The sequence below is a fragment of the Bolinopsis microptera genome, chromosome 6 (assembly GCF_026151205.1).
Source record: "Bolinopsis microptera isolate Bmic1 chromosome 6, MBARI_Bmic_1.0, whole genome shotgun sequence".
Classification (NCBI taxonomy): domain Eukaryota; kingdom Metazoa; phylum Ctenophora; class Tentaculata; order Lobata; family Bolinopsidae; genus Bolinopsis; species Bolinopsis microptera.
The window spans coordinates 728,034-850,500 of record NC_087077.1 but is presented as its reverse complement, the minus strand read 5'-3'; the positions used below and the strand labels follow the sequence as shown (position 1 = coordinate 850,500).

The 122,467-nt window shown below is 38.6% G+C and overlaps 5 protein-coding genes across 16 annotated transcripts; 2 read left to right on the top strand and 3 right to left on the bottom strand.

The window, feature by feature from the left end:
* The first annotated feature begins 861 nt into the window (after window positions 1-861).
* Window positions 862-23,044, top strand: LOC134816431 (serine/threonine-protein phosphatase 6 regulatory ankyrin repeat subunit A-like). Its single transcript, XM_063825268.1, has 10 exons — window positions 862-966; window positions 1,167-1,287; window positions 1,421-1,570; window positions 1,755-1,864; window positions 2,019-2,154; window positions 3,927-4,009; window positions 9,550-9,667; window positions 9,986-10,124; window positions 12,287-12,411; window positions 22,546-23,044. The coding sequence occupies exons 1-10, from the start codon at window positions 895-897 to the stop codon at window positions 22,956-22,958; spliced, it is 1,467 nt and encodes a 488-aa protein (XP_063681338.1). The 5' UTR covers window positions 862-894; the 3' UTR covers window positions 22,959-23,044.
* A 10,219-nt stretch (window positions 23,045-33,263) lies between these two features.
* On the bottom strand, window positions 33,264-36,169 carry LOC134816379 (uncharacterized). Of its 2 annotated transcripts, XM_063825201.1 has the most exons (6): window positions 36,046-36,169; window positions 35,700-35,865; window positions 35,183-35,299; window positions 34,931-35,038; window positions 34,555-34,745; window positions 33,264-34,417 (listed from the first exon to the last, which is right to left on the bottom strand). In XM_063825201.1, exons 2-6 carry the CDS (start codon window positions 35,859-35,861, stop codon window positions 34,309-34,311), a joined length of 687 nt encoding a protein of 228 aa, XP_063681271.1. In that variant the 5' UTR covers window positions 35,862-35,865; window positions 36,046-36,169; the 3' UTR covers window positions 33,264-34,308. The 2 variants fall into 2 exon arrangements, with proteins under 2 accessions (XP_063681271.1, XP_063681272.1); XM_063825202.1 differs by lacking the exon at window positions 35,183-35,299 and having other exon boundaries at window positions 36,046-36,124.
* Window positions 36,170-39,990: 3,821 nt separating this feature from the next.
* Window positions 39,991-60,508, top strand: LOC134816596 (1-phosphatidylinositol 4,5-bisphosphate phosphodiesterase gamma plc-3-like). Its single transcript, XM_063825518.1, has 22 exons — window positions 39,991-40,312; window positions 41,047-41,173; window positions 41,430-41,491; window positions 41,604-41,751; window positions 42,087-42,251; window positions 42,404-42,537; window positions 42,688-42,792; window positions 42,958-43,174; window positions 44,636-44,790; window positions 46,410-46,517; window positions 46,636-46,756; window positions 49,393-49,595; window positions 49,915-50,190; window positions 50,364-51,042; window positions 51,144-51,303; window positions 52,781-52,969; window positions 54,912-55,151; window positions 55,295-55,423; window positions 55,555-55,670; window positions 55,829-55,981; window positions 59,136-59,284; window positions 59,721-60,508. The coding sequence occupies exons 1-22, from the start codon at window positions 40,199-40,201 to the stop codon at window positions 59,925-59,927; spliced, it is 3,957 nt and encodes a 1,318-aa protein (XP_063681588.1). The 5' UTR covers window positions 39,991-40,198; the 3' UTR covers window positions 59,928-60,508.
* LOC134816597 (uncharacterized) lies at window positions 60,464-99,017 on the bottom strand. Of its 11 annotated transcripts, none has more exons than XR_010160423.1 (8): window positions 98,962-99,017; window positions 67,293-67,480; window positions 66,771-66,869; window positions 65,811-65,887; window positions 65,386-65,589; window positions 63,115-63,251; window positions 61,432-62,968; window positions 60,464-61,385 (listed from the first exon to the last, which is right to left on the bottom strand). XR_010160423.1 is itself a non-coding variant. In XM_063825523.1 (7 exons), the coding sequence occupies exons 1-6, from the start codon at window positions 98,982-98,984 to the stop codon at window positions 63,117-63,119; spliced, it is 726 nt and encodes a 241-aa protein (XP_063681593.1). In that variant the 5' UTR covers window positions 98,985-99,017; the 3' UTR covers window positions 60,464-62,968; window positions 63,115-63,116. The 11 variants fall into 11 exon arrangements, 8 of the variants coding, with proteins under 8 accessions (XP_063681593.1, XP_063681594.1, XP_063681592.1 ...); XR_010160424.1 differs by lacking the exon at window positions 98,962-99,017 and adding an exon at window positions 98,024-98,128; XR_010160425.1 differs by lacking the exon at window positions 98,962-99,017 and adding an exon at window positions 94,116-94,234.
* A 5,234-nt stretch (window positions 99,018-104,251) lies between these two features.
* LOC134817315 (uncharacterized) lies at window positions 104,252-105,007 on the bottom strand. Its single transcript, XM_063826449.1, has 2 exons — window positions 104,619-105,007; window positions 104,252-104,477 (listed from the first exon to the last, which is right to left on the bottom strand). The coding sequence occupies exons 1-2, from the start codon at window positions 104,797-104,799 to the stop codon at window positions 104,308-104,310; spliced, it is 351 nt and encodes a 116-aa protein (XP_063682519.1). The 5' UTR covers window positions 104,800-105,007; the 3' UTR covers window positions 104,252-104,307.
* Window positions 105,008-122,467: the final 17,460 nt, after the last annotated feature.

Sequence of the window (122,467 nt, the reverse complement as noted above, 5' to 3'; positions counted from 1 at the left end):
CTATTTGTAAATGATGATTTCGCATTGGTTATAATATGCTAGTTCTTTAACCAATATAATTATGTAATATTTGAAGTAATCATTGTCTGGCACTATAACAGCCAGATGATTAGGACGACTGTTTTAAGAATAAGTAATGATGTTTATGTCATTATTCTTGATTTGATTTGGATTGATTCTTGGTACATCACATTCAGAGAGCTTAACTGTTCTGTTGAACACTTATCCTGGTAACATCTCTTTGTTACATTAATGACTGTTCCACAAAATCTTTTAAAAAGTTTTAGATTCGTCAATCTGGTTTTTCTATTCAATGAATTAATGGCAATAAAATTTAAATTTTGTTTTACCTAAATTTTGTTTTACTTAAATGGGTGTGATCACCCTACTTTTTCCAATACCTCTCTGCACTGAGGACACTGAATTTAATCGTGAAATTCTTCTCCTTTTGAATTTATGACTGAAACCGATTAGTAAGAGATTGTCCCATCAATGCGTACAATAACTATGGATCAAGCATACTCTTAAATAGAAAAATAGAATGAGTAACAACTCTCACGCCTTGAAATGCTTGATCAGAGGGGTTTGTTAGGGTTGGTCAGTACTATTACGAGAAACAGTTGTAGTTTGTACTGAAAGTTAGCACATCCAAAAAGCTATTTTAAGCAACATGTTTACATCTTTATTATATCAGAAGAAGCAAATTGGGGTAAAATAACAATATCTTTACTTTTTTAAGTTAAAATGTGTCTACGATCTTGCTAAATATTTCGATTCCATTCAATGTCTACTAAATTGGGAAAAGTTCAATCAATGGATATTACTTATTATTTGAGTTTAAATTTTAATGATAACTATGAATATTAAATATTATTCAGGAACACATGAACCAAAATGGTAATGAAAAATATAGTTCCAACTCTGCTGAAGAGATTTTCGAAGCGAAAGAGAAAACATGTGTTAAACGTATGTTGCTGTAAATTAACTTATAACGATTGTTATTATCATTACCTGTTTACGGATTTTTTATACTTTTAGGCTGATTGAAGTAAAAGCATTTTTTATACTTTATACAAGCATTTTTTATACTTTTAGGCTGATTGAAGTAAACTCTGTAAATGCATCTTTAAATTCAATTCAAGTTTTAGAGGGTCAAACTATTTCAGAAAACCCATTACGGTGTTATGTACGCTGTAATGAATGAAGATGAGGCATGCCTTCTGTCAGCTATTAAAGCAGGAGCCCCCCTTAATTCACACATTGATCTTGAAGACACATCTGTTGCAGGTAAAGATTTTTTAATCAGCTAAACTAACTTTATCTTGAAATGTCTTAGCATGAAATATTTTTTCATTAGCACTTACTTCCATGCTTGGACAAATAATAAAAGTGTACTTGATAATATCACATTAATGCTCAGGTGATCTAGACTCTAAAACACCACTCCACTGGGTTGCATCACGTGGTAATGCTAACTTCCTAAAGCTACTGCTAGAAGCTGGAGCTGATCCCAATGCTAAGGGAACATGGAGTGGGCGCACTCCTCTTTTAGAGTGCTCTGATAACATAGGTCAGTCAATAGTCAACAGTTTCATAATAGTGCTAGTTAATATTTCGCCTATTCAACTCCAAAATCATCTTTTACTAGATACAATTATATACAAGTAGCATGGTCTCAAGTTTGTTAACATCTACGATACAATTGCTGTCTAATATTGAGAACATGTTAATGCTAAAATAACTGTCCACCTCAGAATGTACAAGACTGCTCCTAGCAGCTGGAGCTAACGTAAACGCTGTGGACTCTGAAGGGAACAGTGTGTTACATTACACTGCTAGAACTGAGCAGTTCTCTTACCTCCAGGTTAGAACAAACTTGCCAGTTTATTGTGAAACTAAAAGTATTGGTCCCAACTCGCGAGAACATGTAAAGTAATTAGTTTCTTCCTAAAAAGTAAATTTAAGTCCTCCAGAACCGTTTATGCCGTGCTATTTTACATTACAAGGCTCTGTTTCAGTACCGGTTTTTGATCCAATGTGGAGCTAAAGCTGATGTAACGAACAGATTAGGAGAGACATCAATACACAAGCTGTGCAGTTACAGCAATGACACCCTTCAAAGATCCAAGGCGCTAAACATCTGTATTAAGAACGGTCAGTAAGTTGAGGTGTGGTCTATTAGATACAATTTACTTTGTTCCAGTGTTATATTGGGGAATGTTGTTCAATGAAAATGGTAATACCTCACTCAGCTCTGTGCAGTTAGAATTTAAATGATTCTGTTGAGAAAAGTATCTACTATGTTATGTGACCAGAATACTTTCTAACGTTTAAATTATATTATACAAGTCTCCCTGTACTTTATGAGATGTTGGTAATTGGAGTGCAGTTAACACTCTGTCTGCCGTGCTGTCCCTTCTAGTCCCTTCTTCTCCCTTATTGTCTTGCACCCCACTCACTCTCAAATCCGTCCAGGAAGTCTCCGCACGAGCCTGACAAATTGTCTGCACTTGCACCATGCTGCTGTTAACCAATCAGATTACACGATAACATATCACGTGTCACAGTTCACCCAATCAGGGTGAGGGAATGTTGGAGTAGGAAGATAGCGAACAATAGGGGGAGATGAGTGGGGCAGTGAGGGAAGTGTGGGGAGATCTAACAGGGTTAATGGGCGCGCTTAGCACGTGCAGTACGTGCCAAACTGTCAGATAACAGACACTAGTTTCCAGGAGGCAGTGTTAGCACTTCAGCGTAACTTGAATATCAGACTTATAGATTCTAGATCTGAAGTCTGGTAGATCTGGTGCTCTGTCTTGTTCTTAAAGAGGGTGTGGTTTATAGCTGTTGGTCCAAAGTGTTAACTTAAACAGTTTATTTTGGAAGCAGATTGATCGGTGGCCTATATCTAACATGGGACTTATTAAACAAATTATAGCCTTTTAAAATGTTCACATAATTAGGTAACTTAGCTTGTTGTTGTCTGCATTCTGGATGGGATAAAGATTCACAAAGTTGTCGTATTTTATTCGTAACAGTTGATGATCTCATATTATTTCCAGTAAGAATAATATTCACTAAGAGCCCTTTCCTACGTTATGCTTAATTCTTTAAGGCTTACTATTACATTTTAAAACACAACTGCGTATGTAACTCCTCAAGTTTTATTTTTCACACGATCTATAAAAATATATGAATCGTTTGTCTACTGAAAGTAAGCAGCAGTAAACACAAAACATCACATTAGTGTTGTATCAACAACAAGCAATTGTTAATTTCGACAATCGACATCAATACTTAAGTAGACACTAAATAACATGACCCTACCCCATCAATTACAAAACACGTTGGATTGAAAATAATTTGCTGTGGAAAGTCGAGGATTTGATATTTTATACTTCACAAAGATTCATAGACCGACTGTTTTTCAGTCTAAATCGTAAAACTGAATCCAGTGGGCAGATGATTAATGCTTGTTATCAAGTGTTTACCAAAGGCACTTGATCACAGCCCTTAACTGGGATTAGTTAAACGTTTAAAGGGAATGATGTCACTTAAAGCTTGTCACATGAATACACTCTACATTTTACTAACCATAACGTGGCAATTTAACATGCTCGCTACATCACTCAACCAAATATGAAATATAAATACCGTTTACTGATTGCATGTTTGTAATGTGCTCCTGCCCCCTTAAACACTACTGCTATCTGTTGTAGTTGTCCTTAATATACACTGAACTGGTTGGGTGGGCGTGTTACAAAACCCCTGCAGGTACTTCAATGGAATGTTAAGCTGTACTGATTAGGAATATTCTCCATTGTTGTTCAACAGCTATTATATTGACCTAATTCACCAAAAGTTTTTGAAACGGAATTAAAATTAACAAATTAAATCGAGTTAAATTGAATCGTTGTGATTTTCAGGTTGTAATGTGAACAAGATAGATTACAACGGTAGAACGGCTCTTCACTTGGCGGCTGCTCACTCTAACGAGGAATGCGTTCAGGTAAAATTTCACTTTCACTTTCACTTTCACTTTCATTTTCATTTTCTATCTCAACAGATGGAATACTCCGAATTTATAAAAAATCCAAAGATAGTGTGTCCACCCTTTATTGAATGTTAAGCATGGGAATGTTAAGAATTTAAACTTCCCCAAATGTTCCCATGTAATGTGGTAACGACAGAGACATTTGTGTGTAAATGTTCATTTCCTGCAATATATCATATTGTGATGTTTACAAGTTTAAAACATGAGATAATTGTACGTTCTTTGAGCTACAATGGCGTGGAACTTAATAGCCAATTTTACGGAAGGAAAGTTAATTATTCATAAATTACAGGGCTCTTCATTTAAATGTATCCGAACGAAATGGTTTTGTTTTAACAAAACCCCGTGCTTCTCTCAAAAGAAGAGATCTTTCACTATGCTCAAATCTCTTACTTCAAGATCCCCAATACCTTGACAAGTATTTGGGAGATCATTCACTCTGCTCAAATCTCTTACTTCAAGATCCCCAATACCTTGACAAGTATTTGGGAGATCATTCACTCTGCTCAAATCTCTTACTTCAAGATCCCCAATACATTGACAAGTATTTGGGAGATCATTCACTCTGCTACAATCTCTTACTTCAATATCCCCGATACCTTGACAAGTATTTGGGAGATTGGGGCCTCTTACTTCAAGATCCCCAATACCTTGACAAGTATTCATTCACTCTGCTCAAATCTCTTACTTCAAGATCCCCAATACCTTGACAAGTATTTGGGAGATGGGGCCTCTTACTTCAAGATCCCCAATACCTTGACAAGTATTTGGGAGATTGGGGCCTCGTTGTATCGCTGGCACATACCCATTCTCAGTACCCACGTACGGCAAGGAATTTAATTTTAATGTTCTTTAATGGTTTCGTACAGTGTGTATACTTATTACCTTGCTGTTATTATAGACACGCCTAGGTTACTAGGTCAGTGTAGCAATGTACTTAACCAGATCGTGTTCAATAGATTCTACGATTTGTCTTTTATTGTCCCCTGAGAAAAAAGAGGCAAATAGAGGTTTTTATGTCGCTTTGTTGTAATCAAATTTAATGGAGCTGCGAGGAGTACAATTAATCAAACAGATAGACATCCTATTTGATTTTAATGTAATTTCTCCCCAAATGTCACGACGAAAGCTTGTTAAATTAAAAGATCCTTGTCAAATTCAGGGCTATTAGTAGTAGTAGTGATATTCATCACTAGCTAATCCATTATTGGAACGGTTGGAATGTCTACTTGCAAAATCCATCATAACACTCACTACTTACTTACTACTACTTACTCATAACCTATTCTTAACGGTTACTCTATCATGAATTGTATGGGTTCATTTAAAAAAGCTGCTACACCCAAACCTGATAGGACTTATAATAATACGCGCCCCTTTTTGGTGTCAAATACCAAATACCATATATTCATCACTAGCTAATCCATTATTGGAATGGTTGGAATGTCTACTTGCAAAATCTATCATAACACTCATAACCTATTATTCTTAACGGTTACTCTATCATAACACTCATAACCTATTATTCTTAACGGTTACTCTATCATAACACTCATAACCTATTCCTAACGGTTACTCTATCATAACACTCATAACCTATTATTCTTAACGGTTACTCTATCATAACACTCATAACCTATTATTCTTAACGGTTACTCTATCATAACACTCATAACCTATTCCTAACGGTTACTCTATCATAACACTCATAACCTATTATTCTTAACGGTTACTCTATCATAACACTCATAACCTATTATTCTTAACGGTTACTCTATCATAACACTCATAACCTATTATTCTTAACGGTTACTCTATCATAACACTCATAACCTATTCCTAACGGTTACTCTATCATAACACTCATAACCTATTATTCTTAACGGTTACTCTATCATAACACTCATAACCTATTATTCTTAACGGTTACTCTATCATAACACTCATAACCTATTATTCTTAACGGTTACTCTATCATAACACTCATAACCTATTCCTAACGGTTACTCTATCATAACACTCATAACCTATTATTCTTAACGGTTACTCTATCATAACACTCATAACCTATTATTCTTAACGGTTACTCTATCATAACACTCATAACCTATTATTCCTAACGGTTACTCTATCATAACACTCATAACCTATTATTCTTAACGGTTACTCTATCATGAATTGTATGGGTTCATTTAAAAAAGCTGCTACTCCCAAACCTGATAGGACTTATAATAATACGCGCCCCTTTTTGGTGTCAAATACCAAATACCATATAAATTTACATTGTTACCTGTTATTATACTTGACAGTCTCCTGACAACGGCACTAATAATAACTCTGTATAATATGATCTGACAGGAACATGTTACCACAGTTAACAATGTGTTTCCCAGGACCTGTTGTCTTATCTTACAAGGTAACAGGTATTCTGGTAATAGGTATTCTGATTTCTGACAGATCCCATTTTACACAGCTACATTTAGGAATGCACAGAGTCGTAACATACAGGTTATATAACCTGACTGTGACGTCACAATCATCAGGATTATAAACCGATCATATTAGGAACCCTGTTTGGTGGGATCCGCTAGTATTCATACTTTACGTTGGAATTATTTCATAATATAACAGTTCCACTTTTAAGGAGTACTAACATAAGTAGGTAAATATTATAATCATTGAGCTTTATGAGGTTTATAACCCGAATCATTACTGTACCAGTAATCATTGTAACTGCAGAATTAGCATCTTGACTTCAGATCAACTACCGGACCTAAAACCGCAACCAGGAACCCTGGCCTCTGGTCTAATTTACCATTACCATCCGCCTTATACAGTTGTACTGGTTGATAAGGGTTGGTAACCGGCAGGTTGCGGTCTAGAACCGGCCGGTAGTAGTGGTGTACACTGTACAGGGTGCCATCAGGCCGGTAGTAGTGGTGTACACTGTACAGGGTGCCATCGCCCATCAGGCCGGTAGTAGTGGTGTACACTGTACAGGGTGCCATCAGGCCGGTAGTAGTGGTGTACACTGTACAGGGTGCCATCGCCCATCAGGCCGGTAGTAGTGGTGTACACTGTACAGGGTGCCATCAGGCCGGTAGTAGTGGTGTACACTGTACAGGGTGCCATCAGGCCGGTAGTAGTGGTGTACACTGTACACTGTACAGGGTGCCATCAGGCCGGTAGTAGTGGTGTACACTGTACAGGGTGCCATCAGATTTAGGACCCATAAAACTCTGGAGACTTCAATGTATAACTTGTTATCAGAATGCGGTTAACTTTAAATGATAACTTATAAACATAAAGATACCGGTAATAATGGCGATAACTGAGTAAAATTGTTATTTCTCGTTCCAACTTAACGTTCGTTTCATAGATTATAAAACTAGGCATGTTACTCAGCTTAATATAAAAGTAACTATTAGAACCCACTGTAACTATTAGAACCCACTGTAGAAACCGAGTACATTTAAAGATAACGAGCGTAACATTGAGTAATAACATTTAAACAATGTCATTCATTAATCAATATTAATATTGATAAGCGTATTATATTTGAAACTGATTGGAGTTGGGTTAAAAACATATAAGTGATACGATAGTTTAACTTGTATTATATTTGAGATTGTTCACCAAACTTATTTATTTAAGATGTGCGTTTACCATGACCAGGATGAATTTGTAATGAACAGGGATAATACATGCTTAACCAGCTCAGTAAATAAGGTCACTAGTTTGTTGGGCAAGATAAAATTAGCGTGTATTATTTTGCACAATATTCATGGCGATGTACCCAATATATACAACCGTTTTACAGCCGTGTTTGTAAATAGAGTTGATACAACAACACGTGACACTACCTGATAGGATATTTATAGAACAGTGTCTTCATCATCATGAAGTTAAAGATAGATTTTTAATGCGATTTGCTGAAAATGTACGTCAACTATTTTACTTTATTTACCAGCGTTGACGTCAATTGCGGCTTATTGAACCAGGTCAGCGGTTGCAAACAATTTCTGCAAATTTCTTAAATTCATTTACAAATTCCCTCCTAATCCCCAAATAGCTGTGTCTTCTCAAACATCAGCCTAGAAATTGTGTTAGGTGACTGGATAGTTGATACGTTACCATGGAGCCATTACATTAATGTTATGCAAAGGATATAACTCTCAGAACATTTACGTCATTAATTTATCAATTAATTATTTAATTAAACACTAACAAGTCAGTAATAAGTTTGCTGTATTGACAAGGATACGTTGTAATTTCTATCCAATCAAACCGACCTGCATAACAGCCTTCTAGCGTACAAATAAAATAGTGCAATAGAAAGAGAATGGAAGAAATTGCTCGTTAGAAATGTTTTTTTAACCACGTGAGTAAGTCAGGAATGTCAGAAACCATGGAATTTTGACTATTTGGTGTGCCCAAGTGCCACTAAGTTGAATCATTTACAATTAATTTGGTGGTCCGCTTTTTTATACTGACACACAGAGAAAAGTTGGATAATGTAAGGTATAATGCCGACTTGTGACAGTTAGCTCACATACCCCTCACATACCCCTCACATACCCCTCACATACCCCTCACAATTCACATACCCCTCCCATACCCCTCACATACCCCTCACATACCCCTCACATACCCCTCACATACCCCTCACATACCCATCACATACCCCTCACATACCCCTCACAAACCCCTCCCATACCCCTCCCATACCCCTCACATACCCCTCACATACCCCTCACATACCCCTCACATGCCCCTCACATACCCCTCACATACCCCTCACATACCCCTCACATACCCCTCACATACCCCTCACATACCCCTCACACACCCCTCACATACCCCTCACATACCCCTCACATACCCCTCACATGCCCCTCACATACCCCTCACATGCCCCTCACATACCCCTCACATACCCCTCACACACCCCTCACATACCCCTCACATACCCCTCACATACCCCTCACATACCCCTCACACACCCCTCACATACCCCTCACATGCCCCTCACATGCCCCTCACATACCCCTCACATGCCCCTCACATACCCCTGACATACCCCTCACATACCCCTCACATACCCCTCCCATACCCCTCACAATTCACATACCCCTGACATGCCCCTCACATACCCCTCACATACCCCTCACATACCCCTCACATACCCCTCACATGCCCCTCACATACCCCTCACATACCCCTCACATACCCCTCACATACCCCTCACATACCCCTCACATACCCCTCACATACCCCTCACATACCCCTCACATACCCCTCACATACCCCTCACATACCCCTCACATACCCCTCACATGCCCCTCACATACCCCTCACATACCCCTCACATACCCCTCACATGCCCCTCACATACCCCTCACATACCCCTCACATACCCCTCACATGCCCCTCACATAACCCTCACATACCCCTCACATACCCCTCACATACCCCTCACATGCCCCTCCCACCAGATGTTGCTGAGGAATAGCGGAGTAGTAGATGCAGCAGACTATGATGGAATGACCCCACTACACTTCGCCAGCAGAAGGAGGGGAGGAGAGGGCTGTGTGGCTATCCTTCTTAATGCTGGTGTGTTACATTCACATTTTAAACCTTCCAGTAGCGTATTGGTTCCTCATCTAGATTCAATTAGCATTTAGCACGTACTTGAAACTTTAAAACTTTTGGCAAACCTTACCGGATATCACACCATGGAATATGAAATTACACACCACGTGACATGACGTCACACCACGTGACATGACGTCACACCACATGACATGACGTCACACCACGTGACATGACGTCACACCACGTGACATGACGTCACACCACGTGAGATGAAGTCACACCACATGACATGACGTCACACCACGTGACATGACGTGACACACGATTCCCTCTCAGGAGCAGAGCCGGACTACGAGTCAGGTAACTCCGGCTACACTGCACTCCAGCTAGCAGTCCAACACAACAATGTGGCTAGTGTGCGGTTGTTGCTACATTACGGCGCTAAACCTGTCACTCAGTCCCCTAGCTATGATATGTGAGTTATTAATCTTAAATTGGCTGATTTGCGGATCAGTGACACACTTTAATGATGTCAGGAATTCTGATTTGCTTTTGTAGCTTTGTGTTTAGTTTTTCTTTCATATTTCAAGTCGCTAATAAACAGGTACTAACTCCCTACTGTAGTATAATTCCATGAAACATGCGTTAAGAGTCCCTCAACTATCCTATCACCTAGGAGATCTTCATCCTATTGAATAACAAATTCACGCCGATTGTACAAGACATGCTAGCAATTAGAGCATATGATTAGCCGTCCAACGAGCCAGTGAACCGATAAACAACGTACTGGAGCCCGCTTATCTTGTTCCATGTTTCTTCTCACTGGACCTCTTCAAATTATCACTTCAAACCCTGAACTTATTCAAGTGTTATCAGTTAGTAGTAGTTCCATTTCAATAATATTACACCGCATTCCATCCCAGCGTATCCTCCTGAAGGTGGAGCGTTATTTAGTAATAATAAGTCTTTGCACTGGTTTACAGAGAGTATTAAGGTATTAACGTTACAAAACCCATAAAACTGGCAACAACCCAAATTTTACATAATGTAGATAAAAGATAAGATACGTTAAGTATTTGCACACTGCTATGTTAGGAGAGAACCGTGATAATGCGAATGATTTTAGTGGACTCACAGTAATTTAATTGTTCATTAATAATTCGACTTCTTATTATCTCTACCTCTGAACCCTGGGCAAGATGTTAAATTGTCTGGAATTGTTCAAATAAAAGTTTGAATTTAATAAAAGAGTTTCACCAGCATAATTTTTATTGGAAATTTGTTCTAAATATATAATATCATATTTCGAATTCTTGTGTTATGAGTCAGAAGGTTGTGGGTTGAATTTTGTGATGACCTGACACATTAGTGTTTAAAAAATGAAATTTAGCTGCTTTCAGAATTTTGCGTCATTTAGTACGAAACTTACGGAACTTACAAAAAGATTTTCAGTATTCATGCCTACTTGACACGTATTCCATGTTTACCTCAATCCTATTTCTTATTGTGAAAATCGTGGGTTTTGACCAAACTTTTAGCAAAGAATGCAGTAAAGAGGAATTTCGAACATTGTAGAACATTATAAAGCCACAATTCTTTGTTAGTACATGCTAACAACTATGGACTTTAAACCAGAATTTACCAAATTAGGTTTGGCCCGAATTTAAGTTCTTTATGAAGAACGCTTTAGATTTAAAACGAGTTGATCTTGTGATTCTCTAGGAATTTAGCAGTTTGATGATAATATTTTCTGTCACCATGATCTGAGAGAGGTCGCCAATAAACAAAATCAAAAAATATTTAATCTTCCTTTACCATTCCTTTTAAAGGAGGACCCCGGAACCTTTAAAACGAAAATTTATCAGCAATCCGGCCAGCTCCTAGCCTCCTACTCCTTAATCACATAACTCCTCACTGCTCCTTAATCACGTTACTCCTCACTGCTCCTTAATCACGTTACTCCTCACTGCTCCTTAATCACCTTACTCCTCACTGCTCCTTAATCACGTTACTCCTCACTGTTCCTTAATCACGTTACTCCTCACTGTTCCTTAATCACGTTACTCCTCACTGTTCCTTAATCACGTTACTCCTCACTTTTCCTTAATCACGTTACTCCTCACTGCTCCTTAATCACGTTACTCCTCACTGCTCCTTAATCACGTTACTCCTTACTGCTCCTTAATCACGTTACTCCTCACTGCTCCCTAATCACGTTACTCCTCACTGCTCCCTAATCACGTTACTCCTCACTGCTCCTTAATCACGTTACTCCTCACTGCTCCTTAATCACGTTACTCCCCACTGCTCCTTAATCACGTTACTCCTCACTGCTCCCTAATCACGTTACTCCTCACTGCTCCCTAATCACGTTACTCCTCACTGCTCCTTAATCACGTTACTCCTCACTGCTCCTTAATCACGTTACTCCTCACTGCTCCTTAATCACGTTACTCATCACTGCTCCTTAATCACGTTACTCCTCACTGCTCCTTAATCACGTTACTCCCCACTGCTCCTTAATCACGTTACTCCTCACTGCTCCCTAATCACGTTACTCCTCACTGCTCCCTAATCACGTTACTCCTCACTGCTCCTTAATCACGTTACTCCTCAGTAACTTACTCTCAATTTCAGCTGCAGGAGATCGTGTTGTGTTCGTCACACTTCCTGTATGTCTCGTAGTTCCCTGAGACAAGCTAACACTGAGGACACTCCCTCACTCCTCACTGCCTCCCAACTTATAGTCGCTAATGCTATCGGTTAGTTACTACTTCATAGTTACTACTTAGTTACTATAGTTACTACTTCATAGTTACTATAGTTACTACTCATAGTTACTTTATTAATACTTTGTAAATTTCTTGGTTTCTCATAAACTACTTTAAGAAAGTCTCCCATTAATTTAGCTGTTAGTTTTAAGCGAGAGGCAAGTTATCTTAAGTTGTTCTTGACAGACCCCTTTGGTAAATTTGACTGTTGAGTATAACTTGATTCATATCACTCACCAGTACTCTAGTATCAGTGAAGTCGTGAATGACGAATGTTAATGAGATTTTGCTTTTAAAAGATGATGTAATTTTGGTGTGGTAGCCCCTGCCTAGTATTTCTAGTAGTTATCAGTCTATTTAGGTATTGAGCAGTCTGGCAAGCGTGGAAGCTGGATTTGAAATGAGCTTGAAATCTCACTTGGCACTGCACCAGAGGGATTTACATGGTCACATATAATAGACTTTGCATCCCGTTTACCGGCTTTTCCCGCCCCGGTCATACTGTAGATAATATCTCATGATTCTGTGGAAACGACCTAGATCTCCAAGCTATCCTTGGTCGATCAGTCAGTTCCTTTGCTCATTACAACTTCTCCGTTTGGAAAATGTGATTTAATCCAATGTAACTGCCTGGTTACTGTATTGGGCATAAGCCCATATAATATCGTAATATTAATACCCATGCAGTATTGAATATTGAACAGTGGAGACAGAAGTAAAGACAGGGTAATTGAGCCAGGGTAATTTAGGGTAATTTACTCCGCAGTACTCCCTCCTGATATCTTGATTTACTGTGGTCTAGTCGTACTAATACCCGGTACTTTGAGCTACTTCATCAGGTTGACGCGACTACATTATCATCAGGTGATACAAACCCCACTAAAACGATCAGGGGTATGCATATTAATGGTATTCCCACAAACTTTGGTATTTTGAGAATGTTACGTCATATTAAAGCCATGAATTCTCTTAGTAATTGGTATTGAGGTTTCGGTAAGCATCCAATACCATGCTCGAATGTCACTGAAATAACTGTGTAACCTCTTATTGAATTGTATCAGATGCCATCGTGGAGTAGGTGGTCTCCTGCACCTTTTCCGCCTTGACATAAAAGAAAAAAACCTAGACATGCAACCTACAATTCGAAGGTGATTGCAGCCCTTACGGAAGACTATAAGGTCTTCATGCTTATATAATTAAATGATTAAATGATACAAACCCCACCAAAACGATCAGGGGAATGCATATATTAATGGTATTCCCACAAACTTTGGTATTTTGAGAATGTTATGTCATATTAATGCCATGAATTCTCGTAGTAATTGGGATTGAGGTTTTGGTAGGCATCCAATACCATGCTCGAATGTCACTGAAATAACGGTGTAACCTCTTAACTGAATTTATTGATGTTAATTACTCTAAATTCTAGTTCAAGGAAAGTATTGATTTTCGTAGAAACACATCCTTGCTAAGCAGTCAAGTAGATACACGATAATTTGAACTCTATCATTCGAATGAGGATCCTGTCACTCAAACGGCCAAATAAGGAAGTCTAGGTACCAAAGGCCAGCTTGAGTAACTTTCCTGCCAAAAATAACAACAGAGTGCAAGTTGCAGCCTACGTCATTGACTCGATATGTTTGGAATAAAGGGAAAAAGTAGGTACTGAGCAGTGTACTGGAAATGTAACTACCACATGGCCTGTTCAGTTACTTATTATCTTCAGTGTTTATTTAGATATCATTACATCGTGCAGCCGCTTGTGTAAAATGTAGCTAAATTTAAAACGAAATTCTTTTCGCTAATCTAATTTAGCGTGAACTGTTGGATTTAGTCATAAGAAGTAACGAGAGAAGAGAGTGATGTATATTTTGGGTTAAATTACCGGATCTGCTTACTACTGGGTACTCGGTAAACTGCACTAACTATCTAACCCGATCAAAGATGGGAGATTGATAGAACTGACGTATATCAAAATAGAAAGCTCAGCCAATAATTGTTACTAATTGAATAGTTTCTTCTACTTTTTACAAGGATAAAATCGTATATATGTATTGAAATTGTTACAGCGCAGCGGAGCAGACAAAGTACCACATGTGACATGTCACGTGGTGTCACATGTGACATGAGTCTTCCTGTCACGTGGTGTCACATGGTGTCACGTGTTAGGATATTACTGAGATCACCTGAGTTACAGCGATTACAGGTTTCACCCCCTACTGTAACATAAAGTAAAACTGAGACTTGTAGTAAACTTGTACTTTAGCGACTTTCTAATTTGTTACACACGTGTGCTACAGGGAATATACTGGCACAGTTTCAAAAGAATCCCGGCGTTATTATTGCAGAAAGTCTCTTATATTAACACTTCGCTGGATTTAAAATATAATAAATTTGTAACAATGTTAATTATCGATCTCAAGCCTGAACTTAGCTTAGGGAGGGGGGGTACCCCTTCTTAGGGATTATTAAAATGTAAGGTCTCACTGTCTGTGAAGAGATATTTTTAGATAAATTACAGATGTTATCTGGAGTATCAGATATCCGGATATCTTGGTAATTATCTTATTATATCAGCCTCAACTTTTGTCAGATACAATAACTGTATCTAACAGTATAACACAATAACTGTATCTATTTCATTATTTAATAAATGTATCAGGTAACAGAGATACAATAACTGTATCCATTTCATTATTTAATAAATGTATCAGGTAACACACGATATGTGTCTCAAGATACGTTTATCATTCCATTGCTGAAGTAGCTTTATCAAGCACTGAGCCACTTGATTGGTTTGTATTTCAGCCTCACTGACCTCACTCTTTATTACATTAAAAACTACAATGGAAAGTAGCCTTATAACATGTTGAGATATAATATAAAAAGTGGTTAATATAATTGTGGTTAAAAATACTGTGCCAGTTAAAAATACTGTGGTTAAAAATACTGTGGTTAAACCAGAACAACACACAGTGTGGAATGTTGTCTGGCGAATGTAGAGACAGTGTCAAAGTGTTATCTTGTGAACCGCATTATTTGCACATAATTGTTGACAACACCACAAATTATGGTGAATATAGTAGCCGTGTGGTTATGTTGTGTGAGTTAGGTGCTATTTAAAGATGACACTTAGCTGATAGTTTTATAAAAATCTAAAACTGCATACTCAGAGCCCGCAGAAGTGGAATTACCAAGCGGCGCAACAATTTTACCAATTTTACCTGCATGTTTCAACCTGGTAATGAATTGAGCTGTCATGTAAGTGATGACTGGAACAAATTCTTGGATTTTTGGAATTTTCTCGATTCAAATTTGCTCACACGATAGATACCAAAATAGCTCATTTCACAAATCTAATGTAAATTTCATGAACCATTGACAATAGTAAATAATAATAATAACAGTACAATGTTTGTAGTCCTATCGTGAGACAAACAGAATATATTACCAGTATTATGTTTGATATATATACCCCAGTAGTCAGTACACAGTGAGATAAAGCTAACTGCTAGATACCATTATACAGTCTACGATTCTACAGAGTCGTGCCCGGCACTTTGAAGTGCAGACTGTTGACAGTATCTACTGTTGTCTACAATCTCTACAACATGTTGGTTTAACACCTCACACTAGATATCCCCTGTTATTTGACAACACCAGCACTGCAGTGTCCTAGCTCCTAATTCCTAAACCTACAACTTATCTATAGCCTGTCATTACAGAGTTTTGACTGAAAACACTTGACTGGGCCGGTGGTGACTGGTGGGTGTCGACGTAAATGTTCTCACATTTTGGGCGATTCTCCAATTTTAGAAGCTACTCACGTCACCTACCTATCTTTAATTCCATACTTCAACGTTATGAAAGGTTTTTGCCATTCAAAAGCATATAATAAAACACTGAACACAATGTCATAACCAGCCAGTCAGTTAGTCAAGAGAGAGAGAGGTCTCTTGAAATGTGTTTAACAGGAGCTCTATCATGTTGACCTCTGAGCTGCACTGCTGATAGGTCACACTATAGGTCACACTATAGGTCACACTATAGGTCACACTATAGGTCACACTATAGGTCACACTATAGGTCACACTATAGGTCACACTATAGGTCACACTATAGGTCACACTATAGGTCACACTATAGGTCACACTATAGGTCACACTATAGGTCACACTATAGGTCACACTATAGGTCACACTATAGGTCACACTGTAGGTCACACTATAGGTCACACTATAGGTCACACTATAGGTCACACTGTAGGTCACACTATAGGTCACACTATAGGTCACACTATAGGTCACACTGAGCTGGTGTGATGTGTTATTGTAGTGAGCCGTCTCCCTCCTGTTGTTAACAAGATTGTCAACAAGGCTGACTTGTTGGTTAGCTTCTCGGGATTGTGCCCAGGAGTGCTGACTAGTTACAGATGGAGGTGTTGTCTGAACTCGCAATTCTTAGAATCACCAAATCCCAGGATTGTAGGATCTAACTTGAATACAGTCAAATCAGCACTCAGCAGCCTCTGAAAGTGAGTACATTCCAGATATGCTGAACTTTTAGCTTCTCAATCTCCATTTTCTGTGGTTCCTCCTGAACTATAATAAGTGATGTAGATGTGTGCTACTGAGTGTGTTCATGTTACTAAGGGGCTATATTTTACATCCTGAACAGTGTATATTAATTTAAAGTTACTCAGTATTGGACTAGTTTTCTAGCTAAAATATTAGCTCCTGACACATTATAAGATTATAGTTAACTAAAATACAGTGCGCCGTGCGGTCAACTTGCAGTTGCACAATGCTGGCAACTATAACATTAATATTCATAATCACTGAATACCAGGGTTATGGCCTGGTGATTCTTTGGAACTATTCTGGAACACTGTGTTTCTGACTTGAACTAAGCTCAAAACCTTTTGTGGGTCTCATTTCCAGCCTTCATCCAAAACGTACCGTGAGTAGTGTGTCCTTGAAGATATTGTTCCAGAACACGAGAGAAGGAGGACATGTTCGCACTTGTTATACCTTACCATACCCAGCCAAACTACTCTCTTCCTGTTTGAGCGGGAAATCTCTCTAGACAAATCAGGAACTGGGAGGCAACCCTGATAGCTCCGTGTGTAGAAGGAATCTGGTACTTTGAGTAAGCAGGAAATCAATTTTGGGCGTCACCTGAAATTTGGGAGAGATCACTTTTGCCGGGCTATTTGGTCTAAGGTCGTGTGGCTGTGTTGGCGAGCAAAAACCATCACCGGAAACTGCACATAAAATACGCATAGAAAACGAGACCACGTGACTGTGGCATACACTTCATGTCCTTCCCATTGGTCAGCAGCCGCTTTTCATTACAGACACAATAAACTTTTTAGTGTCACGTGGTTTTGACCAATACATTTGATTGGTTAACGAAGTGTTTCCTGGCTTTTGATTGGCGGGTTGATGGGTGTTTGTAATTATGTTGGAGCGGAAATGTTGTTGTTAAGAAGTTACAGACGGCATACCAAATGTTACAATATAATAACGGATGATAAGTGTGTGGGATTGTACTGTAAAGCACCGAGTGTTGTTGGCACATTACTTGTGAATAATTATAATGTTTTCTACTCTTAATGTTGTGACTGAGAAAATAATGTTAGACATAGAATGACGTTCATATGAGGTGACTTAAACCTTGAACTTTCTATTTACGTCCCGTGTGAGGTTTCCGCAGACAATTCCCACGCCATAAACATGCTCAAAATTATTTCGAGAAGTCCAGCCAAAAATACTGCCTAATAAATAAAATAGAGCAGCCACATCACGTCTACTAGAAGCCGCAGTCGGCAATCATCACCATGTTTACCATAAGTTTAACTATAGTTACTTACGTTTAGCCTCAGTTTAGGAAAGTTCACAAATTTGGATAATATAATTATTCTACGTTTGTAAATGGTTAATGGCGCCTTATATACCATCTCTAAATCTAATTAATAAATCATGTGTACATAATGTGGCGGTATTTCAAATGCTTTGTATCCTGACAAGACAATTGTAAGTTGTTTACTTTGCCACTACCACGCCTACCAAGTGTTATGTAGATAGAATAGTGTGATTTTGGGTATGACATCTGTCTTTTACTAACGGGAAATAATTTGTCAAAACCTGGAGTAAAACAGTACACTTGAGAGGAATGTGACGTCATACCCTGTGACGTCATACCCTCCCAGATTTGAAGTTCCAGTCATATAATCTGGGTAAGTAAACATCCCCGTTATTTTCCTCTATCTATTAGTTCAAATTAGCCACTAAATCCACAGTGAGAACAATACACATGTGCATTGTGCCATGTAGCCGTTTATCATGCTGCGAAGTTATTCTACCTAGACATATCACATCTCCCCAACTCTTGTCAGGAGTATCAGGTTGATCTTATGGAATAGTTGATCTGGGCATGTTATGACATGTCCTAAAACACTGGTTCTGAGCTGCTGTAGACTGTTAAATGTATTGGTGTAGCTACTAGTTGAGTGTAGGGGCGATCTTGTGCAATGTTCTCTGATAGTGTGTCTAGACTTTTTGTCATGATCACAATAATCACACCCAGCAGGATCTAGCAGGAGCCTGCAGAGTGCAGTTCTTTATGTTGACATTTTCTTCAAAGACATGCTGCAATATGACAGCGAATACTACTCACAATGCAATTGTAGCTGTCTACTAGGATCTGACACACAAAAAACGCATACTTTCAAATTTCTGTAAATTGTATTCACATTTTTGAGAAGTTGTATAAGCAAGTAGACGAATTCCAGTGATCTGTATTTAATTAAGTTCATGTCAGTTGAAATTGAAGCTGGTTTAGTCTCTCGCCGATCTATCAAATATTGATAAAAGATGTTGTGATATTACAATAGTTTTCATGATTTTAAAGTTGTCACAGTTATCATAACAAATGTAAATCTGTTACATTAGTAGTATCAGTAGTTGATGATGTAATAAACAACAAACTCTAACATGTTCTATAAGGACTTTAGTAAGGTGTGTCTATCTTTGACTCTTTTTATCATGTACAATTTGAAGGTGTGTCAAACAGTACTTTATAAGGTTGAATATTATGTGAATATACTACTTATTCTAATTTTAATCGATCTAAATTGTGCCACTGTCAATTTACTTCACCATACCTAGGCCACATGAAGTAGTAGAGAAGTAATTAATTTGTGAAGAAATGAAGGAAACGTTGCAGAATCTGTCACTCCCTTGCTCCTTGCAGTGCTGAGTTTAACAGACAATATATCTCCTGATGTCATTTTATCTTATCTGCTATTTATAGAATATTAATAGTGAAATGTTATAACTCTTGATATCAGTTAGTGTATGATATTATCACATGTTAAGTATTATTTAGAAGCTGTTATTATCTCTACCCTAGCCTTGAGGAGATGTCGGAAATCCAAGTCAATAAGGAATAAATAAATAAGCAATTTACAGATGATAATCAGTGGGAGAAATAAAAGATGATCATTGATAAAAGATTGCTACAATCACTATAATATGAACGTGCAATATCCGTCTGTACATTTCCTTCACTCCTATTTCACGTATCCCTTAAGTTTCAAATTTGTAACTCTCTCTCTCTCTTTGTCGGTAACATTATAGGAAAATGAACAAGGGGAACAAGGGGATCATGTTAAATGATGTAATTGGAGCAATAACCACAGTTATAACCTCAGGAGTACTTGAATAAGCACTTTAGTTAGGAGTGATGTAATTGTCCAGCCCGCATGGGATTCTGCTTCTGCAATGTATTTAACCAATATAAGGACGTTGGATGGCATGCTAACTACAATTAGTACTGGTATGTTTGTTAATTGGGTGAAACATCTGGTTACAGAGATATAGTTATTAGAACTGAAACATCTGGTTACAGAGATATAGTTATTAGAACTGATGTCATGCGGAACTGATTACTGATCTTTCATTCAGGCCCCAGGTGTTGTTCTGAATAGAGAGAGAGAGGCTTGCGATATAATGGTCATGCAAGTTCTTATAGATTGATTTAATGGCAAAGATTAATATTTATGGAGTGAAGTTTAAGTGGGTGCTGGTTTTCTCATCATGCCTATTTTAAGACACATGTATCTAGATCAGACATTGCAACAATGACTGTAAACTCTGGTAGGGTTTCTAGTTTCACTTTTTAACCTTTCTGTCTGCATATCTTCTAATATTGCACCTACAAGGTGATGACTACAGAATACAGGTGTCGCAGTGTTGTGACTGAATATAATAATACTACAGTTTAAAAACTCCCAACAGACGGCTCTCCTCTTGGAATGTCTTTCTTTTTCAAGAAACAACACTTGTGCTTTTACCAGCTCGTCACTGGCTAGCCACGTTTAAAATAGTGGTGATGTAAGCGCTCTGGTACTGAGTGTAACGCTCTGGTATCGAGTGTATTTGAGTGTAACTGAGTGTAAATAAGTGTAACTCCTGACTTGACTTACTACTAACATTCTAATTACAGGAGTTATAGTAGAGTAGGGTAGAGTAGAGTTGTAAGGTAAGCAAACAGTCATTGCTTCAAAAACCCTTGAATATTTGCCATATGTTGATGATTTAATATATTACATAGTTAAAAATTAACGATGTCTACAAACAGGTCTTGTTTAGAAAATAAGCATCTGGGTAGAGTAAAGAGTTTGTTGAACGTTTCTTAGGAATCTTAAATATTATCTTACTGCTTTTAATGTTAATAATACGATTAGATCAAGGCTAGTATTTTAAGAAGGCACCGCAAATCCGACTGTAATGGTCTCCTCCGCCCCTAAAATATGACGGGGAACGTGTAATTTTAAAAGATAGTGTCTGGACACAGTATTATGGAATGTTAGGATTGTGGAGTGTGTTGTTGTACTAGTTTAGTGAGTATACTCAGAGTTTATGATACTGAATATTATACCAAGTACTGGGATGATCTGTAAATCTATTGTACAGTATGTAACACAACAATCGGAGATATTATGTCAGTATAACAACTGTTTGTGATAGCCAGTATAACCAGTAGTATAGCCAGTATAACCAGTATAGCCAGTATAGCCAGTATAACCAGTAGTATAGCCAGTATAACCAGTATAGCCAGTATAACCAGTATAGCCAGTATAGCCAGTATAGCCAGTAGTATAGCCAGTATAACCAGTAGTATAGCCAGTATAACCAGTATAGCCAGTATAACCAGTATAGCCAGTATAACCAGTATAGCCAGTATAGCCAGTATAACCAGTATAACCAGTAGTATAGCCAGTACACAACTAATAACCAGTGTTCTGAGTACACAATTAGTATTTGTCGACTTATTTGAGAAGTATTTAGTGTCTGTAACGGACTGTATTTTTCAGACCAATTTATCTTCTGATCTATCAAATATCAGGCTTGTTTATTATTTATATCTACAATACAAATACTGTCTGCTGTACTATATAATATGCGAATGTCCTTGCTGTACGGCAGTGTTAAACAAGGAACTGAAACTGAGGGGTTCCGTTCAGGCCCTTCGCACTTTGTTTCTGTCTAGTTGTAATGTACCGTCACAATAGTGACTTTAATATACAATAGTGACTTTAATATACAGGGAGTGACCTGATGTTGCAGCACAGCTAGTTAAACATTACACCAAATCATGTGCCTTGCCAGGAATGTGGTATTTGCTGTTGCGTCACGTGGCATACCAACGCATTAAGTCACTATAGAGATCTGGTATTTACGTGTACTAAAACTGCGCAAGCAATCCTCGGCTACCACCCCACAATTACCATCACTTCTCAGTAATTCTTGTCTTGGACAATTATTAGCCACTTTACTGTGGTTTGTGTACAAATTACATACATTACAACACGTGACATGACGTCACACCATGTGACATGACGTCACACCACGTGACATGACGTTACACAATGTGACATGACGTCACACCACGTAACATGACGTCACACCACGTGACATGACGTCACACCATGTGACATGACGTCACACCACGTGACATGACGTCACACCACGTGACATGACGTCACACCACGTGACATGACGTCACACCACGTGACATGACGTCACACCACATGACTTACTAACCCACCTCCCATTTCAGGTACAGTTCCCAGCCTGCAATCTCTGTGCCGACTAGCTATACGCCGCCTCACCGGACCTAGCAACCTCCGCAAGTTACTAGAGCTGACCCAGCCTCCTTCTAGCGGCTTTCTAACACACCGCGGCGACAAACCCTCCAACACTGACGACTCAATACCGCACATCAAGCGCAAAACGTCGTGTCTCGCGCGGCGCGCGCTTCTGGAAAACGAGAACTTGGACCAGGAAACCAAGTATCTGACTGTTACTACGAAAGTTGGGTTTTGTGAGAGAATGGTGGATTCTGCGGATCTGATCCCAGGTCCTATCAGGAGATATCTCCTACATGTAGAGGAGTATGAAATGTGGTGGGAGATGAGAAAGAAAAACAAAATATTCGCTATTGCTGCTGCTGGCAGTGCGAGATATCGCTAGGTATAATATTTAATAGTCATTAGAAAAGTGAACTTGAATTGTATTTTGATTAACTTAACTTGAGCAATGCGCATCTCTGAGATAATTATTATGTGAATACAATGGATCGTATTCAAGAGCGAGAGAAAATAGCGTTTAGGTGTTGTTATTTTTATGTGAAATGAAATTGTGACCTGTGTGATCGTTATTTTACTATTTGCCATTTACATAAATTTTTATATTTTTTGAAAAAACCCGGCTGATTTGAAACTAAAAACACGTACAGATCATATTTGTATGGTTTACTATTGTGTATCGTGTTTCATGGGGCAATTTAGTAGTATAGTATATAGTAAGCTTTGTTAAAAGTCATCGTGTTATTAAACAACGCAAATCTTTGAAAAATAGAATTTCCCCAGAATCATTTTCAAAAGATCCTTTGTACTTTAGAACTGAGAATTTTATAGAGAAAACAACTTTTTTGATCATGTATTGAACTCGTAATGATGTGTTTCTAAAGTGGAATATAATTGTTTTGCTTTTTGATATTTGATGGACCTAAGTTGTGACTTTTTTACAGTGTTAAGTTTGACCAATATGACAAAATTTGTATTTGCTTTGATAATAAATTGTTGACATAAACTATTGATAAACTGAATTGCTGTGTCTTACCTCTCTCCTGAAGACGTGAACAGAGTAATCCTCGTAATATCTCATAGTTTTTTAGCGCAGTTTTTTGAGAAACAAAAAGTGTAAAATAATGTTTTGCTATAAGGAAGGCGCTAGAGCATATCATCATAAAAAGACTGACTTTTCAGCAATTACCGTGACATAAAGCTGACGCGCGCGCGTAATTTAACCACATGGTCAGCCTATCTCCTCTACAGAATACAGATTGTACGCTTATGATTCAAGTGGGAGAATAAACATAATCAAATCACGTATGAAGTAGTATAGAATATTTGCCACGCCATAATGCATTATAATCTCTATATGCCGTGACTTTTTAAACCGGGTGCCTCGATATACCGGGCCTCCTCCTTTCTCCCAAACTTTTAGTCAACGTTGGCTCGTGTTGTGCTACAGTTGTGATTTATGATAGCCCATATATTATGGTGATTTGAGCACTTATCGACCTGCATGTCCCATCACAATACGACAAAATACGTGCGTATGGAGTATATAATATGAGACACTTGAAGGGCTAAATTTGTGATCAGAGGCTGGAGAACGGGATTATGCGAACCGCTCTAAACCGGTTTTTATATACCGTGCATTTTCTGTGTTCACTGTCCCCCGATAATTACTATATTATCTAGATGATAGAGGTTCTACTGTACAATGTACATCCTAAAATGTCTGTTCCATATGATCAAGAAGATTTGTCCTCACTGTTCAAAACCTTTGTCAGTTTGCGCTGTACCTTGCCCTCTTCTATCATTTTACAAACTTCCGTCAGTTTTTCTGCATGGTTTCTATAAAGCTCAGACCAGTATGGGCCCTTGTTCTCCTCCGCATGAATTCTGAAGTGCGAACTTTTTTTTTCTACGAATTCTCTGAATTGCTTGATTGTTTTCTCAGGATTTTTGATATCAGCAATCAATTGATTAAAAACTTCTCTTCCATTTTTGCTTGCTTCTTTCCAGTTCTCAAACCTTTCGCTGAAACAGATAATGAAAGAGAAGATATCTAATTTGTTTTGAGCTTTAACCTCTTGTTCCTCACATGTTTCAGCATAATCTTTACAAAACCTGTGGATTTCTTTGATATTTTCCAGTGAGCTTACCCTTTTGGAATTCAAAAAAGTTGCCCTGTTTATCTCTACTTCATTTTTTTCCCACTTTTCTTTCAAATAAACTTCAAACCGTTCACCTTTGTCTTGGTCAAGTTTCTTGACAAGCTCCCATATTGGCTTCAGTTCATATGCTATTGGATATAAATTGGTGTTGTCAAACGAATTGGCCCATTGCTGTTTGATTGACTCGGAGTTCGAGGGCTTTGAAGATGATTTGTCTGATTCAGCCAACCAAAGCTCAGGTTTACCCCCTTTAGTTCTCGTTTCCGTTTTCATGCTTGCTTTTTCATTGATTTGTCTTTTGGTGTATTCGGTACTACTACCCGCTGATCCCAAGTTCAGACTTGAAAGTTTTCCTCCAAACTGACCTTTTAGCTCCGCTTTTATATTTTCCTGATTATCATCTTCGGATATTTCCATTACGACTGATTTCTTGATGCACCCGCCAAGTTTTATTTTCCACGCGTAAAACGTCCCTAAATGCTCCTCAAGATCCTTTGGATCAGAATATGTTTTAACAGTTTCCCTGAACCCTGCTGTGAGAAAATTGTCAGGGTGTTCTTTGAATTCCCTTTTCGTAAAGCAGATGTACTTTTCGATGATAGTTGAGGACTCATAACGAGCAGTCCTATAGGATATAGATGAGCTGTAGTCAGCTGACATGAGTGCTCCCAGACAAAATGCTCCGTAACATCCTCCAACGTTGAATCCAGTCGCAACGTCCTTGGCAAAACAGCGACTATCGTCCAAATAGTACGACTTGCTATAATTGTTATCCTCCTCCATGATAGTGAAATATTTTCTATAATACGTTTCATGGTCAAGTTTTGTATCTTCGGGTCGCATAAATATTTCGTCAACATAGGAGAGGAGAGTCGGTTCTGACGGATTAATCCGATAAGAAAAACGAAGTTTTGAAAGATAGTTAAACAAGATTTCAGTGCCTTCTTGGTTAGAATGGACTTCTCTAAAACCAACTTGATGAAACGTTGCAGGTGGCTTCAAAATCACGTTGTTTGTTTGCTTGCGTTTACCATATTCAAAAGGGATTTCCCTACCCTTCCGCTCATATTTTGAGGATTTATGATAATCAGAAACAATTTCATGAGCCTGGACTCTCGGCTCGGGTGGAGGTGTAAGCACACTATCGGATGTTCTTTGCTTGCTTTCACCATATTCAAAAGGGATTTCGGCCCTACTCGTCCTCCCATAATTTTTAGATTTATGATAATCAATTTCATGAGCCTGGACTCTCGGCTCGGGTGGAGGTGTTAGCCGTCTATCGGATGTTGTTGGTGTGACTGGAGTAGCTTTATGGTAAACCATTTCCATGGATTGCACATTTTCAACCAAGTCATGATAACCTTCCCTATTTGACAGCTCATCTTCATCCCTTGGTTCTATTTCAAAGTCTGGGCCGTCATCTGGTTCAGGCGGCAATGTTGCTGCTGATCTTTCATCTCCAATAATTGACTCCAATTCGCCGCTCTTAAAGATGATTTCTCGAAAATTCATCAAAAAACTAGACATCCTAGATAGAGTGGATTAATTGTACTTAAATACTACCCCAAGATTGCCTCGTTACCTTTTCATTTACTCAACAGAATTGAAACTAAAAGTCAATATAAAACGGCACCATATAATTTTACAATAAAACGACAGCAATGCAAAATTGCAAACATTCTTAACAAAGCAGCTCACAGCACGTTTTGGATTACCTTTATCTGAATCATAGTTATTTATAAGATAAATGAGAATTGTTTTAAGTAAGCCCATCACTGACACTATAATCATACAACCAATAAAACTAAAGACACCACTGCAGACACATTTGCAGCAGCAGCAACTGCAAAAACCACGGTAATTTAGTAATTTCACCCCACTGCGTTTTGACCTACATATTTAGCCACTAAGTCTTGTATCGTTAAATTGAAATTGTACTCACATCAGTTCGGGTTTCAGCTTCATTACCTGGAAATAGTATTTTTTCCAGGTAAATTTTTATTACTATCAGCTATTATGTATTAGAAGATTAATTGTAAAACTGATATCGCTTCACAAGTTGTATTTGTAGATAAATCTGGCCATTGTGGTTAAGTCTCTTTTAATCTATTGTCCCTTAATTCCTTAAGTCTCTTCTGATCTGCAATTGTTTAACAAGGGCGAGTAAAAACAGAAATAGCGCTCGCCAATAAATTTTAATTTACCAATGTTTAGTGTTCACTCATGGTTCACAGAGTATCGATGGAGCTTCCGCAGACAAATTTGGAGCTTTGCCAGACTCTGCTATACTGATTGTTTGTCACATGCACAATTCCTTTTAGCGAGTTGACCCGATTTATTAATTTATGGTTTGAGTAAGAAAATAAAACCAAATTACTTTCATTCATTAAGTAGTGAAGAGTAATTTATTAATGATAAAAATGTCTGTTTCCTACTAAAGTCTAACATACTGAAATTTCTGTTTCCTTGATCAATAAGATTTATCTTCGCTGTTCAAAACTTGTGTGGGTCTATGCTTTGCTCTGTCCTCGTCTGTCATTTAAAAACTTCCAACCGTTTTCTGCATAATTTTTAAGATATCCATGCAGTTTTTTCATGCATTTCTGCAAATACTTGCTTATTGAATCATTCTAAATTGTACATTAAAATGTTACAAAATTAAAAATGGGAAAAAATTAAAAATGTCTAGATCTGTTTCTTACTGACATAATTTAAAAATAATACTAAGATAATACTAAAATACTAAAATGTCAGATTCCTATTTCCTTGATCAATTAGTTGTGTCTTCACTGCATTCAACAGGGTTTGTGGATGTAAGCTTTGCCCTACCCTCTTCTATCATTTTACAAACTTCCATCAGCCTTTCTGAATGGTTTTTATAGAGCTCAGACCAGTATGGGCCCTTGTTCTCCTCCGCATGAATTCTGAAGTATGAACTTTTTTTCTCTGCGAATTCAATGAGATCCTTGATCGTTTTCGAAGGATTATCGATATCAACAATCAATTGAGTAAAAACTTCTTTTCCCTCCTCGGCTGCATCTTTCCAATGATCATATCTTTTGAAGTCGAATAAGCGGATGATGAACGAAAATTGTTCTATTTTGTTTTGAGCTCTAACCAGATGTTCCTCGCATGTGTTCACATAATCATTACAAAACTTGACGATTTCTTTGACATTTTCCAGCGAGTGTCCACTTTTAGAATTCAAGAAAGAAGCCCCCTTAATCTCCATTTCAAGTTTCTCCCACTTTTCTTTCAAATAAACTTCAAACTGTTCACCTTTGTCTTTGTCGAGTATCTTGACAAGCTCCCATATTGGCTTCAGTTCATATGCTATTGGATATAAATTGGTATTGTCAAACGAATTTGCCCATTGCTGTTGGATTGAGTCCGAGTTCCCGGTCTTTGTTGACGATTCGTCTGATTCGTCTGATTCAGCCAACCAAAGCTCTGGTTTACCCCCTTTCATTGACATTTCCATTTTCAAGCTTGCTGTTTTATTGCTTTTTCTTTTGATATACTTGGTACTGCTAGCTGCTGACCCCGGACTTAAAAACTTTGGCCCAAAGTGAAGTATTAGCTCCGCTTCTATTTTTTCCTGATCGTCATCTTCGGATATTTCCATTACGAATGATTTCTTGATGCACCCACCAAGTTTTATTTTCCACGCGTAAAACGTCCCCAAATGCTCCTCAAGATCTTTAGGATCAGAATATTTTGCAACAGTTTCCTTAAACCCTGTCGTGAGATACTCAGTAGGAGATTCTTTGAAATCCTTTTTCGCGAGGCAAATGTATTTTTGGGCAACTACTAATCTCTCATAACGAGCTGTTTTATACTTATACGATGAAGATGAGCTGTAGTCAGCTGACAACAGCGCTCCCAGACAAAATGCTCCGTAACATCCTCCAACGTTGAATCCAGTAGCAACGTCCTTGGCAAAACTGTGACTATCGTCCAAATAGTACGACTTGCTGTGCGTGTTATCCTCCTTCATTATCTTGAAATGATTTTCATGATATTTTTTGTCCTCCATATCCAAATCTTGAGATTTCTTAAAGATTTGGTTAACATAGGACAGCAGGGACGGCTCTTTTGGATCGACTCTATAAGAAAAACGAAGTTTTGAGAGATAGCTGAACAAGTATTTATTTTCTTCGTTGTAAACCACTTCATCGTGATCGTGAATATGATCATAGATTTCCTTTACACCACCTACAACACCATTTAAAACACCCTCGAGCTTTTCTTTGTCATCAGGAGACCACCCACCACCGACCTTGAGACCACCGAAGAGGTCGCCCATATTTACTTCGGCCATTTACCTGGTAATTTCTTTTAGATTATTTATCAATGTGGGTCAACTGCTTTATCAAAATCAAGTTTCACAAAAATTCAGCCAAATGTTTCGGTATCCAGCTCACCAAAAGGTTCCACAATCGTTCAACTTCAACAATCAACATGAAATTTACAAAATTTAAAACTAGACATCCTAGATAGAGTGGATTAATTGTATTTAATTTTAAATACTACCAAAGATTGCCTCAAGATTGCATCATAGTTATTAATAAGATAAATGAGAATTGTTTTAAGTGAGCCCATCACTGACACTATAATCATACAACCAATAAAACTAAAGACACCACTGCAGGCAGACACATATTGCAGCAGCAGCACTCAGCAGCAACTGCTGACGGACAACTAAGAACCTGTCAATTTTAACTAGTTAACTAATTAACATGCTAGCTTGGGAAATGCAATCAGCTCCGACAACTAAGAACCAATCATTTCATTTACATATCCCTGACAACTAAGAACCTCTGGAGATACTTTAAACATTCCGTGTGCTGTGCAGATCCGGACAGAAATGTTTCATTGCTCGAGAGGATTAAGTTGATAGGAGTAAACAAATTTGAATCGCCAAGTCGAAGTAATTTATAACTAAGAAAACTGTGAGATGAGTTTTCTTTCTAGGCGGGGATTCAGCCGTTTTTGAGTCGGTACGTAACAGCTGCATAACAATAGTCCTCGCTCGTTCATTTGCCCTGAATGTCACAATCCTTTAGATTCAAATCTCAACTACATTGTTTAATTATCTAGAAGTTTCATTATCGTCGGTCTTGCACCGAGGGCTGAATTTGAGGAGCTAACCAATTGTTTAATCTTCCAGCTCTCAAACTTTTGATGTTTAGACTGTCTCTCATTACATCGAACCAATATAATGGATTTATTTCTTTGGTGCACAATTAGTGGTGGTATGTCAACAAACTCCGATGCGATGAGGTAAAGTCGAGACTGAAAACACAAAGACGTGAAACTTATTAAGAGACTACCGGTGCCAAACTTTGAAATTGTTGTTTTCTTGAAAACCAATAAAACTTTGAAGGAGAGCTAAGTTTGAGCTAGAATATGAAACAATTGCACTGCCACACGTGAAATGTTTATCTGATGAGGGTGGTAGTAAACTGACCACAGCTTACAAACCATGTATGATTATAATTAAACCATATCATTAACAATAGGGGGCCGACATCTTATTCTAACTAGCTAACCCAACTATAACCGTCCAAAAGCAGTCGAATAATCAATAGGCAGAACCAATCACGGTGAATATGGTACTGCAGTGGCTGATACGAGAACCAGCCCCTTTCGACCCTGGCTCACGTCCGTTATGTGAACACATGCCGAGAGATGAACTCTTCTTAATATTATACTTCATAATACACAGCTACTTACTAAACTGTCATGTGAACCCTACCACTAGGTTCTTGGTTGTCCGGCTCGAATATGGATCACATCACAAATGTCACTGATTGGGCCATGTGATGTGATAGCTGCAGGGGCCTGAATGAGGGGTCCTTAGTTGTCGGTCACCGCAGAAACCACGGTGATTTAGCATTTTGACCTACATTATGTAGGTCAAAATGCTAAATTACCGTGGTTTCTGTAGTACATATTTAGCCACTAAGTCTTGTATCGTTAAATTGAAATTGTACTAGAAAATTATGTTTTACTCTACACTCATTCCACAATCAAATAAAATTTACAAAATCAAAAGCATTATCAAGAAATTCTAATTCTAACTGGCGCTCACGAGTGGATCGGTTTTCAATAAAGTATGGTAAATGGAAAGTTATTATTCTTAAAGTTGTGTTGATATTTCAGGCATTCGTCGTCAGATCATTGTTCTATTTTCCTACATCACATGGAGTACGTTTAGACTCCTGAGAACATATGGAATGTAAGAACTAGTGTAACCCGGCCTCGCTGGCGCAGTTAGAAAGGGTAGGAGTATTTACCGGCCACTGAGTCAAAACCCGCATTAGGAATAGGTGAGCAATTCATGAACCGCTTTCCATTTTTATTTAAATCGTTTTAGAAATTAACCCTTATTAACTCCACACCACACCCGCCTATTATATTTGAAAACATGCATTAGTGGCTCTAACCATTTTCTTGATTAAGCCGCTCGGAAATTACACGCGCACAGACAGACCGACACACAGACAGACAGACACACACACAGACACACATTCTGAGATTATTGTTTAAGATGTGTAGTGACTATAAGTGTGACTGGCAATTCTCGAGAATGTGTAGTGTATGATCGATGGTTATCAAATTTATCTAAAAGGTTTGGAATATCAAATTTCCAACCTCTGATTTAATGTCAGAAAATTAACATTTTCCTAAAAGTTTTGAAATCTCCGAATATCTCAAGCGACGATCCTTTACGAACTTGAAGTCTATTCGGTCGTTTGTTGTTCACTTATCTCATGCTGTGTGAATGTAAAATTTGAACTTAATGGGAGCTGATCGATACAATTGATCACTACAAGTTAGTGTTAATCTCAACACTTATTTTACTTCGGACATTTCAACAGCCACATTGTTACACAAGTGTGTAACCAGCCAATTACAGGAAGCCGAAGGATTCAATTATACATTAGGTCAGTGACGGTTAAGGTAGTGTGTACCATACTTTCTTCGTCCGAGACTTTGCTGCAATGGGCAGCTCCTCATTTAACCCTCACACCCGATTTCTCGAGTATTTGGCTGAGTGGACTGGGGGGCTGCATAGACCACTCAGGATTCTTAGCTGAGCGTCGACGACGCTCACCCCACGGCTAGTGACAGAGTCGGGAATCGAACCTGGTGCCTCAAGCAATGCCAGGCAGATTAACCAACTGAGCCACTAAGCCGTTGAGCTGACCTCAGACTCCATTGTTAGCTAGCACAATTGGAAATATGCGGAGTTATGAAAGGCTGCATCATAGCACCCCGGTGATTCCAAATTATAATTATACATCCTGATAGTACTAGTAGAGTGCACTATATTGAGTACCTTATCGGACCTTATTTGGACGGACATTACTTGAACGGACATAATTATGAACGGACATTAATATGAACGCTAGAAGGCAATCAAAACCATCAAAAATCCTAATTTTTGTCATCTTTTTTTGACGTTTTGTTAATTTTAGCAAATGATTTTTAAATCCATTTTTCATACAGTAAGCTTATCTGCGCTGTGCAGATAAGGTACGAAGGTACCTACAGGACTAGATTAGATGCCGGCGGTCACATACTTAGGGAGATATCCCGGTTTGTCTTCTACTTTATCGAGATGGGTGGTATGGTAGAAGGTATCGTAGCTGACATAAGCCACCGAAGGTCGCCTATACCAAGTGGGGGGCTAGAGATAAAGCTTAAGCTGTACTTTAGGCATTCAAGTATCTCTCTAGTAGGGCAGTTGGGATCGTTCATTGCCCGGTACGACTACGAGTTGGACAGACAACCAGTTGTAAGAGAAAATGTGGAGGTAGAAAAAGCCGAAGATCAACTTCAAGATAGTATAGTGATCATGCAATAATGTGATATTTACAATTCTGATTGTTAAAATTTTATAATACCTTGTTTTTATTAATTTAACGATATAGTTTAGTCTAATGATAGCTATTGAAATTGACTGAAATCAAAAAGTTGTCATATTCTGGACAAAAAGTTCGAATTGAAAAATTTTTTGAAAATTCAACGGACTTTAACTTGGACGGACATTAATTGAACGGACTTTATTTGAACGGACATTAAAATGAACGCTAGGGCCTCCAGCGCTCAAGTAATGTCTGTCCAAATAAGGTCCGATAAGGTATATAGAATGCACTATATTGACGATATATACCATGTACCACATAACACATAATCGACTAAAAACCGACGACCAGTCTGGTGATTTATCTACTGGACCGAAAACGGTTCGACACGTACTGTCCGACAAGCCCTAAAGTTCGACTCTTTCGACTCTTTCGAACTAGAGCACGCTACCTGGACTTAAGTTCGACACATACTGAAGTTCAACAAAAGAACTTCGACTGTCGAACTATCAACTACCTGACAAGAGAACTGGAACTGGGTGAAAGCATCCACGGATTTATTTACCATGTAATGTTTATTGTTAAGCAGCAGCCGCTGCATGATTAATACATTTATATTATTTAATTTTTTCGGTAAAAATAAATGATCGTTTTATTAAATAATTGTTTTAATAATCGACACAAAAATGTTAAAAATGATACCAAAAATTTTGATACAAAGGATACCAAATTTATATTATCCATCGGAAATGCAATGATAAGTTTTGACTTTTAAAGTCTCTATAGCCGCTTTTGAGTTTGCACGATGTCATCGTTACGAGTCGTGATTTGTAGTTCAGCTGTTCTTCTCCTCGGCCGCAATGTTACCTTTCCTCATCAGGAGGATGGAAAGCAAAGTAGAGCACACAATAGACACCATTACCCATACCACAACCTCAAACCCACAGTAACTACTGATCAAGTAGAGTGTTGTGCATGCTACGTTGAATACCAAAGAATACAAGGCATACCCTGCCTGAGACATCTCTTTGTAAACTCGGCCTATCAAAGTGGATAGGATAACCCCGGTTGAGGAATCCCCAATTCCCAGACAAATTCCCAGAAAGAGAAAGAGAGCTGGAGAGGGAGGGAGAAGAGGGGGCTTGAGCAGGTTTCAGAGGGAACGCCACAGCTGATAACAATAGAGATAAGCCGGCGATTACTGCTATCAGCACTGCTGACTTCTTGATTCCAAACCTGGAGACCACTTTGCCTGCGATCAGAGACCCTCCAATCTCTCCTACACCCGCACAGATCCCAAACAGGGCCACGTACCGTTTATCCTGGAGGAGTCTTCCAATAAACATGGGCCCTAGAGTGGTGAATAGAGCGGGGAATACAGCACAGCTCCACATTGCCACCACCAAGTTAATCGTGCTCCATTGCAACAGATGTTTAGTGGAGTCCCAGAACCCAACTTTTTCGGACTCTCTGGTTAGATATTCCTCGTCAACTGATGGTGGCTTGATCTCACCTGCCCACTCCCCGCTTACTGAATATCTGTCCTGACCTTTGATTGGAGAACTGGCCAGTGGCTGCAGCATCGCTGACTGGAATAACTTTCCTTTCTGAGGTCTGGACTCTTGTAGTTGTAAACCAGACTTCTGTTTCGAATCTTCAACTCCAAATAGGGAAGCACTGTTGGAGGTGTCCTTGTCAGTTAGAAGGAAAGAGTTTTCAGTGCTGGTTTTGTTGCGCTTCTGAGTGCTGTTATGTACAGTATCACTCCAATCGTCCCAATTGTTGTCAGACAGATGCAAATCCGAAACCTGGGATATTTTCAGTTATGATTCCTGAACAGCTAGATGATTGTATAGTTTCAAAATAACTTTAGAGCGTACTTGAATCAATGTGCCAAGAATAAATCATTCTGTCAAGGTTTGATAATTTGACCGCAGTTTCCTACCTCAAATCGTTGTCGATGGTATCATTACTCCCTGTAGCAATGAAAAGCAATGTATTCCCCACCAAGATGCAGGACATGAAGATGGACCAGTGCAGGCCGTTATACTCTGCTAGCTTATCGTAAGGAGTGTTGTCCGTAAGGAATTTAAGGGAGGCGGCTCTCAGAATAGCACAACCCACTCCGTTTACTGCCTGGTGGGCAAGTTGAGATGTTGGTCACACAATCACGGAGTGTAGTTAATTTATACTTTTGTCAGCAAATTATCGATAAAAAATCAGGGAACTTTATAACGAAAACTGAAAGTTCCAGTTTGAAATTAAGTGACGTTACACCACTCAATATGACGTGCCGTCACACAATTTGTAATATAAGTTACCTGGAAGGTGAGAAAAACAGCAGGGATTGGGTAAAAGAGGGAAGAAGGCAGTGTTATGATGAAGATACCTCCTAGGATCAGACAGAATCTGGTGCCCAGTTTGTCTATCTGAAAATGTTAAAACTGTTGAGATAATGGGTGGACAATATGAGGACAGTGGGTTACAAGTTACCACTGTCTACAAAATCTAATATTCCAAATAGTTCACATCCCAGACGATTGTTGGTCCATGGCGGAACCATTATTTCTCACAGCAGGAGAGATGAAGCTAGTAGAGAGAACGGTAGCTACACTGGACACTGCCATTCCACTGAACAGGAGATGTGTGTCTATCCCTCCAACCCCTTTCATTGACTCTATAACTATCGGCTGAGGACAGATTTGTTTGAATTGAAGTATATCGTGAGATTGGGGTATTATTAATTATTAATTTAGCCAACTTAATTAAGTGCCAAATTTAAAGGAATTTGATTAGTAGATTGAAATTTTTCTCAAGAAAAGCCGGTGGGGAAGCGAATAAACTCATTGCAAGGATAAGGTCTTTTTTTAGTTAAGATAATATGGAATGAGCTACAATATACACACAGTAACTACTGACTACATGACTATTACTACTGACTACAGTAACTATAGTAACTACAGTAACTGCTGACTACATGACTATTACTACTGACTACAGTAACTATAGTAACTACAGTAATTACTGACTACATGACTATTACTACTGACTACATGACTATTACTACTGACTACATGACTATTTACTCACCGCGATAGCACAACTCCCAAAGTGTGCGGAGTAGATCAACATGACGGCAAAAGCGTTAACCAGCACATTGTGAAAAGCTAAGTCTTTACCTCGAGGAGGTGACAGTCTGGGGAGACATCTTTTGAGGGAGGTGATGAAGCGGGAACACAAAGTTTCCGTCATCTTGCTGTGAAAGTATAATTATAAGTAACAACAAACGTTGACCGTGATATTTCGGATGTGACGAATTTCTTATGCTAGTAGTAACAGAAGGACAAGTTTTAGTTGTTATGCAACGAGATGCTACAAAAATAGAAACGATTATAATAAAAAGAGGGGGTTTTATATATAAAAGCATATATGCTACCTTGGACACTAACGCAAGAAAGGATGTTATGAAATCCAACGTTTATCTCAAAAAATCTGGCATTATAAGCAACAGTGCCGACCCATGCATTATGAAATGAAAGTCATATCGACAAATTTCCCTTATCAGTATAATGTTTTGTAGTCTGATAAGCGAGACTCTGCTTTTTGTTAACTGTAATTTATACCTACCGTCCGACTGCCCGTTCTGATTGATTTCAGTCAGAGGACTCCTGATTCAATCTTACTGGCATACTACCATGAAGAGTTAATATTAGTAATATCTAGGTATACTGAAGCTTATCACAAATTTATCGCTAAAAAAAGAAGATAAAAAGTCCAAAATGCAAGTGAAATTCGTGTCCTTGGACGTGACTTTATTTAATTCCGTTTTTTATAAAATTTGACCAAAACTCATAATTGGGTAGAGTGGACTGCTGCCAGTGTCTCTCTTTCCCAAACAAATGGGAATGGTATTAATTTTTGAATGACCGTTCTCAAATGTAAAATGATACCGAGAATGAAATCGGTCGCTCGCTTTTCCAATCATTTACAATTGGGCACTAGTTCACGACAATCTGTCGCAAAACAGGGGTCACAGAAAACCCGTTTCCCAATACTCCTGAAAAGGTGTTTTTGCAGTCGATTTGGTCAACGTCTAGACGTCCTGCAAAATTTCAGATCTCTAACTCAATTTTAACGATAACATGGATTTTAATTTTAAGGCACCTGAATATTCAATATGGCGATTTTGGGGTGTTTACCGAATTTCGTATAACAATGCTGGCGCGTATTTTGCTCACATTTCTTAAAAATCACCACAGAACTACGTTTATTCCTGTCATCTTTGAATTAGAAATTAACCTGCTAAACGACTTCTGATGAGGCTTAATGCCAGGAAAAACAGTAAGCACATGTTTTTTAAGGGGACATACACCAAAACCTTTTTTGCCGGGACCCGGAATTTGACTTCATATTATGAAAGTATAGATTACAACTGTAAGATTTGAGGCATTGAAAAATTTTTTTGAGAGTACGCACATTCGAAAAAAAAATTATTTTCTTTTTCGAAAGTTTTGGAAATTTTGAGAAGTCTGTCACTGTAATACCGATATTTCAATCATTTTGAACGTTTTTTGGCTGTTTTTTAAACTGAACATTATTTACAATCCGTACAAGAAGCCCTGTAAAGGATTTTACAATTAAAGAATAGATGACGAAGTTACAGACCAAACAAGGTCGAGTGAAGCAAAATTTAAATTTTTGTAAAAATCAAAGTTGTATATTTTACCATTTACCCAGGTCATAAGATATCGCTTCAAAACTTCTTGTGAATGTAGCTGATGATCATATCCAACTTTTTGGAACAGGATTTCTCTCAATTTTGAGTTTGAATGTATGAAATGTAGCCTCAAAAGACTTAGTAAAATTCATCGTAAAAAAGGGCCAAACATGGCAGATTTAACCCATATTCTTCCACGGTACTTTTAAAAGTACGGTTCATAAAATGCCTATAACTCAAAAAGCATCAATTTTTTTGAAATAATTTTTACAGAATCGTAATCAGCTTGAGAAGACGAATCTTTTAGTACCAAATAGGTTATTTTAGAAGACAAATTGTCTTAAATAATTTTCTAGCTTGAACACAAGGGTCCCCCCTTGTATAAATTTTGTACAATTTGTACACATTTTTTTACAAATTTGGTGTCTTAAATTATTATAAATTTGGTACTAAAAAGATTTGTCTTCTCAAGCTGATTACGATTCTGTAAAAATTATTTCAAAAAAATTGATGCTTTTTGAGTTATAGGCATTTTAAGCCTTAAATCTGCCATGTTTGGCCCTTTTTTACGATGAATTTTACTAAGTCGTTTAAGGCCACATTTCTTTCCTTAAAACTCAAAATTGTGAGAAATCCTGTTTCAAAAAGTTGGATATGATCATCAGCTACACTCACAAGAATTTGTGAAGCGATATCTTATGACCTGGGTGAATGGTAAAATATACAACTTTGATTTTTACAAAAATTTCAATTTTGCTTCTCTCGACCTTGTTTGGTCTGTAACTTCTTCATCTATTCTTTAATTATAAAAACCTTTAAAGGGCTTCTTGTACGGATTGTAAATAATTTTCAGTTAAAAAATCAGCCAAAAAACGTTTAAAATGACTGAAATATCGGTATTACAGTGACAGACTTCTGAAAATTTCCAAAACTTTCGAAAAAGAAAATAATTTTTTTTCCGAATGTGCGTACTCTCAAAAATTTTTTTCAATGCCTCAAATCTTACAGTTGTAATCTATACTTTCATAATATGAAGTCAAATCCCGGGTCCCGGCAAAAAAGGTTTTGGTGTATGTCCCCTTAAAAGCTTCTGTTTCAAATAAATTATCGTATCATTTATATGTTTCACCCCAACACGTCGGTCAACCAATATTCGAGTCAATTGTAACTTATCCTCGTAGCATTTGGTAAAATATGATGATCTGCTGAATCAAGCCCCAGTCAAGCATATCAACTATTGACCCAATTGTGAATTGTCTATCGAATTTCTTGATTCTTAGAAGTTGACAAACTGTGCAGTGTACAATAGGTATTATAACCATTTACAGGGAGGTTCAGTAGTACACTGAAATGTAAAATAGGTACTTATTATTAGGGCTGTAATGAAGATCCTCTGTGAAGGATGTGAAATTCTAGCTGATCTGTAATACTATACTTTAAGTGTAACTTAATAGCTAGGCTAATGTAGTATCATCATAGGTACTTACTAACGAGCGCAACTGTTTTTCATCCTGCCGTGTTCTTACTTTCTACCTACCGGAACGCAGCTAATCTGAATCCAAAAACTCAGAAGCAAAAGTTCTTTTTCCGAAGTTTACTGCAGGTTACACACACCTACTCGATTACATTTTGATTCTCTTCCTTCTCGTGTTGCTGCTCCCTTGTTTTTAAGTTTATCTCATACATAATAACAGTGTTCATTGTACAATGTAACAATGTGTTACTATTCGCTATACAATATGTGTATACTGTCTAGTGTCTATAAATGTATTTAGAATGTGTAACTCTTATGAGCACTTGTTCAATGTTCCTGTTTGTTAAGATACCTTATCCTCAAAACCAAATATCCTCAAGTTATAACTTATAAGTAACCTCCCTCAAGAAAGCTCGATCTATTCAGATTGTACTAAGTCGCACATGTTAACTAATGTGAGTGTGAATGATACCTTATACAATATGCATGTGGTTATTGCACTATATTGTTTGTTTTTATAAGCTGTTGATACTAGTACATGCAGTATTCAATTAGTTGGTTATACTACTAGTACATGCAGTATTCAATTAGTTGGTTATACGATCATATTCTACCCTGCATTAATTGTTCATTTTACAATTCATTTTGCAACCCATTGGACACTTGATTAAACGACTCTTTTTATATTTATTTTACGAACAATTTTACAATCAATTTCGAATTACACGATTATTTTCACGATTAATTTTACAGTATTTATTCTGTACTTAACTTAATCCTGGACGTAACTTAATTCTGTACGTAACTGTGAAGTTATTGCAGTTTTGTTAACGTTTAAGTGAAATCTGATCTCGCAGACCTTCTATATATAGTTCCGATAGTCTATATATAGACTATCGGAGCTGATTGATTGGGAATCGAGCGGTTTACTCGATTAATGTTTACTCAAAATTATAATACAAACAGTAATAGATAGAAAATAGTAACGTTAAAGAATTCTTTAAAAGTTAAATAAGTTAAACTGAAATCTTTAAAAACGTATAACATGTTTTTAAAGAATTCATTGCCTCGTAAACAAAGTCCTTTATGACCCAAACGGTGCCTATCCAACCTTTACGTCTTTTTATCTGACTGTTGAATGTAGAGTCTCTAAACTTTGAGTACTTACATTTACAATTTCACAACTTCCAAGAAATGAAAATGAAAGTCTCGATGTAACTTTCTTTTCTTTTCTTGGCTCTAAATCTGATCAATAGTGAAGCGTTGTGACAGTTTTACACGTGACGTTGTGACAGTTTTACACGTGACGTTGTGACAGTTTTACACGTGACGTTGTGACAGTTTTACACGTGACGTTGTGACAGTTTTACACGTGACGTTGTGGCATTTTGACACGTGATGCGTCGTCTGAACCACACAGACTCGACCCCTCTTTTCCGGTCTGCTCGGCCAGACGTCCCACCTGAGACACGACCAAAGACCTGGGCCGGAAACTTTCCACCTCTTTTCTCTGTATGTACCACCTTATTTTTACATTTCTATGCTACTACTTTTGCGGAGTACATACGTGTTTATTTTATTCAAGTTTTCCTGAGATTCAAATTTGGTATTCATAAAACTCGAGTACGAACCTCAAAGTAAAAACTCACACTCGGACTAGACTCAACCTTGAGCACGACTAGAATCTTGAAGTGAATGCTCAGTGAAATGTACTGGAAATAGTCAAAAACTAAGATTGAGTAATAATTGAGGTTAATTTTCGGCTGTCTTGTTATTTAATTTGAATTGTTTTGACTGAGATCAAAATTCCAATAACTGGTCCGAAGAATGTACATTCTTCGGATATAAAGGTAATCAAATTGGAAATCATGATCCTCAAAATCTGTGGTGAGTAGTTAGTAGATAAGTATTCTAATGATCCCAACGATTGCACTTTTACAGATTATGGCTTTTATAGGCGAATCACTGATTTATATTAGGTGAATCACGTTATCATACCTAATTTGATGTTCTTTTACTCAAAATCTATATCATATGGATACTTAACATGGAATCACTGCTAATGCTATGACCATAGAAGAATACAGTCTAGGACTAGGGTTAAGTATTAATTAGGGGTCAGTACTAATTTAGTAAGTGTGAAAACTGAAGTTGGTTCGAAATCAAGGTTACACGTTGACAGGCGAGGACAATTTGAAGAGAAGAAGTGACGATAGATAAAATTAAAACTGATAACCCTGTCACAGATCACAGTGACCAGGTACCGAGTTACTGGTGTCAACTCTAGATCAGATCCTTGCTACCTCGACTTCGACCACGACCTTCTCAGATTCGCTCTACGACTTTCTCGCAACGATCTCAACCCTATCTACAGTAAGATAACGGAATTCACTTAAAATTAAAAGTTTGTGTCGAGATGGGTCCAATGGCATAATAAGTAAAACTCTCCTCAGCGATTTCCTTTCTACCAATGAATTAAATGAATAAATCTATTGTCACCATGATCATGAAATGGCTCCAGCCTCCAATAAAGCCATGAACGCCTATAGCATTATCAATTTTAGTGCTTATGTAACGAATGATATAACATTAAAAAACGCTAAATAAAATCTAAGTTTTTACACTTCAGTTGAATACTCCTCAATTAAACATGTGGACATTCAGGAGGTCCAAAGAAAAGAACCAACACCGGTGAGTTTATGGATTTATCCAAAATGCGATGTTCAGTGTCTTAATTGTACGTATTTCTATCAATAGTTTTTCGCCATAATATCTCGGCCAAAAACAACCCAGACTCTTTTAGGACGAGATCATGGGATATCCTCATCTAAGAGAGAACGAGATTGACAGTTTTGGAGGTAACGCCTCTTATATCAAGCTTCAAGAGGGACACAAACTTGCCGAAATCAGATATGGGAACACGTTCGAGCTTTCTGTTCTTTACATATCAGGTTGATTTCTTTCACTTTCACTTTCACTTTCACTTTCACTTTCACTTTCACTTTCACTTCCACTTTCACTTTCACTTTCACTTTCACTTTCACTTTCACTTTCACTTTCACTTTCACTTTCACTTTCACTTTCACTTTCACTTTCACTTTCACTTTCACTTTCACTATTGGTTCTTTTCCTGTCAGGTCGACTTCTTTTTACTTTCACTTTCTCTAATTGTCAGGTTGACTTATCACTTTCTGTTCTTTAAGGAGAGTACCCAGTATCTGCTACTAACAATTAATCACCGCTAGTTTTTACACTACTACCATTAATCACACTCTCTCCTGTTCAGCACTACCAAACGACCTGGAGTCCCTCAAGGAACTCATATTCAGTCTCAATAGTGACGAGAATGTGGGTAAGTTTGCGACACATGTTCGGTACGACAGATGGGTCCACAGAAAAATGGTTGAGGCTTTGGGTGACACGGACCGGAACCAAGACTTCCATTTCAGAGGTGAACATTTTGTTTTGGGTTGATGTCTTACTGTTCAGATGAGATTTAGATTTTTGTTCGCTTTGAAGGGAGTATCCTATAACATATAACGAGCGCTTTCTTTCTTTCATTCAAAATTAATATTCCCGCTTACATTTAAATATATTAACTAGATTTCAAGCTCATACTATCTGATTACCTGAACATCAACCTGCCTGAAAAGTACAAAGATTGGTGGCAGGAGTTTTCTAACACTTCTGCAAATACTATGAACCTCAAGCAGCTCCAAGAATTCTTCCATGCTTTTGTGAGTTGCTGAATGTTTATACATGTACTTCAAGACTTGATTTGGTAGTGATTATGACAGTAGGGCCAGAAAGACCGTATTTATAGTTTGCATTGAAAGTCCTTTCACTTGTGAAAGTCAATGACATAGACCGCCAACATTGTTCCCCAGATGCTCGAAACATGGCTTCTAGGTAAAGTTATTCTGGAAGGGTACAACTACGGAAAACATGGACTTAGCGTTGACCAGTTCAACAAGTTTTGCAAAAGGATTCAGGTAACCTTTACTTATCAAAACGAACAGTTAAAAAACTTGATAAATGTTAGCAAATTCAAGAAAACCTAATGAGTGGTAATCATAACAATAGGCAGACAATAACTTACTTTAGGTTTCTACAACAACATGATATTTGCAACTTTAGACGACATTAAAAACCTTCAGAAGCAAGAAATCTCCACCGAGAAACGTACATTCGTGATGAGCAAGAGGGTAACCGGCAAGAAGGTCAGTAAAAAGGAGTCTAAAGTTCCAATCAGAGATTTCTACACAATGTTGTTCTCAAGAGAGAACGATATATTCGACATAAAGAAAAGTGACAACATGGTTTACTCGCTAAACTACTATTGGATTAATTCCTCTCACAACACCTACCTTATGGGTGAGTAAAAGGAAAGACTCTCGTTAGTCGGTTTTGTGGGGAAGTTAAAATGTTTATGGGTTTGTGAACGAAAAGTGGTTAAGAATGATATAAATCACAAAGGCGGTAATATCAAGCGTAATGATTGGATGATGATTTATCACTCTACACTCGAATGTCACGTGACTTTTTCAACCCGTTCTCTAGGTGGCCCTGAACGACTATTCGAAACCCTAACCCTCTAATCTGATCCCAACCCTAACCCTAACCCAATCCCTTAAAAAAGCATATGCTGAAACCCTAACCCTAACGATCGCCAATATCTTGCTAGGGGAGCATTTTAACCCTATGTCATGGGGGTTGATTCATAATCAGCGTCCGAAAATACATCGATTCAAGTTGGTTTCAACTGTCGGGGGTCCTTTCAGAAATCTCGAAAATCGAGTGTAAATTGATTTAGCACGCTCGGTAATGATTAGAAACAAAATATAAATCAAGTATTTAAAAGCAAGCTTTGGTAACTGTAAAAATGTTTATTAGATGCTGGTTAAATCTCGTTAAGACTGTCGGCAACAGATGTCAAACTCCAATTTCCATCGAACATATCAACTGTTTAAGTGTGTATTCTTCTAAATATTAATTAGCAATTTACGAATGTGGAAGAGTCAGTTCCGCATCCAGAAACAATATAAAGTCATATTTTAGCCAGGAGTTGTCTAATTATCTAGCAACCCGAGCGTTTCACAATCGGATTTCAAGTGGTATTTTACTAGCACTATTATAAAGCAATGAAAGGCATTAGTTTGGTCAAATCAAACGGAACATATGCTATCAGACTTTCAACTGACTATGGCAGGGTTAAAACAGTTTTAACGCTAGCAACGATCCCCTTTTACATAGTTCCACTAAAATGATAATTTAAGATTAAATATGTATACTGTATATGCAAGAAAAACATAAAAATTAAGTATTAATACTTGAGAAGTACAATAAAGTTACAAAAGTACACTAACACCCCTTCGTGGAGGAGTGAGGTAATTTAGTTATAATATGATATAATAAGTAATGTATTGACCACAAGTTCCTTCGTTTCCTGGACACAAATGCTATGATAATAATTAATAATAACATTAAAAATAATACGATGGTAATACATTGATGTAAAATTTATTTGAATTTTGGAATAAATAGTATGAGAAAACATTACAGGCTGGTGTCAGGAAGGAGCAATATAAACATACTTTATTCATTATAAAATACATGTAATATAGAACAGCGCTACAGTTAAACAGTTAACTTAGCACTGAAGGTTTTGTTGAATTGTTGGGATCTAGCAACAAAAAACTAAGCGTTTAAAGCGGTTAAAATCTGGTGGAATTCCAGTAATTTCTGCACGTTTGTGGTCACGCAATGTAGCAAACCACATGACATCTCAACACGTGCGACCCATATAAGGAAATACCCCTAACCCTAACATACCAGGACATCAGCTAACAGGGGCCAGCTCAGTGGAGGCGTATATCAGAACCTTGTTACAAGGATGTCGCTGTATAGAACTCGACTGTATAGACGGTCCTAACAACGATCCTATAGTGTGGCATCAAAACACGTGGTGCACCAAGATCAAACTCTTCGACGTGAGTTGTGTCACGTGACGTCATACAACGTGTCACGTGACGTCATACCACGTGTCACGTGACGTCATACAACGTGTCACGAGACGTCATACCACGTGACACGTGTCGTCATACCACGTATCACGTGACGTCATACAACGTGTCACGTGACGTCATACCACGTATCACGTGACGTCATACCACGTGTCACGTGACATCATACCACGTGTCACGTGACATCATACCACGTGTCACGTGACGTCATACCACGTATCACGTGACGTCATACCACCTGTCACGTGACGTCATACCACGTGTCACGTGACGTCATACCACGTGTCACGTGACGTCATACCACGTGTCACGTGACGTCATACCACGTGTCACGTGACGTCATACCACGTGTCACGTGACGTCATACCACGTGTCACGTGACGTCATACCACGTGTCACGTGACGTCATACCACGTGTCACGTGACGTCATACCACGTGTCACGTGACGTCATACCACGTGTCACGTGTCGTCATACCATGTGTCACGTGACGTCATACCACGTGTCATGTGACGTCATACCATGTGTCACGTGTCGTCATACCATGTGTCACGTGACGTCATACAACGTGTCACGTGACGTCATACCACGTGACACGTGTCGTCATACCACGTATCACGTGACGTCATACAACGTGTCACGTGACGTCATACCACGTATCACGTGACGTCATACCACGTGTCACGTGACGTCATACCACGTGTCACGTGACGTCATACCACGTGTCACGTGACGTCATACCACGTGTCACGTGACATCATACCACGTGTCACGTGACGTCATACCACGTATCACGTGACGTCATACCATGTGTCACGTGACGTCATACAACGTGTCACGTGACATCATACCACGTGTCATGTGACGTCATACCACGTATCACGTGACGTCATACCATGTGTCACGTGACGTCATACAACGTGTCACGTGACATCATACCACGTGTCATGTGACGTCATACCACGTGTCACGTGTCGTCATACCACGTGTCACGTGACGTCATACCACGTATCACGTGACGTCATACCACGTGTCACGTGACGTCATACCACGTGTCATGTGACGTCATACCACGTGTCACGTGACGTCATACCACGTATCACGTGACATCATACCACGTGTCATGTGACGCCATACCACGTGTCACGTGACGTCATACCACGTGTCACGTGACGCCATACCACGTGTCACGTGACGTCATACCACGTGTCACGTGACGTCATACCACGTGTCACGTGACGTCATACCACGTGTCATGTGACGTCATACCACGTGTCACGTGACGTCATACCACGTGTCACGTGACGTCATACCACGTGTCACGTGACGTCATACCACGTGTCACGTGACGTCATACCACGTGTCATGTGACGTCATACCATGTGTCATGTGTCGTCATACCACGTGTCATGTGATCATAGGGTCGAAAAAACGACGGTTTTAGACCTATAAAGTTTCAAATATGTGTGTTATTGATATGTTTTTGATTAAGCAAGATGAAGTTGAATCAAAACAGAGCTATAGTCCAATAATCAGGATATCCTTTAACTTTACTTTTTAGTCTCTCATCACTCTCTCACTTTCAGGTGTTAAAAGCGATTAACAGATTCGCTTTTGTTACTTCAGATTATCCCATCATCCTCTCTATTGAAAACCATCTCTGTATCGAGCAGCAGATCGTGGCAGCTAGCATGGTAAGTTCTATAAATAGCATGGTTAGTTCTATAAACTGACAATTCAGAGATTTTTTGCAAGTTTTTTTAATTTTTGGATTGCCACCATATTTAATGATACATACTAGGAAATTTTCAGATGAAACATGTTTTCAAAAACAAGCTGGTTTCCATCGACATTTCTCCTGAAGATCCGGGCTTGCCATCACCAGATGCTCTGAAAAAGAAAATACTTGTAAAAAACAAAAAGATCCAGGAAAGTAAGTAAAATTGCCATAAAAATCTGATAATTCAATCTGATAATTCAGAAATTACCGAAACTTGCAGCAACTCAGAGTATTCCTCAAACTCAAATTTATTTTACAACACTTTGCATGATAAAGTAAGGCCAAGACCATAAATAACAAGTTGTCCAAAAGGAACAAAAACTTTGGGCAGTCTTATTGAGTTCGAAAAGAAATATAAGCTTGAACAGTCTTCTTAAAATCCCCATTTCATAGAGAAAGGAGGCGACAGTGATGCCGATACTACAGGATCTAATTATGTATCTATCAATCTCAATCGTTTAGGTAACCCAGTTTTCCTAGTATGGACCTAGAATTCATCACAATTCTTTTTGAAAAGGTCTCTATAGAGTTTGGAATGTTCTTATTTATATATTCTCGGGAAATGGCGTGGGATGCAATCCCATTTACATGTAGTCAACAAAATTTCTTTATTTGCATGACCCTCACTTCTCCCAATCTGTTTGGTAACAGTTAGTAACAATGCAGTCTTGAGTCTTAGGTAAGTTATCGGTAATCGCACTATATAGTGACAACACTATATAATGACAAGCACTTTATAATGACAGCACCATATAGTGACATGTCATAAGTTTAAATTCCCAAATAGTCAGACTGAGCAGGTTGAGCTGTAGTAAAACACAGTACTGAGGTGTTAAAACATTTTCATTACTATCTTCAGTAACATCCTGAATCAGAAACTCGGTTAATATCAGTTCCTACAAAGTGTAACATTGGGAATGAAATGACACAACTAAAAACGATACCTATGAATATTTTTAAAAACATAACTTTTGTGCCCCAATGCAATGGAAAACCTTTAAGATAAATCCAATAATGGAATCCCAAACGGGTCCACGGCATTGAGCCCCAATGGACGTATAGTTCTTAGTTTCTGAATATAACGGTGTTCATCCACTTCTAGAGTTCTTGGGCTACTATTACTGAGAATTGACACTTTATAAGCCTGGTTGAAATTGTCACGTTGTTTCATGTTATGAACTTCTACAAGGTGTTTACCCAAGCTGAATCCGTCGTCGTTTTCTTCAGGGACAAATGTATTGTCCGAAATGAGTTTGTAGTAATGGGCGCGATGTTCGTTTACTCGTGCCCTTAGGGGCTGCACCGTTCTTCCTACATAACACATATTACAAAGTTGGCAACTGAAGATGTATACAACATTGTAGCTGACACATGTACCAGACACTGCTTTGGCTCGCTGTCCATTGACTGTTATTGATGGATGTGGAGATATGATGTTACAGGTACCGCAGTGTCTGCCCCCACATGGTCTTGTGTGAGGTTGGGTTAAGTCATCCGCAAACTGTTTTGCTTTGACTAACTTCCTTCTAAATGATGTTCCAGTACGTCTGACGAATTTGAAGATAGGGCGTGATGTACCGGCTCTAGATGATATTGGGGAGCCTGGGGTGTTTCCACTTGTATGGGAACCAGATAATCCTGAGAAGCTCCTGGTTCTACTGAGTTCTGGTTCCAATCTTTTTACCGATTCTACTAACTCTTGATCGCTGCCAAATGTTGAAATAACGCGGACTGCTGGTTCTGGAGACTTTGGGACCAGGACACTGCTGTTTGAGTTGTCCAGTGGTTTTAGGCATCTTTCAAAGCCAGGTAGCGCAGTTGGTTAGAACGCCAGCTTTTCAATCGTGAAGTTGCGGGTTCAAATCCCACTGTCTGCCTGGTCGTGGGGTGAGCGTCGTTGACGTTCAGCTAAGGATCCTGAGTGGTCTATGCAGCCCCCCGGTCTACTCAGCCGAATACTCGAGAAATCGGGTGTGAGGGTTAAATGAGGAGCTGCACATTGCAGCAAAGTCTCGGACGAAGAAAGTATGGTACACACTACCTTAACCGTCACTGGCTAAAAACAAATCCTTCGGCTTCCTGTAATTGGCTGGTTGCACTTGTGTAACAATGTGGCTGTTGGAATACTCCGAAGTAAAATAAGTGTCTTGATAAAAAAATCTACCATAGTTTTAGGGTAGTTGGATTGGAAGAAAAAGGTTTTTAATTCATCAATTTGTTTTCGGAGTCTGTCGTTATCATTGATGATTCGCCGGAGTCTCAGGCATGCACTATAGACTATGCTGCTGAATGTATGGTTCGGGTGGTGGGAACCGAAGTACAGGTAGGAGCGAGCATCAGTCTCTTTAACATGAAGGTCTGTCTGAAGATCACCTGCGGTGTCGAAACAAAATTTTATGTCTAAGAACGCCACATAAACATTGTTATCTTCTATGATGTTCTCATCAATGTGGAGGCCAAGTTCTGCTAGCCTTGTATTGACAGTCGCGATGAATTTTGAAAACTGTCTTTTCGTACCATGGAATACTCCACAGCCGTCGTCTATGTATCTCTTGACCGATTTTACAAGTTCCATTAGTTCCGTGTCTGAATAGACTTGCTCACGCATGACATGGTATACTGCTATGTTTGCAAGTTGTACACAGATACTGCGTCATTATATAGTGTTGTCACTATATAGTGCGGCCGCGGGAATCAAGTTATCATACGCGTGAACACTCTTTTCAGACTCATTGAAACTCACTAATTCTCCCCTCAGACTCACTTTAACTCACTAATTCTCCCCTCAGACTCGATAGAAGACGAGGACGACGACTCGGACGAACCAGACGAGAATGACGAGGAGTTGTTTCAGAACGATTCAGCGTACTCCACTTTAAACGAAATCCAGACTGAAGGACCGGCTGAGTCCAAGGAGATGAAGAAATTCTCTGTTTACATTAACGACGATATTGACGGGGAACTTTACAGTTACTGTCAGATAGCTGTCCAGGTAATGACTAATGAGGCTCTAACCAAATAACTATAAATTCTCCGGGTAGGTAACCAGGTAAGGAAGTAACCAGGTAAGTAGGTAAGGAAGTAACCAGATTACCGAGGTATTTGTAACTTACCAGGAAACCAGGTAACCAGGTAACGGTGTAACCAGGTAACGGTGTAACCAGGTAACGGTGTAACCAGGTAACGGTGTAACCAGGTAACGGTGTAACCAGGTAACGGTATAACCAGGTAACGGTGTAACCAGGTAACGGTGTAACCAGGTAACCAATCACTTCAAATATAATCCCAAATATGATACTATTGTACTTCAGGGAAATTCCCTCCATATAAAAGAAGAACGTGACCGTCTATCTCAAAGCAAGGAGATGAGATTGCACGGTTGTAACGCCTGGTACTTTGGTTCTATCAGTCGGGATACCTCGGAGGAAGTTGTTAAGGACTTTATCCTTTCTCGTTACGTTAACTGTGGTATTGATCAGAATGAAGCGATAGGTTCGTTCCTTGTGAGGAGGAGTGGGACACCACTGACAGGACTTTATAACATTGTGGTTACTATCTGGGTGGGAAACGCCGTCAAACATGTCAAGGTGAGTTTTTATTAAGATGTTTTCATTTTTATCTGTTCCTCTTAATTTTAATGTCTTCAAAACTACAGATAATTAAAAATTATACATAAAAAACAGTATCAGTATTAATTGGTCAAAACAAATATGTACACATCTGCAAGATTTTTACACCTAATCATTCATTTTACCTTCAGGTGAAAAGTGAGATAAACATTCTGACACAACGTCTTCAATTCTTCCTGGATCCCTCCGAAAAGTTCAACAGCGTCCCTGACTTCATCAACTTCTACCATGTGCGACAAGACTTACCCCAGTCAGCCTACTTCAAATACCCCATCCCAAACTCGGAGCATTACACCAACAAGCTCTGGTACAAGGGTGACATGGACAGGGACACAGCCCAGAAACTCCTTTTGACCCCAACTTTGATGACAGGCAAATTCCTCATCAGAAACAGAATGGATAAGAACACTAAAATAGGGTTTACAGTGTCATTTCTAATGCCGAAAGACGCAAATGATCTCGTGGTACAGCACTTGACTGCTAGAGAGATAGGACCGTTCGTCAAGATAAACCAAAACCTGAAGTTCTGGAGCGTGAATCACTTGGTGGAACACTTCACTAAAAATCCCATAACTAGTGAAGGATCTGTGAAGCTGACGATGGTATGTAAAGATGGACTAGAAACTCATGTTAGTACCAATGCGGATGGTCTTACTGTGGAGCTGAATGAGGCCTACCCGTATGACGACCCTGCCCTGAATTTGAAGTTCTTGTTGTTGAAGGGGTTCAAGTTTCATAACGCTCTGAAGATACGTGTCGACAGTGATCCGCCTAAGGATTTCTATGAGGCAGATTTCGGGACAAGGAAAGGTAAAATAAAGTGAGGCAGTCTATGAGCTCAGAACAAGTTATGTATAACAATCAACAATGATTTTTAGATGTCAACAGGATACCAAATTGACTCATTCCAGGTCTGCATGTACCAGTAGAGATCACGAGCGTTGTCAAAGACGGAACTCCCTTCGGAAACCAGCTCAAAACCAAAATACTAATAGAGAAGCAAGTCCCCATTATGAGTACCAATTCGGAATTCTTCAGTTTCACAACTCCAATCTCAAAGATTACCATGAAGTGAGTAAATATAGAAAGATTGCGGACAAACAGGAAAATTGTAATAACCTGACACAACCATTAAGGGGGGGGGGGCCAATGGATATTTTTTTGTGAAACTTGATTTCGAGATAGCAGTTGACCAACAAACTAAGACCAGTGACCGAACTTTTGAGGGGGTCCCGGACCCCAACCGCCAAACGGTGCCCGCGGGGCAGCCACGCCCATATTTGGTCCAAATTAGGCCCAATTTAGCCAAATACTCTGAACATGCCCAAAACCCAAATTTTAGGTACTCTACTTGTAGCTAGTGGTCTCCTGAACTCGTATATGAAATTTCATCAAGATTGGACATAAAATGACTGAGTTATGAGCCAAAAACCATATGCCCATATTTGGGCATACGCACCAAATTTGGTAGATTTCGTCCCATAAATTGGTCAAATATCAATATTATTCACTGAAACTTACTTTATATGAAAGGTAAGCCTAAACTACATATTCTCTGTAAGTTATAGCTTTATATCTGTTTAAATGTGGATACTAAGGCGAAAAGACCACAAAAAATGAACTAAATTGCCCATATCTTGGTTCGCGATATTCGCGGAATTGATCTCATTAAAATTGTAACAACTCAATCAGTTTTCAAAATTTGTCCATGAAATTTTCGGAATCGACTCGAAATCGCATTTCCACCTTAGTTTGAGAACAGATTTTTGATTAAGGCCTCAAAAAAAATTTGGCGGCCAAATTCTGAATTTCTCCGGGAAAATTTTGGAATTTGGCCGCCAAATTTTTTTGGAGGCCTAAATTAAAAATCTGTTCTCAAACTAAGGTGGAAATGCGATTTCGAGTCGATTCCGAAAATTTCATGGACAAATTTTGAAAACTGATTGAGTTGTTACAATTTTAATGAGATCAATTCCGCGAATATCGCGAACCAAGATATGGGCAATTTAGTTCATTTTTTGTGGTCTTTTCGCCTTAGTATCCACATTTAAACAGATATAAAGCTATAACTTACAGAGAATATGTAGTTTAGGCTTACCTTTCATATAAAGTAAGTTTCAGTGAAAAATATTGATATTTGACCAATTTATGGGACGAAATCTACCAAATTTGGTGCGTATGCCCAAATATGGGCATATGGTTTTTGGCTCATAACTCAGTTATTTTTTGTCCAATCTTGATGAAATTTCATATACGAGTTCAGGAGACCACTAGCTACAAGTAGAGCACCTAAAATTTGGGTTTTGGGCATGTTCAGGGTATTTGGCTAAATTGGGCCTAATTTGGACCAAATATGGGCGTGGCTGCCCCGCAGGCACCGTTTGGCGGTTAGGGTCAGGGACCCCCTCAAAAGTTCGGTCACTGGTCCTAGTTTGTTGGTCAACTGCTATCTCGAAATCAAGTTTCACAAAAAAATATCCATTGGCCCCCCCCCCCCTTAACTATTAGTAATAGTATTGACATGTCTGAACACATGAATCCATCACAGGTTCACCTCTAATTTGGAAGTCCACCAGTTCGCTAAAGTATTCACGGAAGCAGCTACCCTCACAGCCGGCGGAGGTCATGATGCTGCGAAGATGGGGCTTAGCAAGGAACTTTCTGATCTGGTGATCTACTGCCAGGCTGTTAAAGTACCCAAACCCTTCGCTCCCGCTACAATCAGTTTAATGCAACCGTAAGTGAGCTACAATCAGTTTAATGCAACCGTAAGTGAGCTACAATCAGTTTAATGCAACCGTAAGTGAGCTACAATCAGTTTAATGCAGCCGTATGTGAGCTACAATCAGTTTAATGCAGCCGTATGTGAGCTACAATCAGTTTAATGCAACCGTAAGTGAGCTACAATCAGTTTAATGCAACCGTAAGTGAGCTACAATCAGTTTAATGCAGCCGTATGTGAGCTACAATCAGTTTAATGCAGCCGTATGTGAGCTACAATCAGTTTAATGCAACCGTAAGTGAGCTACAATTAGTTTAATGCAGCCGTATGTGAGCTACAATCAGTTTAATGCAACCGTATGTGAGCTACAATCAGTTTAATGCAACCGTAAGTGAGCTACAATCAGTTTAATGCAACCGTATGTGAGCTACAATCAGTTTAATGCAACCGTAAGTAAGCTACAATCAGTTTAATGCAACCGTAAGTAAGCTACAATCAGTTTAATGCAACCGTAAGTAGAACCCTTCGCTTTATAGAACTAGAACCCTTCGCTCCCGCTACAATCAGTTTAATGCAACCGTATGTGAGCTACAATCAGTTTAATGCAGCCGTATGTGAGCTACAATCAGTTTAATGCAACCGTAAGTGAGCTACAATCAGTTTAATGCAGCCGTATGTGAGCTACAATCAGTTTAATGCAGCCGTATGTGAGCTACAATCAGTTTAATGCAACCGTAAGTGCTGCTACAATCAGTTTAATGCAGCCGTATGTGAGCTACAATCAGTTTAATGCAACCGTAAGTGAGCTACAATCAGTTTAATGCAACCGTAAGTGAGCTACAATCAGTTTAATGCAGCCGTATGTGAGCTACAATCAGTTTAATGCAACCGTATGTGAGCTACAATCAGTTTAATGCAACCGTAAGTGAGCTACAATCAGTTTAATGCAACCGTATGTGAGCTACAATCAGTTTAATGCAACCGTAAGTAAGCTACAATCAGTTTAATGCAACCGTAAGTAAGCTACAATCAGTTTAATGCAACCGTAAGTAGAACCCTTCGCTTTATAGAACTAGAACCCTTCGCTCCCGCTACAATCAGTTTAATGCAACCGTATGTGAGCTAGGCGTTCTTTTTATAGAACTAGAACTAGAACCCTTCGCTCCCGCTACAATCAGTTTAATGCAACCGTATGTGAGCTAGGCGTTCTTTTTATAGAACTAGAACTAGAACCCTTCGCTCCCGCTACAATCAGTTTAATGCAACCGTATGTGAGCTAGGCGTTCTTTTTATAGAACTAGAACTAGAACCCTTCGCTCCCGCTACAATCAGTTTAATGCAACCGTATGTGAGCTAGGCGTTCTTTTTATAGAACTAGAACTAGAACCCTTTGCTCCCGCTACAATCAGTTTAATGCAACCGTATGTGAGCTAGGCGTTCTTTTTATAGAACTAGAACCCTTCGCTCCCGCTACAATCAGTTTAATGCAACCGTACGTGAGCTAGGCGTTCTTTTTATAGAACTAGAACCCTTCGCTCCCGCTACAATCAGTTTAATGCAACCGTTAGTGAGCTAGGCGTTCTTTTTATAGAACTAGAACCCTTCGCTCCCGCTACAATCAGTTTAATGGAACCGTTAGTGAGCTAGGCGTTCTTTTTATAGAACTAGAACCCTTCGCTCCCGCTACAATCAGTTTAATGCAACCGTTAGTGAGCTAGGCGTTCTTTTTATAGAACTAGAACCCTTCGCTCCCGCTACAATCAGTTTAATGCAACCGTTAGTGAGCTAGGCGTTCTTTTTATAGCACTAGAACTGATTCGGGCATATTATTATTTTCTGTCTTACAGATAACTACGAGTCGCTCCGCCTCCAACGTTACGTCACACCACGTGACATGACGTCATACCTCATGACATGAGGTCTTACCACGTGGTTCCTATATAAGGATATATCTCAGGTACCACATGTGCTCGTTTACAGAACTGACGATAGATAAGTTCGCCAAGAACAGAGTGGACTACATGAACCTGAGCAGGTTTTGCGACCAGCAACTAGGTAGGATGTATCCCAGTTGGAAGAGGATGGACTCTTCAAACTACTCTCCAATGTTGCCGTGGGCGTATGGAATGCAGCTAGTCGCACTCAACTTTCAGACGCCTGACCTGGCCATGCAGCTCAACCATGGCATGTTCACTAGGTTAGCAGTGTACAACTAGAATCAGCAGCGATTATGAATTACAACAAATTATTCAAAGTTAAAATTGGACAGTGTTTAAACTTTAATTAAATAATTGGATTTTTTGTAAAGTTCTTCACGATTTACAGCCTAATTTACCTCAGAAATCAACGCAGAGGCTATATAATGAAGCCTGCGTTCATACGAAAAGAACAATACGATCCTAACAATCTGAAGACCTACTTAACAGACGCGGGTCCTGAAGTGATAACTATAAATATCCTCACCGGCAGGTCAGCCCAGTAAACCTGCAGTTGACTATATGTTTTTACGTCACAACCAAAATAAAATTTTGGTATTACCTGTTTCATTTTTATTATACGCTGTTTTTCTAAAGCATTTAATATTAAATTACTCTATTCAGGCTGATTTCCCTCCCGAAGAACTGGAACAAGACAGGCTGTTTTGTAAGTGTGACCCTCCATGGTATTGGACCCGATCAAAATATACAAAAGAAATCTACTGTTGACAGAAAACCTGGTGAGTTTAGCATATAAAATCACTGCTTAATCATTTTAATTAATTAATATTAGTATCAGGATCTAACCTTTAATTAATTAATATTAGTATCTGCTTAATCATTTTAATTAATTAATATTAATACCAGGATCTAACTTTCTCAATTTCCCACTTCCCAGGTGTATCTCCCAAATGGTATCAGGATCTACCCTCTAACACTATGGAGTTTTCGGTTGGGTTCCCACAGTTAGCAATGTTACAATTCGTCCTCTTCTCGAGCTCCAACGAACTTCTCGGTCAAAGATGTGTTCCTGTAGACTACATGAGAGAAGGTAAGTTAGAGTTAGAGTTAGAGTTAGAGTTAGAGTTAGAGTTAGAGTTAGAGTTAGAGTTAGAGTTAGAGTTAGAGTTAGAGTTAGAGTTAGAGTTAGAGTTAGAGTTAGAGTTAGAGTTAGAGTTAGAGTTAGAGTTAGAGTTAGAGTTAGAGTAAGAGTTAGAGTTAGAGTTAGAGTTAGAGTTAGAGTTAGAGTTAGAGTTAGAGTTAGAGTTAGAGTTAGAGTTAGAGTTAGAGTTAGAGTTAGAGTTAGAGTTAGAGTTAGAGTTAGAGTCATTTGGGGAGATCGAAATGAAAGTCTTACATGGCTGTGCAGTGTGCATTGTGCACACTGCACGAATGTCGTTAAAATTGGGCACAGATCAGCTATCTGATAAAAACATACTGTCATATAAATCTGTATATAAATACATGCTGTTATATAAATCTGATAAAAATACTGTGAAACAAAAATGACAAATATCGTACAAATAAATGAGTCACGTGAATGAAAATGTATGTTATCTAAAAGTAAACCAGCTCATAGACTAGGATTAATCTCTGGCTCATTAAACCACCTATGCGTCAACAGACTTACAATATCAAGTCTCTGATCAACGTCATTCTTCATACACCGGTTGATAAAGTCCTTTGCGAGATCGTCTCCATCATCAAGCCACTGCAATTCAACGTAGTCCCGGATCTCTGTTTTCTCGTTGAAAGGACAGTCTCCAGCAATGAGGCAGTGGACCAAACACCCAATAGTCCAGACAGCAGCAGGGAAAGCGGAGTATTTCTTCTCTCGGTAGTATTCTGGGGGCAGGTAGACGTCTGTTCCTTGGTAGGTGGTGTAGGGGTCTGGAGAGAGTTTACTGGCGGAACCGAAGTCGAGCAGCTTGATCTGGAGAGTGGTGGGGTTGAGGAGGATGTTTTCGTCCTTGATGTCCCGATGATCGATACCGCAGGAGACAAGGTAGTGGACAACCTGGTGAGGGAGGCATTTAGAGTTTGATTTGAAAGTTTCGATTTGAAATTACACATTGAATCATCAAAGGGCTGGGAAATATTTAAAGAGATGTCAAGATGTCACTGAAAGCTGGGATAAATAAGGATAGCTTACCTTGATAACTTGTCGGGTGGTGAAACCAGCAGCTGCGGAGGTTAGAGGTCCGTTCTTGTCGATGTAAGTAAAGAGATCCTGGTATTCCTTCTCATAGTCCATCACGTACATCCAATAGTTGCCGTCCTCATCGTAAAACACCTCCAGAAGAGCCACTAGGTTGGGGTGGTAGAGAGGCAACCACAGTGCCACTTCATCCGGCACGTACTTGTTGAATCTGGGACACCAGGTCTTCCGCAAGCACTTTTTATCAGGGACAATCTTTACTGCACACTTCTGTTTAGTGTCCCGGTCGATACAGGTCCACACAGTTCCGTATCCTCCTGATCCGATGTGATCCACCAGCATGTAGTAATCCGTGAAGTTCTCCGTTTTTCTGTCTCCGTACATATCGTGAGAGGGAAGGTAAGTAAGGGATTATAATTAAGGAAATTGGTTGAAAGGCAGAGATAAACTGAATGATGCACTTCACCCTTCACTTCCGCCTTATATACCGCCCCTCAGCCCTCACTTTAGAGATGTCTCATTAGAGGGAGGGATTGCAGTTAGTCTGGTCACGTGTAATTAATCGGTCACGTGGTGTGACGTAACCCTCATTACAGGCTCCACGTGGGACCGGTAAGGAACCCCCTCCACCACTGATTGCTTGATAACAGCTGTGGGGAGACATGTGACCCTACCCCTAATGGTTTTCAGACGCTAGTCCGATGTCATGTGGTATGTCATGTGGTACAGTGGTATGTCATGTGGTAATTGGTAATTGGTATGGTGGAGTGTCTGATGTCTCGGGATATTCACCTGTAAAATTGGTGTGACCTGACCCGTGACGAGTAAAAATGATACGTAGGTATTCATGTCAGGTGAAAGTTGCTGCATAGGAATTAGGTTTGTGGGGTGTTGTGGAATGCATGTTTGCAGAAAATGTAGGGCTTGGAATTTGTCTGCCCTCAGCCCTGCGGCATGGCTTTGCCATGTATCGGAAACTTCGAAAGAAACCCAATAATATTATGACAACCATCGTGTACTTGTAGGGGTAGTACTAGTAAGTCACTAAGTGAACACAACGCTTATAGTAGTATAGTCAGTGTAATAAGCGCCAAGCGCGAGCACAGAATTTTTTTTCTCCGATTTCGATAAATTTGGTACCAAAAGTTGTCTAAAAATGTGAATAAAATAAATCCGCCGTGTAGCAATTTTCGCTAAAAATGCTACACGGCGCTTGTTTGCCGCGCGTGCTTTTATCGCGCAAATTTTTAGTTTTTGGCCTATAACTTTCACATTTTCAGTTATTATCACATAATTATTATGGCATTGTAATTTGTAGCGCGATGCGTTACTGTGCCGCGCCGCGCACTCAATGAGGCTTCTCACAGCGAGATCGGCGGGATGCGCTACTGTGCCGCGCCGAGCTGCCATGAATTGACATCGTCAATTAACATTGTAATCAGCTCATCGAGACGAAAATTTTAGTACTAATATTTTAAGATTTAAAGAAAAATTATAATTATTTTCAAAAATTTTTAATCTGAACACAAAGCCGTCCCCACTTGTGTGAAATTTTGAACAAATTTTTGAAAAATTTGGTGCTTCAAAAATTATAATTTTGGTACTAAAAGTTGCGTCTGACTACGTTCATTACGATCCTGTAAGAATTATTTCAAAAAATTCAATATTTTAGGAGTTATAGGCATTTTAAGCAATAAATTACCTATTTTTCGTCCTTTGTACACTCTTGCGATGCACAAAAAGCCCACATACAGCTTGACGTTATCGTGCTACACGGTGAATTTTCATTATTCACACTTAGAGGTAACTTTTGATACCAAATTTATCAAAATCAGAGACAACAAATTCTGTGCCAGCTCATGGCGCTTATTACATAGACTATTAGTATTAAGCAGTATTGATAATAAAGTTGCATTTCTTAGCATTAGTTTACTCCAAGATCTAAAATCTAAATCAGCATAAAAACCATTGTTACTATTGTCTGCACCATATAATATTTAGGGCCGTATTCTAAATGATTGCTAACAATTTGTTTCTCCGTATCCAGGCTACAGATCAGTGATCCTGCACAACGTGTACGGTGAAGAGCTGGAGTTAGCAGCTCTACTAGTCCACGTAAACAAACGGCCCTGGGAGGCATTTGAAACTTGTGACAGACTAGACCAGAACAACCAAAGGGAGAGCGAACTTCAGAAGGTATAGTTGCACTTATAACCAACCTGGCAACCTACTAGCCTTGCCCCTTAAGTTTAACATCAGAACCTTTCTCATTACTTTTCCTCGTAGTCATTTCAATCCAGGAAAGCGTATGTTTGAAAATGTAATGAAAAATTCTGCCAAAACATTGTCATTACTGGTCGGCACTCAGCCTGTCATTCCGCCGAATCTCTATATTTTTATGAACATTATAGCCTGGGGTCCCCAAAACAGTGAAATCTCGGTCTCCGTCTAGGAAAGCTCATAATTCATAATGGGACAAAATTGGGACCATTTGGTAATTGTCCGGTCCATTTTCAAAACTTGAAGTTGAAAATGGAGAAATTTTCGCATACCCAATATAATAATACCCAATTGATTGCTCTATTCTTGCGTTACCTGGTTTCTAAATCTATTAACTCCGTCCGTTTTTCAGAAAGCGACAGATCTAGCGTCAGTGATACACTCCAACATAAAGTACCGTAAAGCAGCTGTAGAGCACCTTGAAGACCAACAGTGTACTCTCGAGAGGTACCTTATGGAACTGTTCGACCTGAAATACAGTGACAAGTTCATTGACGCTCTTATGAACCCAATGGGTGCCACAACGGCTATCTCCTCGCATTTTAATAAAAACTTGTGAGCTACTGCTTAATAATAATACCGACTGATTTTACTGGAGTCTGATTAATATCATGCGAAGACATTCAAAAATTTCTCAAATTTGAAATTGGACATTCTGACTCAGACTACAGCAATGGCCAGTTTTACGTCACCGGACCCTATATAATTGTAATAAACTCGAGTTGATTAATTATTGCACTATCTTGTATCTGTAAAATCCAGAATGTACAAATGCCCAATGCCCATGTCTTACTGTTTGTGGGCAATATAAAAAGATTGTAACATTTTCTGTCAAACCCTTTTTACCTTACAGCGATCAATACATTTTCTTTATGTCTGAAAGTGAATGATTTACATTTCAATTTATCTTCAGCTATTAATCTTTTTCTTTTAAAATCACGCACAGCAAAAATAATGCGTACATTTTGGGAAAATTTTTAAATATTAATTGATGAAATATAATGTGTAATGATTCCATCCCATCATGATCGAATACCATTATCATTACTCATTACGTTTTATCTAAATTAGTTTCTTGTCAAAGTAAAACACACATTTGAAACATTCGGGGAGTGAAAAGCACGCTCCCCAATAATTACTAATAATAATCTTTTATTCTGTAATAACATCGCAATTTGGCTACAAAACACGTGAGACATGCTATTCTCTTGTTAAGACACCCTTAAATACGTGACGTCATAGCACGTGACGTCATAGCACGTGGCGTTACAAAATAACACGTGATGTGACAAAAAATCGCGTGGTGTGACGTCAAACCATATCATTATTCTCCCAAGACCCAAAATACAGGCGATTCAAGAAAAGTATGAGAAGTGCCAGTTGATACCCCGAGGAATTGAACAAAAAGTAACGGTCACGAAAGAAAGAACTTTATCCCCTTTAATGACTAGTTCAATTCCTCAGTAAAGAGCACTGCGAAATGCGAATCAGCACATTATGTCTATATTTGGGCATGCCCACAAAGGGACATGTCCAATAAAGAAGGATCTTAACACAAATTCAAGTGTTATCTCTTTCCACAAGTCTCACGTCAAATTATCCTATCCATTCTAGTGTTCCACTAAAAACACGGACTTCTATTTAAGTACAACCTTCTTTTTAAAATGAACCCTACATGCACTAACTACAAAGTCAATCAACTTATCGATTGATCGTACATGTCGCTGGAAAAGGTAAGAAGGTTGCACTTCCTGCGTTTTCTCTTTTACATTCATCGTCCTACACTTACTCCAATCTGCACGGATAACTTCGCTAAAACAAAACAATACATTTTGTGTTACAAATAACCTACTACTTTAAGTTAGACTTCTTTATTTTTCGTTCATATGCCCTCACTTCAACAAGTGAACCCAATAATCAGCGAAAAGATGGACGAGTCATTCGTGCGCGACTTAAAATCTTCCACTTTCGTCTAAAAACTGGCTAAAAAACTAAAATTGGCTCCACGAAATTTCACCTGTGTCACTGTCAACTGACTGAACATTTCAAAACAATGTAACAACATAATATTATGTAGAAAACAAAATTTGTGACGTTTTGATTTGTGTCTCGCTATGATACCAAATCATTTTCGACATTTAATTAAATACAAACTTAACCTATGATTAAAACCGTGCATCTGATCTGTAAAAGTTTTATAAGTCACGTGATCTACATAAAATGACTTTTTTTGAGCCCGGAGATTATATTTTAACAAATCAACCTTTCTCTCAGCGGACAGTTTGAGATAAATTCTTCAGCTAAATCTAAGAAAGATCGTGTTATCTCAGCCCAGAAATTTTCTCCAAAAAGCTGAAAAGAAAAAAAAAGGATATAGATAGCTGCACCAAGATAACATCTAGAACAAATTAGACTACACTCTCTTCATCTCGTTCGAGTTTCCTAAAAAACAGTTCCTCAGCCTAACATACATAGAGGGGAAACAAATATTTCAAGGGACCGCACATCACTGATCTAGTCCAGCAACTCTAGAAAGTACGTAGTTAAAATCCTTCTCATAGATATTAGGAGTACAGTTAGAAGGTGTACAATTTAGGAGAAGTTGCAGGATCAGATGTATCAGGACTGTGCAGTAACATCAGGGGTTCCAAATAATATTTATCCATAAATGGGCATTATATTATATCAACAAATTCATATTATATAACATGTAACCATTATAACCAAGCATTCTAACAACAGTTTTCTCCTAATTTCAGCACATCTGTACAAGTGTTGCGTCTTTGGTGGGGTTCTGGGATAGGTAAAGAAAATGTTACTTCAAATTCAGAGCCAGGAATGCCAATTTATATTTCAGTTCTCAAGCCTCAGAGGGCGAGGTCTGCAATTTAAGGAATCTTGAAATATATAAGGAAGAACCCCAGCACTTTATGAGGAGGTTGTGTCAGATGATACACTTGCTCGTGTGCTGCAAATCGTAGATAATTTCATACTAGATTTATCATGATCTCGTTTGTAGACTAATTTAGTCCAAAATAAACAGTGTGTGTAACATTATTATCATATACTAGGTTCCAAAAACTTATATTCTAGTGACTAGTTTATCGTGGAGGTGTGTGTCCCGTTTAATCGGGCCCCAAACTAAACTCGTGACAGGTAAAACAAGAACACACCAAGATAAACAAATTAAATAAACAACTGTTTAGCAGTGGCTGTGCTCGAAAAGAGCCACTTGGGTAAAACTCAAAAATAGTGTGACAAGGGAATTTATTAAACTTTCAACCAAGTGACATTAAAAGAGTCGGGTGGTAATAAGAAATACAAAATGCGTGCCTATATTTAAGAAAAACAAAATATGTTAGGCCATATTTACAGTAAACTAATAATTTAACGTCTCTCAACTCTTGTCCATTGATCCCAACAAAATTTTGACAGTCGGTCGGATCAAGGAACAAAATGGTTCATTTTGGTTAAAAATTGTCAATCGTTTTCGTAAGTTTCATTTATCTTCCTTGCGTCGTCTGAATTGAAGTCTTTGTCTGTGGAGCTTCGTTCTTAAACAAGATCATGTTGAACTGTTAATTTACTGATTTCGTTTATCTGAAATAAAAAGAAATTAGCGAATGTCTGAAAATTTTTTGGTAATTTGAATTCTACCGTCAGGCGTCAGCATTTATTTTTGGTTTTGGTCGAATGAAAGTCAGCAGGAAAGTTTCATAGATCTATTTTAGTCTTTTTAAAGTTACCTTCATTTTGTATATTTAGAATAGGCTTCCACCATATGAAAAATCATTGCAGCAGCATTGGCTGCCGCGGAAGGTCTTCTTTCTAACGGTGGTCGGTCACTCCTTTCTCTGGGCGGATGATTCTCAAGATATTCAGTCTGAAACAATAATACAGTTAGGAATTTGGTTGTACGCGTTGGATGAATTCGACTTCCCAAGAACTCGATAGCACGTACATGATTTTATATACAGTATACAGGGCAGCTACAGGGCTGCCTTCGAAATGATTAATTAATTAATTAAAACGCCCGGTCGGCCATGCGCGCATATCGCGCGCGATAAATTCACTTCTATTTTTATGCGCTGAATCGAATAGGAGCCAGCGCGTTCCATAGATTCCTCTAATTGCACACCACAAAGCGTCGTCTCATTTTGTCGTCATAATCATTTCCTGTTCACGGCAATTACCACACCATCTTATGTAAGCAATCTCTGAGTTACACAAAGCTTGGACAGATGGTATTCGTCATATGAGTCTACATCAGGCAATCTGACATGGCTTTCTAGATATAACTGGGCGTGGGGGAAACCTTATAAATCTTCGCAATTTGTTGAAATGTGAACTGCCTTGGTACAAATACATTAGAATATCAACACTTGAGATTCGTCGTGAGAAATATTGAAAGAAGGGGAGGCATGGCAATGTTCGTTATGTCATTAGAATAGACGCGTATAGATCATAGAACAAGCATGGTCACAAACAACTGTTAATTTGAATATAGCAAGGGACCCTGTGTCAACAGATTTGCAGGCTGCATAATATCGAATAATATTTTTAGACGTGATTCTGAAGGACAGTGATAATTATAAAGAGAGCACACAGTGAAAGAAGCTTGTTACTCGCTGGACACACTCCAACAAGTGCTTGTCATGAGCGCAGCTTTGCAATACAATCAACACACCTTTCATGTGACACACATGACACACCTCGTGACACCGTCTCAATAAATTGTTATTGCATTCCTCACTGCTCGCTTGTAGAGTATTACTGGCTCTAGGCCATATCTATGTCGGCTCTAGAAAAGGGTCACGTGTCCCCCAAATAAGGTCATGTAAGGTCATGTGATTAATACCACTCAGCGCTATTGGTGTAAAATTAGCATGTGGTATAATCAGGACAGAATTAAGAGGTTCGGGCCGTAGAAACGCTAGATAATCTCCTAAAAGAGAGACTGATGTAACCGATCAATGTGTCAATAGAACAGTGACGTTTAGTAATGAAATGGTCGCAGTTACATTATCCTGACCAAATGACAGAGCCATCAGCGACCACCCACCCCATTATTGTAGGGTGTGAGTTTAAACCGGGTGTGAGTTTAAACCTGTGGTCTCATCTCAAAGGAATGCGAGGAATTTACAATTATCAGCACAGCCTTGACTGAATTAGGGCCCTTTGACGCAAGCCCAGCCCTGGTGAGCTGGCGTTCATGTTACTGCACGTGTTCCGGGATTTGCAGTTCCAGTTCGTCAAACACTCGTTACGCGGTAATTATATATCGTAACAGATACGACAAATTCAACTTTTACACTTTACAGATACAAGGTATCGCATTGATATCTGAGGCCTATACCATCAATTCTAAGGGGTGGTCTTTGCAAATTTTCTGGAGTCCAATCACAGCAATGCGGAAAATAGTTGCAATTATCATCGGACAAGTCGCGAACAAGCCGCGAACTAAAAGACTTTACAACCGAATATTTACTCTGTACTATATACTTATATATTATAAATAATATTATAATATGTACTCTGATCGGCAACTAATTTTCCGCATTATTTGTAGACCAGCCAAATTCTTTGCAACACCGACCTTCCGTACGTCAAATACAGTGCATATTATAACCGACAGCTAGTAGACGAAGAGAGTTTTCTTTTTCTAACTTTTACAACAATGACGTAAAAATTGGTGACAGTATGAGTAAAGTAGATTTATCATATGTTCACATGACTCCTTATCTGGGCGTATATTTGGCAAACGCACCGGACTTCTAAATAACTCTTCAGGATGTTCACCAGTGTATTTTCAACTTTATCACGTGAATTTTGTGGGGGAAACCGCCGGCTTCTTGGAAAATTAAACACGTGTTTAGCAGCGAAACCAAAATTATATGAACCGGTTTTTTTCGTCGTGAGACTAAAGTCGCAAGGAGTTGACAAAAGTGGCAAGCTCTGTGACAGGATTAAAACTTTTAATTAAAGTAATTAAAGCAATTAAATATTAATTAACTCACCCAATTGGCTGGTGACAACTGGTGCTCAGCGTCCAGCATAAGCCGGGTAGCTGTGTTGTGAATTGAGGGAATCTCGTAACCTCTGTCGTTATCCAAAAACCGTCTACACAGCTCGATCAGGTACACGATTAGACACAGCAACATGCCAAACGTTGGTTTACCTGCCTCGCATTGGGGTGTGTGGGATACAAATTCTTTGAATACCTGGGGGATCATGGGATTAGAAGAATTTGTGTGAGGGTAATGGAAGAGATATCAGACGGATTATATTTAGGAGGTATACTCCACCTATAATTATGTGGTCTGATCAGTGTTGTATCCGGATTTCATTCCATTTTAAAGTCACTACTTCACTATGAGGAGTGAAGATTGACTAAATATCGACATATTGTCATGGTTATTACACCACAATCAGTAGTATTTACCTTAGTGATGTCATGTTGATAAGATCTGGGATCCAATGATACCTGATCTGTCAGATTCTTTATACCTTTCCTCTGTTCTGAAATAATACACGGCTTTTAGTTAAGAAACAGTGGAAATATTATTATAATGAGGTAAATTAACTCATATCGTCGACACGTACCGTGGTTTACCAACTCAAAGTTGAAATATGTAATCTCAGATATTATTCTGAGAGCTGAGTAGTATACCCTAAAATGTTAAGTAATTATGGAATCCAGCCTAAAATAACCTATATATTACAACCAACACTCCACCCCACAGCCATATATCCTACTCCGACGATTACCATACTGGCACATTCCTTATCTCGTTAAAAACAGAGACATTCAAAAGCGAAACTACTTCCTTGGTCCACGTGAAAGAACCCAACATGTGCTGTAAAACTGACCACTACTATAGATTCGGGTAACTGCAAGTTCTACTGTTTAGTGCTGGTATTTGTTTCAAGGTATAGAGGAATGATACTAACCCTGGCTTCTTAACCAGTGTCAGGGGTATTTTTACAGGTTACAGGATACAGAAACATGTTAGTTTGTAAGAGTAGAAGCACGTGAGGTCGAGTCATTTATCCTTATTATCTGATGTTAAACCCGCGGTCTACATTGGAAAAACAAGACAATGGAAGAAGGCTTTGTGCGGTATGTGTAATGCAGCTGTGAGAATGAAGATCTAGAATGTTCCAAGTTAGCCTGAGCTCACGTACGCAACGCTGCTGTGGAGCTTATCTATTCTCTATAATATGATTAATGATCATAGTATGATAATTACCTCTTACAATGCATAATGTTAATTAAGTTTAGTGGCTACGTTCTAAAACGTCAATTGGACGGGAGCAAAGTACGTCAAATTTCAACAGTGCTATACGCACTTCACGTGACGTAACGTGACGTAACATTATAGACGCGAATCAAAGAGCTAACCTGATGGGATCTTGAGGATTTCTGAATAGATTTGGTGGGTGCAAGGAGGGGCGCTGTTTGCCATTACAACTAACTTATCTGAACCCTCAAACTCCGAACCTGTCGATATTATGTTAAAATTAAAAGGCCAAATGTTATGATAGGCCATTGCATAATATGTATATTTCAATAGATCTAACTTTAAAATCAATACTAGATCTAATTTTAAAATCGATAGATATTACTTTAAAATCATTAGATATAATTATGTTAAAATATGCAGATATTACTTTAAAATCATTAGATATAATCACTTTAGAGTAGATCCATTTAAAAAATTCATATCGGATTTTAAAACCGCTGTCAATTGGTGTTAATATAAACTATTTCACTGTCAAATCGTCATAATATAATAACTTTTTAAAATCACTTTAACCTCAAATAGGCTGCTAAAAATAGAATGTACTCATTCAAGCTTCAACTCCAAAATTAACACAAACCCTATGTAAAGAGTTTAAAACCCCCATTTGACTGGACACGTACCTAATTCTTTGAGGAGTATAAAGGAAAGTATGGCCCTGGTTTCGAGCCTGTTGTCCACGTTGCCGCTGTTGGACCCCACCAGACTGGATATTCTGTTGGCAGGTGGGAATGTGTGCGTGTTGTTCATCTGATTTGGCACTGGACTCTGCGACCCTCGGTTACTCTCATGACCGATTGTCTGGGCCCACCTGAAAATAAACAAAACTGAGGGGATCTGAGGTAAAACTGAGGTTAACTTATCAGCTTATGAGATGAAGGTAGTGGGAGTGAGGTTAACTTATCAGCTTATGAGATGAAGGTAGTGGGAGTGAGGTTAACTTATGAGCTTATGAGATGAAGGTAGTGGGAGTGAGGTTAACTTATCAGCTTATGAGATGAAGGTAGTGAGGATTTAGAGTTGGGACAGGTTACCTGAGGACAGTAGGGCTCAATATTAGGGACACAACAATTTAACACAAAGGAGATAACGGTGGTAACGTTTCCGGGCTAACAGAGGTATCCTTTAAACCTGCTGTTTGTTTAACATCTGATAGATATTGATCACGTGACATTGTCAGTAATTGTTAGATCTGGTGATGGGAGCCCTCAAACCAGGAAACATAATCTTATCTCACGATCGAGCTGATTCATTTAACCGGAACATATTTAACCGGAACACATACAATTAGTCAGACTTGCTGATCTGAACACTAGCTAGCTGTTTGTACCCTAAACCCTTTTAGACCCGTTCAGTTCAGCCTTCCTTCTCTCCTTTACATAACTCAGCCTTCCTTTCCTCCTTTACACAACTCGTTTTCAAATTTACAACTAGTCACACGTGACTGTGCTATTTTTAGAAACCACGTGATCGTTCATTACAACAGTGTCTGATTACAAGCTAAACTCGTTGACTAGGTAGGCCCTCATGTGGGGAGAAGATAAAATACCACGAATATTTACACTCACAGTTTATCATTAGAGCTCTTGTACAGAGGAGAATCAGCATATTCTGCAGTATTCAGGCTGCTGCTCCAATACAATATACTCAGTACAGTAGGCATAGTAGTCCCCTACCAAAACGCTTTGTGATTAGACAATTGGTGTTATTCTGAGCTCCTGATTGGAAGAGAGGCGCCTACTTTTTATACCCATACTACAGAAGAGAGAGAGAAAGAGAGAGAGAAAGAGAGAGAGAAAGAGAGAGAGAAAGAGAGAGAGAGAGAGAGAGAGAGAGAGAGAGAGAGAGAGAGAGAGAGAGAGAGAGAGAGAGAGAGAGAGAGAGAGAGAGAGGAGAGAGGGAGAGAGAGAGGGAGAGAGAGAGAGAGAGAGAGAGAGAGAGAGAGAGAGAGAGAGAGAGAGAGAGAGAGAGAGAGAGAGAGAGAGAGAGAGAGAGAGAGAGAGAGAGAGAGAGTAATATAGACAACTCACTAGCCTCGCTGCAGATGGTTACTGCAGTTGAATATTGCAGTGCAGAGTCACCCAGCTTACTACACCGTGGCCTCAACACACAGTGTATGTGGGCTGTTGTAATTACAGTAGTGTAATTACTGTAGTGTAATTACTGTAGTGTGTAGGGGGTAATTATCATTATCTCCAGACTCCTTTCTACAGAGAGAGAGGAGGTTTAGTGAAGGGGTTTAGACTCTCTCTCTCTCTCTCTCTCTCTGATGATGATGACAGTTAGAGGTAAGACCACGACAAATGAGTTGCTGTGTAGTGGGTACACTGGTGTGAGAGTTAGAGTTAGAGTTAGAGTACTGCTGCTGCTGCTGCTGGGGAGACGATTCCTACTGCTGCAGTACGTGGGTATAATGCTCCAGTGTTTTAGAGTACTGGAGTTAGGAGGTGTTGGATTGAGAGAATGGTTGGTTAAGATATCTGAGATATAACTACAGCAGGTGCAGGAGTGTGGGAACTACTTAAATTGACGCACAATCTTAATTGTTATCTTCCTGAGCACTTCCGTACAGTTAGTGGTAGTGTCCTGGTTCAGTACCTCTTCCTGAGCACTTCCATACAGTTAGTGGTAGTGTCCCGGTTCAGTACCTCTTCCTGAGCACTTCCACACAGTTAGTGGTAGTGTCTCGGTTCAGTACCTCTTCCTGAGCACTTCCGTACAGTTAGTGGTAGTGTCTCGGTTCAGTACCTCTTCCTGAGCACTTCCACACAGTTAGTGGTAGTGTCTCGGTTCAGTACCTCTGTAAAATTCACAGTTGTAGGGTTATAACGGTACTCACATCTTCACATAACGCCTAGAAGAGTACCAGACGTAGTAACACGACAAAAACCAGCACTTTATGGAACTGTGAGAACATAATGGGCGGCTAACATTATACCGAGATATATTACGTTTACTATGTTATAAGTCTTGGTTTTGCCAGATCAAATATGGTCTAATTGTTAGAAATAACGCCGTTGGACGGAGTGTTAGATCAGAGAGCTTGATATACATATTATACAACCTAATAATATCAGGGTTATATCTCAGTATTATAATAATATCAGGGTTATATCTCAGTATTATAATAATATCAGGGTTATATCTCAGTATTATAATAATATCAGGGTTATATCTCAGTATTATAATAATATCAGGGTTATATCTCAGTATTATAATAATATCAGGGTTATATCTCAGTATTATAACATGTTATATCTCAGCAGTATAACATGTTATATCTCATTATAACACAGCCCTGGTGTCGTATACACTAGCTTCAGGTTTATATTAAAGTAACAGTGGAACCACAGGGCCTGCTCGTAAACCCTGGCTTCAGGTTTATATTAAAGTAACAGTGGAACCACAGGGCCTGCTCGTATACCCTGGCTTCAGGTTCATATTAAAGTAACAGTGGAACCACAGGGCCTGCTCGTATACCCTGGCTTCAGGTTCATATTAAAGTAACAGTGGAACCACAGGGCCTGCTCGTATACCCTGGCTTCAGGTTTATATTAAAGTAACAGTGGAACCACAGGGCCTGCTCGTAAACCCTGGCTTCAGGTTCATATTAAAGTAACAGTGGAACCACAGGGCCTGCTCGTATACCCTGGCTTCAGGTTTATATTAAAGTAACAGTGGAACCACAGGGCCTGCTCGTATACCCTGGCTTCAGGTTTATATTAAAGTAACAGTGGAACCACAGGGCCTGCTCGTATACCCTGGCTTCAGGTTTATATTAAAGTAACAGTGGAACCACAGGGCCTGCTCGTAAACCCTGGCTTCAGGTTCATATTAAAGTAACAGTGGAACCACAGGGCCTGCTCGTAAACCCTGGCTTCAGGTTTATATCAAAGTAACAGTGGAACCACAGGGCCTGCTCGTAAACCCTGGCTTCAGGTTTATATTAAAGTAACAGTGGAACCACAGGGCCTGCTCGTATACCCTGGCTTCAGGTTTATATTAAAGTAACAGTGGAACCACAGGGCCTGCTCGTATACCCTGGCTTCAGGTTTATATTAAAGTAACAGTGGAACCACAGGGCCTGCTCGTAAACCCTGGCTTCAGGTTCATATTAAAGTAACAGTGGAACCACAGGGCCTGCTCGTAAACCCTGGCTTCAGGTTTATATCAAAGTAACAGTGGAACCACAGGGCCTGCTCGTAAACCCTGGCTTCAGGTTCATATTAAAGTAACAGTGGAACCACAGGGCCTGCTCGTAAACCCTGGCTTCAGGTTCATATTAAAGTAACAGTGGAACCACAGGGCCTGCTCGTAAACCCTGGCTTCAGGTTTATATTAAAGTAACAGTGGAACCACAGGGCCTGCTCGTAAACCCTGGCTTCAGGTTTATATTAAAGTAACAGTGGAACCACAGGGCCTGCTCGTAAACCCTGGCTTCAGGTTCATATTAAAGTAACAGTGGAACCACAGGGCCTGCTCGTAAACCCTGGCTTCAGGTTTATATTAAAGTAACAGTGGAACCACAGGGCCTGCTCGTAAACCCTGGCTTCAGGTTCATATTAAAGTAACAGTGGAACCACAGGGCCTGCTCGTAAACCCTGGCTTCAGGTTTATATTAAAGTAACAGTGGAACCACAGGGCCTGCTCGTAAATCCTGGCTTCAGGTTCATATTAAAGTAACAGTGGAACCACAGGGCCTGCTCGTAAACCCTGGCTTCAGGTTTATATTAAAGTAACAGTGGAACCACAGGGCCTGCTCGTAAACCCTGGCTTCAGGTTCATATTAAAGTAACAGTGGAACCACAGGGCCTGCTCGTAAACCCTGGCTTCAGGTTTATATTAAAGTAACAGTGGAACCACAGGGCCTGCTCGTAAACCCTGGCTTCAGGTTCATATTAAAGTAACAGTGGAACCACAGGGCCTGCTCGTAAACCCTGGCTTCAGGTTCATATTAAAGTAACAGTGGAACCACAGGGCCTGCTCGTAAACCCTGGCTTCAGGTTTATATTAAAGTAACAGTGGAACCACAGGGCCTGCTCGTAAACCCTGGCTTCAGGTTCATATTAAAGTAACAGTGGAACCACAGGGCCTGCTCGTAAACCCTGGCTTCAGGTTCATATTAAAGTAACAGTGGAACCACAGGGCCTGCTCGTAAACCCTGGCTTCAGGTTCATATTAAAGTAACAGTGGAACTCCCAACACAGGGCCTGCTCGTAAACCCTGGCTTCAGGTTCATATTAAAGTGACAGTGGAACTCAGGGCCTACTGTTCACAGTACCAGTTCCGGTATTGGTCTAATTCACACCACGTGACATGCCCTTATATGGAGTGCCACGTGTCTAATTCCACCTCATACCTGGAGCAGTGACATCTGGGATTTATTTAAAGTTTCATAGGTTTTACCCGAAACAACTTCTCTCCGGACAAATTGCGATTTAAACGGTTTAAACTGGTTTAGTCATGCTCTTGAAATTGAAGTTTCGGCTTACTTCAGGTTCTAGTAGTTTCGAGAAGCTTACCATATACCACGGAGTGAGGAAGCAATTTGACGGAGTAAACCAAACATCCGTGAACTGTAACGAGAGATACCAAGACAAGACAGTATTATTAACGAAGTTACGATCTGATATATGTATATGACTTAATTAAGTTATTTTAGTCTCGCCATTAATTGTGTGGTTACGTGGGATGAATTTAACTGTATGCAGCTGACTCATTATCGATGTAAGCTATCAATTAGATAGTTAGTTAATTTGCAGTCTAAATAGATGGCATTTTACCAGCGAAAAACCCGCGGTATTATTGTTCAGGTAATTCAGATGTTTGTGTAGACGATCGTTTAATGGAAATGATACTCAATTTAATTGATGGAGGATGTAATTTAAAGTAATTGTGGTTAATTAAATATTTTTAGAATCAATTAACCAATTAATTAGCTAATTACCTGGTCACGAACGAGAGCTTGCAAGTACAAAATCTGGAGCAAAGAGTGCTGTGACCGTTACTCATTGGGAAAACTCTACAGGTCTTCATTAGACTGCTACCCGTATGCTATTTAGCTATATTATAATTAGTATTTAGCTATATATGGTAATTTAATTATTGTTGTCATGATTACATGTAATGTCATGGTTACATAATAACGGTAGTCACGGTTACGTTATTTCAGTTACTAAGGTTACAGTTACAGTTGCTATGGTTACAACTGGTAATGGTTAGTTTAACTTCTAGATGAAACTAAACAAAAAATCACTACTGTGAGGTGATATTTAATTAAATATCGGATTATTTTGTTGATAAGAAATTAAATTAAAAGCTTCTAATGCAAGCCTAGGTGACATTTAAAGCTAATGTGATTATAGCTCTTTAATAGAATGGCCGCCAGAATACTAACAACAAAAACTGTCGCAAGTTTGGAATTTTAAAACCAAATAAGAAACCTTATAAATTCTGATTTTCAATTTAAAACCAGTTGGAATGACTCTGGGTAGTTTCGTAAAGAAAGTAAAGAAATTACTACAAGTACAAAGTTAACTGAACAAATGCATTAATATTAATTACTATATTATATAAGTTTAATTATGGTTGAACTGGGGCAGTAGTAATTATATTAAATAACAAAACTAAGAGAAATACAATAACTAATAACAGTAATAATACACTTGCAGTAAAACTAGACATGTGACAGTAAGATGTAGAGCAAACAAGTTAGTAAGTTTTCAGATACATTTTTATTTATATAACAACCTTGCAGTTCCACAGTTCCACAGAATCAGAAAAGTGTGAAGAATATCTTGTAGAATATCTTGTAGTTAATATCTTGTAGAATATCTTGTAGAATATCTAGAACTTACGAACAAAACTCGGTGACGGTTGTTGGAGTTAGTTAGCTTTATTTATAACAACTGTCTTATTCCAAGGAAAGGCGAATCGAAAAAGTGTTAAGTAAAGTGTCCAGAAACAGAGTTGACAAAGTTAAAGTTAAAAGTTAAAAGCTCAGTTCGGAAATGATTAGTACCAACAGCCTCAAAAACACAGCTAGATACCTATTTGCCCCTAAACATGTTTAAAACATGAAAATATCCAATACGACCAAAGACTTACGAGTTACGAGTTATGTAAGAACTATTATAATAATATTATAATATATGTAGACTGTACGTGGACTATTAAAAGGGTTTCTAGAGAAAAATAAAACGTTGCGTAATGACATCAAGTCTCAAGAGGAGAAATAAGGTTAAGTATTAACTAATAATCAAATAATACAGAGGAGCTCAAACAAAGGGAAATATCACGATGTCGAGGAGAGAAGAAGAGAGGATTATCACGAGGGGGGACTAGCAGAGAGGGAGGTACTAAACACAGGCACACAGTGTTATTGGTACCACTTCCCTCACAGAAAAGCACTGTATATATAACTATGATATATATAGTGATATATAGTGATATATAGTGACTACAGCTGTGCTGAGAGTTGTGTTCTAGAACTCTCTGGCGAGGACTATGTGAGTGCTATTTATAGCAGGCTCAGAACCTGGGCCTGTGAAATGGAGTACGGTGAGATCTCGTGCTGTTTAGTAGGGTGTTACTAGTGGTTAGTAGGGTGTTACTCGTGGTTAGTAGGGTGTTACTCGTGGTTAGTAGGGTGTTACTCGTGGTTAGTAGGGTGTTACTCGTGGTTAGTGGGGTGTTACTCGTGGTTAGTGGGGTGTTACTCGTGGTTAGTAGGGTGTTACTCGTGGTTAGTAGGGTGTTACTCGTGGTTAGTAGGGTGTTACTCGTGGTTAGTAGGGTGTTACTCGTGGTTAGTGGGGTGTTACTCGTGGTTAGTAGGGTGTTACTAGTGGTTAGTAGGGTGTTACTAGTGGTTAGTGGGGTGTTACTCGTGGTTAGTGGGGTGTTACTCGTGGTTAGTGGGGTGTTACTAGTGGTTAGTAGGGTGTTACTAGTGGTTAGTGGGGTGTTACTCGTGGTTAGTGGGGTGTTACTAGTGGTTAGTAGGGTGTTACTAGTGGTTAGTGGGGTGTTACTCGTGGTTAGTGGGGTGTTACTAGTGGTTAGTAGGGTGTTACTAGTGGTTAGTGGGGTGTTACTCGTGGTTAGTGGGGTGTTACTCGTGGTTAGTGGGGTGTTACTAGTGGTTAGTAGGGTGTTACTAGTGGTTAGTGGGGTGTTACTCGTGGTTAGTGGGGTGTTACTAGTGGTTAGTAGGGTGTTACTAGTGGTTAGTGGGGTGTTACTCGTGGTTAGTGGGGTGTTACTAGTGGTTAGTAGGGTGTTACTAGTGGTTAGTGGGGTGTTACTCGTGGTTAGTGGGGTGTTACTCGTGGTTAGTGGGGTGTTACTCGTGGTTAGTGGGGTGTTACTCGTGGTTAGTAGGGTGTTACTCGTGGTTAGTGGGGTGTTACTCGTGGTTAGTGGGGTGTTACTCGTGGTTAGTAGGGTGTTACTCGTGGTTAGTAGGGTGCAGTGTTACACGTGGTTAGTGGGGTGTTACTAGTGGTTAGTGGGGTGTTACTCGTGACTTAACAAATCTTATTCCCATAGTCAGTCAGGCGCTCTAGTCTTATAATACTGAGAATCAATCTTAGTCTGAATTGAGAATACTATTACTGGGAATTATTATTGGAAAATATGCGACATGAATAGTTTCTAGAACTATCAGAACACCAGCCGGCAAAACAGAAAACTGAACTCATAAATGAGAGTTGTGATACAACACCAACCAAACCTACAAGGTATAATATCACAAATTAGAGCTTAGGAAACAGGGCAGCTGTGAGAGTGACGTAGCGTACTACTACTATAACTGAAACCAGAGAACTAAGATCAAAACGTCATGCCTTCCCTCTCTGGCAGCTAGACAGCTCAAGACAGAGTGTTTCCGTAGCTACATGAAACTGTTGAGAGGTATGAACAAGCTCTGAGGGTATAAAGTGAGTGGTGAAGCTTCTCGGAATACCTCAGTGAAATTCCATCAGCATTCCTGCGAAAAGGAAAGTACAGTTGGCTGAAGTCCAAGAGACATTTTCCCAGAGTATTAGGACTCATTGTGCTCAGTAGTCTGTATAGATATGCTGTAATTAATATAGTACCGTGAGAGCAAACATCACCTAAAAGAACAGGAGATAGAACTTCCACTAATCATTCTCAAAGAGATCTGATATGTGTACATTTCAGAGCACGTGGGTACTTAATGGTTATTTAAGTAACAAGATCACAAGGAACACAAGGAACACCTGCAGCTAGGAGCTCACTAACATCACTAGAACACAAAACAATGAACCTCTAACTACAACATCTCATTAGGAACCCACCCACAGGGCTGGGGCTCCCAATATGTCACCCTGTCGTTATGCTGCACTCTTCCAAACTTAAGTAGATTAGCAACCACAATATTATGGGGGAGGGAGGGGACCATCCGGTTTATTAGCAGTGATAATGGTGTCATGTCACGTGACATGTCGTCAATGCTCGTGGTAACGTGTAATTGAATGAGAATTCCCAGCTGAATGCAGACAGATAGACAGGAGGGGACAACAGTGACCACTGAAATGATCTAAAGGAAGAGGAGAGAGAAAGCGAGAGAAACAAGTTGAAGTTAGAAGTGAGATTGGGATATAGAGAGGGGTGTTTAGAGAAAGGTGAAAATTGGCTGCTAGAAAATATACGCAAATAGAGATCTAGAGAGTTAAAAATAAGCAGTGTAGCCTGTACAAGAGAAATACTACACGACTGTGTAGTAGTAACTATATAAAAATAATATACATATATCAAGAGATAAAAGCAGATGGTCGTTCTGTAGAATAGATCACAAGAGATGTAGAGATAGAGGTCGGTTAGAGGACATTGCACAGAGACTGTGAGGCGAGGTTAATCTAGTGTATCACAATTTACGGGACCTAATACGTGCACTAGCTGTTGCGCGGGTTAACTACGTCACCAGAGCAGAGTTGAGAGTACTGCACTCAGCTCAATATATTACTATGTTTACAGGTCAAGGATGTAGCAAGAAACGAAAGCCAAAAGCTTTGGGCGGAGCCACTAGTATGGTTCTGCAATAATAAGACGAAAAACGGATAAGATAAACTCTCTTATCGAAATACAGAACTGAGCCTAGAGTTCGTTGAATTGACCTGAGTCAAATTTCTTTAATATAGGTAATATTAGGCAACAATGAGTTAAAATATGTTGCTGGGAGCTACAATCTTTGTTACTAAGCGATTAGCTAGTTTAACAACCCACACAATTAGTGTTAAACATCTCATCCAATTTCAAACAACATCACCGCATCGTGTGAAATTAAACTGCCAGGTAATGTTTCATTGCCATAAATTATCATTGAAGTGTGTGTGAGAAATTGTCGTAATATCGTAAAACACATCCGGAATGGCTTTTAAAACTGAAGGTTAAAAACAGAACGTGAAACTACAGGGAGTCTGTGTAATGAAAGAATAAACTGAACATAGGAATAATGAGACCCACCTTAGTATATATAATACCTTCTTAATGAGACCCACCATATATACCTTCTTGCCAAAAAGAAGAAAGATTTACGTCTACGAGTTACGATGACGTTGTTCTACTCTACACCAAATTTCAAATGATGCTCTGCTACTATCCTCTGCTACTAGGCTAGATGAGAGTTTACTGCCAATTAGAGAAGAATATGAGGTGCTCATGTGGTCAGTAACCAGCGAAATCATCAAATTGGTCACAAAGCAGCGATTCAGGAGCCAAAAGCAAAAGTGAACGGTTTTGCTGGATTGTCAGGAGACATGTCACCACGAGTAAAGATCTCGTGCGTGTTGTTCGGGAGAGAATAAAGGTAATATGGTGATGATCTGTGAGGTGAATAAAGGTGATCAAGGATTACCCCGTGTTTGCTTAGAGCATCAAATTCCGGAGGTTATGTAATATGCATGCTGCAATATGGATATTAAATACCTTCGCCAACCATTTAAGGTTCTTAATTCTTGGTTCCTAGCTCCCGATCATTGGTCGGGCTTTTCGGGCTTTGGTTATGGTAACTAGGTAAGAGGGTTGAAGATTTGTCGAGACTTAATGCTGAGACCTCCAAGAAAAGTAGAGATGTTTAAGAGCGACCTAAAGACACATGTACATCACACTCTAGGTCGTGTCTGAGATTGATGTTACATCAATTATAGAACTCGGATGTTGTTACTTCAACTATTTTAACTTTCAATACTCCAGGTTGGTGCCTGATATGCAGTCTTTCAGAAGGCTCTAAAATCAACTTATTCGAAAAACAGTCTGCAGAGATAGTTTGCAGTAAGTTGGATTAACATCACCAAGAAAGTTAACAAAGCTATCCAACACAGAAACATTAAGAAGAATAAAACCTTGTTGACAAGGTATCTACTTTTTAACCTAATTAAAGCAGACAGATGCAATACAGTGAGCCTAGTAAGTTCCCGCTGCAAGGCAGTAATATAACTATAAGTGACAGTTACTGTCATGTCTAGTAAAGTTGCTCGGTAACGCTAGATTACAAACTGCCTGAAGTTTAGCACCTTGAGAGTTCGGAGGTTAGCTCACGAGCAGAGTTGATTGTCACGTGATGTGTGACGTCAGGTCACGTGATGTGTGACGTCAGGTCACGTGGTGTGTGACGTCAGGTCACGTGGTGTGTGACGTCAGGTCACGTGGTGTGTGACGTCAGGTCACGTGGTGTGTGACGTCAGATCACGTGATGTGTGACGTCAGGTCACGTGATGTGTGACGTCAGGTCACGTGATGTGTGACGTCAGGTCACGTGGTGTGTGACGTCAGGTCACGTGGTGTGTGACGTCAGGTCACGTGGTGCCCAAATAAGGAACGTTACCAAGATCTCTACTCAAACAAGAACTGTTATATAGATGTCTATGAACAAATAAGGACTTATATCAAACTAAAAATCCAAATAAGGGGACCTAACAAGTGAATATGAAGTGGAAGAGAATGATAACTTGGCTGTAGAGAGCTACGACATAAGAATATAGACAATAACATTAAATTACAGAGAATGTGCAGGCTGGCAGGTGCAGCGGGATCATATTACGAGGCACGTGTTCTAGCCAGCCAATCAGCAGCCTTTATTTTCAATTATATTAAATGCCTGGCAGCAGTTCTCTGGTCACTATAGGACCGCTATCATAGGGGTAGATATTAACCTGGAATTCGTTGGAAAGCTGTAGAAATGTTAAATCTTCATTCTTCTAGAAATCTTGTAGTTTTGGTTTGAACTTGTCAACAAGGCGTTGGGTTGGGACCTGTTCAATTAGTGTGCTGAGTACATCTGGATTATACGATGCAGTATAACAATAAACGTTTTATAACTGATCACGTTGGACCGGCAGCAAAATACTAGAAATAGTTGAGTTCCAACTGAGGGTTGCTCAGTCAAACAGTTTCAATTAGTTGGATAACTAGAATTTTGACAGTGACAGGAAAGGAAGACATTACGATTTAGAGGAAGAGCAAACTTAAGGAAAGAGCACCACAACGTATTGAGAGGAATATATGCTCATGATGGACATAATATTAATATGATAAATATATAGTGTCTGATATATCAAATGTTTTGAATGTTCATGGTTGAGTTATAGGTCTATAGATGGTATAATCTCAGTGATGCTTGAGCAACACTGATCACCATAATAATATATCCTAATAGGCACTTAACTGGTACTTAACTGGCACTTAACTGGTACTCCCGCTACAATATCGCAGAGTGACGTAATGAGAGAGATATAACTAGATCATATTAGTATCATAGTGTAGCAATTGGTAGTGGTACTGTTTGGGACTAGGATGGTGCAATACTGACAGCTCTAGTTGCATTCCACTACCAAACTATGCAGTAGCTAGATATAGATTTAAAGCTTTTTGCATCACATCACGTGACTTCATCATACCAAAATACATCTGATCGCAAGGAGCACCCTCAAATACCGAGAAAAGTGTTCCGTTATTAAAATTTTAAAAGGAAAGCACATAGAAACTACGTAAAATCGTCTATATCAAAAAGGTCCCAGATCCCACCTACGATTGCAGATCTGATTTTGTGGGACGTCTCTGAAGCCCCGACCGTGCAGATATCCCCAAAGATATGGTCTCTGAGAGGCGTTCCTTGACGTCAGGAACAGCAGACCCGACGTCAAACAGCTTACAAAGTTAACATAACGCTAACGTCAGTCTTAACAGGTTCATAGATTAGGAAGACACGATTTGCACGATGTTCATTACTTGAGCAGCTTGATTACTATTACAGTGTAACCTCTAGCTAGTGGGTGGCATGTTATTAAAAGAGTAGCTATTCTCTCACGATCTGTCTAAAACGCTGTCAAGAACAAACTGATATAAGAAATAAAACGTCCAGTAATAAATCAGGTCGATATACCTTTGTGGACCTTGTCGGTCTTCCCGAGGGAAATTCTGTGGGTAGCTAAAGGTGTGGATGATGGAACAAGAGAATAGGAAGACGTACAAAACGGGAATAATAAAGGTGTAGATAATTGTTCCTGTCTGATCTCTGACGGTCGATGGGTAAATTGCCCTCTGAAAGGTACCTTCCTGGGAAATTTCCATGGTTCCTGTCCTGGGAGACTTGAGGACGAAACAAATAGGTTCCATAAACTTCTCATTAAATCTATTTATTTGGGTCTACACTCTACATTTAAACAGTATTGTTGATAATTGTCACAAGTAGAACAGTACCGTGAGAAGTTTGAACAATTACTATTGTAAAGTTGCTCTGTGAATTATTGGTGTTGAATTTCAGGTTTTATCTCGTGTGAATAATTATTGTCCTGGATTTAGTTTTGGTTTAAACCGAAATTACTAAACGAAAATCGTCACAAGTTGCTGTAGTTCGCACTTGGGTAACAAAACTGTGAAAATATTCAGAAATCGAAAGAAGAAATGACGTCACGAAGAAATGACGTCACGAAGAAATGACGTCACGTTTCAATACATCTATGTAGAAAAGATTATTGAGTACAACTTTGTGCATTATGTAGTTGTATAAATGTACAATGTATACTGCGACTAAAAATGAGACAAAACTCAGACACGATGAAAGAGGTATAATATACCCACCGTTATAAAATAGCCCTTCAACCACTCCAGATACGACATTTTTTAATCTAATTTTCATTTTTGAAGCTTGTGTTTCTCAATCAAATCTGTAACCAAAATTCACATACTTAAAAAATGAATTTAACTCCCGTACGCTGCATCAATTTTCGTTTCCAGAAATACTAAAGCGAGAACTAAAAAGTGAGTTAAAAGTCGCACGATAACAAAAACACATGATGGTCAGCGAAGAAAAACTGGCACGAGAATAGAATACGGTTCCCTGGTTTATAGATAGCCCAAAACTCGTGAGAACAGATTAGTGACCGACTGAAATTGGGTTATTGGTTAGTAACGCCTTCTTGCAACTTCCACTTGCAAAACTCCATGTTAGGACATTGAGAGAGATTTAATCTAATCTTTATGTTCGAAGAGCTCATATTACTCGATCAGTGAATGGATAAAAATAGACCTTGACGTAACAGCGTCCTTACATATTACGTTTTCTATAATCCTTTCAAGCAACGTCTGTCGGCTCTTACATAGGCTCAAGATATGAGCTCTGATTCACTTATACCAAATAAAGTCATGCTGTGTCGAGGAACTAGAGCTAGGTTTAGGTACATATGCACCTCGAACTAGTTGGTGACCTCAGAGAGGTGTTGCAGTGGTAGTGCAAGGGTCCACAGCTGGGGTCATTTCAACCTGGAGTTATTGAGGACAGGTTTAAACATGGTAAGACAGGTTTAGCCACCTAGTAAACTAGTAAGAGGAACTGCATTTCACGTTTTACCACTAAGCAAAGTTGGTGTGCGGGATGCAGATGGTTCTGGAGACGGAGTCAGATTAACGTACAATTTGGAGCTCCCAAGTAATAGGCTAACTTAGCGTACGTTGACACGTCAGTCTTCCCGGAACAGGTGGAGCTACAAAGAGGTATCTCCGGAATTTCTGACACCTTGTTGAGGAGAGTACAACACTGGCGTTTCTAGAAGGCCGAGCCCGAATCTACAGTACACACCAGATATCCCTATGTACAAACTGATATTGATGTAAAGCAGCGAACATTCCGTTGTAGCTTACAAACTGTTTGACAGAGCTGCGTCCAGAATGTTTAACAGCACTGTATTAGCAGCGCCCACAGATTATGGTGTAACGCCCACAAATTCTGAGTATTAGAGTATTAGAGTTATTTCAACACGCTATTAGAGTTATTTCAACACGCTTCCACATGAATGATGGTTGAAGCAACGTCAATAACTGCAGATTCAACAAAAACTTGAACCATATTGCAGATTTTGATTTGGATGCAAGCCAAGCGAAGATCATCGTGGTATTTCGCGAATTGCGAAATATATGATCTATTGTGTGATTTCAGTCACTTTAAAGGCAACATTTGTAAAGGAAAGACAACCTTTCTGATTCGAGTGAATTCAGTTATTGTGATTGATCAGTAATCTTCAAGGGGCATACTAGAATACTGCGGTAAAATTAATAGTCAAATAAATAAAAGTAAATCAAAAGAATAATAAAGAAACCTCCCAATCTGCTAGTGCTTGAAAACTTTATGTAGGTGTTTTAGCAATAATAACGTCTGATCCCCATTCATCCATCCATTTCCGTTGTCCATGTCTTTATTGAAGAAGGTGGTAGGGGTGCAGGTGGGATGACCAATGCAATGTCTGCAGACTACAATTAAAGATGAACAACAAAGTTCGGAAAAACATCAGGATGAAATAATATCTAGAAAACAGTTCCTTGGTTTTATATTATATCTATCCGCGAACTCGTGATACAAAAATCGATGACCACTTTTCTGGCACAACCAACGTAACTTTTTACAAACAGTCTTTTGATAACAGATCACCAAATAAGGCGTTTACGGAACTCCTAATCTAATTTAATGAAAAACTGGTCAAGCATATTGATTTAACCCATGCAGCCAAGTTTAAATCATAAATGCGCCTGGTTTCTGATAAGAGTAGTGACTATGGTTTCATCACAAGGGTTCAGAGATAGGAATTAGGAGAGAATATAATAACATTTTTTAGCTGCATTAATGGAACAATATTCAACTAGAAGATCTTTATCGTTGCTCGCATCGTGGCAGAAAAGATGGCTGGGTGACCAGTGTATCATCAATGTCACCGACAGCAGAAAGGAAGACCCACTACAGCTACTTCAGAGTCTAGGAGTATACTGTAAGTTTTAACATATTATCATGATCACTAGACATGGCTACACCGCCCCGCCGAGCATTATATGCCAGTATAATGAACAGCCTAGAGTATTAGATTTTAAACATGAAAAATGAAGATTGACAGTTGTAATACTACTGCACTTTCTGTGGCCTCCTCCTCTTTAGCTACCCTATAACTTTGAATATTAACAGTCTAAGGATAACATTCCACCTCATTTCACTTGCCACTTCACCTCTATCATCACCACCACCCCACCACCACCGCAACCACCCTCAGGTTGCCAACCCACACCCCACTACCCCACCACCCCACTACCCCACTACCCCACTACCCCACTACCCCACTACCCCACTACCCCACTACCCCACTACCCCACTACCCCACTACCCCACTACCCCACTACCCCACTACCCCACTACCCCAGAGGCAGGCAGAGCACCTTCATGCTGTCCTATCATGGACCATCTACGTCCTGTATTTTTAAAAAGAAAAAATTCTGATGATTGTCATAATATAATGATTAAATATAGATTGTGTGATATTACATAAGTCTCTTAACGACTTCAAAAGGTGAGAATGAACTAGAGCATTTGGCTTGATCAAAGATCTGCATTCTGAGAATGCGATGTTTACTTGGGATCGCTCCACCTGATTTGGTGAACTTATTTCCAGGAAATAAATGATTGACTAGAATTATAGTAACGCAGATTTCTTGGGATTACTTTAAATAGAATTATCGGGCAATGTTTATCTGATCAATAATGAGGACAACCACAAGAACACTGAACAGTTATAAAATATAATATTACCATCTAGATGGAATATCAGTCTTTTCACCAGATTTACAATTGTGTCATAATAACGGGACCCTGGCCTGACTGAAATATTGGGTGACGACAACTTAGGTAGTTATTAATGTAATGAGTAATGGTGTAATTTCAGAAAGAGTGAAAGGGCTATAAACAACTCGATTCGTAATCATTAATAATCTATTGAACCCCTAAAAAGCAACACATTCCACCTCAAAACTAAACTGTATCACACTATTCACTATGTACTTTTAGAGCTTAAACAAATCCTGCGTTTTGTAACAGTTACAAAAATGTAGCAGAATATTTAGCAAGATTCGTTACAGTCTAGTTAGAGAGATCCACTTGACGCGCTCAGAAAACCTAACCAAGTGTTAAGAAAGTTTAATAAAACGGATCTAGTTATATATGGGAAAATAATGAGGGGCAGTAGGATGATCTCATTGATAATAGCCACCTCCTAACAATATAAATCACATACGAAGGGGCAAAATGGTGGTATATTTCCTGTTCAATCACCAGCCAACCTAGTATAACCTTACAATATAAGGAGTAATCTTAACTAATACTTTTATATAGAACCTCCTGCTATTTTTAGATGGCATTATCTCATCTGAAAAGAGCGAGATATTTGGCGATTAGGAAGTTACAGTTCTAGTTTAAAGAAATAGTACAACTTCCCAGGCTGGCATATCTACGATCTACCTGCCTCAAACATGTGAAATTGACAGAAATAATCTTCTCAAGGAGTCATTGGACTCGATTGACGATTGTCGGCACAAATTTGATTCGAAGGGAGTGGCGATTTATTGGACGAATTTGTGCGTTTATCTGATCATTTAAGAGTTTGTGACAGAGATACCGTTTTCGTATCACATCAGAGCATTAGAACTGGTTTAATCTAGTATATTTTCAATGAAATGATCACTACATGGTGGACCAGTGGTGGTGAAGTAGACCTATCTATAGGCTATAGGCTAACTTACAAAACAGTACACAGTACCGCTAGCTCAAATGCAGCTAGACCAAAACAGCAGACGAAAGCCCCAAATCATTCATGCTATTGATGAACATACCCGACATTGTGGTGATATTGTGGTGATATTGTGGTGATGAAATCTTAACACCACTACCAGTAACATTAACACTACCAGTAACACTACCAGTAACATTAAGCCAGCTTTACTATGCAACTCACAGACCATGAAAAGAATGCTAATCAGAAGTGAAGATAAAGCGAAGAGTTCTCAGATAAGCAATCAAGAGGCGTCGCCATCGCATGGAATTAGCGTAATGACCCTGCATACCACGACCAAACGTTTCTGGGAAGAGTCGTGCCAACATGATGAATTATCTGTAGGAGTATTTGGAGGAGAGATGAGAAAATTAATTTTTGGACTTTTTAAATGGAATTTACCAGGTTTTGGGGCAGTTTGGACGGTCCTTCAATTCTTAAAATCAACTATATATCTTAATTTATAAAAGTAAAAAAAGTTAAATATTTGTCTGAAGAAATCGTCGAAATATTTAAGTGAGCCATCACGTTGATATCAAGGAAATTTGATATTTTTATTTGACAGACTGAACAATTCAGGCTTTGAGTATAAGGGAGTACCCATAAATGTTACCGTTACTATCACTTCTCACAACTATTAATAGATTTAAATACTATATCATACCTTTATCTTGGCCTCCTGCTAATTGCTGATGCCTCTACCTCTAACACCTCTACTCAATATTCATAATTCGGGGGGAAATTGGTACCGTTACTGAATACTGACCTGACCCTGATTCATATTAAAGGGATTCGTGAACTGTGCTGCTGCTGTCAATATTCCGAATTACAATAACTTAGACCCTCTTTGAAGGGCGACTATTGTCCAGCCGATACCAATTGAAGTAACCCGCACTGCCTTCACCAGCTCAACAAATAGGGAGATTTGAGGATTCTTCAGTCCTCATGATATCGTAGGCAGCCTTTGTGCAGATGATCGACATACCAAAATTGTAACTTTAAAAAACCAAGATTTAACGACAAACAGTTGACAAACCTCTTGAAGCTTCCCACAGCGCTTTTAAAGCAATTCTTGTTTTTACATTCAGCATGCTCGGGACACTGCAGCTTTTCCTCAACCATGCTCCCTTGCTGTTATTTAGAGGCGACTACTGGTTTAACAAGTGGGTAGCTCCTTTTAAATTATTATGAATCCTAAATGTTATAGCAGAACAAGTTGTATATTATCTAATACTCTCAAATGTCTAGACAGAAGAACTAGATGTACGACTCAAACGAAATGTTTTAAGAAATAACGGCGGCTGTTTTTTTTTTCTTAGAATTTCTGCTAGAGGAATTCAGAACATCCAAAGAATGCAGGAAGAGGCAGCAGGAGTTAATAATAAATTGACTACTTATAAACTTTGAGATGAGTACAAGCTGTAAATAGCGACTCGGAATGCTAAAATGGTGGAAACGAAACTACTTCTAATCAAGCGATGCTTGTTTAAGATATCAAGGAGGGATGTTTAAAAACATTTTTCAGTTGAAAGAAGAACAGTTAATCACAATGAGCTATCGCTAGTTCACTGTTTAAAATAGGATGTTAACACCACAAAAGGTGGACAAAATTATATAATGACTCACAGCCACACAGTTACATTGTCGTGTCATGCTATTTACAGTTACATTGTCGTGTCAGTTCCCAATGAGTGGTAAATGGCAATTCATTCCGTTGCTCATGTTGACATTCCAGAAATATCTGTATGTTCTAGAACATGGGACCTTATCGTTCCACCACGTACGACGTACGTATTATAATGGTGACTTTTAAAACGTTAACATTTTAAATATATTATGCAGTGAGGTAATGCTCAAAAGGTGAAAACATCTCAAATTCTTCCTGATAACTCTGCCTGATTTGACACTCGATAAGCAGCTAACTTTTATGTTCTCAGTTTTGAGTTTTGGCAATACTCAAAGGTCTGAAGAGGTCTAAGAGGGAATAAACAATTCATCAGCCACCAACGCAAAGTAACAACTTAAAAATGAGCTTCGAGCATGAGAAAATCGGTTATTTAAAGATTGTGTTACAAATTAAATTTGGTAAAATCAGACCAGGTGAGATCAGGGAAGTATCATCACAACAAACCACGCCCCATCAATAATCAGTTATCACTCCAAACTTGGTGGTATCTTTTAAGATGTGGTATAGGAACAATTCGGAAACTTAGATTGATAAGCATCAAAGAATAACGCAACCAGAGACTACTAGTAGCCCTGAAGGAGGTTACCTCCATATTCGACACCACTTATCAGCTTATCAGTATTTCTCGAGCAAACATCGACTGCCGATTATCAACCCACGACTGGATTGCTCTAAAACTAGGTATGAGCTGATCCTATTTTTAAGATCTTTAAACACACAGTTGCTTGGCGTCTTACCAAGCATGACCAATATGAGTCATTGAGTCAGATCCATCTGTTTGGACTATATAGTATATAATTACTTTATTATTCCCACGTTTACCTGCCTCCAATTACGCTCAGTCAATTGTTTGTTTGATTGTTTCGATTGCATGACAACACACGGGAAACCGGAACTGTTTTTCAACAGTTGGCCAGTTTGCAGATGTACTGTAATTACGAATTTGTTGGCAGCCGTTCACTTACTTTAAAATTATCGCTCCGGTGACTGGAATGAGGCTGGAACTCGGGTTGTTAGACGTTAATTATTGCGGAGAGTTGGAAAGTCGCTAACTCTTGCAAATCAGACAACGGACTAAACGATTTATATCAACAACTTATCAACGAGGGCACGCTCCACGGATTGGTAGAAAAATGGTCAATAATTATGCCAGCAAGAATGTTGTTTCTTTAAATAGACATGCACAATTAACTGTGAGTGCATTGTATCTGACTTCCTCAGATACACTTACCATGAAGTGACGCATCTGTTAGCTGTGACGGGATAGTGACGATTATTTGGAGTTACAATGAGCGGACCTGACATCTGAAGGGGAGGAGACCGGGCAACCAATCCTCTGAATGGTATGTCACAAAAAGAAGGCCGTCATCCCTTGTAGTGTTTCAATGTTTCAGCAAATGCTCCCCGGTGATTCTCACTACCGGCCAGAGAAAGTCAGGTATTACAGACTGCCGCGACTCTGAACAAAAACATGAACTAGACTCTGGAGCTATGTTGAAGACAGTACCATGGAATATATTTCTTTGTAGTCGAGATATCTCTCTCAAGCGGAGCTGAAGTTTGCAGAATTTGCTAAATTTCTGTATATATTAACGGTGTCGCTGTGCTGGTGATGGTGGCAGATTATTTATCTGTTAGTTTGAACACTGAGTTTTGGGGAAGCAGCACAAATACTTGTTAATGACGTACAATCGATAGAACTTTCCTTACTGAGGCTTCCAGCTTTCTAGAATATAATACTGAATTATATCCTGGATTGTTGGCCCTCACCGTAAAGAACCTTTTTAAACCCTGCCAACTCTGCTTCTAGATACAACTTAATATCGAAGTTTCTTGTAGAACAATGGGATTTGAGAGCAGGTGATTGGACGCTGAAATGAGTTTTACGGAGAGCTTCTAATCTGTTGAAGTTTGCAGTTTTAAAAACTTCTCGCACTAGGCCAGCAACTGTCAACATAAAAATGCAAACTATTCGAAAGTTGCTGGGATGGGCAGACTCAAGGACTTATTCAGGCTTTGACGCTATTCTAATAGGAATTTCATTGAGATCACGGTCGTGAAAACGGCTTTTTCACAGGCTACTTTAAACTCAAATATGTTCATACCGACTAAATTCCAAGAAACGAAGGTCTAGAAGATATTAAACTAGTTAACACGCACTTTAGATTTAGTAGCAAAGAAATCGTAATATGAAGTGAAACAACATTTGAAATGAACACCACTTTCTAGCTGTATCCCAATCTCAAGAACTATCAATAATTTCCTCTGTAAATCAAGCGCACTTAACCTAGACATTACCTCGCTTGAAACGGAAATGAAACCATTGACGAGAATGTGGACATTACATCATTGTTGTACCAGGTGCACTTTAGAGTAACACTTGATACGGGGCCAGATCACATGACAAATACACATCAGAACACATGATCAGGTAGGTTTATTATAGAGACTACAGATCACCCCTGCTAATCCTACTCCTGCAGTCTTCAGAAGTCTGTCCCCCCACAAATAGGTAGACAGAGGGTCCCCGGGGTCGGGTTACTGGGGGAGCCAGGGGGACTGGGCCCCGGGTCTGATGTCCTCATATCAGTACTGATAGCGCATGTGTTGAGTTAAAACAGTGGGCTCTTACTGGAGAAGAGAACGAGGATTAGGGTACTAACAATATGTAGGGTTATCTTCTCTTGTATATTATTAGTAGATTAGTATGTGGGTATAAATAATAATAACAATATTCCGAACTATTAGGGTGGCTAATTATTGAAGACTTGAGGAACCGGAAGACAAAGACAGGTGTGGGGAGTTACAGTACAGTTGAGGGTCTGATCTGTTGAAGTTTGGTGATAAAACCGGTGAGGTGGTCACAAGATGCTAGAATTTCAGGTTATTCTAGATCCCTCTGATCAAAGGAAAATCGGTACACTTGTGATAATGAGATAGTATCCTGTATCACCGATACGTTGTCATACACGACACGTGCAGTAAATTTCCTCATCAGTATTAGAATTAGTGAAAATCAGGGAAAAGAACAAAAAAAGCCATTTAAGGTAAAGTTTCTATTTTAGTTTACTACTGTAAACAGAGGAAAGCGCTAAAAATGCACCCAAATGGGAATAAAAATGACAGCAGCTGTCGCAGCATACTCAAACGAAAGATTCAGTCAAATTCATAGGAAAAGTAAAAATTCTACGTCACTGACATGAGAGCGAATAACTTGTTATTCGATACCATGGACAAATATTTTCAACACGTTACTATTTATCGGAAAACTATCGTATTGTAGGAAGTACAAAACTTAGTGTCGAAAAGAATAGGGGATTACAAAGAAAAAATGCTTAATATCAGAAATATAATTTATTTAAGTTATGACGTAAATGCGAACGATCCCGAAGTATGAGAAATGTAATTTAAAGAATTGAATCCCACGATATTAATTATTTCACCATAGAAAACATGATATAATATAATAGTAAACAAATCTGAATCAAGTTGAGCAGGTCTGGGCAAGTGAATCTCACTCACCCCAGTCTTTTAGCCGACCGAAACAACAAAGGAAAGAGCGTGAGTCAGCGTACGTAAACAAAACATTATTAGATGATCTCATATTTCCTTTGGAATGTAAACATATTATCATGACCCGACTCGTGAGAAAATAGACACCAGTGTGTCAGATTTACAAGATATTTCCATTTTTGGAACGTAATTCTATCAAATTTACGTTTAAAGTGTTATCAACGTAACTTATTCTTGCCGAGCGCAGTCACTGAGCAGCTGTTTGTATTTCCTAACCACAATCAACCACAATCCGCCCATCACAGAAATTTGGAAATCTTGCTTATTGCTTGGTCATATTTGGAATTCGGTATTTGCATAATATATTTAAGTACCATTTTCGGGCTTTAGTATTGACGATATATTTTCAAGCATATGTTATTTTTTAGCTCAGTATTCATGATATTTTCTGGGATGACTAGTTCAAACACTGCTGAGTATAAGATTTATCTTAAAAGCGGTGTTATTAAATTTCAATTTATTATTATTATTGCTAAGTAAATAAATAATCTCCATACTCATGAGCAAATGTTAGTTAAATAACATACGTTTTCCACTGTAAATACTGATAATCCGTAGGGATGGTGGGTAAACCACGAACAGGTATTTTTAACATTTCCACCGTAAAGGGTAACGTACACGCATTCCTTTGGAAGGATGACCTTATGCATATTAAACTGTGCTCGAATTGCAAAAGATAATAAAATCAGGTTTTTAACAGCCTATCGCTGAAGTTATCAAAGTATGACCATTTTGAATAAATTTTATTAGGGGAAATGAGCGATTAATAATTTATCTAAAGAAAATTAGTCATTGAAAGTAATATTAGAATATCTGAGCACTAGAATATTCCAAGAAAAAAATACCGGAAACAGTTCCAAAACCAACACTAAAACCAACAAGTAACAACTCCTGTACGAGAAGAGACATCTCCCCCAGCACCGCGACATCAGCACACTGCGAGTCAGCTGATAATTAGCCTTCCTAATTACTAATCAGGAGGTTTAGTGTGCCTTATCAAGAAGGTGTGGTGAGGAGCTCCTCCACGAGGTGTGGTTCCTCGTTAGACAGTCAGGGTGCATTATAATTAGATACTGCTAGTAACACCGGTCACGGTCTAGTTTTACAGTGCAATTATTGTAAGATAGAGCTGCATACCAAAGTATTGATAACTGGGTTTAGCTATTATTACATTGGTTTTAGTAAGTTTACAGAACATACATATCTAGGGTTGTGATTGTAATGGAGGCTAGTTATATTATAGTAACTATAGTAGCTAACTAGTTAGTAGTTAATATATACTCCTCACTTTCAAATAGTAGATAGTATCTCATTATACTAGATACTATCTCACTATCTCCTCCTACGTGGGCTGGGGTTAGATATATCGGATATTAGACACCAAAGTCACTACACTCGGCCGGTAGTGACGTTAATTGCCAAGGGTGTTGTGTCAAGGTCACGACGGATTAACTGTAGTACTTTATCTTTACATGAAGAATAAAGTCCCTCTATCTTTACAGGAGTTATGTTTCTAACTGTCTAATACTTATTCAATACTCAAGAATGTTGATGACAGTGTCAGTCTTACTCAGGGTTTTAATGTATGGAATCGTGCAATGTCAGGTTTGACACTTTCATTGTTCACAATTAAGCAAATAATAAATTAAGAAACATGTCGCCAGCTAATAAAATCATTATAAAGTCTAATCAATGCCCGATAAATCACAGCTCAATAGAATTAACTCAGATTAATGAAGTTATATCACTTACTGTTTAAGCTTAATGAGGGCTGATATGTCTGTCTGTTTGCGGAGGGAAAGTGAGGAGGGTCTATCCTCTACACTACTGCCGGGGCTGTGTCTGTCTCTCCAAACACGGACTAAGGGTGCTGACTTCACACTCACTGTATCCCGGAGTGAGCTCAGCTCGGACTCAGACAGTTTAGTGTGTTGGGCACTACTGGGACTGGGGCTGTCCGAGTAGGAGGGCTCGGGGCTGGAACTGTCCATTGCAAACATGGTGTCATCTAGATCATGTCTTCGAGGTGGTGTTTTGGGGGGTTTATGGGAGGACTTGGCATGTTTGTCAGATGATGTGTGTTTTGCGGAGGAGCGTACTCGCACAGACCTCTCGCTGGATTTGTACCACCATGGCTGAGTTGGGGCACTGTGTGCTGCCTCAGTTTGCGAGCTTAAACCCGCCTCAACAGTTTTTTTGTTCAATTTATCAGTATTTTTGCGTGTCTGTCTGTTTGTCTGTCTGTCTGTCTGCCTACTAGTCGAAGGTCGGTCGGAGTCCTGAAGAAAAGAACGTGTAATTGTAAATATAAAACCGTTTTATTAATTAATTGCCTCGTCATAAATAATTACCTAGTCATCTTTGAAGCTCCAGTACGCTTGTTTTCAGAAGCGAGAGCAGAACAACCAAATTGAAACGGTGCAAATAGTTGATCAATTCTCCATGAAGTTTCCAGAAACAAAGGTCACCAGATGTCCCGAAATAGGGCCCACAAATGAACTAGGAGCAGCTAAGAATAGCAGTCAGTAAAATATACGATAGCTCAGAGCTCTCCACAAATACACTGCACAGCTAGCTGAGTTGTGGCGGAGACCTGTAAAACTAATTACTATGTTGCTATGGAGATATGGACTTGGAGAGGAATTCAGCAGCGTCGATATCCCTCAAATGGCTTTCTGTCCGCGACAACATATTATTTCCAGGATTGTCCCCGAGATCCCCTCGCTCAGGGTATAACTCCTCAGGCTTGTCCTGGATCTGGGAGAGTGTGGAGCAAGGCGGAGGATGTCAGTGCTGGTGACACATCAGTATATCCAGTCTAGCAGCTCCAGGTGCAGGCTGGAAGACTCAGTTTTACAACTTTTTATAGTGCTTTGAGGCGAGCTGTTTAACAGAACAAGTGACCTGGTTAAAAGTTCTTGTTAACAACTCTCTTAGTGCACCTAGACATCGACAGTGTGGAGCCGTTGGTAGTAATTCTACCGGCAACTTCGGTTTTAAACCCAACATTCCTCCCAAGATACTGTTTTACTGTCCTGTAAATTACACTGGTCCAACAAATTAGTTAGCCATAGAAATACAACACGGTAGAATGGACTAGATTTTCAAAATTAAGGTGGTTTTCAGGTCAAAAAGTTAGATATTATCCGGTTTTTTGATACGTCGTCTAACTCATTCTCTAGGAGGTACGTGGTGTAGTGACCACTGTCAAGATGACAAATTTTTAAGAACTCGAACATTCCTGAGTACTGTGTAAATCCACAAATCTCTCTGTGTCCTTGACACAGCATATTTTCGTACACAAACATGAGAGCTCTTTGAGCACATATATACGATGATATGCAATATTAATATTATACGTTAAAGCTTTAAGGTGGAGCGCTGATTATGACATTCCATTCTAATGGCTTGTACGCTATTGCATGCTGATGTGCCATCTTACAGCAGTGGTCACAGCCCTGTCAGGTGACATCAAGAACTGCTGAGGGAATTTAATTTCATCAGAGGTAGGATGATGTGGCTCTGAGCACGACTAAGAGAGAGAGAGATGGGGGATGTAGGGAGATGTTAGTTGGTATGTCAGTTATTCGCGGGTTGTATAGCACGTCTGGTATGTAAACTCCGCCCACTCGGAGGAATCCTTACACCACTGTACGCACTGGAAAACATGCGAGCTTGTAAGCCTGGTGGAACTCCTGTATTTGGTTAAAGTATGCACATTCTAGGTCTTACCGAGATGCTGTTTCGTCAGTCGAGGGCTTAGAACGATTATAAAGCTCATTGAAAGCCACTCTAGAGCAAGATAGTCGAACACACCCTACTGTGCTCTTAACCTAACCTAAATACTCGGGATTCCTTCCCGCAATCCTTACATGTCACTTGATAGGTATAATTGCAAGGCACTGGTCCTACTAGGGGCCGCACTGGACGACTTTGTGCACTGTCTGAACAGATTATACCGCAGGAAGACCAATCCCAAATTTCGTGCAAGGTTGGGATGAAAAATATAAATGCTAGTTCGTCAATAACGTTATTTCAACAGAAATCTTAATCTCTAAGTCATTACAGTGACAATCTCTTACCTTAAAAAAGAAGCTTCTTGAAGATTATTTCAACACATAAAACAGAAACACACACAAAAAGTAGACAATATATAGCGGCCAATGACTGTAGTACAAGTTATATTCTCTTTAAATATATCACACACAGTCTATACCACTCACTGTTTGATGTGTGCGTCTTTTGTGTGGGAACAGGTCATGTGGGGAGGCGATGTCGTTAGCTCACTTAATTGAAGTGTGTGTGTAACTGTGTAATGTACTGTGTGTGTAATGTACTGTGTGTGTAATGTACTGTGTGTGTAATGTACTGTGTGTGTGTAATGTACTGTGTGTGTAATGTACTGTGTGTGTAATGTACTGTGTGTGTAATGTACTGTGTGTGTAATGTACTGTGTGTGTAATGTACTGTGTGTGTAATGTACTGTGTGTGTAATGTACTGTGTGTGTAATGTACTGTGTGTGTAATGTACTGTGTGTGTGCAGTGTGTAATGTTCTGTGTGTGTAATGTTCTGTGTGTGTGTAATGTACTGTGTGTGTGCAGTGTGTAATGTTCTGTGTGTGTGTGTACTGTGTGTGTGTTTTAACAGTGCTGTAGTATCACAAGTTGGGAGTTTAAAGTGTAGGGAGTTTTAATTGTTATAATCACATGAAATCATTTTTAATTGCAGGTCATTCAGGACGGTATCTGAGAGTGGATATTATTATAATATAATGCACATCCATCACAGAGTATTATATATAATTGCGTTCAAAGCAGCTGTTATACGCTAGATGTACATGTAACACAGAAATTATAAAATTGTGCCTACACATTTGCTGTAAAGTTGTTGCGTCGGTGAGTCTGGCTCAGTACACTGAATACTAGGTTAGCGGCCACCATATGCTAGAGGAATACTCTCGGAATATGCCTATCTTCAAAAGATAAGTACTAACTTTAATTGGTATGTACTTGATTGTGTAATGTGCGGGCTGGTACTTGGAATTCTAAATATTTTATCTTGAACTTTGGCCCATGAAAGGAGCAAGAAAATCGGGGTCAAAGTCTTGTTATTCAGAATTTTATTACCGGAAAACAAGAAAATTCCGACTTTTAAGGTTTATCATCACCCGAGACTTGCTATCTACAAATACTTAATTTAGACTCGGAAATTATACTTTAATCAGCTAAATTATTGGGCAGAATGACATAATCTATAATTTCCGGTTCAATTTGTCGATAGAATGCCTGTCTGGCAATGAACTTGCTGTCATTTACAGCCCAGAAGGTATAAACACTCTGATTATTTGTTAATTGAAATTCTAGAGGTTACGTCAACATTCCCCCGATCAAATACATGCCCGTAGAAGGAGAAGAAGAGAGGAACAGAGAGAAACAGAGGAGGAGACACGCTTCAAATCGGACTGATCCGGACTGATTTGTTACAGTAACTAATCAAAATTACAAATACTTATTGCAAATACTTAACAATACTCGTCTTTAGCAGCTCATAGTTACTGTAACTGACAAAGCTCTTCTTTACATACTACATACTTACATACTACATACTGTTACATACTGTTACATACTACTCAGGTTATTCTGGCGAAGAGTCTGCGGAAAAGTGTTACATCCTGGACCATTAAACGTAGTGATTGTTACACACAGATGCTTGCACATTCTGTAATACGAGCATGTACGTGATGTATGTGATACATCACATTTAAGTGCTGAATACACTCCTCAGATCATATTATATACACTACTATACACAGTGCTATACATTACAATGTATAGTTAAGTATTAGGAAATGATCTAAGAATGACAAGTGGTTGTGCGGTTGTCATGTGGTGGTGTTAGAGTGTTATAGAATATTATTTTCTACAGTAATTCCAACTATTGGACAGAATGCCAAGATCCTCCGCTCCTGGAGGCGCCAACATCCATCACACCATTACTTCTCACCACATAAATAGCTCTACCCTCAATTGCAGTTCTCACTCGAAAAAAACGGCCCATTTCCCACCATAATCCAGGAATATAACAACTAGCTAAGTGACTCTCAACTCAACAAGTCTCAGGTGCTTTGTTTCTACAATTACCACACAATAAACTCCTTGTTTTAAGGAGCCCTTGTTTTAAGGAGCCCTTGTTAGAAGGTGTGGCTGTCTAGACCATCATGTCTGCTAGCTATCATCCGCTATATTATACAATAACGTAGTGTTGTTGACATGCCCAGGAGATGTAATTTGTGTATACACGATGTCGTGTCTTGAGAAGTAAAGATATGGAGCTGACCCCACCCTAATTGTACACAAAGGCACATGCTCTTCAGTGTATAATATCGGTTATATTGTGACGTATTTCTGGGTTGGTCAATAGATCCTGCACAGGTACACAATGCTAGCTGCAGAAAATCGGTCAGAATAAAGATCGCTTATTGGCTAGTTTGGGTCACGTGACGGGTAAACTGATCTCTGATTGGCTGGTTAGAGATCCTGCAGTAGCTGCTCAGTAGCGGAGGTTTACTGATACTCATCGTTTAGACAGCTGTTAGGTTACGAGGATGAGACAATCTAGCAAACCCCATACTAAAATAAAAGTCGGTAATCGAATTTACGTGAATCGAATATACGTAAAGCCTAGATTTGGTGACATACTCGATGAGATTTTGTTATACAATGCGGTGATCAAAATTGCAATAATTTAAAACTCGTGTAATACCAGCAAGCCATGAAAGCTTGTTTAACATTCATCAAATACCAATTTTCAGCAACCTTACAGCAAAAATGCTCACTGAGCTTCGTTGTCGTATTGTTATATCAGCATAGCTTACGATTATCATGCGGCCAATATAGCAGCTCAATACTTCAAACTACCATTATTTCTCGTTTAAAGTTCCACTCATTTCAAATGACAGCCGCAATGAAGCTTATATTGCATGGTAGTTACTCGGAATGATGTCTTGACCCCTACCTTGAAGTGAGCGTTGAAGCGTGATATCAAATATCATAAATCTCGACCCAAGCTCAAGTAATGATGTACCATGTACTGTACTGTGGCCTTAGAAACTGCAGCAAGCTAAATGCAATGTAGGGGCCAAAATAGAAGTCCCACCGCAATATTTGAGAACGCTTTCTGATCAAAGAAATATGAGATTAGGATGTTCTGATTGGTGTGTACACGGGACTGCTATTTTAACCCCTACGTTAGTGCTTTAATGAACTTTTCAGCGCTGCAACATGTCTAACAAGACTTACTGGAGTTGGCAAAGACCGTGACCGTGGTGGGAACGCAGATAGTATCTGTTCTCCACTGTCAATTCAGGATCCATAGCTACTTCGGGTGGAGGATTAGTACGCAAAAGTTCAAACTTATTGAAATGTGGGTAATTGAATATTTGTTGTATGATATTATGGTACTTTTGTATCTTTTATTATATTTTGATACTAAGATAATACTGTCCAAAGATACATATTTATTATTTATAGGTGAAAATGGACAGCTCACAAGATTTAATGTTGTGTGGTACTTTTTAAACTTTTTAAACCTTACATATTTTGTTGGCTCCTTTGCGTTTTTTAATAAAAAACTTAGTTGTTCTAGAGAACTTATTTGTACTACAGAAACATGCGTACTTGAAACTTTCAACTCGGCTTGTTCTTGTTACAAAGCAGCCTAGTACTCGAGTAACAGGAATGCTACACAGCAATGTTACATTCCGGTTGAATATTGTAACTACTCTGGCAGAATTCTTCAGAATCCTTCTGACGTTGCAGCTGGACTAAAACGAACAACTTCACCCGACTAAAGGTCCGCGACTTACCGGATAGTTCTAGAAAACGAAGTATGAATTAGTCCAGTCATATAACAGTAACTGTCGGGTTTCCACAATACTTTATAAGTTAATTTTAAAAATAATGTTACGTAACTCAAATTGAGATCCATACCTAAAAAGACTGCCAAAGCACTTGGCCAACTTGAGATTCTTTCTGTACACTCAGGGTGTGGACTTGAAAACACACAGCGACAAAACGAGACGACACGCAAAGTATATAAGTTCAAGAAATTCAATTCCAGGTCATTTGGACACGGGGTAATTACACTATAAAGGGAGCACATATTTTACGAGTCAGCTCGGGTTTCTTGGAAATGGAATGTAACTTTGAATCATATTTCTAGTTGCATATTTGAATCCTATTTCTCACATATTCCAATCATATTTTAATCTTGTTTGGATCTTACTTTCTATTTAAATCTTGATCAATAAAATTGATTTCAAAATCAAATTTCAAAGATGTTGGTATGTGTCTCATTAGATTGTTACTGTCTATCGCATTGTATTTATCAATGACGACATCATGGAATATATTTCAGGAATATATCATTTCCCGATAACAATTCTATGAATATTAGCGTAGTTATTGACAACAGTTACTGATAGGTAAAATTAAGAAAAGTGCGCAATATAACAAAATTAGTGCGATGAATTTATTAAAGTTTACAGTAGATATCAAAGTTATAAATATGTGAATGAGTAATCAAATTATATTGCTAGAAAGAAGTTTTGATAGCTGTAAAAACGAAGTACTTGACTCGTTAGGCAATTATTGACTCCATTGTTCAGGTGAGAGGTTGATTATTCGTTAATTTTGACTATTTAATTGATCATAATTTTGTAATTATCTCTAGCGTGCGAAGAGCAAAAGGTTTGTTGCAAATTGCAATCATTATCAATGGCAGAAAATTAAGGCAGTGTATCATCTTTTTTGTAACACCTCATCTTGGGAAGGCCACAAAAGACGAAGTAAGTCAAGGTGACAACAATGCTATCAAAACTTCATATCTAAAAGTTAGTATACACTAGGATTTAAATAAGGATACTTACGTTGTCCATTCTTGAGTAATCATTCCTTTCTATAAATTATTATGAGTTAATCGAGTGATAACAGAACAGAAGATAAAATATGTAGTAATAATATAGTAGTCATGAGAGATTGTTATGAAACCAAGGCTAATGAAAACAAACACAAATATTGCAAGAAAATAGAACTTCCACCAGAACAAATTTGAAAAATGTCCTTATTCTGATAATATAGTTGAGAACAAATTTATATTTAAAACCAAGCAATGGAATTATTTCCAAAGAAGCAACTGTTAGGAAAAATGGACTGTCATCGCTACTGAAGCCATCTGATTTATATTGGTGGTAAAGAAGGAGTTGGTGGTGGCAGCTTACATAACTTCAAGAAATAAAACAATTGATTGGTAGTACAAGGCCCCACCTTGTACTATCAGTCCCTCGGATAAGGTAAAGGCTCCATTGTGTCTGTGCAGTCCACTCAGCCAAATGATCGGGAAACTGTAATTGAGAGTTAAATGAGGAGCTATATAATATTCATGTAGATACAAGAAAGGCCTTGAGCAGAGGTCAATCTGCAGCTGCCTGGCACACACTTACCTAACTATCGCTGACCTTGCAAGATCCTTCGGCTTCCTGTAATTTGCTGACTACTTAGGAGTGTTGCTGTCAGAATGACTGATATAAAAGAAGTACAGGAAATTTTGTAAATCCCAAAATCCCAAAAGTATTCAATACCCGCCTAACATTTTCTCCCCCTTTGGAAAAAATGTCAAACATACCCAAGTCAGCCCATGTGTTGAAGAACAGTGAACACCTGTCTCCAGATATAGTACGTAAAACATTAGAAAAAACACTTTTCTAAATAATTATGTCCAATTTCATTCTTGACCCAAAAATAAAAAACAAGTCAGAAACATACCAAAAACCGTGTGGGTTCAATCTCTATTTGATCAACAAGACTTCTGACAAGGACTTAAGTACAGATTGATTTTACAGTTTTCACTTTTATTGGGAACGGTTGATGCTATTTAAACTGAGCAGATACAAAAATTATCACAAATATGTGTGTCTGGACGAATAAGGGAGTATGGGGTGACTATTATTAAGCATTGCTCAGGATATTGCCTTGAGATGAGGCGACCAGCTTTGCCTAACGTTTCCCTTCCAGAACCAGGCCAGTCAAGGTAGTGCCTTGAGCCATTTATTTATCAGTCTTCACCAGGGAGGGGGCCACACCATTGCTTGCAAACATAGGGCTTCAGCTTCGCAAAATGCACTAGTATTGAACATAGGTGAACTGTCAGTTTTGGTGTCAGTGCCTTACGAGCTCTTATTAAGGCTTTGTACCAAGGCCATATTGTGGCAGGTTCAATACAATAGATTAGGCTACACCTGACAGGAGGTATATTAAGCATGGGCATCAGCACTGTTGAGTGTTAGGGAGTTTTGATATGAAATTGACACACTAACTAAAAGATATGAGTGAACTATATCAACTGTCACAGAACGTCTAGATAAAGTAAAGTAAAGTGCATAGTTTCATATTATGCTTGCCCAGTTTAAAAGCAATCCTCAGAAAATCATTTCAAAAGAATAATTTGGGATTGAAGTTAATTGAAATAAGTTGATCTTGGGAATATCTTTATTGAGAAATGGGCTTTAGATAGAATAACTAGCATTCAAATCATGTCGATCCCTTGGCTGAGCTGAGGAGTGAGGACTTAATAAGGTTTTTCTTTTGTTGTATGATTGAGATTAACAATTGATCACGTTGTGCTACACAACCATAGCTGGCGCTAGTAAGTACTAATAGAAATAGCTAACTATCTGACAGTGCCAAGCCTGATCCAATAGTGCTGGAAGCTAAACGCATCATCAGACTATGTAACAGTGGAAGGTACATGGATGACCTAGCAGCTGAGCATGGTTTCAAGTACTTGCGTTGAAATTGAGGAAAAAGTCTTAAGCGAAAGATTAATCCGTTTATAAGATAGGGTCCGTGATAAATTTCTATTTTGCTACTATGAGAATTGAAGGAATTGAGGTGTAGTTAAGTGATATTGGCCTATGTTTATTCGACAACGAACATCTCTATATATTAAGATATTGTTGGAATATCATGCAAATAGTTTAAGTAATTTCTTTCTGAGCTGTTTAGATCACAGAAAAGCAGATTCGATATGGACTGTTTAAATTCGTATTTTGAAATAATTTGTTTCAGTGACCATTAAGAGCTGTGGCATTTGTTAACTGCATCGTTAACCTCCGTTTCGTTTTGAAACGTCAAGTGACTGATTAAGTCAAGTATTTTGTTCTATAACATTTTCACAGGGTATAAATTTGTAAGAGGAGTAAAAGTTTATGTATTTCTGCTGTTTACTGTTTATAAAATGCTCATTGTGGCCAGTTATTTGAAGATTTTCATTGTCAAATTAAAATTTAAATCGTAATCATGAACAATCAATCCTGTCATGATAGGATATATATTTGTTTAATAATTTAGCTTATTAATGGAGGTGTCTTTGAAGGAAAAACGTTGTAATCGAGGGTTTATTATATAGTACCTTAGTTCGTATATTTATGGCGGGCAATATTGTGATGGGTAAAAATATTGGCAGAAATATGGCAGATTTTCCGAAAAACCGCAAAATGTATCCCACCATAATTAAACGAAGGTAAGGAGAGACCTGCCGTGCCAAAAGACATTCAGTTAGATAGCCTGCTAAGTTCTGCAAATATTTCGATTTACGAATTAGCTATTCATAAAAGACGGTTGTAAAAACATCGGAATACCTTATTAGTCTCAGCAGAACACTTGTGTTAGTTCAGTCTTCTGGGCCCCATCACCCATGGCCTATTAAACACCATAAAATGGATGACAAATTTATCACGGTATACTTAGGCATAATCAATTCATCGGATGATATAATTATATTATATTGATAATTACTGCATGGGCGGCACCCAGTCTAGTCTGTAATTCTGCCAGATCTACAATCAATATATAAATGTATGCACATAAAGCCTGTGGTCCCCAGGTAAATCGATAATTGGCCCAGTAACACAGACTAATTTTTAGATATTCATTAAAGGATGATTTCTTCTGAATTTAAACTGTTTTTGAATCAGGAAATGCTGATGGTGGACTTCATATACTTTAATTCAATTAGTTCCAAGGACAACTGTATACTAATATATTTTATACGCTTAAACTTGAACATAAAATAAACTAATAAAATGCACTATGCAGTACGGGAATTCTTCATAAGATTGGGCCAGGCTTTTTCTCTGCCAAATAACTTATAATAAAACGGCTAAGCTTGAGGTCTTCACATTTTACTTTCATTTTAATCATTAATGTTTAAGTCCCAGATCATTTCCGCATACTTTCAATTATACCAGCTGTTGCAGTTATTTATTATAACGAAGGTTTTCAGAAACATTTACATTGTTATTTGTATTATATTATTATGTGTGTAGTCGTTTTACATTTGGTTGCAAATAGCGAGCTCTGTTATCAGCTGTTGTAACTTGCGATAAGAAGTGCTTGTCTTTTAGTGTGATCGTTTTGTAGCCTGTATACAAGAACTGTACATTGGAATATACACGATGCAGTACTCATACCATGAACATACGAAGCATTTGGTCGATGACCCCGATAATGATGATCTGTTTAGTGCCAGACATGCAGATCAGGTAGCGAGAGCTACAAACAGTGTTTTCAATGAAATGTGCCATGAACTGGATGTTAAGGAATACGGAGATCTAGTATTGAAAAACCTGAACAAGCGATCAGTTTCGAAAGAAAAACTGTGTGATTGGCTGCAAACTGTTTGTTTCATTTTGAATCGTTATGCAGCTCCTCATTTGCAAATGGCTGCGGAGAGAGTAGATAAACAGAACATTTCATTAATCGCGGAGCAGAAAACTGTCATTGATTTGCAGAAGCAGCTCATTGAAAAGAAGGACGAAGAACTCAAGTCTGTCCAAACAACTGTGCAGACAGAGATGAAATCATATTCTTCTGCCCTGAAGAAGACTTGTGCTGCTGCTCTTACGCCAAAGAAGATCTGTACTGCAGTTAAGACAATAGCTGAAAAGGATGAAAGAAGCAGAAACGTCGTAATCTACGGAATAAGTGAATCCGACGGCGAGAAGTTAGAAAACAAAGTTGCTGAAGTTCTTGGTGAGATAAACGAGAAACCTTCATTTCGTGACTGTTGTAGAGTTGGTTTGAAGAGAGCCGGCACATTAATACGACCTACTAAACTATCTCTAAATAGCTCTGATATGGTTACTCAGGTGCTGCGAAAAGCGAAACTACTACGCACAAAAGAGGGCTATAAAAGTATCTACATTTGCCCAGACAGATCAGTGGAAGAAAGGAGAGCTTACAAGAAGCTCTGGGAGGAATTGAAAGAGAAGAGGAAAGCAGAGCCTAACAGAGTTCATTTCATAAGGAACAATAAGATTGTCAGCTCTGATAAGAACAGTGTATCAGCCTCGTCTGAAGAAATTTGAACTGTTTCACATTCTTCACCACACATTTATTTTATCACAATTTTGTTTCACACTTTAAAAAATCATATCGGGGCCATGTAATTGCGGGCACGTTTTACTGTGCAGTACCGTGTTTGGTCTCCCGTCAGATTTTACAGTTTATTTCATACGTTGTAATTGCTGTACTCTGTAAATTTTGAAAAGTATTTAATAAAAAAATAATTTGTAATTGTACTTCTTAAAGTAAAATACAAACATACACAATTACGAATATAATAAATAAATCGCTTTTTATATGAATACGAATATAAACATATGCAAGAATCTTGAAAAGATCACCGCACATCGAAATTAACAATTGGTGTGCCAGGTACTAATATATAAAAGTGAATCTGTAAACTGTTTGACAGTTGTTCATGTTGTGTAGTACAGTGTATAAGAGGCAGTTTTGAGTTTGTGATATAAAAGTTTTACCATGCATGTTGACGGATGTTACTCATCTAAATTTCTTCGAAGTAGCGCGCGCCGCTTTCTTCCGATGGCACGAGCTACGAAGTAGCGCGCGCCGGGCCAGATCATTAACAATGGTCAACCATGCATGGTCCATGCGCCCCTATCCTTATGCGCGGCGCACTTTTTGCTTTTCGAGCTTCTCACATGTGCAATGTAGGTAAAGAAACTAACAAATAGCTAAATTAATTTGACCTAATCCATTTTCATACGACATTATACATAAATTATTTAACAATGTTACTGACATAATTTTTTTTATATATCCTGTCATCACTCCTGGAGTAATGGATATTGTATGTTTATTTCAATAAATATAATAATCAGTAAATTAGAATAGAAACTTGTCTTCTTTTCAGCTCACTCTTCTGAAACCTCTTCCTCTACATTCTCAACCTCATCTCCAACTTCCTCATCTTCATCATCAACATCATCACCCCTGTCTTCATCGCTGGTGGTGTGTGCGAGATTTAGGTCCAGTTCATCAACAGGTATTGCTTTCTCATAATACCGTCCTCTGTGTCCTCTCACTGCAATCAAAACTGTTTTGAGTAGCTCAAATCGCAAACGACGTCTAAGATTTGCCATGATGAGGCTTTTGTCCTGGCTGGTCTTGGCTGCCAGAAGTGTTGCCACTCGTTTAAGGAACATGGTAGCCTGTGGGCCCATACCTCCGGTGGTCGAGAATACAAGGCCATTGCAGGTTCCTTTTTCGATCTGTACACAGCGGTCTCCATATTTCCTTTCTTTTTCTCTCTCATGCTTCATGTACATCTTTGCTGGGGTGTTGTGATTAGCGTTGGATTTGGCTCCGGGGTGTAAAACCCTGATATCAAAAAATGCCATCTCCATTGGTGACCACAGACCTCTAGCTGCAATGTCAAGCCTTGCCCCATCATCCAGAATTGTACCAGGGCGAAGGCTTTCTCCAGTGCATGGCTGGAGTGTGGGCTCTACAACAACCTCATTACAGATTTTTTCAAGAATGCTTGCAATGGTGTCTCTCAGTCGGTTGTGTCTGCTGTTGACAAAACCTCCTTTCTTGCAAATGAGAATGTGGTTGTAGGTGTTATCCTTGCCACAAATGCATTTCTTGGCTATGTTGGCAATGGGTAGAGCAATTCCACCGTGACGGACACCACGATTTTGCTGTTTTTTAAAGTTCAAACGAATTTTGTACTCGAGATGTTGTTTATTTATCAGTTCCAACTGTTTATTAGTCCACATTTAACCTTTCTACAGGTTGTGTGAAAATTTCAGACCCCTACTATTATTACTTTCTGAGATAGCACCCCTGTGACGGACGCGACTTAAATATGACACTTTTTTTGGGTGTCTACTCAGATGGTACCCAAATTTATCTCAAAAAGTTATCTATTGTCTCTAATTTGGAATTAAAATGATAGAAGAAGGTTTAGGGATTTCTGAGATGCCATTTTCTTAGAGATTGCTCAATTTTTGTTTGCGTGGCGCCATTTTCAAATTGTGACAGACGTGACTGTGACGGACACACGTTTTTTTTCAATTTTTCCAAATCTTCCACTTGACACTTTTATCTTGTTCAGTGACATCTACTCTGTATTCATGCCAATTTTTAGGCCTCAAATACCCCCAAGAGGTCTGCAATAGCCAAAATTGTCCATTATGGGCATATGCTAGGGTATCAGTCTAGGGGCATCAATTATTTCTTTACTTGAACAAATTTATAACTCTGGTAAAACATTCATCACTGTTCAATGCATCATACTGTTGAGACCATCTTCTAAAAGTTTCATTACTTTAGTGTTTAAAATGTGGAAGATATTGAATTTTTACTTCAAAAATATGCGAAAATAGGGTAAAGTCCATTTTTTGTGCCTTTTACCTCTGAAAAAGTTGAAAGCAAATAAAGTGGCAAAAACTCAGTAAATTTAATTATTGAATTGCATATGATGTTATTTGATAGTCTAGTCAATATAGTCAACACAATCCAACCTTATTTGACTTCTATTTGTCTTGGTTTTAGTCAAAATAATGGAAATATGGATAAAAATGGCTAAAAGTGAGCCGTACGCCCATATATGGGCATATACAAAATTATACATAACTCGGCCATTTTCTGTCCAATTTTCGATTTGACGACATAGTTTTGTTGAGGACAGTCTCAGCTTTAAGAAAAATGCATTTAAAGTCTGTTTAAGGATTTTTTGGAGCATTTTCAAAAAAATGTGATGGACGCGACAAGTTGGGACCCCCCTTCCAAAATTTTTTTCTTAAAAGATACAAGCCTGATAATTTCTACGGTACTCCCTTACCTTCAGAAGAGATATGTTACAGTGGTTTTTTGAATATAAATAGCACTATGTGGCTCTGAAAAAACTTTTTTGCTTAATTTTGTGACGGACGCGACACCATCTTTGTGGAAATTTTTTAGAAAAAGTATTTGAATAACGGTTTTGAAACTTTGCATAGCTCTCATTCTTATGCCTATGCCTAAGTGTATGGAATTTCATAGAGAAATATTGCTGCATACCCAAACTATGGCCCTTTGAAAATTTGAATGATTTTTTTCATTTCCGAGTAGTGTTCCTTCGAATGAGAAAAATCAAAAGTTAACGCAATATGAAACAAACAACTTTTGTTGACCTGTAAAGTTAAGAGTCTAATGAACATATTTTAACCAAAATTAGGTGCCTATCTTAACATTTTTCATTTTCACCAAGTGGAACCTTACCGTGGAATTGCCCCCCCAGCTTTATTTGTCACCCATCTGAGTGCTGCTGACACCTTCCCTTGAAGCATAAGCTTGGAGAATACTTTGTGGGTATGTTGAGGAGTAAACTTGCTTGATGTTAAACGCTTCTGAATAGCTTTACCTTCTTTGATAAGGCCCTTGATGTCGCCTTTCTCCCAAAGTTTGAGGCGATCTTCAAGATATCTTACGTGGTCCTTTGTTTTGGATCGTTTGGAAGGTTTTTGGAGGAGCAGGGCTGGCATAACCATAAGTGCAGTCATGGCCACATTTTGAAGGGGGGAGTTGTTAACATAGTAATTGATGACTTTAGAGGTTGCTTTCACATAAGCTTTACCTTGAGCACCAGAAGGAACCTTGAACAGGTTTTTCTTCCACTTGATTATTTCATCATAGGCATTGCCAAATGTCTCTTTAATAACATGCCCCTTGAGCGAACCCCATGTTGCTGGTGCTGAGTCAGCTGTCTTCACAAAACTTGGGAAGCCAGGGAAAGCCTCTTTACCATAACATGAGGAACAGTACCAATATCCCTCACCAACTGCTTGATAGCCCTCTGAAAGGCATGTTACATGGAACCATTTTCCACAAACACCATCACATCCAACAACATTCCCTCCACGATCAGCTGTTGTGCTGCATATTGGGCAAAGGATTCTTGCATATGTGCTTGCATATTGGGCAAAGGATTCCACTGACATAATTTCATGAATTACATAAAGTGTCGTTTGTATTTTAACTAAAAGCTTACTGGGCCGCGCTCAGCCTGTCATTCCGCCTAATCTCTATGTTAATGAACATAATAGCCTCAGGTAACTAAAAGCACACTTTCCAAATTATGCGAATTGAATCGGCAAATGCAGCAGCTTATCATTTTTAAAATGACAAACCAATATTACCTAGAAAACCTTACCACCTGCCGGGCTCGCTAGAGGTGATCGATTTTCAACAGCACGTTTGTCCTTGCGCGTCACATCAAGTTCACCAGCTTTCTTGTAGGTTTACAACCTACCAGGACGCGCGCCGAGGACGCGCGCGTCGTCGTGTCCAATATATGGAACAGATATTTCACGAGTATCACCCGTTAACAGCTTTCTTGCTCTATCCAGAGCCCTTGCGCTTGCAGTAGCGCGCGCCCGCCTCACGGCGGTAAAACTTGCGAAACAAGCGCGCCCGCATTGGCGCAAAAGCACATTGCACATGGTTGAGTGAACCAGCTTTCGCACGCTGCATTTAGCCTATTAGTCATGACAACGACATTACTTTGCAAAATTTAAAAGCTACAATCTTTTATTTAGCCCAAAATCAAACTTTTCGGTTTAATTCAGAATCTAAGTTGACCCAAATTTGACTCCTGGGGAGCTAACTTTTAATTTACGAGACGGAAATGTTGTTGAAAAGGTTCTCTCTATTTTACTTTTGGAAATATAACCCAGCTGGTAGGGTTTGCTGGGTACACAATAACCATAAAATAAAAAAGCTATTTTTTTTATAAAAGACTTATCTGATCTTAACAACTAACTATTTTTGATTTTTAATTTAGCAAATTGATCAAAAATAAGTTAAGTTTTAACAGCGCCGCGCATATTCTTAATCATTAATGTTTAATGAAATTTGTATCAAAACGACGGCCCAGCAATGGTTGAGTGTGAGTTGTTTGCGCTACGAGCCCAACTAGAACAACTAATAAACAATTAAAACTTATTATACATCAATCACATGTGTAGATATACACAGGTGCACTGGCCATTATACAATTGTCTTGACAGTATTACTGGGCCTTATCACGATTATGTCTTTTCTTTTATTTTTAAAAAATTGTTTATGTCTCAAGTATAAAATAATACGTGCGTGCGTGGCTTTAGCCGCGCCGCATAATAATGAATGCGCGTGTGTAGGGGCTGAGTACGCTTGTTTATTATTTATAGATTAATGAAATATTGACGGATGTTACTCGTCTAAATTTCTTCGAAGTTGCGCGCGCCGCTTTCTTTTCGATGGCACGTGCTACGAAGTAGCGCACACCGAGCCAGACTTGAGTCCATTAACAATGGTCAAATGAAATATTGCATTGTAAATATTTAGAATTGACCATATATTATGATCATAAAATAAATTTTATAAAGCAGGCTTTGGATTTAGGTAAAATTACGATTTATTTAAAAAACCACGGATAGTTTTAAATTTTCTTTGTCGTATAACTATAAACAAGTTAATCCTGTTTTCATGAATGCGCGGCTTTGACGGCCAGTTTATATACATACAATTGAATTTTTAAACAGAAATGCGGATATTTTCAAAACGGAGGCTTATAAATATTATTTGTTTGTTGTTTAGTTGTGTTGAAAGGGAACATTACTTAATTAATTCATCCATTCGGATTTTAATAACGATGAGCTATGATATACCGTTCATCTTAGACTATTGGATCAATCTTATTATATGATTAGATTTTATAAACGAACTTGGCACACAAAAGATTATAATGCGGAGGTTGGCTGGCTCTTCTATAATAAATACGACACTTCAATTTACAGAATGCTTGCTAGAGATAAGACAAATTATTATCAGACTATACATGCAGCATGAGTAACTGGTGGATAAGCCTTCGGTAAAAACGGATCCGGAAAAGTCAATGCGGCACTCGGGTCCTTGGTATTGTCGTCGGTATATTGTCCATTATCTACGTTCTGCTTTCGTAGTTTAAACAATAGTGAGTTCTAAATATACAGCTTTAAACCGATTAAGTATGAATGAATGAAATACCTGACAATCCGCACTCTTATAATCCAAAAGCATGAGTAACTCGTGGTGATGTATGATTTCTAGAAACTTTAAATTAATTTTGGCGCTCGTGAATATGTGATCGCCGCATAAGGTTCTGTAAATGCGCACCTTCAAGCTTAAATTATTCACCTTACTGAGGCAGTCAACCAACGCGCAGCTTCATTTTTATGATATGATATGTTTTGATTGTTATTAATAAATACCAAAATTTAAATTTGTTTTCCTAAAATTTGTTTTCCTATTATATTATGATTGTAAAATAAAGGATAAAATTTTTAATTTGTTTCACTTTTCGCCAGCTGGATCACAATACATACATAACAAGCTTGTTTCAGTTAGCGCATATTTTTAAGTTTTGAAAAACAAATAAAATCAATCTCGTGGGATATCAACACAAATTTCTTGTATTCATTTTGCTGATTCAAATTCTAACATCCAATATGTAGTGTTTTTGAAAACATTTCAAATCTTTTTGTTAAATATTTCTAGGATACATCATTTATAATAGTCAATAGTACAGCTTACTATTAGAGCCCAGATTTTTACTCAAATGCTGGCCAATATGCATATTATGCTGTAGGACCATAAAATCCAATATTGAAACCTGTAAATTCGAATTTTTATACTAGCAAATTACGCTTTTAAATTATTCCTACATATCTATCATAATTGGAATCGCTTTCAACTTAAATTATTCCATGATTACTACTATTTATATGTATTCAATAAAGTAATTACCATTTTTTATCATTGTATACTTGTATCTTTGTAAGCCTAAAGCTTTTGTCGAGAAGCCTCGACAGTGATTTTAAACGATTATCTGTCAAATTTATATAAGGTCTAGGTACGTTGATATTAGGTAATTAGGTAAAACTAGTTGAAGACATATTTCACAAGTATCAATGGTACTGTTACTTAATACATACTTTTTAGTATTTTTATGGTATATGGCAAGAAGAAGATTTTTTGTCATTTGTAGGAATGGTCAGTGATGTTGATCTAGTATGAGGTAACCTTAATGCTAAAGCTAATTTTAGGGGTCCAGCAGTATATTGAATGGCTACTTCTTTCGGTAGAATATTCCAAAGACTAGCAGCCTAAAGATCTTGTTTTTTATTAGTATTGCATCGTCCTCAAGACAATCCCTCCACAAGACCGACCTGGATGATGAGTCTGGCAATGTGTGACAAAATAATGCTTGGTTTTGAAACCATCATGTCATTTGATCACTCTTTGGAGGGAAAGGAGTTGAGCTAGTATTTTGAGTCTTTCTAAACAGTGAAGGCTGTTACTTGAGTTGATGTGGTGATTGTAATTGCATCATACAGTCTCCTTGGACGCAAACCTTTTCAGAGTAGGTAAACTTAACTTTTAATATCAGGATTGGAAAATTATTTATGAGTCGCATAACTGTGATGTTTCTGATGAAAATTTCTGATAACTCCGTATATGCAACTATGAGAAAATGCTCTTGCAGGTAAAGCAATTTAAAAAATAATATCTTCATTTGGTTTTTATGAACACTACAGCATCCCCATGTAATTGAAAACAAACTCATCAAATTCATTTTGATTGCACATTACAATTTTGTCATAACACTGACTCACTCGTGAGTATGTTCACTACATAGAAATACATACAACAAGGTTTACATTGTGTACAAGATGTAACCAAAAATATGAGTTCTTTCAGTAAATAGACGTGGTTTGATAAACAATTACCTAACTCAAAAGAACAATTTTGCCTAAAGTATAATTTTATCCGCTTACATTCAATTTCAGTTTTCGCACGTCACATAAATAGGTGAACAACAAATACACACACATGGAATCCAGCTCTGAAAAGATGCCCAATTTTTAAACAAAACGACCTTTCTCTCTGTTGGCAGTCTCATGACACCATGTTATTCACATCATTCAGGTACAATTATAATGATCACCAGCTACACTGTACGCAATTTATACCTTAAATTTTAAAGTAGATGATGTAGATCTTGAGCTATGTGCATGGGTACAAGATTTGGGGGTTCGACTGGAAATCCTCAATTTAACAACGCTGGCAGAGCAGCAAATACGTGGTGACATTATTAAATATAGAAATAAATCAAATGAAATGATAATGACACAAACATCATCACACGTCGTCAACATTCAATTAATTTCGCTTCCTGCTACTATATAAGTTAATAAAACGTTTTTAGCAACATGAGGATTAAACTTAAGATACTCATTTCTTTTTTCTTTATCATTAACATAATTGGTTCCCTCGATTATTCCACTGAGAAGTATGTATTTGTTATATTAATTATATATTGTTTCATAATATATTGGTATTGACATGTTTCTCTCTGGTTCTATTTAATGCGGGATATCACGAAGCTACAGATGATAGGGACTGGAACTAAGAATACCTATGATCCATTTTGAGAGCCTTGGCCTTCATTCTTCTCTTTTTTTTACAGTTAATTAAAGCATAACCGGTGAATTATAACATTTCTATTCTGACTTTACATTGATTGTTTATTGACAGTTGACATCATGATTATTTTATCACAGTCATTTTTACTCATGGATACGACTTTGGTATTTTCATGAAGATTTAATAAGACCACAGCATTTTGTTATGTTGTCTGTTTTGTTCTAATCGATCAAAATTTTAAGTTTGAACGCCTTAATTAATAATTTATTGATTTAAATTCTATATAACTGGATAATTCTAGAATTTCTGGATCGATAAATAGGTTTATTGAACGAATTGGATGCTAATAAAACAAACCCTTTCACTTAAAGAAATATGATATTCCAGGTTATATAAACCTATGATAATTTCATTCGATACATCGGTAGATACATATCACATTTACTCTGCATAACTACCCGCAACATAATACATGGCGCTCACGGCAGCAAGCTTCTGAAGAAATCTCTGTAAAGTTCCAGATTGCTGCTAAGAAATCTCTGTAAATTCCAGATAGCCACTCGGTAATTACAGGGTAACATTGGCAAATAGCGCCCGGTAATCCGATACAGCAGGTACAAACCCCAGGTCCTGACTTGATAAGATTTGCGGAATATGTATCGTTCTGTAAACCCATGGATACAGTATCTCTGTGGGCTCTATATTATGTTCGACAGGTGGTCGGTATGTACCAGGTATGTACCAGGTGGTCGGTATGTATCTCACATTCTTTCTGCCGACCCACTTTTTATCTTGTTCACATGGCACTGTTAGGTATGTTCATACTTTATAGGGTACCTTTTCATCTTGATAAAAGCTTTTTTGCGATAACGACAATGAAATTTACTAAATTAGAAACTTTTACCATGAGTATGTAAATCAGTGCTGCTCACCAGTACTGTTACGCTCTGAAAATAGATATTGCTACATTTTAACCAGTTAAAACTTAAAAGCCTCATCTCTACTAATATCGCCAGATTTGTGTCTTTTGTAGCCCGCATACCTACCATGAGCATGACTAGCAAATTAAAATATTTATAAAATTAAGATATTTATAATCGCTGATTAAACTGCAGTACCGATGAATATATTCACAGTTTAAACTTTTAAACTCCATGTTATAATGCTACAATGGATTGTGTGATCGATCTAAGCTATTAAACTCCGGCACTTCCCCCTAATGCAGGCTCTCTCTGTCTTCTTGACGAGCCTATCTCTTCTTGCCAGAGAAACTATGTAATTTTTACAAAGTTTTCTCGTCTTTAAAATGAGGACGGTCAGTGTTACCTCGCATGCACTTGAGCTCGTATAACATGCTCTGAGTTGTGTCGGAGTGCCGTGTTTTACGCTATTGTACTGCTTAACATACGCTTTTAACCCTCATTCTTTTCTTTTCGTGTATTTTAGGTTACCTTTATTGAATTAAGATAGTATCACGTACAAAGTGTTGTGTTGATGTGTGAAGCTTGGGACGATTTATGAACGATTGTGCTGCTTGTTAAGATACAGTGTTAAGACGTTGATTGTTTTGCGAATTAGCGGTTTTGTATTCTTCGTAAGGATAACTTGAGCTAGGATGGAGAGGATGGTTAAAAGATTTTCTTCTCATGTTAGTCGATAATAACTGGACTATATTACACGTTTAGTCTCAGTGAGTCGCTGTTGTTAGTTACAATTATTGTTTAGCTACTTGTCGATAATTATTGCTCTAGAAACATCTAGACTAATTATAGAGCGTCAATAATTGTTAAAATCTAACCCCACATTGCAACAGTGCTTAGTCATGGTCGGAACAATCTAGATTATCCGACTTCCACAGTCAGTTATCAAGAGTCAACCAGTAATCACTAACCATGTATCATTCCAAGTATGATTCAGTAGTTTAAATACAATCCAGCCCCCTTTCAATTGTTGCCATTTAACCACATATCCCTAATGTCAAACACTGATTAGTTGTAGCCCACCACAGGTTGATGGTCACTTGAGCCACATTCTAGAACGAATTACAGTCAGAACAATAAGATTTAGAATTATCTCATGATAAGTACGACAATAATCACAAGGGAGCAAAAGAACGACAATATAGCACCTGATCATCCTGTTAAAATCTCAAGGAACTTTCTAGTTGTTCTGTTGTTCTGAGTTGACCGAGTGGGATGTTTACAGTTTGTGGTAGGATTTTCAATTTGTTTGTTAACGTAAGGACAACTCTGCTTTTCGTTTACTTCATGGCAATCCCCTGCTTTACGGTTTGTACCCTAAATCATTTATGTCTACTCAAATCAATACTGATATCTGGATATTATCAAATCAATACCCAAGACTTTTAGATCTTGGTTCAAATAAATAATAATAATAATAATAAGATTTTGGCCACATAGCCAACTCAATTCGATCATTAAAACCCTACTCGAACTCAACCCGATTGCAGTTCACACCAAGTTTCATCAGTTCTTTTTAAAAATAAAAATCATTGAAATTTGCATTAAGAGTAAGACTGTGCATTAGGCACACATTATAACCCACTTAACTTCAGGTTAAATAAATAAAAGGTAATAAATAAAGGTAAAATCCATTTTATCAATCTCTAGCCGAGGAGTTTATTGCATCTATCTCAGTATTATAAAGCCACGAATCAGAGTTCAGTATGGTAGGACAATGTAAAACACAAATTTACTCACCACATATCGTCAGATGATGATATTAATATGACCTGCCCATAGCATGCACTATCCTAATGTTTACTGGCGTCGTGCCAGGATTTTTGCTTTCAATCTACTGGAGTAGGGTCGTAAATATCCTTGAAATTTAATCGTCTGTAACAACATGCTTTTAAATTTGGTTAGCACGCGGGGAGTGGAACCTGATGACGTTAATGAAAGGGATTAATGATGGCCTAAATGATTTCAATTCTTATGAAGCTTCTAGAACTGATAGAAGTTGCCAGAATCAGGAAAGTACCAAGAAGCCCGGTTTCTTGGATACTGCCCAGAATAATTGACGCTAATGATCTAACCTTTGAATTTGTTTCAGTTGCATACCTTGAATCTTCATATTTTTGTTGATTTCTTATAGCAAACGTTTAATTACTAGGGGTAACAGCAGCTGTCTTGCCAATCACCTTATTGATTATTTAATATAATTAATCACACAACACTCTTACATCATCCAGGACCGTAACTCTAGTCCCAGTCACAAACCCTCGGCCTAACCCCAACAAACATTAACAAAACTTCAACATTATGGAGGAGTGAGTTACCTTACCCTCTCTTGCTTCGTATCAGGATACAACTGGTACCTTATCACACACAGGTCTCAATAAGCCACTTTACTTCCAGGCTCCTTTCTAAATTTATCTCGGTTCTAATTTATCATCTGAAGTCTGAGTCACGAAGTTTCTGTGCCGAGTTTGTGTGAGTATGGTTAGAGTTATTAGCAGTGTTATTTAAACCCTCTCTTCTAAATATACTAGGTTGTCTCTTTATTTTGAACTTGTTTATTGATATTGCATGGTCGGAGACGGTATTCTTTGGGATCGTTTTGCGACAGTTTTGGTTAGTCTTTCAATCTTAAAATAGACCAAAGATTTGATTTTCAGCTTGAAATAATTACCGATGTAAGTACTAGGGAGAGTTCAGAAGATGTTTAGCGTTGAGTTTAAATCATTTGCATTTGTCGCAGTTCATGACTCCGATGAATCTGATTAATTTGGTTAAAGTCTGGTTTTTTAGTCTGGGTTTATTTGTTTATATTTAGCTTTTTAAGTGTAGCAGGACTGCCCCTTTCTACTAATAACGGAATGTTACTCGAGCTATGGAATGTTGGCTCGTGCTTTAAGAGGTAGAACACGTGGGTATTGTTGTTCTGGAACATTCCCGCTAACACCGGTAGCTACCAGTAGATTCTATTTGCGGTTACTATCCGAGATGTACGCTCCACATGACTAATTTTAATGCGCATTGAGTTAGAGTGGCAGATTTTGTGTCTCATCTAAGAACTATCTCTTTATTCTTCTTCTTCTGCGTAGTTGGAGATAAATTGCGTTTTGTAACTGTTCACAGTTCTGTAAGTTTATTGTTACTGTGCCAGTGTGAAGGATTAGATAGATTGCTTCTATAATATACGGTCCTACGCTACACCCGAGCGTAAGGAGCCCTGTAAGGAGCCCTGTGTAAGGAGCCCTGTGTAAGGAGCCCTGTGTAAGGAGCCCTGTGTAAGGAGCCCTGTGTAAGGAGCCCTGTGTAAGGAGCTCTGTGTAAGGAGCCCTGTAAGGAGCCCTGTGTAAGGAGCCCTGTAAGGAGCCCTGTGTAAGGAGCCCTGTGTAAGGAGCCCTGTAATGAGCCCTGTGTAAGGAGCCCTGTGTAAGGAGCCCTGTGTAAGGAGCCCTGCGTAAGGATCCCTGTAAGGAGCCCTGTGTAAGGAGCCCTGTGTAAGGAGCCCTGTGTAAGGAGCCCTGTAAGGAGCCCTGTGTAAGGAGCTCTGTGTTAGGAGCCCTGTTTAAGGAGCCCTGTAAGGAGCCCTGTAAGGAGCCCTGGAGCCCTGTGTAAGGAGCCCTGTAAGGAGCCCTGTAAGGAGCCGTGTAAGGAGCCCTGTAAGGAGCCCTGTAAGGAGCCCTGTGAGACCAAACGCTTCTTCCTAAACTCGCCTCGTCGTCAACTCTTTCCAAATCCATCCTAAATTCACATTTAACATGTTCTAAACCCACCATCAAGTATCAACCCAATGTGAACTTTTCCTAAACCTGTAGTAACCATTGTCCTTATAAACGTCAGTTAGTTATCTTATTAAATTAATTATCATTTGTTTATAACATGTACATCTTATATGTATCCTGCTTGCTGAATCAATACAATCCGAGGTATTATGTTATAGGTTCATTTCCTGCCACGGCCCAACATAAATCCCACTTTCCCCACATGACCGCTCTACTTTCTGATAATTAACACGTGTCACATAATTAAACCAGCCTGAGGGGAGGTCTTGAGTTGGTAATCTTGATCGTGAGGCGGTTCAATTTCTATTCCCTTGTGATCTGGAACTTTACTAGTTTACTAGTTTTAGTTTTTACTGAATACGTGCCGTTTTTCTTTTCCTTTTAACTAGTTGACTAGTAGTGACGCACTAAGCTCTGTAGACAGAGCACCTGGGTTCCTAAGGACCTCTCTTCTTTGAAACAGCAGCAATTCCATGACATGTTGTCTTGTGTGTCATTCTTCTAGTTACTGTTCGGTTTACAATGGGAACCAAGTTCTTTTAGGCAACGCAAATGTCACAAGACAGATTCAAGTGCACAACAGGATGAATGGTGCGTTGTTTACTGTTTACTCGTTACATCGGATTGTTTATCCAAACACATTTTCCTCATCCCATGATGTGCCCTGGTCAGGTGCATAACGAGAATATTTCACTTGCGACATGACATTTTTGTCACGTTGAAATGTTTTGTAACTGTCTTCAGAAATTCTTCAGAATTTCTTCCTCCGCTCTCTGCGTGTGATCCTATAATGTATTGATCAGTACTTGCTATTTTTCGAAGTTTCTAAATCCGGCCTTGCTTCTTGACATTAGAATTCTAATTCTAACACGCGAATTCTTCTTATTCGTGCGGCCGCAGAATATTCCATATTTTTACACATTTTGGCGGTTGATCCTACTCTGAATGTACAAGGTGGCCTAAAAGTCACAAACGTATGGGCTTGTTGTTCAGTCGTAGATTTGGTCAATTTTTTGTGGTACGTTTTCATCTCTTGTCCTATTCGTGGAATGATTGGAATGGATTACAAACAACGTCCATTTTTTCTTGTGAACCGTTTATTTTTTGCCATCTCCAGGTATTCAACATGTGCATAGCTTTTTCTTGTTTACCCATCTGTTTTGCGACTCGAAGTTCCTTGATTCTTCAGAAAAAATGGTATCTAGAAAATAAATCGAAAAGTGTGACCTAGATGAATGAAATTTTCAATGTTTGACGATCGAATCCTCATGCCAGTGTTTACAGCATGTATTAATTTTCTAAGTACGTCCTGAACATGAAGAATGGCTCTGTTTTAAGCCCAAACGTTTGCATACGGACTTTTGGGCCACCCTGTATACAATAAAATTCCTTTGATCGCAGCGCTTTCTGATCTACATCTAGTCTCTGTATATTATATGTTTGTTCAGACTAAAGACGAGCACACAGCAACAGATATCATGGACATGGCGCAGCAATTAAAATATGCTTGATTATACTTAAAGCAGCAAATACCTTAGGATTGTGCTTCCGTGTTTGATTGATTACACCTGGATTGGGGTAGCATGTATTAGAGAAACAGTTCCGGCTGGATTGGGGTAGCATGTAATAGAGAAACAGTTCCGGATGGGTAGCATGTAATAGTGAAACAGTTCCGGCTGGATTGGGGTAGTATGTAATAGAGAAACAGTTCCGGCTGGATTGGGGTAGCATGTAATAGAGAAACAGTTCCGGCTGGATTGGGGTAGTATGTAATAGAGAAACAGTTCCGGCTGGATTGGAGTAGCATGTAATAGAGAAACAGTTCCGGATGGGTAGCATGTAATAGTGAAACAGTTCCGGCTGGATTGGGGTAGTATGTAATAGAGAAACAGTTCCGGCTGGATTGGAGTAGCATGTAATAGAGAAACAGTTCTGGCTGGATTGGGGTAGCATGTAATAGAGAAACAGTTCCGGCTGGATTGGGGTAGTATGTAATAGAGAAACAGTTCCGGATGGGTAGCATGTAATAGTGAAACAGGTCCGGCTGGATTGGGGTAGTATGTAATAGAGAAACAGTTCCGGCTGGATTGGAGTAGCATGTAATAGAGAAACAGTTCTGGCTGGATTGGGGTAGCATGTAATAGAGAAACAGTTCCGGCTGGATTGGGGTAGTATGTAATAGAGAAACAGTTCCGGCTGGATTGGGGTAGTATGTAATAGAGGAACAGTTCCGGCTGGATTGGGGTAGCATGTAATAGAGAAACAGTTCCGGCTGGATTGGGGTAGCATGTAATAGAGAAACAGTTCCGGATGGGTAGCATGTAATAGTGAAACAGTTCCGGCTGGATTGGGGTAGTATGTAATAGAGAAACAGTTCCGGCTGGATTGGAGTAGCATGTAATAGAGAAACAGTTCTGGCTGGATTGGGGTAGCATGTAATAGAGAAACAGTTCCGGCTGGATTGGGGTAGTATGTAATAGAGAAACAGTTCCGGCTGGATTGGGGTAGTATGTAATAGAGGAACAGTTCCGGCTGGATTGGGGTAGCATGTAATAGAGAAACAGTTCCGGCTGGATTTGGGTAGTATGTATTAGAGAAACAGTTCCGGCTGGATTGGAGTAGCATGTAATAGAGAAACAGTTCCGGCTCGAATGATTGAGAGAATATTTATTAGGTTGAAGGCTAAGGTTTTGGTTGGAGTAAGATTTGCGATGTTTGTGTAATGTGTACTAGTTTAGGACTCGTTTCGAGTAATATTCTGCAATCCCAAATGATCTACGGTGTACTTAAAATAGCTTGAAGTTTTTAAATTTAAATAGTTATCCAATATCCTACTATAACCCAACCAGATGTGATTCAATGTAAGTTTTACACTATCTGTTAAGATAATATGCTTAATAAAGTAATAAACTAATAAAGTAATAAACTAATAATATATAAACTAAAAATCTCCAGAATGATATTTTGGGCGTCGTATGGCTAAACAAGGTGACGCAAAGGAAAACTTCAACAAACTTCTTGCAGCCAATAGAAAAGCAGCGTTAAGAAACAATGTAGTCCTCCTTGAGGCCTGTACCTACGGTAAGAGAACAACATCACGTCACAACTCATTATTAAGAGAACAACATCACGTGACAGCTCATTATTTTCCTTACATATGTATTTTCTGATTTACTTCATTCTAAGGACTTCATTTTGAATTTAAGCCTCTCCAACATCTGAAAGGGAAACTTAGCTAGTTCACCAGTGCCTATCAATAATTGTAATACTTGATAAGCGATTGGGTAGTTCGAGAGAATGCCGCTGCCGGTAAGTCTCTAACTACCGTCTACCAACAATTTGTATGATATATTTACGAATGTTCCTGTCTAGGTAAACTAAATTACATAAAGACTAGCATAGACGCTGGGGCAGATGTGCACTACGCCACTGAAGACAATGATACACCTCTGTTGAGGTGCTGTCAGCTAGCTCCACCTGAAGCGGAGAAGTGTATTAAGTACCTTATCAAGAGGGGTGCTGATACTAATCACCAGGTTAGTTTCACTTTCACTATACAAGTTCGCTTTCACTATCAGGCTCAGTTTTACTTTCTCTATCAGGCTCAGTTTCATTATAATCTTAAATTTCATCATAAGGTTCAGCTTTCACGTCTTCTGCAATGCTAATCGTGTAACGTTATTTTTAATGTTTTAATTATTATTTAACGTACTTTTCACTTAACATCAATTAAATTACCACTCAACTTAACCAATCACATACCTTCATCATTCCAACCTTCAGTTCCTCTTAACTCCCTGTGTACTGTTGCTATGTACTGTTGCTATGTACTGTTGCTATGTACTGTTGCTATGTACTGTTGTTAAAACAATCACCTCTCTGACGACACAACTCCATGAACAAATTCCTAGCTCTACCAACCAAAGTTCACCACTTAAATATCATTACCAGCCTACCCCATCACAACCCATCAGTTTTAAATAGTTAAATACCTACCCCGTCTGGGAGCGCATTTGACCGAATCTCTTAACAGATTGGAACCTCGCTATTACGTGTGTCATGATGTCTATATTGAGTCTATAATAAAGTTAAGTAAAGTACTTAGTAACGTCGCCTCCTCCTGCTTAGTAACGTCGCCTCCTTGACTTTGTTGCGTAGGAGTGAGTTTGCTGATAATGCTCGTTTCATGAGTGGTCAAACAAATCACAACTTCGTGGTTTTGGAGATAAATCCTGACATTTCCTTATACGGTTATCATGTGTTGTGACGTCACGATATGTGATATGACGTCGCGTAAAAAAAGAAATCCGAGATCCTGGTACAATTCATGTTGATACTAGAGATAAGAGTGTGCTAGAGTGGGGAGGGGATGATGCGGGGGAGTGACTGGCGATAAGCATAGAGTATCTTAGCTGCTAGTGGGACCATGGTAATTGTGGTGGAGAAGTTGGAGGGTGGTGGAAAAGGATTTAATTAACAGTGGCATTGTCAATTCATTACCATCTATAAATAGAACATTGTGTGAGTTATCGTTCATTATTACATCAATGAGTAATGAAGAGTAATCGAATTAGGACTTTGTAAAAGAATAAAAGTCTAATGTTGCCTAATACACAATATATCCTGTTGAACTCATTTAAAATGACATCAGTAACTTTCAAAACTTAAAAGTACGGTTTTAGCATTTGGGGCCACCCAAATGCTAAAACCGTATCTTTTAAGTTTTGAAAGTTATTGATGTCATTTTAAATGAGGGATGGCAGTTTTCAGAATACGTAAGACTCGTTTTAAAACACTCTGTCAAGCGAGGTCAATATCCCCGTCAATAATCCATTCACTAATCCTCTGTACTCTGTACTCACACTGTGTTCACATGGCTTGTGGCATGTCAATAAAACAAATTCGTCACCATCATGCAATTTCAATTCTAGGTCAATTTAGAACATCTCTTCGAGAAAAATCTTCAATCTCAAAAACCGCGGTTTCATTTGATTTGTGTCATTTCTATTGGCCGGCGAAACTAACCCGCAACAGCTTATACCGAGTCAGGATTATTTTTAATGATAATTCAATAATTAATTTCAGCCAATCTAATCTCTATCTACACTATTTGTGTAATTAAATTGCTGTATATTATAAATTTTAATCTAATTTTGCTACACCAGTTACTAGTAAAGTAGCGTATTAATTTCGCAGCTTTATCGGTACCAAAATATACATATATAATATATAGAAAATAATATTTCCGGTACCAAAATATAAACTTATACTTTACTAAGTACTTTTCTAAACAACAATAACTTTTTAAGAGCAGAAGGTTTGAACTTGGATGTTTGATAAAGATAATTGCTCGGTCCTGATTAATGGCAGATTAAATGATTAGCTGTAAGAGTAAGAGTGTTCTGTTTCAGATCAGACTCACATAGAATCACAGCAGGTAGTCTAAGTTGAGACTTGAGGTTGATAATTGTAAAAATATCCCGCAATAACGCCTCGATTTGCTCATGATCTAGCTTGTCTATCCTTTACACTTTAGCGGTTGATATCGCCTCCGCTGTTTGGCTGCTCTTCTTCTTCTTTCTTCTTCTTGTATGGTCGCTGGTTGTTTGGCTGTTCAGCTCGATACTTATTGTTTGGGAATCCTGTCCTAAATTTTATTATCTTGTGGTTGTGGTTGATAACCGCTTGATTAATCGTATCGGTGAATGAATAGTTTTCTTTGAGCCTTTTCTTTAACCAATCTTCTCTTTTGTTCAAAGATTTTCCCATAAGTGAAATATTTTCCAGACTTCTCGGTTTGAATAAATGTTAAACTTAAATTAGAGTTTCAA

Excerpts from the sequence above, each read along its gene's own strand:
- LOC134816431 (XM_063825268.1), top strand. The coding sequence starts at position 895 with ATGGTAATGAAAAATATAGTTCCAACTCTGCTGAAGAGATTTTCGAAG. Across the intron at positions 967-1,166 it reads AGAGAAAACATGTGTTAAAC|AAAACCCATTACGGTGTTAT; the intron begins GTATGTTGCTGT and ends AAACTATTTCAG. Across the intron at positions 1,288-1,420 it reads TGAAGACACATCTGTTGCAG|GTGATCTAGACTCTAAAACA; the intron begins GTAAAGATTTTT and ends ATTAATGCTCAG.
- LOC134816379 (XM_063825201.1), bottom strand. The coding sequence starts at position 35,861 with ATGACGGAAACTTTGTGTTCCCGCTTCATCACCTCCCTCAAAAGATGT. Across the intron at positions 35,039-35,182 it reads CTAGCTTCATCTCTCCTGCT|ATAGACAAACTGGGCACCAG; the intron begins GTGAGAAATAAT and ends TAACATTTTCAG. Across the intron at positions 34,746-34,930 it reads CTGTTTTTCTCACCTTCCAG|GCAGTAAACGGAGTGGGTTG; the intron begins GTAACTTATATT and ends CTTGCCCACCAG.
- LOC134816596 (XM_063825518.1), top strand. The coding sequence starts at position 40,199 with ATGCGTCGTCTGAACCACACAGACTCGACCCCTCTTTTCCGGTCTGCT. Across the intron at positions 43,175-44,635 it reads TCACAACACCTACCTTATGG|GACATCAGCTAACAGGGGCC; the intron begins GTGAGTAAAAGG and ends CTAACATACCAG. Across the intron at positions 44,791-46,409 it reads CCAAGATCAAACTCTTCGAC|GTGTTAAAAGCGATTAACAG; the intron begins GTGAGTTGTGTC and ends TCTCACTTTCAG.
- LOC134816597 (XM_063825519.1), bottom strand. The coding sequence starts at position 72,705 with ATGAAGACCTGTAGAGTTTTCCCAATGAGTAACGGTCACAGCACTCTT. Across the intron at positions 65,590-65,810 it reads ATCAACATGACATCACTAAG|GTATTCAAAGAATTTGTATC; the intron begins GTAAATACTACT and ends ATGATCCCCCAG. Across the intron at positions 63,252-65,385 it reads AGTTGTCACCAGCCAATTGG|ACTGAATATCTTGAGAATCA; the intron begins GTGAGTTAATTA and ends TTATTGTTTCAG.
- LOC134817315 (XM_063826449.1), bottom strand. The coding sequence starts at position 104,799 with ATGGAGATGGCATTTTTTGATATCAGGGTTTTACACCCCGGAGCCAAA. Across the intron at positions 104,478-104,618 it reads TGTATTCTCGACCACCGGAG|TGAGAGGACACAGAGGACGG; the intron begins GTATGGGCCCAC and ends TTTTGATTGCAG.